The 144,179-nt window shown below is 43.4% G+C and overlaps 3 protein-coding genes and 1 long non-coding RNA gene across 12 annotated transcripts; 3 read left to right on the forward strand and 1 right to left on the reverse strand.

Moving 5' to 3' along the window:
* The first annotated feature begins 1,177 nt into the window (after nucleotides 1–1,177).
* Nucleotides 1,178–62,956, forward strand: LOC118361278 (ephrin type-B receptor 2-like). 5 transcript variants are annotated; one of them, XM_035741096.2, is made up of 15 exons: nucleotides 1,178–1,343; nucleotides 34,282–34,346; nucleotides 35,016–35,700; nucleotides 42,637–42,792; nucleotides 44,145–44,480; nucleotides 45,538–45,662; nucleotides 45,774–45,936; nucleotides 46,114–46,287; nucleotides 46,947–47,090; nucleotides 47,666–47,913; nucleotides 50,441–50,656; nucleotides 51,955–52,104; nucleotides 57,174–57,367; nucleotides 59,424–59,579; nucleotides 60,038–62,956. In XM_035741096.2, the coding sequence occupies exons 1-15, from the start codon at nucleotides 1,271–1,273 to the stop codon at nucleotides 60,144–60,146; spliced, it is 2,994 nt and encodes a 997-aa protein (XP_035596989.1). In that variant the 5' UTR covers nucleotides 1,178–1,270; the 3' UTR covers nucleotides 60,147–62,956. The 5 variants fall into 5 exon arrangements, with proteins under 5 accessions (XP_035596989.1, XP_035596991.1, XP_035596990.1 ...); XM_035741098.2 differs by having other exon boundaries at nucleotides 46,947–47,069; XM_035741097.2 differs by having other exon boundaries at nucleotides 46,956–47,090.
* Nucleotides 62,957–67,102: 4,146 nt separating this feature from the next.
* Nucleotides 67,103–84,972, forward strand: LOC118361280 (leucine-rich repeat-containing protein 38-like). The gene is made up of 2 exons (XM_035741101.2): nucleotides 67,103–68,209; nucleotides 83,015–84,972. Exons 1-2 carry the CDS (start codon nucleotides 67,582–67,584, stop codon nucleotides 83,260–83,262), a joined length of 876 nt encoding a protein of 291 aa, XP_035596994.1. The 5' UTR covers nucleotides 67,103–67,581; the 3' UTR covers nucleotides 83,263–84,972.
* Nucleotides 84,973–91,912: 6,940 nt separating this feature from the next.
* LOC118360429 (uncharacterized) lies at nucleotides 91,913–95,045 on the reverse strand. Its single transcript, XR_004820863.2, has 2 exons — nucleotides 94,866–95,045; nucleotides 91,913–92,761 (listed from the first exon to the last, which is right to left on the reverse strand). It is a non-coding gene; the product is annotated as an uncharacterized LOC118360429 (long non-coding RNA).
* Nucleotides 95,046–110,154: 15,109 nt separating this feature from the next.
* LOC118360430 (intermembrane lipid transfer protein VPS13D-like) lies at nucleotides 110,155–140,199 on the forward strand. 5 transcript variants are annotated; one of them, XR_008083452.1, is made up of 5 exons: nucleotides 110,155–110,233; nucleotides 110,513–110,626; nucleotides 110,806–110,852; nucleotides 111,817–111,958; nucleotides 139,779–140,199. XR_008083452.1 is itself a non-coding variant. In XM_052482964.1 (4 exons), the coding sequence occupies exons 1-4, from the start codon at nucleotides 110,367–110,369 to the stop codon at nucleotides 139,915–139,917; spliced, it is 312 nt and encodes a 103-aa protein (XP_052338924.1). In that variant the 5' UTR covers nucleotides 110,281–110,366; the 3' UTR covers nucleotides 139,918–140,199. The 5 variants fall into 5 exon arrangements, 2 of the variants coding, with proteins under 2 accessions (XP_052338924.1, XP_052338925.1); XR_008083451.1 differs by lacking the exon at nucleotides 110,155–110,233 and adding an exon at nucleotides 110,281–110,378; XM_052482964.1 differs by lacking the exons at nucleotides 110,155–110,233; nucleotides 111,817–111,958 and adding an exon at nucleotides 110,281–110,378.
* Nucleotides 140,200–144,179: the final 3,980 nt, after the last annotated feature.

Consider the following 144,179-nt stretch of genomic DNA (forward strand, 5'->3'; position numbering starts at 1 on the left):
AAACATATATAGTAACATTTATTTTCTCATAATTTTATGATGGGCAGGTCTTAATTAAGGGGTTGTTGGGATATTAATAACCTACCGTCCTAAGAGTAGGAAGGGGGGTAGCATTGCTTTAAGTGCTGTTGATTGGTGTAATGGAGGGTGTTAATCCATGACTAAATTGGGGTTAATTCCAGGATAAATTGCTTTGTTGATGTTCTCAGGTTAGGGCCAAAGATCAAGTGTACATTTGACAATGGGCCACTTGTTTCTTACTGATCATACAACATCCTAGCGTTACAATGGGATGATCCATCACACTAGGCAGATTTTGCCTGATAGCCTACCCTCTCTATGATTTTAAAGCTTCAATCTGTAATTTCTGTTTCCAGCAGACAACCTATCTGACTCTAATCCTCTCCAGAGACCCTTTGCCTAAAACACTACTCATATCATGTAGTCTGTTTCCTACTCAGGGTGGCGCCATTGTTCTTGAACGACATAGTGAACGTCCAGCAGAAGCACCAAATATGCCTAATCTTTTCATTTGAAAGTAGTTGACATGCGTGAGATTGTTTTGTTTATTTATTCGCCTGCAGAGTTTCATTAGTATAGCTAAATATATACACTAAATGACATTTGCAGCTTATGCGTTTGAAAACCCATAATAAATTCCCAGCAGCGAAGTGAAATAATATATGTTCACACAGCTGCTTCAAAGAACCAGTGACTTGACTGACCATAAAGTGAAATAAGCTCCGCGCAACTTCTATCTCCTCTCAACAGCATGTGTTTCACTTGTTGATGATGCACTGATAAATGATCAAAACATGTCCACGAAGACAGCCTTAGTCAATCAATAAAACAAACCATTTGATCATGCAGCTGCAACTGGTGGTAGGCTGTAGTGGTGGTGGTGGTGGAAGTATGGTGCTAGTTAGTGATGCATGTACACAACAATAATGACATCTACAGTATAATAGTGTGCTTTGATATTATTTAATTACAACATATATTAAATACAACAATTATTACACTCTTAATTCAGAGGTATCTTGTAAATGAAAACTGCAGCCATCTCCAAACTACAGATACATTGCCCTACCCCTTTGCATGATTCCCTTTGGTTTCGCCCAAATTTGGCTTTAGACGCGTGTTCTCCCTTCAAAAGCGGTTCGTTCTAATCATTGGCTGTGAGGGTTTGCGCTTCTTGTAGATTCATTCGCTGTCAATGGCCCGCTGGTGGACCTGTTTTCTATGAATACCTTGGCTTTTTACAGCCAAAATGCCAAGTATTTCCGTTGTTATGGATATCTTATATTGTTTATGGATATTTCCAATGGTAGGGGCTGTCGAAGGTAAGAGAGAATGCTGCTTTTTCTTTTTCTCGTCTGAATGCATAATTAAAACGTTCATGGATGATTGTCATTGTGAATAAACTCTCACCATAAATCCATTAATTATACACCATCAATTATTCATATCGTAAGAAATTGCGCAAATATCATGTACATCTAGGAGTGGGGTGGATTGTGATGGTAGTGTAAAAGTAAATAAGTCGTTTTTAATTTTTTTTTTTTAATGTGACAACAGTAAATGCTTTCTGGGGGACTGTCACAATTGTAACGCCGTTATTTTGTATGCATCAAAGTCTGATGAAATTCTGTTGAGAGAAAAAACTAACGTTAGATAAAATACTCCAAGGAAATACAGTATATCTATACGTAAAACAGTGCTTCAGTCATTTTAATGGTTCTTACCACAAGTTTTGACTCCTAAACTACCTGTAGTCAGTATACAGTATGTTATAGAAATGTATCTGCTTCATAGCATATAATATTGTAACAAATGTGGTTTAGACAACTGCCAGTGTGTGTGTGTTTGTGTGTGTGTGTGGGGGGAGGGGGGGTTACTTGCAGTGAAGAAACTATGTAACCCTGTAACCCCATCTCAGTCATATGTGCTATTTCTTTGATAATAGAATGAAGGTACGCTATGTTAAATAGTCTGCCAATATGTTAAATGTGATGTTGAATCATCTGTATGAATGGTTTTGCTTGCAATTCAATCACACATACACACACACACACACACACACACACACACACACACACACACACACACACACACACACACACACACACACACACACACACACACACACACACACACACACACACACACACACACACACACATTAAACCAATTGTTTTAATTTTTTATTTAACCTTTATTTAACTATGCAAGTCAGTTAAGAACAAATTCCTATTTACAATGATGGCATACATACATACATACATACATACATACATACATACATACATACATACATACATACATACATACATACATACATACACGCATACACACATACACACATACACACATACATACATATATCAATAACATGGTAATATATCTTTATGATATAGGTATATCCAATTATTTGTACTAGTGTCATTTTAAAACAAGCAAATATTCACTATGATCAGCACTCCATTGGATTTGTTGGTGAAGTGTTGAGTTATATGCTCTCTCAGTCATTCCACAACACTTCAGGTGTCTTCTGTTTTCAATGAAAGATGAATCAGATGTGGGGATGCATAACTGACCTATGATGGCTAAATCCAGCGCAAAAAGGCTTTTTGGATTGAAAAGCTGATCCGGCCCTGTGGTGTGTTTGGCCTGTCTTTTGGATTGAAAAGCTGATCCGGCCCTGTGGTGTGTTTGGCCTGTCTTTTGGATTGAAAAACTGATCCGGCCCTGTGGTGTGTTTGGCCTGTCTTTTGGATTGAAAAGCTGATCCGGCCCTGTGGTGTGTTTGGCCTGTCTTTTGGATTGAAAAGCTGATCCGGCCCTGTGGTGTGTTTGGCCTGTCTTTTGGATTGAAAAGCTGATCCGGCCCTGTGGTGTGTTTGGCCTGTCTTTTGGATTGAAAAGCTGATCCGGCCCTGTGGTGTGTTTGGCCTGTCTTTTGGATTGAAAAGCTGATCCGGCCCTGTGGTGTGTTTGGCCTGTCTTTTGGATTGAAAAGCTGATCCGGCCCTGTGGTGTGTTTGGCCTGTCTTTTGGATTGAAAAGCTGATCCGGCCCTGGCCTGTGTGTTTGGCCTGTCTTTTGGATTGAAAAGCTGATCCGGCCCTGTGGTGTGTTTGGCCTGACTTTTGGATTGAAAAGCTGATCCGGCCCTGTGGTGTGTTTGGCCTGTCTTTTGGATTGAAAAACTGATCCGGCCCTGTGGTGTGTTTGGCCTGTCTTTTGGATTGAAAAGCTGATCCGGCCCTGTGGTGTGTTTGGCCTGTCTTTTGGATTTTCAAGAGTTGAGAGTTAAAGCTACTTATTCTGACTTTTGAACATTTTATGGCAGAATAACTTAGAGATTCAGGATTTCCTCATTTACTTGCATGGCTACATAGAGTCCTTGCTCCGGGCCAAATGCTACGTCACACCCACAGATATTATTTTCTTCTCCGCAATGAGTCTGGATCTGAATACCTCCCCAACCCTTCACCGAATGTGAACACATTTGGGGCCGCCTGTTTGGTCCTGAAACCGATGGGTTGGGCCAGAGCAAGAACACAAGTGAGTAAAGTGGCGGGTTGAAAATGTGTCATTGGCTTTGTATTCTGATTTGTTAGACACCATCCCATCTCTGATGACTTTGTTTTGTACAACACCCCTCGTGCCCCTCGTCACTACGAACGACTTCAATGATGGCAGTCTCAGATTGAAGTATGTTGCGAACACAGAATTTAGCGCGAGTCGTCAGGCTACTGCTGTGGTAACAACAGTGTAACAAATGACATAATTGTAATGACATATTAACTAAACCTGTAATTAACATTGAAAGGACATTTTAAGTTAGAGTAATTGTTACCTATCTCTCTCTGCAGTCACTGAATTAGTTACAGTAAGAGTAACTACTAGGCCTTTATGTGAAAATTTTACCTTAGTTACATGGTTCATGCACAGCAAGATATGTGATAAAAATCACAGAAAATGACTTAACAAATGTGTTACTGGTTAACAGTATGGCTGCCTAACTGTGACTGTTGTGCTTATGTCCATAACATCATGCATGTCCAAGGCCTATTACGATGTCACCAACCTTCTGACTAAAACAAAGAAAAAAATAATAATTAATAATTCCCCTCAATTGCTTCAGTCAGTCAAACATATCTGAGTTGTGTGAGATCATGCGATGTCTGTCTGTCAGTTCTGGGCCCATGTGACGTCTGCTTGCTCTGCTCTGCTCTCCCAGCCTGTTGTCCCCTCCTGTCCCTCTGTTTCAGCTGTGAGACCTCCCTCCCTCCCCCTTGTTGGGCTGCACAGCGTCCATGTTCCCAAGCCTTTATGTAAGCTGGGCAGACCTGACCGATTTCAGCCACGTCAAGAGCTATTGGCTCAGCATTGGCTTCCATAGTCTGGCTGAGAAATCATATAGGATCTCTCTCTCACTCTATCTCTTTCTCCCCATTATGTTCTGTCACACCACAGACATTTTTTATTTTCTTTACCTGACTGGGTTCTTTGTAGTGGTTGGTTAGTTACACATGCCAATTGGATGCAGATAGTACCCATGCATGTGAATGTAGGTATTTTTTATCCAGAGAAGAGGAGTGCAACTGTAAATGTTTGACACGTAATGGCTGAATGGCTGTACTTAGGTGGCTCTGCAGTTCCAACCTCGAACACTACTTTTCACAAATGGTTTTTGCTTTTATGAAACATACAGAAAAGCTTTCTTCCTATCCATGCCTACTGGCAAGGACTGTGTGATACAGAATGTCTTGTTCACAGCATATACTGTTTGATGGTTCTTCCTTCCTTTCCATCCACCTCTTTGGTCTATCTATACACTTTTTACTATGGTCAAATATCACAACAACGCTGCCGCAAATAATCATGCCATGCATTTAGTTAGCTGTTTTATTTTAGGGTGGTGGATGATTATACATTATGATCGTTAACTATTTGTTATGATGATCTATTTCTATTTCCTCTTTACTGACGTTTTTAGCAATGTCTTGCGACTTGCGACTGACTGAGGCCATTTTGGTCCACCTTAAGCCCTTACCTGTCAATTTGTTCCAGACAAAACAAAGCACTTATTTTAAACACAAGTTCAATAAAAATAACCGAATCCTATTTTCTTCACTTGTATTTTCAGTATAACCAAAGTGTTGACATGACACCTTTGCCTTTTGCTTCCAAAAGAAGCATAGCCTTTCTGGTCTTTGGAAGTCAATCAATATGCAGTGTAACGCTGCTCTTCGGTGCAGTACTCTTTCCCCTCTGGGAGCAGTGGCAGAAAATATTTAGCATCAAAACAGCCAACGACCTACTTCTCCTTCTTCCCTATGGTGGGGTTGCAAAACGTGGGTACACTTACATGACTGAGACACTTAACAGTGTAACATGTAAATGTTACAATCTATATATACCGTAGTTATGGTTATAGATTTGTTATGAGTCTACCCTTGTTTCCAGGTTGGATTAAAGCTAGACAACCGTTCGCCAGACAAGATGGACATTGGGTACAGTGAATTAACCCATTCTGGAACTGCAAGCACATGTGCCAAAGAAACAAATCAATCTCTTGGCCAGATTTGTTAAGGTTTTGAACCTGTGGAACATTGACGCCTTTGAATGTAAAATGCTTCCTTGTATTAATTTTGCTCCCTCTGAATAACAACAGGTGCAACGTTTCACTGTGGCAAAAGCTTAGTAAATCATTGTCATTATACAAGGCTTGGCCCTCATTTTTTAATTGGAACAGAATCAGGATGTGGTCCATTTGGGACTTTATATGATCACCAGTGGGTGAAAAACCTTCGTCCTTGGAAAGTCATTGAAAAGTAATTGACATTAGAGAGTGGGAAACCCTGATGAATGATGCTGTTCTGATGTTTACTGAGGTGAGTACTCCAGTGACAGAGGCAGGATCCACCCTGGTTGCAGGAAATAACAATAGCGGGGCTATATACAGGGTGTACCGGTACAGAGTCAATGTGCGGTGGCACCGGTGTCAAGGTAATTGAGGTAATATGTACATGTAGGTAGAGTTATTAAAGTGACCATGCATTGATAATAACAGAGATTAGCAGCAGCATTCTGGGGGGGGATGCAAATAGTCTGGATAGTCATTTGATTAGTTGTTCAGGAGTTTTATGGCTTGGGGGTGGAAGCTATTTAGGAGCCTCTTGGACCTAGACCTGGTGGTCCGGTACCGCTTGCCGTGCGGTAGCAGAGAGAACAGCCTATGACTAGGGTGGCTGGTGGAGTCTTTGACCATTTTTAGGGCCTTCCTCTGACACTGCCTGGTATAGAGGACCTGTATGTCAGGAAGCTTGGCCCCGGTGATGTACTGGGCCGTACACACTAGAGGTCGACCGATTAATCGGAATGGCCGATTAATTAGGGCCGATTTCGAGTTTTCATAACAATCGGAAATCAGTATTTTTGGACACTGATTTGGCCGATTTAAAAAAATATATTTTTTACACCTTTATTTAACTAGGCAAGTCAGTTGTCTAGAACTTGTTCTCAACTAGCCTACCTGGTTAAATAAAGGTGAAAAAAAAGTGAACACATTCTTATTTTCAATGACGGCCTAGGAACGGTGGGTTAACTGCCTCGTTCAGGGGCAGAACGACAGATTTTCTTTCACCTTGTCAGCTCAGGGGATTCAATCTTGCAACCTTACAGTTAACTATTACAATGCTCTATCCACCTGATTACAATGCACTACACGGGGAGACTGCCTGTTACACGAATGCAGTAATCCAGTTGCTAGCTAGCATTAAAGCTGCTAGCTAGCATTAAACTTATCTTATAAAAAAACAATCAATCAATCGATCATAATCACTAGTTAACTACACATGGTTGATGATAATACTAGTTTATCTAGCGTGTCCTGCATTGCATATAATAGATGTGGTGCGTATCGTTGCTCCAATATGTACCTAACCATAAACATCAATGCCTTTCTTAAAATCAATACACAGAAGTATATATTTTTAAACCTGCATATTTAGCTAAATGAAATCCAGGTTAGCAGGCAATATTAACCAAGTGAAATTGTGTCACTTCTCTTGGGTTCATTGCACGCAGAGTCAGTGTATATGCAACAGTTTGGGCCGCCTAATTTGCTAGAATTTTACGTAATTATGACATAACATTGAAGGTTGTGCAATTTAACAGGAATATTTAGACTTATGGATGCCACCCGTTAGATAAAATATGGAACGGTTCCGTATTTCACTGAAAAAATAAACGTCTTGTTTTCGAGATGATAGTTTCCGTATTCGGCCATATTAATGACCTAAGGCTCGTATTTCTGTGTGTTTATTATATTATAATTAAGTCTATTATTTGATAGAGCAGTCTGACTGAGTGGTGGTAGGCAGCAGCAGGCTCATAAGCATTCATTCAAAAAGCACGTTTGTGTGTTTGCCAGCAGCTATTTATGACTTCAAGCCTATCAACTCCCAAGATTAGGCTGGTGTAACCGATGTGAAATAGCTAGCTAGTTAGCGGGGTGCGCGCTAATAGCGTTTCAAACGTCAGTCGCTCTGAGACTTGGAGTGGTTGTTTCCCTTGCTCTGCATGGGTAACGCTGCTTTGAGGGTGGCTGTTGTCATTGTGTTCCTGGTTCGAGCCCAGGTAGGAGCGAGGAGAGGGATAGAAGCTATACTGTTGGTCAATGGTCAAAGGTTAATGAAATACAAATGGTATAGATAGAAATAGTCCTATAATTCCTATAATAACTATAACCTAAAACTTCTTACCTGGGAATATTGGAGACTCATGTTAAAAGGAACCACCAGCTTTCATATGTTCTCATGTTCTGAGCAAGGAACTGAAACGTTAGCTTTCAAACATAGCACATATTGCACTTTTACTTTCTTCTAAAACACTTTGTTTTTGCATTATTTAAACCAAATTGAAAATGTTTCATTATTTACTTGAGGCTAAATAGATTTTATTGATGTATTATATTAAGTTAAAATAAGTGTTCATTCAGTATTGTTGTAATTGTCATTATTACAAAAAAATAAATAATTAAATTGGCCGATTAATCGGTTTCGTTTTTTTTTGGGCCCTCCAATAATCGGTATCGGTATCGGCGTTTAAAAATCATAATCGGTCGACCTCTAAATAATATGCATATATTAGTATCTGGGACAGAGTAGGAGGCAATTCACTCTGGGCATGCTATTCATCCAAAAGTGAAATGCTGCCCCCTATCCCAAAAAGGTTAATTGCTATATTGTAATTACTTCGCCACCATGGTCTATTTATTGCCTTACCTCTCTTATCCTGCTGTTACGGCAGATGAGTGAGGAGGTGTGGAGTCAGGCGCAGAGAGCAAAAGATGTGGGGAAAAAACACGCTTTAATGTCCCGGATAAATAACATGAACAAAAGTAGGAAAACAAATGAACAGAAATATAAACGGACAGCGTGAAACCCAAAATACAAACAAAATACACTCAAACAAAGAACAGACGAACAAGCCCGCATGAAACAGAAGCGGGCTGAACAAACTATATATAACCCTACCCTAACAACCAAACAAGAAACAGGTGCTACCAATCAGACAACACCAAAGGAACACAGAACAACGGATCGGTGATAGCTAGTAGACCGGCAACGACGACCGCCGAGCGCCACCCGAACAAGAAGGGGAGTCACTTTCGGTAATATTCGTGACAGTACCCCCTGACATGCAGCTCCCGCAGAGCGCCGACGCTGGCCTCGGGGACGAACCGGGGGCCGAGGCGCTGGGCGATCCGGACAGAGGCGATGGAACTCTCTCAACATAGATGGATCTAGAATATCCCTCACCGGAACCCAACACCTCTCCTCCGGACCGTACCCCTCCCAGTCAACGAGGTACTGCAAGCCCCTCACCCGGCGTCTCGAGTCCAGAATAGCTCGTATCTTGTACGCCGGGGACCCCTCGATGTCCAGAGGGGGCGGAGGAACTTCCGGAACCTCACCTTCCTGCATGGGACCAGCTACCACCGGCCTGAGAAGAGACACATGAAACGAGGGGTTAATACGATAATACGAAGGAAGTAATAATCGATAACAAACCTCGTTTATTCTCCTCAGGACTTTAAATGGCCCTATACACTGTGGACCCAGCTTCCGGAAGGGCAAGCGGAGGGGCAGGTTTCGGGTCGAGAGCCAGACCCTGTCCCCAGGTGCAAACACGGGGGCCTCACTGCGGTGACGGTCAGCACTCTTCTTCTGCCTTACACTCGCTTGGCGTAATGACTCTTGGACAGCCCTCCAGGTCTCCTTAGAGCGCTGCACCCACTCCTCCACCGCAGGAGCCTCAGTCTGGCTCTGATGCCACGGTGCCAGGACTGGCTGGTACCCCAACACGCACTCAAATTGTGACATGTTGGTAGAGGAGTGGCTTAGTGAGTTCTGGGCGATTTCTGCCCAGGGAATATATCTCACCCACTCCCCTGGCCGGTCCTGGCAATACGACCGCAGAAACCTACCCACCTCCTGGTTCACTCTCTCCACCTGCCCATTACTTTCCGGGTGATACTCTGAGGTCAGGCTGACTGAGATCCCCAGACGTTCCATAAATGCCCTCCAAACACGGGAGATAAACTGGGGGCCCCGATCAGAAACTATATCCTCGGGCACCCCGTAGTGCCGGAAGACATGGGTGAAAAGAGCTTCCGCAGTCTGTAGGGCCGTAGGGAGACCGGGCAATGGGATAAGACGACAGGACTTAGAGAACCGATCCACAACGACCAGGATCGTTGTGTTACCCTGAGAGGGGGGAAGGTCAGTAAGAAAATCCACCGATAGATGGGTCCACGGCCGTTGTGGAACGGGAAGAGGTTGTAATTTACCTCGTGGCAGGTGTCTAGGAGCCTTACTCTGGGCGCACACCGAACAGGAGGAAACATAGAATCGCACATCCCTCCTCAATGTGGGCCACCAGTACTTCCTCTCAAGACCTCGTACTGTCCTAAAAATACCTGGGTGACCCGACGAGGGTACACAATGAGCCCATCGAATCAATTGAGCTCAAACAGCCAGCGCAGAGGCGCAGGTTCCTCCCTTAGTGCCCGCTCGATGTCCGCGTCCACATCCCATACTACTGGTGCCACCAGCTTAGCTGCCGGAATGATGGGAGTAGGATCGATGGACCTGTCCTCAGTGTCATAGAGTCTTGACAGCGCGTCGGCCTTAGTGTTGAGGGAACCTGGTCTATACGAGATAGTGAAACGAAATCTGGTGAAAAACATGGCCCACCTTGCCTGACGAGGATTCAGTCTCCTAGCTGATCGGATATACTCCAGGTTACGGTGGTCAGTCCAGATAAGGAAAGGGTGCTTAGCCCCCTCAAGCCAGTGTCTCCACACCTTCAGGGCTTTAACCATAGCCAACAACTCCCTATCCCCCACATCATAATTCCGCTCCGCTGACCCGAGTTTCTTCGAAAAAAAGGCACAGGGGCGGAGCTTCGGTGGCGCACCCGAACGCTGTGAGAGCACCGCTCCAACCCCAGCCTCGGATGCGTCCACCTCTACTATAAACGCCAAAGAAGGGTCCGGATGCGCCAACACCGGCGCCTCAGTAAACATCGCCTTCAACTTGTGAAAAGTTCCGTCCGCCTCTTCTGACCACTGTAAACACACCGGCCCCCCCTTCAGCAGTGAGGTAATAGGGGCAGCTACCTGACCAAAACCCCAGATAAACCTCCGGTAGTAATTGGCAAACCCCAAGAACCGCTGCACCTCCTTTACCGTGGTCGGAGTCGGCCAATTACGAACGGCCTTTACGCGGTCACCCTCCATTACCAACCCAGAGCTGGAAATGCGATAACCCAGGAAGGAAACTGATTGTTTGGAAAACTCACATTTCTCCGCCTTCACATACAGGTCATGCTCCAGCAGTCGTCTAAGAACCTTGCGCACCAGAGATACATGCGCCGTGCGTGTAGCGGAGTAGATCAAAATATCGTCAATATACACCACTACACCCTGTCCGTGCAGGTCTCTAAGAATCTCATCCACGAAGGATTGAAATATAGCTGGAGCATTCTTTAAACCGTATGGCATGACGAGGTACTCATAATGGCCAGAAGTAGTGCTAAATGCAGTTTTCCACTCATCTCCTTCGCGAATACGCACCAGATTATAAGCACTCACTCCTGAGATCCAGTTTAGTGAAGAACTGCGCTCCGTGAAATCGTAGGATTATGAATAGCTAGCCAGGGAATTCCCAGTACCACTGGAAACGCAGGTGAATCGATAAGGAACAAACTAATTCGCTCCTTGTGATTCCCCTGCGTAATCATCTCCAACGAAATTGTGGCTTTCCTCACCAGCCCTGACCCGAATGGTCGACTATCTAAAGAGTGCACGGTAAAAGGGGGGTCTACTTTTACTAACGGAATCTTCAACCTCTGAGCGAGTCCGCGATCTATAAAGTTTCCAGCTGCGCCTGAATCTACCAGTGCCTTATGCTGGAGAGAAGGAGAATAATTAAGGAAACATATGAATAAGAACATGTGACCAACAGGAAACTCTGGGAGAGTGTGGTGCTTACTCACCTGGGGTGACCGAGGAGTGTTTATGTTATGCAGTCACTATATTTTTCTTGACTTGATGAATGTTACTGATTGGAAGGAGAGTGCACACACAATTGGTTTCTCGGGCAGAAAACAATTTCAGCTTTTGATGGAATTGAGCCCTACATTTTTTTTTGTTGCAAGTGGACACAGGTAAGCAGCTTTAACTTCAAGTTAATTTTAGTTCCATGTACTTGATCCAGTGTATTGTGTCAGTGATGTAAGCATCACCAGTCAAGTGTCTTCCCACCCAATATATCATAAACCCTCTAACAGTACAGAGGTAGTGACAGAACTGGAGCACTAGAAAATCAATGGGTCCCAATTCCCCAATTCTCGAAAATGCTCTATGCTGCTCCCAGTAGCAGTAGCATACAAAATAAGGTAATTTACTGACACAATCCTAATACATCAGTGTGTGTCAAGGCTCAGGAGAAGACCCAGATGCAGACAGTTTTGCAGTAACAAAAGTTTATTACAACAGGGGGGCAGGCAAACGACAGGTCAAGAGCAGGCAGAGGTCAGTAGTCCAGAGCAGAGTCCGAAAGGTACAGAATGGGAGGCTCAGGGTCAGGCAGAGGTCAGTAATCCAGGGTGGTGTGACAAGGTACAGAATGACAGGCAGGCTCAGGGTCAGGGCATGCAGAATGGTCAAAAACCAGGAAAGCTAGAAACAGGAACTAGAGACGGAAAGGAGCGCGGGAAAAAATGCTGTTATGAAAACAAAATGAACTGGTAGCAGAAAAACAGAGAACACAGGTATAAATAAACTGGTAGCAGAAAAACAGAGAACACAGGTATAAATACACTGGGGGTAGTGAGGAAGATGGGCAACACCTGGAGGGGGTTGAGACAAGCACAAAGACAGGTGAAACAGATCAGGGTTTGACAGTATGCAGCATTTGTCTGTCCATGGAATAGAAATGGATATACAGTACTTTAGCCTCATTTGAAAAATAATCATAATTTCTCAACTTCTTTTGTATTGTTACAGTATAATGCCTACACGTACCAAAAACTGAAAGGACTTGAAAAATACGCAGATAAGCTATGTGCTTATCACGTGTGCTCCCTCTCCGGCCTCTAGGTCACCAGGCTGCTTGTTATGGTGCACACCTGTCACCATTGTTACACTCATCAGTGCATTATGACACTCACGTGGACTACATCACCTCCTTGATTACCTGCCCTATATGTCAGTCCCATTGGTTCCTTCCCCAGGCGTCAATGTTTCTGTTTCAGTTTCCTGTTTGTGCGTTGTTCGTGTTTCTTGTTTTGTATTATGTTTCATTTGTTAAAACACTCACTCCCTGAACTTGCTTCCCGACTCTCAGCGCATATCGTTACAGTGCTGTATCTAATTCGAGTTAAGTCTATTTTTGCTGCCTAGATACTTACATCACTTTTACTTACATCACTATGCTTGTTTTGTTTGCAAACTATGCGATGGCTTGGGTTCATTCATTATGTAGGAGTTATTTCATCAACATTTAACTTGTTCAGTAAAAGTGGGACAAGGAAAATAAATGTTTTGTTGTATGTCCTGTGAGGTTCATCAAGTACATTTAGGGCTGGAGTACGTGTAACAGGGTTGGTTATGATTCCACTTGACACTGCAGAAATATGTATTTGATGTTTATGTATTCTTATTGGTTTATTGAATTTACATATCAATAAGGAGTTATGCTATTGGTCATGCTTGCAGATAGGGGGAGATCGCAAACGTCAATTCTTCCCAGTCTGATATTGACATGCAAGCGGTATGTCACGTTCTGAAATACTGTATTCTATTTTCACATTTACAATGTGTATGAGTTCACTAGATACATGTGTAACGAATGTGAAACGGCTAGCTAGTTAGCGGTGGTGCGCGCTAAATAGCGTTTCAATCGGTGACGTCACTTGCTCTGAGACCTTGAAGTAGTGGTTCCCCTTGCTCTGCAAGGGCCGCGGCTTTTGTGGAGCGATGGGTAACGATGCTTTGTGGGTGACTGTTGTCTGTGTGCAGAGGGTCCCTGGTTCCCGCCCTGGTATGGGCGAGGGGACGGTCTAAAGTTACACTGTTGCACAAGTCCTGGTGTATATATGTGTACGATACCTGTTAGATATTTGGGGCATCTTGGGATTTGCTTTTGTATGTTATTGCTGTAAGAGTGACTGAGCTAGCATGCTCTAATTGTATTGGTCGCATTAGCCCCGCTAATTCAGTCATTTCCATGCTAACAGACATATAACAAATCTATTGACAGAATAAACTACAAATCAACGGAGCTCACTGAACCGTACACGGATCCTCGCTGGCTGGACAGTCCTTTCTTTAAAAACACAACGCAAGAGAGTTATGAAGTACAGTCACAGCTGTTACAATGGTGCAGAGTCCAGTCTTCTTGTCTTCACTGGACAAACTGTTATATACACACACAAAACAAAAATAGCATTTTTTGTGAGTAGGGCCTGGTTGATACCTGTTGAGGGCACCTGGTTCTTATTTGACAGGTCAACCAAACCAATTTTCTTTTCCAAAGGAATCGGAGTCCAAAATTACCACGTGGATCAAATGCTAATTATTTGGGAAGAAATTACTCTAATTTTCCTATATTCACTGCAATGTAAGCATTCCCACATCTCCTACATATGCTCACAACTCTTTTCCTGACATGGCTTGATATGGGGCAATGGACGTGTCCAATGTGCTTTTTCACACAAATGCCAAAACCAGAGACGATTGAAGAAATGTGTCTCGGTCTTGACACAGTGGAACGGTAGCCTACTGTATTCCTTTTAGAGTATGGCCACTTGAGCAGGCAGGCAGGTGGTGAAGGCTTTTCAACTGGAGCATGTCATGTTGGCTCAAAGCTATGCTGTGAATTAATTAACCTCCCATGAATTATTCAACAAGTTTTAAGAGCTATCCATGACATTTTCCATTGTTCCTCTTGGGAAAACAGACAATGATTTTAAAGATGTCAAATTGCATAAGACTGTTTTGATTCTTAGCTGACTACCTGCCAGTATAAATTCATAGCCTCTGACCTTGAGAATGTCTACTCCGCATAATGCAATAACATCTGCTTAGAGATAATTTATTTAGATTATCAGAGGCCACATTCTTTGGACGGTAAAAATCTCGCAAACTTGTCAATGGCACAGTTTCACCATTTCTTGCCATCGTAATTTTTCAGGATGCACCAAGATATTAAATGAGCATCATCAGTATTAACAATGTGCTGCTGTTATCAACCTGAGCAAATAGATATTGCACATTGATTCAATTTGTAGCCTTGGAAGAACATGCATGAGCCAAGATGCTTTGAACCATTTGGTCCAAATGTGCCATCTCTATCTGCAGTCTCTGATGCAGGCTGGTCTCTGTTTGTGCTTTAGTGGAACATGCCACAACCCTGGGATGTTCCCCTGCAATGCTAATATAATGCAATGCTAATACAATGCTAATATTGGGCTCCCAAGTGGCGCAGGGGTCTAAGGCACTGCATCTCAGTGCAAGAGCCGTCAATACAGTCCCTGGTTTGAATCTAGGCTGTATCACATCCGGCCTTGATTGGGAGTCCCATCGGGCGGCACACAATTGACCCAGCGTTGTCTGGGTTTGGCCGGGTTAAGCCGTCATTGTAAATAAGAATTTGTTCTTAACTGACTTGCCTGGTTAAATAAAATAAAATAAAAAAATATATATATATAAAAGCAGCAGAAGAAGCAGGGCCATAAAATGGATAAATAAGAAATGTGGGACTGAGAGTTTCAGTGTGGCGGGAGGCACATTGACATAAAAGCCAGTGAGTGAAGCCCAGCGACGTGTCCCCTGGGTTTAATCCAGTGTGGCGTACAGAGCGCGGCGCAGCCTGCAAGGATTATGTGTGCTGAACTTAGTTACTCTCTCCTCCTCGGTGGCCTACTTTTCATTGAAATATGGAGAGAAAGACAGTGAGAGAAGGAAAGAGAGAGCTCTATATTGTAGGAATGCAGGGACAGATGGAGTCAGACGGTGGGGAGGGGGACGTGGAGCCAGAGAGCGGGAGAGAGACCTCTGTAACTTTATTCCCCTCTCCCTCTCGCATGTTAAATTCTGGTTTAAGAATACTTATGGGGCGGTAGATAATGGGGGATTTGTCTATCCCGTTGACCATATTCTCAACCGGCTGGTCGAGCATGTTTTGACAATGGAATTAGAAGTGGGTATGAAAACAATCTTCACTTGAACGTGATTGGTCAACTCCCCACTCCCTCCTGTATCAATTCATTTAATTTGGATACTTTTCGGTTGCTGCAGTTGAGCGTTGTTGCACTCTAACTTTAAGAAAACTCTAAATCAGTCACCGAAGATATGGGATAAAAGGCAGGAATTCAGTTGGTGAGGGATTAATATTGCACCATTCCTGTTAGTAGAGATGAGTAGGAATAAGAAAATCAATAGTTCAAATGTAAAAAGGCTAAAAGCTAGAATTTTGTAACAATGTGCTCAACCAGGTAGTTAATATTCAATTAAAAAGTATGGTGGACTAAGAATATATATATATATATATATATATATATATATTTTTTTTTAAAGTATTCTTTTGGTGAAAAATATTATTTAATTGTTGACAACACACGACATTAGACAACATAAATTGGATTAACCACACTTCATGACCCATGCGGTCTATTAATCAATATTCAGACTTAAGGTCACCGATAAATATGACTTTAATAGTAATACAAAACTGCACTCTGTCATATATTATCTCAAAATATACAGTGCCTTCGGGAAGTATTCAGACCCCTTGACTTTTTCTACATTTTGTTAGGTCTTATTCTAAAATGGACTAAATAGTTTTACCCCCCTCATCAATCTACACACAATAACTCATAATCACAAAGCAAAAATATATCTTTAAAAAAAAATGCAAATGTATAAATATTTTCGGTTGTTGAAATATCACATTTACATAAGTATTCAGACCCTTTACTCAGTACTTTGTTAAAGCACCTTACAGCCTCGAGTCTTCGTGAGTATGACGCTACAAGCTTGCCACACCTGTATTTGGGGAGTTTATCCCATTATTCTCTGCAGATCCTCTCAAGCTCTGTCAGGTTGGATGGGGAGTGTTGCTGCACAACTATTTTCAGGTCTCTCCAGAGACGTTCGATCAGGTTGGAAGGTGAACCTTCACCCCAGTCTGAGGTCCTGAGTGCACTGGAGCAGGTTTTCATCAAGGATCTCTCTGTACTTTGCTTCGTTCATCTTTGCCACGATCCTGGCTAGTCTCCCAATCTCTGCCGCTGAAAAACATCCCAACAGCTTGATGCCACCACCATGCTTCACCATAAGGATGGTACCAGGTTCCTCCAGAAGAATACACTTGGCATTAAGGCCATTGAGTTCAGTCTTGGTTTTATCAGACCAGAGAATCTTGTTTCTCATGGTTTGAGAGCCTTTAGGTTACTTTTGGCAAACTCCAAGTGGGTTGTCATGTCCCTTTTACTGAGGAGTGGCTTCCGTCTGGTCACTCTACCACAGTGGTTCCCAATCTTTTTATAGTGCTGTACCCCTTCAAACATTCAGCTGCGTACCCCCTCTAGCACCAGGGTCAGCGCACTCTCAAATGTATTTTTTTGCCATCATTGTAAGCCTGCCACACACACACTATACGATACATTTATTAAACAATAGAATGAGTGTGAGTTTTTGTCATAACCCAGCTCGTGAGAAGTGACAAAGAACACTTATAGGACCAGTGTAATAAGTACGATGGGAGACAAGAGTGCTGGTTTCAAGCACAGGGCGCCACAGGTGTTTCTTAGTAAAGGATAACAAGAGGAGGCAGGTAGCTGGGTCCAGGGGCAGGCAGAATGTCACACACAGGGATTCCTAAAAGGTAACAGTACAGGCAGGGAAAAGGCTAATAACATCGTCCTGGATATCAGGCAAGAGGTTGATGACAGGAAATCTGATAGGCAAAAGTGCAGGCAGGGAATGATGGCCAAAAACTATGATACACGGGAGGACTACTACGGAAATAAACAGCACTCCGACTAGACAGTGTAACAAAACAAACAATACCTCACAATGATGGGGTGCAAAGAACTGAACTAAATAGTGTGTTAAATGACATACAGTTGTGTGAACAGGTGATCAGAATTCAGAGAGTGAGCTGCGTTCAGGGGATCTATGTGTTTGAGAGTGTGAGTTGGAAGCAGACGTCACAACCAGGGCACAAATAATAATATAATAATCAATCATTTTGCTCTTCATTTAGCCATCTTACATATACAACTTTATCTGTTGATTTTAAAATTGTGAATAACTCACCACAGGTTAATGAGAAGGATGTGCTTGAAAGGATGCACATAACCCTGCAATGTTGGGTTGTATTGGAGAGTCTCTTTCTTAAATCATTTTCCACACACAGTCTCTGCCTGTATTTAGTTTTCATGCTAGTGAGGGCCGAGAATCCACTCTCACATAGGTACTTGCTTGCAAAAGGCATCAGTGTCTTAACAGTGTGCTTTGCCAAGGCAGGATACTCTGAGTGCAGCCCAATCCAGAAATCTGCCAGTAGCTTCTGATTAAATTCAATTTTCACAGAACTGCTTGTTGCAATTTCGATGAGGCACTCTTGTTCAGATATCGGTAAGTGGACTGGAGGCAGGGCATGAAAGGGATAATGAATCCAGTTGTTTGTGTCAACTGTTTTTGGAAAGTACCTGCGTAATTGCGTACCCACTCACGCAGGTGCTTCGCTCGATCACATTTGACATTGTCTGTAAGCTTGAGTTCATTTGCACACAAAAACAATCATACAATGATCAAAATCAAATCAAATCATATCAAATGTATTTATATAGCCTTTCTTACATCAGCTGATATCTCAAAGTGCAGTGTACAGAAACAAAGCATAAACCCCCAAACAGCAGGCAATGCAGGTGTAGAAGCACGATGGCTAGGAAAATCTCCTTAGAAAGGCCAAAACCTAGGAAGAAACTAAGAGAGGAACCAGGCTATGAGGGGTGGCCAGTCCTCTTCTGGCTGTGCCGGGTGGAGATTATAACAGAACATGGCCAAGATGTTCAAATGTTCATAAATGGCCAGCATGGTCAAATAATAATAATCACAGTAGTTTTCGAGGGTGCAACAGCACCTCAGGAGTAGATGTCAGCTGGCTTTTCATAGCCGATCATTGAGAGTATCTCTACTGCTCCTGCTGTTTCTAGAGAGTTGAAAACAGCAGGTCTGGGGCAGGTAGCACATCCGGTGAACAGGTCAGGGTTCCATAGCCGCAGGCAGAACAGTTGAAACTGGAGCAGCAGGACGGCCAGGTGGACTGGGGACAGCAAGGAGTCATCATGCCAGGTAGTCCGGAGGCATGGTCCTCGTGCTCAGGTCCTTCGAGAGAGAGAAAGAAAGAAATAAAGAAAGAGAGAATTAGAGAGAGCATACTTAAATTCACACAGGACACCGGATAAGACAGGAGAAATACTCCAGATATAACAGATTGACCCTAGCCCCCCGACACATAAACTACTGCAGCATAAATACTGGAGGCTGAGACAGGAGAGGTCAGGAGACACTGTGGCCCCATCCGATGATACCCCCAGACAGGGCCAAACAGGCAGGATATAACCCCACCCACTTTGCCAAAGCACAGCCCCCACACCACTAGAGGGATATCTTCAACCACCAATTTACCATCCTGAGACAAGGCCGAGTATAGCCCCCAAAGATATCCACCACGGCACAACCCAAGGGGGGGCGCTAACCCAGACAGGAGGACCACATCAGTGACTCAACCCACTCAAGTGACACACCCCTCCTAAGGACGGCATGGAAGAGCACCAGTAAGCCAGTGACTCAGCCCCTGTAATAGCGTTAGAGGCACAGAATCCCAGTGGAGAGAGGGGAACCGGCCAGGCAGAGACAGCAAGGGTGGTTTGTTGCTCCAGTGCCTTTCCGTTCACCTTCACACTCCTGGGCCAAACTACACTCAATCATAGGACCTACTGAAGAGATGAGTCTTCAATAAAGACTTAAAGGTGGAGACTGAGTCTGCGTCTCTCACATGGGTAGGCAGACCATTCCATAAAAATGGTGCTCTATAGGAGAATGCCCTGCCTCCAGCTGTTTGCATAGAAATTCTAGGGACAATTAGGAGGCCTGTGTCTTGTGACCGTAGAGTACGTGTATGTATGTACGGCAGGACCAAATCGGAAAGATAGGTAGGAGCAAGCCCATGTAATGCTTTGTGGGTTAGCAGTAAAACCTTGAAATCAGCCCTTGCCTTATCAGGAAGCCAGTGTAGGGAGGCTAGCACTGGAGTAATATGATCCATTTTTTGGGGTTCTAGTCAGGACTCTAGCAGCCGTATTTAGCACTAACTGAAGTTTATTTAGTGCTTTATCCGGGTAGCCGGAAAGTAGAGCATTGCAGTAGTCTAATCTAGAAGTGACAAAAGCGCAGATTAATTTTTCTGCATCATTTTTGGACAGAACATTTCTGATTTTTGCAATGTTATCATGGAAAGACTTGTGTGTTGTCCTTGTTAATGCAGACAGAGAAGAGCTCCAACTTCTTAATCATTGCCTCAATTTTGTTATGGACATTGAATATAGTTGCGGAGAGTCCCTGTAGATTCAGATCATTCAGGCGAGAAAAAACATCACCCAGATAGGCCAGTCGTGTGAGAAACTCGTCATCATGCAAGCGGTCAGACAAGTGTTAATTATGGTCAGTAAAGAAAACTTTAAGCTCTCAAATTTTAAAAAAGTGTCAATACTCTGCCCATTGATAACCACTTCTGTATGTTGTAAAAGCGCTACATGGTCGCTGCCCATATCATTGCATAGTGTAGAAAATATACGAGAGTTCATGGGCCTTGCTTTAACAAAGTTAACCATTTTCACTGTGGTGTCCAAAACGTCTTTCAAGCTGTCAGGCATTCCCTTGGCAGCAAGAACCTCTCAGTGGATAACTGCTTGCACGGGCATTACCACTCCACTATGTCTCCCTGTCATGGCTTTTGCGCCATCAGTACAGATACCAACACGTCTTGACCAGCAAAGTCCATTTGATGTCACAAAGCTGTCCAGTATTTAAAAAATATCCTCCCCTGTTGTCCTGGTTTCCAGTGGTTTGCAGAAGTGGTTTCCTTAATTGACCCCCCCATAAACGTAACAGACATATATATACCAGGAGCTGTGCCAGGCCCGACACTTCTATTGACTCATCCAGCTGTAACGCATAGAATTCACTGGCTTGTATGTGAAGCAGTAAATGTTTCAAAACATCTCCTTTCCATATCACTGATGCGTCGTGAAACAGTGTTTGATGAAGACATTCTGTATAGTTTTTTGGCCTTTCCCCCAGCATTGTCCCAGCCATATCCTCAGCAGCAGGAAGAATGAAGTCCTCCACAATAGTGTGGGGCTTGCCTGTCCTAGCCACTCGGTAGCTCACCATACCACTCGGTAGCTTCTGGCCCCTTCTTATTAATGGTATCTATTGCTTTTATACATGTCTTACTACTCGAAAGTCATCTTAATTCTCTTTCAAAAAGCTCCCATAGCTTATTTTTCAAATTAGCATGTTTCTAAATGTCTGTGCAAGAGTGAAGGTTTCATTGAGAATATGTGTGCACATATAACACACTGTGGCTGAGGAAAGGCACTACTCCCAATATAAGTGAACCCCAAATCAATATACATATTTGCGTATACATACATATTTGAGTCTCTTCAATGGTCCAAGGTCCCTCTGTCTGTTGTTCGGTGCTTTCCCGGGTAAGGGGGCGGTAATTTTGGCTACATCAGATTCACAGCTGTCAGTGTCCATGCTAGCTGGGCTAAAAACACATGTAGAATTACTGATACTAGCATTGGATGTGCTTGTGGAAGGAGAACAACTTGTATTGTCGACAGATGCAGGTGTAGCACTGCTGGCTACATACTGACAGTTAGTGGAATTCTCGCGAGAGCGTAACTATTCATGTGATTGGATGTTAATTATTTGACTAGGCTATCTGTATTTGACATTGTGTTGTTATTTCGCTGAACACTAGATGGTTTAATTTTATTTTTGGCAGTGAAACGAGGCTACTCAGGCGAGAGAAAAACCTCACCCAAATGTATAGCCCCTTTGGAAAATAAAAATGAACTGCTTGAAAATGTGAAGAAATTGTTATTTAAAAAAAAATATATATATATAGGTTTATTTAAAAAAAAAATGTGAATCACATTTTTATTTGGCGTACTCCTGATGGCACCGTTGGTACCCCCGACGGTACCCCAGTTTGGGTTGTCCCTCTAGAAAGTTCTCCCATCTCCACAGAGGAACTCTAGAGCTCTGTCAGAGTAACTATCGTGTTCTTGGTCACCTCCCTTCACCCCCGATTGCTCAGTTTGGCCGGGCGGCCAGCTCTTGAAAGAGTCTTTGTGGTTCCAAACTTCTTCCATTTAAGAATGATGGAGGCCACTGTGTTCTTGGGGACCTTCAATGCTGCACACATTTTTTGGTACCCTTCGCCAGATCTTTGCCGCGACACAATCATGTCTCTGAGCTGTACGGACAATTCCTTCGACCTCATGGCTTGGTATTTGCTCTGGGACTTTACATAGACAGGTGTGTGCCTTTCCAAAGCATGCCAATTGAATGTACCACAGGTGGACTCCAATCAAGTTGTAGAAACATCTGAAGGATGATCAATGGAAACCAATGGAAACAGGATGCACCTGAGCTCCATTTCGAGTCTCATAGTACAGGGTCTTAACAGCTATGTAAATAAAGGTATTTCTGTTTTTTATTTTTTATAAATTTGCAAAACTTCCTAAAAACTTGTTTTTGCTTTGTCATTATGGGGTATTGTGTGTAGATTAATGAGGATTTATTTTAATTTGATCCATTTTAGAGTAAGGCTGTAACATAACAAAATGTGGAAATAGTTAAGAGGTCTGTGTACTTTTCGAAGGCACTGTAGTCTGAACATGTGGGAAACATGGTGGAATACTTATTTTACACCATAATTTGCAAATTAATTAATAAAAAATCCAACAATGTGATTTTCTGGAGTTTTTTTCTAATTGTGTCTGTCATAGTTGAAGTGTACCTATGATGAAAATTACAGGCCTCTCTCATATTTTTAAGTGGGAGAACTTGCACAATTGGTGGCTGACTAAATGTATAGAGCCATGTCATCGTGGAATGCTCTGCCACCAGAGATTACTCTGGCAAAAAGCCAGTTTAGCTTTAAAAAACATATTTAAAAAAAACATTGTATCACAGCGCCTCTCCTCTTTCTAATGATCTAATTTAACTGTACTGTATCTAAGAAAATGAATATGAATAGTGTATAAATTAGAGGTTGACCGATTATGATTTTTCAATGCCAATACCGATACCGATTAATCTGACAAATATTTGTTGTTGTTGTAATAATGACAATTACAACAATACTGAATAGACGCTTTTATTTTAACTTAATACATCAATAACATCTATTTAGTCTCAAGTAAATAATGTAACATGTTCAATTTTGTTTAAATAATGCAAAAACAAAGTGTTGGAGAAGAAAGTAAAAGTGCAATATGTGCCATGTAAATAAGCTAACTTTTAAGTTCCTTGCTCAGAAAATGAGAACATATGAAAGCAGGTGGTTCCTTTTAACATGAGTCTTCAATATTCCCAGGTAAGAAGTATTAGGTTGTAGTTATTATAGGAATTATAGGACTATCTCGCTATACAATTTGTATTTCATATACCTTTGACTATTGGATGTTCTTATAGGCACTATAGTATTGCCAGCCTAATCTCGGGAGTTGATAACAGTGTCATAAACAGTGCAATGCTTGAAGCACAGCGAAGAGCTGCTGGCAAATGCAGGTGCTGTTTGAATGAATGCTTACGAGGCTGCTGCTACCTACCACCGCTCAGTCAGACTGCTCTATCAAATATCAGATCATAGACTTAATTATAATATAACACACAGAAATATGAGCCTTAGGTCATTAAATATGGTAAAATCCGGAAACTATAATTTTGAAAACAAAACGTGAAAACGTTCCGTATTGTATCTAACAGGTGGCATCCCTAAGTCTAAATATTGCTGTTACATTGCTCAACCTTCAACGTTATGTCATAATTATGTACAATTCCGGCAAATTAATTACGGTCTTTGTTAGGAAGAAATGGTCTTCACACAGTTTGCTACGAGCCAGGCAGCACAAACTGCCTTATATAGCCTGACTCTGCTTGCACAGAACGCAAGAGAAGTGGCACAATTTCCCTAGTTAAAATACATTCATGTTAGCAGGCAATATTAACTAAATATACAGGTTTGGAAATATATACATGTGTATTGATTTTTTGAAAGGCATTGATGTTTATGGTTAGGTACACATTGGTGCAACTACAGTGCTTTTTTCGCAAATGCGCTTGTTAAATCATCACCCGTTTGGAGAAGTAGGCTGTGATTCCATGATAAATTAACAGGTACCGTGTCGGTTATATGCAACGTAGGACAAGCTAAATAAACTAGTAATATCATCAACCGTGTGTAGTTAACTAGTGATTATGTTAAGATTGATTATTTTTTATAGGATAAGTTGAATGCTAGCTAGAAACTTACCTTGGCTCTTGCTGCACTCGTGTAAAAGCCTGCCACCCAGTCTCCTCATGGAGTGCAATGTAATCGGCCATAATTGGTGCCCAAAAATGCCCATTACCGATTGTTATGAAAACTTGAAATCGGCCCTAATTAATCGGCCATTCCGATTAATCGGTCGACCTCTAGTATAAATATTATACTAGAGGTCGACTTTTGTGCTCTCTTGGTGTCTTTTGCTATATGTAACTTTTATCTTATTAATTTAAAATCAAATCCAATTTCATTGATCACATACACATATTTAGCAGATGTTATTGCGGGTGTAGTGAAATTGTAACGCTCGTCTGAAGAAGAGGGAGTGGACCAAAGCGCAGCGTGGTACGTGTTCCTGATGTTTATTCAAATCTAAACACTAGAACAAAATAACAAAGAGCAAAAACGACAACGAACAGTTCTGTCAGGTGCAGAAACACAAAACAGAAAACTACCCACAAACCCAGGTGGGGAAAAGGCTACCTAAGTACACTGCTCAAAAAAATAAAGGGAACACTAAAATAACACATCCTATATCTGAATGAATGAAATATTCTAAAATACTTTTTTCTTTACATAGTTGAATGTGCTGATAACAAAATAACACAAAAATGATCAATGGAAATCAAATGTATCAACCCATGGAGGTCTGGATTTGGAGTGACACTCAAAATTATAGTGGAAAACCACACTACAGGCTGATCCAGCTTTGATGTAATGTCCTTAAAACAAATCAAAATGAGGCTCAGTAGTGTGTGTGGCCTCCACGTGCCTATATGACCTCCCTACAATGCCTGGGCATGCTCCTGATGAGGTGGCGGATGGTCTCCTGAGGGATCTCCTCCCAGACCTGGACTAAAGCATCCGCCAACTCCTGGACAGTCTGTGGTGCAACGTGGCGTTGGTGGATGGAGCAAGACATGATGTCCCAGATGTGCTCAATTGGATTCAGGTCTGGGGAACGGGCGGGCCAGTCCATAGCATCAATGCCTTCCTCTTGCAGGAACTGCTGACACACTCCAGCCACATGACATCTAGCATTGTCTTGCATTAGGAGGAACCCAGGGCCAACCGCACCAGCATATGGTCTCACAAGGGGTCTGAGGATCTCATTTCGGTACCTAATGGCAGTCAGGCTACCTCTGGCGAGCACATGGAGGGCTGTGCGGCCCCCCAAAGAAATGCCACCCCATACCATGACTGACCCACCGGCAAACCGGTCATGCTGGAGGATGTTGCAGGCAGCAGAACGTTCTCCATGGCGTCTCCAGACTCTGTCACGTGCTCAGTGTGAACCTGCTTTCATCTGTGAAGAGCACAGGGCGCCAGTGGCGAATTTTCCAATCTTGGTGTTTTCTGGCAAATGCCAAACGTCCTGCACGGTGTTGGGCTGTAAGCACGACCCCCACCTGTGGACTTCGGGCCCTCATACCACCCTCATGGACTCTGTTTCTGACCGTTTGAGCAGACACATGCACATTTGCACAAAGGCGGAGGTAGCGGTCCTGCTGCAGGGTTGTTGCCCTCCTACGGCCTCCTCCACATCTCCTGATGTATTGGCCTGTCTCCTGGTAGCGCCTCCATGCTCTGGACACTACGCTGACAGACACAGCAAACCTTCTTGCCACAGCTCACATTGATGTGCCATCCTGGATGAGCTGCACTACCTGAGCCATTTGTGTGGGTTGTAGACTCCGTCTCATGCTACCAGTAGCGTGAAAGCACCGCCAGCATTCAAAAGTAACCAAAACATCAGCCAGGAAGCATAGGAACTGAGAAGTGGTCTGGTCACCACCTGCAGAACCACTCCTTTATTGGGGGTGTCTTGCTAATTGCCTATAATTTCCACCTGTTGTCTATTCCATTTGCACAACAGCATGTTAAATGTATTGTCAATCAGTGTTGCTTCCTAAGTGGACAGTTTGATTTCACAGAAGTGTGATTGACTTGGAGTTACATTGTGTTGTTTAAGTGTTCCCTTTATTTTTTTGAGCAGTGTATGATTCTCAATCAGAGACAACGATATACAGCTGCCTCTGATTGAGAACCACACCCGGCCAAACACAAAGAAATAGAAAACATAGAAATAAAGAAACTAGAATGCCCACCCTAGTCACACTGTGGCCTTAACAAAATAGATAATAAAAGCCTCTCTATGGCCAGGGCGTGACAGAAATGCTTGTGTTCCTAACTCCAACAGTGCAGTAGTATTTAACAATTCACAACAATACACATACATCTAAAAGTAAAATAATGGAATTAAGAAATATATAAATATTAGCAAGAGCAATGTCAGAGTGGCACATATGAGATGAGTAAGGCGGTATGTAAACATTATTAAAGTGACTAACTAGTGTTCCATTATTAAAGTGACCAGTGATTCCAAGTCTATGTATATAGGGCAGCAGCCTCTAAGGGGCAGGGTTGCGTAATTTAACGTAATATCTTATGTTGTTCTTGTCTATAACTGTTCTGTACTTTGTCATGTATTTGTATGTTTTATGTGGACCCCCGTAAGAGTATCTGCTGCATCTGCAGTAGCTGATGGGGATCCTAATAAACTCAACTAAACCTGAAAACACATTAATTTCAATTCAATTTAATATTCATGTGCAAAATTACTATCATTTGTAAAAATGTGACATTAGTCCTCGTTTAACAATGCTTACCTGCCAATGAACGCCACTGAAGCAGACCTAAAGTCATTTTTGTAATATTGTTGAGATGAGTAAAAATGCCATTCTAATATGGCATTGCTATTATGACACTTTCAACCGCCTGGTAGAGCTCTGTTACATTTTCGAGACAACCTCTTTATCGCGTACAGTATTTATAATACTCAGCTTTAATATAGCGTTCCATGTGTCGTGTGTGACAAGATCTCTGCGACATACTGTGCACACTCGGTTGGGCTCAAGCAGAAACTGAAGTGCTTTGATGACATGTCTAGGCACGAAAGGAGGGCATCATGCAGTAACTAATGTCACCCCCCTTCCCTTTGTCCCCTGTTGCAGCTACAGTACATCAGATCGTGCATGCCTTGCATTTTGAGCCTTGTTGTGCGTTAGTTTGAGCCTACTGTATGACTTGGAGAGCTGGAGCTAGTATCCACATAGACCCAATTCTTTCCCTTCTCTGTGCTTTCCACTCAGACTTGCTCCCCTCCCAATCCCTCTAGGCTCAGTCCATGGGAATTCTTAGCGGGTCACTGCTCCCGGCCTCTTTATTCCCGTTCAGCGGCAGCACCAACACCTGGCTCGCCCTCCCTCACAGCTACTCATTAATCCACACTGATACTAACAGGAACTGATCACCCGAAAAATTGCCCAATTTGGAGACCAATCATTTTGTCTGAACTTGACTATAAAATGCCTACTGTTGTAATGCCGTATACATTATGTCATTCAGCCTCTATGGTCAGTTGATAATGGGGATGAATCATGTGGTTATTCCACTGTGTTTACTGCCTCTCTACGACAGGTGGCTTACATGAAACTGGAATCATCGGCCATTATGGTTCTGTAATTGGCTCATTATAGCATACTTCCCTAGAGATTGTATATGGCTCAGACTCCCCTAAGTATTTAAGGATTCTTTCAGAGGTGACATGCAATTGACTTGAATTAAATTGAATATTTGTGGTAATGTAATTGACACAGACACATAGTAATGGTTCATATTTGTCTAGTTTAATAGAGATTATTGGTCATTTTCCCAGATGTTTGCTGACATGTTGCTGTCATTTTAATTGTTTAATTTGTTAAGAGATGCTTTCTTTTGGAGAACAATGTTGGTCCCAGAGTATTTGCATGGTAGTTACATATTGAATAGAATAGGTCATTGTGCATACTGTAGTTCAACAAGTGCTCAGGACCTGCTGGCATCACACTTTTGTTATTGTGGGCATTACGATGCAGTTAGCTAGCTGGCTTGTTGTTAAATGTCATGACCGAGCACTCTGAGCTGGCTTTGCTTGGCAGCCAGAAGGTTTGCACCTCACTTTGCCTCTGTGTTTTCACTGAAATCAAATAGGCTAGTACAGTAGGTGGTTAGCTGGGTACATATTGATTCACACGTAATGTCTAAGTAAGAATCCTGAATCTTACTACACCGGCTCTGACGCTCGTCGGCTCTGGCAGGTCTTGCAAACTATTACGGACTACAAAGGGAAACCCAGCCACAAGCTGACCAGTGATGCGAGCCTACCAGACGGGCTAAATTCCTTTTATGCTTGCTTTGAGGCAAGCATTTCTAAAGCATGCATGAGAGCACCAGCTGTTCCGGACGACTGTGTGATCACGCTCTCCGTAGCCGATGTGAGCAAGACCTTTAAACAGGGCAACATTCACAAGCCCGCTGGGCCAGACTGGTTACCAGAACATGTACTCAGAGCATGCGCGGACCAGCAAAGTGTCTTTGCTGACATTTTCAACCTCTCCCTGACCGAGTCTGTAATACCTCTCAAACATACCACCATAGTCCCTGTGCCCAAGAGAGTGAAGGTAACCTGCCTAAATGACTACCGCCCATAGCACTCACGTCGGTAGCCATGAAGTGCTTTGAAAGGCTGGTCATGGCTCACATCAATACCATCATCCCGAAAACATTAGACCCACTCCAATTTGCATACTGCCCCAACAGATCCAAAGATGACGCAATCTCAATCCCACTCCACACTGCCCTTTCCCACCTGGACAAAAGGCACACCTATGTGAGAATGCTGTTCATTGACTACAGTGCAGCATTCAACACTATAGTGCCCACAAAGCTCATCACTAAGCTAAGGACCCTGGGATTAAACACCTCCCTCTGCAACTGGCTCCTGGACTTCCTGATAGGCCGCCCCGAGATGGGAAGGGTAGGCAACAACACATCTGCCACACTGATCCTCAACACGGGTGCCCCTCAGGGGTGCGTGCTTAGTACCCTCCTGTACTCCCAGTTTACCCACGACTGCGTGGCCAAGCACCATCATCAAGTTTGCTGACGATATAGTGGTGGTAGGCCTGATCACCAACAACGACGAGACAGCCTACAGAGGGTAGTGCGTACAGCCCAGTACGTCACTGGGGCCAAGCTTTCTGCCATCCATGAGCTATATCCAGTGGGGCAAAAAAGTATTTAGTCAGCCACCAATTGTGCAAGTTCTCCCACTTAAAAAGATGAGAGAGGCCTGTAATTTACATCATATGTACACTTCAACTACGACAGACAAAATGAGAAAAGAAATACCAGAAAATCACATTGTAGGATTTTTAATGAATTTATTTGCAAATTATGGTGGAAAATAAGTATTTGGTCACCTACAAACAAGCAAGATTTCTGGCTCTCACAGACCTGTAACTTCTTCTTTAAGAGGCTCCACTGTCCTCCACTCATTACCTGTATTAATGGCACCTGTTTGAACTTGTTATCAGTATAAAAGACACCTGTCCACAACCTCAAACAGTCACACTCCAAACTCCACTATGGCCAAGACCAAAGAGCTGTCAAAGGACACCAGAAACAAAATTGTAGACCTGCACCAGGCTGGGAAGACTGAATCTGCAATAGGTAAGCAGCTTGGTTTGAAGAAATCAACTGTGGGAGCAATTATTAGGAAATGGAAGACATACAAGACCATTGATAATCTCCCTCGATCTGGGGCTCCACGCAAGATCTCACCCCGTGGGGTCAAAATTATCACAAGAACGGTGAGCAAAAATCCTAGAACCACACGGGGGGACCTAGTGAATGACCTGCAGAGAACTGGGACCAAAGTAACAAAGCCTACCATCAATAACACACTACGCCGCCAGGGACTCAAATCCTGCAGTGCCAGACGTGTCCCCCTGCTTAAGCCAGTACATGTCCAGGCCCGTCTGAAGTTTGCTAGGGAGCATTTGGATGATCCAGAAGAAGATTGGGAAAATGTCATATGGTCAGATGAAACCAAAATATAACTTTTTGGTAAAAACTCAACTCGTTGTGTTTGGAGGACAAAGAATGCTGAGTTGCATCCAAAGAACACCATACCTACTGTGAAGCATGGGGGTGGAAACATCATGCTTTGGGGCTGTTTTTCTGCAAAGGGACCAGGACGACTGATCAGTGTAAAGCAAAGAATGAATGGGACCATGTATCGTGAGATTTTGAGTGAAAACCTCCTTCCATCAGCAAGGGCATTGAAGATTAAACGTGGCTGGGTCTTTCAGCATGACAATGATCCCAAACACACCGCCCGGGCAACGAAGGAGTGGCTTCGAAAGAAGCATTTCAAGGTCCTGGAGTCGCCTAGCCAGTCTCCAGATCTTAACCCCATAGAAAATCTTTGGAGGGAGTTGAAAGTCTGTGTTGCCCAGCAACAGCCCCAAAACACCACTGCTCTAGAGGAAATCTGCATGGAGGAATGGGCCAAAATACCAGCAACAGTGTGTGAAAACCTTGTGAAGACTTACAGAAAATGTTTGACGTCTGTCATTGCCAACAAAGGGTATATAACAAAGTAATGAGAAACTTTTGTTATTGACCAAATACTTATTTTCCACCATAATTTGCAAATAAATTCATAAAAAATCCTACAATGTGATTTTCTGGATTTTTTTTCTCATTTTGTCTGTCATAGTTGAAGTGTACCTATGATGAAAATTACAGGCCTCTCTCATATTTTTAAGTGGGAGAACGTGCACAATTGGTGGCTGACTAAATACTTTTTTGCCCCACTGTACTAGGCGGTGTCAGAGGAAGGATATCATACTTGAGTAAAAGTAAAGATACCGAAATAGAAAATGACTCAAGTAAAAGTGAAAGTCATCCAGTAAAATACTACTTGAATAAAAGTCTAAAATCATTCCCGAGCTTGCTGCTACGCCACCATGTCTGAGTCAATGACTGATTTCAACTGTATTCCTACACTTTGCACTTCAAAATAAATCTCAGCTAGTTATCTATTTTATTTATCATAGTGATTCAGGAGTAACATTAAAACAGAATCATATTCCCCACCAACATTAGACAACTATACAGAAAACCCTCAAAATACCAAAACAAGTATATGAAGTCAATGATGAGAGAATTTGATATTAATATTATGAGATGGAGATTAACTAAAATAGCAGTGCAGATGGTACTCTTTTGCTAAGTGTAGAGATGTATTATAGGTAATGATTATGTAGGGGACTTCTGAGAATGGTACAGACGTATTCGGTACCAGGTAATCATGTCAAATGTAATCATATTGTCATTGATTAAAGAGTTTTACATTATTTTAACTGAACAGCGTCCCACTTACCTTAAAACCCCCATACCAATTAATAACTTTACAAACTCTGGTTTGGGACACCTGGGAACACCACGTGATGTCCTGATGACTGGTGAAACAAATGTCTTGAGATCATCTTACAAACGTCCTAACATGGTCCTCAATGACATGGTTCTCAATGACCTACACAAAGGTCCCCCAAAGTTCCATTGGGATCATCATGCGACATCCTAATGACTAGTAAAAGTAAAGTCCTGAGAACTTCCTATAAAAATGTTGACATGGTCCTGAGTGACGTTCTGGTAACTTGCAGGGAACTACACAAAGGTCCCCCAGAGAACGTTACATTGGCTCCATCACACGGCGTCCTGATGACAGATTTATTTTATTTGATTGGGAACGTACTGAAAACGTCTTTAGGGTAATCGCCAGAACAAACTGGAAACAATACAAAAACCTCCAGGGGACCATGAAAGTACATTATAAGAGCATCCTAAAATCGTCCCTGGGGACGTCCCCAGAACAAACCGGTAACTAGACAAAATCTCCACAGGACCATGTCCATGACACAACTTCCTGAGAGTGTCCTATAAATGTCCCTGGGGACATCCCCGGAACAAACTGGGAAAAAGCACAACAGGGAAGGGGAAAAGGGAAGAAAAATGTCCCTACCATTTAAACCCACACACATTAAAACCTCACCACTCTTCCACTACTTGGCCCTATCTGATCCTACACCAGGCCGACAGCCTGGGAGGACGGGACACTGTCGTTCAACACCTTCAAACTCCTCTGCAGCAAAATCTCATCCACCCAAAAGTACTTCTCTGCACCTGCCACCACAACATCTTTTTTTCTGTGATTATGTCCCGAGGATAACGTCATGTTTAACGTTCCTAGGACGTTCTGAGAACTGGGAGGGTCAGCCACGGCCTCTTCCCTTTCCGCAACCTATGGTGGGACAAATCAATCCAATAATCCATTTCTATTTATGTATAATTCTTACATCGACAATAACCTAGCCTAGATCCCAAAGACCAATCAGCAGCACCGTGGCAAGGAAAAACTCCCGAGATGGAAAAAATCTGTAGAGGAAAAAATATTCAGAAGTTCATCTGATAGTGGGTATCATGATGTACTGAACAGTTGAAGACAGATGTTTACTATTTTTTTAATTTTTTTATTTATTTTACCTTTATTTAACCAGGCAAGTCAGTTAAGAACATATTCTTATTTTCAATGACGGCCTGGGAACAGTGGGTTAACTGCCTGTTCAGGGGCAGAATGACAGATTTGTACCTTGTCAGCTCAGGGGTTTGAACTCGCAACCTTCCGGTGACTAGTCCAACGCTCTAACCACTAGGCTACGCTGCCGCCCTAGAGAGAGCATTGGGGGCTGTTTTTTTCCAGACCATGCGACCTGACTGGGGACAAATTGATAGGGAAATGTAAAAGCAGGAGATTTTCCTGCTCGAGTTGTGTGGTTGCCGGTGGGAAATCATGGCCCTTGCAATGGCGAGTGTTAATTCTCTAGGGTGGAAGACAGTGTTGCAGTGTCCCTGTGGACCAGACGTTGATGCTATTGGCTTTCCACAAGTCTTTGTTCTCAACTGCAGATGTGAGGGTACCAGGCAGTGTGTTATCATGAGAAATACACTCGATAAACAACTAACCCTTATTCTAATCCTTTCCCCCCAAGTATGGTTTCCATCCAGGTCCATTTTTATAGAGACAGAATTGTGCTCAGTCTACATAATCAGGGTCCAACCTATGTTTTACCACTGTATGAGTAGGTTGAGGCCTGTCCCCCTTCCTGTATTCCCTACCAGCATATAAGGCTTAAATATACTTGTTCGTACCATCTCTCCACTCAGCAGCACTTCACTGATAGGACCCTGTGAATAATTTAAAATGTGTCAGTCTACACAGACAGAGTGGGGAAGACTTACAGCCTACTTGCCCTTCCATTTCTGGTGGGGGTGGTGAGAGGAGAGATTATGGGCTTCACTGTGTGCGTGCGTGTGTGTCCGGATACTGAAGAGCGGGAGAAAGAGAGAGAGAGAGACAGCAGATGTCACCAGGCAGAGTCATTCACTACCGTTCCTCCTGTATTAAGTGTGGTTGAGGTGCAGCAGAGTGTCACTGTGCCCCCTTAGCGTAACTCTGCACACAGACCATCACTGAAACAACACAAAGCAGAGGCACGGGTCATAACACAATACTTCTACGATATCACTCTACACCAAGTCGACAAAAGTGTGTTATGATCATAATTGTGCAATTCTGTTCAGACCGTGTTAGGAGTATCATGATTAACCAATAGAGCTGTCACGACTGCATCCTGGCAACATTTTAAGTGACGGAGTGTACTGATGTGTATAGTGTATGTAGTTTACAGATGAATCATTGATCGCTCATGAACCTGTATTTATTGTCTGCATATGCCCATCTCTATGTTTGATTGTGTATGCACAGAGCTAACATTTCCCCTTGGGGATAATACAGTTATTATCTAATCTATTTAGAGAGATGTACAGGTGTAGTAGACTCCATATATAACACTAAGAACAGAGGGAAGAGAAGGCAACATTGTTGCAACCCTCTAGCGATAATGATGAACGTACATATGTGGCTAGAGAAACACTTTTTTTACATTTTTTTTATCCTCGTTTTGACGTTGGTCAGTCATACACAGTTAATACTATTCTCTCACCACAATATTTCACAATGACAGTAACATGTGTCTTGCTGTCTTCGTTGCCCTGTTTTGCAGTTGTGATTTTTTAATACCACATGAACTTGTTCATCTTGATTTCCCTGTAGAAATACTCATGGACTCTACGACGGCAACAGCAGAGCTGGGATGGACTATCTATCCAGCATTGGGGGTGAGTAGAACAAAGCATCTCATTATATGACACACCATTTTGTAAACTTTTAAAACTTTTTGTCATTTTGCAGAACCGTCTCTAGCTGCAGCACCATGAGACGCCCAATTTAGAGCAACAGCAAAAGCATATATCAGGAATAAGTACCCCTATTCGTTTACCATGTTCATACGGCATTGTTGTTCGGAATACAATTAGGGGCAGCAATATATCCGGTCATAGGTTGCAAAAGGCCCCAAAACAGCATGTGTGAACCTCCCCCCCCTGTTGTAGTTGGTTAGAGTTAATAATTGATTTCATAAAATAAACTTCTAAGCAAAGTGAATTGGGGGAAATTTGCCTACGTGTGCCTTTCATGTAAAATGTAAAAGTGGGAGCTGTCTGAGGAATTGCGATGTTGTTTTGTTAACTCTGCTGAAGGAAGATTGCCCTGTCATACTGAAATCAATAATTCATTAAGTGTGTGATGCCAGGAAGATAAACAGTGTGAAAGCTGTGAGCCAAGTGATACATCAACTGAATCTTATTGCACGTTTATTTTGACATTAACCATGATATGGGTTCTTTGTTTTTTTTTAAGACCAGTAATCAAAGTAATTCAAATAATATGATGACTTTTCACTGGTCATGGATGTTAAACTGACCTCTTGCTCTGTCTGTCCCTGGCAGTGGGAGGAGGTGAGTGGCTACGATGAGAATATGAATACCATCCGCACCTACCAGGTGTGCAATGTCTTTGACAACAACCAGAACAACTGGGTCCGCACCAAGTTCATCCGCCGGCGCGGCGCCCAGCGCATCCACGTGGAGATTAAGTTCTCGGTGCGCGACTGCAGCTCCATCCCCAGCGTCCCCGGCTCCTGTAAAGAGACATTTAACCTGTACTACTACGAGACAGACTCGGACACGGCCAATAAGGTGTCCCCGGCCTGGATGGAAAACCCCTGGATTAAAGTGGACACCATCGCAGCCGACGAGAGCTTCTCCCAGGTGGACCTGGGCAGCCGGGTGATGAAAATCAACAGGGAGGTACGGAGCTTCGGCCCAGTGTCACGCCAGGGTTTCTACCTGGCATTCCAGGACTACGGCAGCTGCATGTCGCTCATCGCCGTGCGCGTCTTCTACAGGAAGTGCCCCCGCGTGGTCGAGAATGGCGCTGTGTTCCCTGAGACCCTGTCGGGGGCGGAGAGCACCTCCCTGGTGGCGGCGCGGGGTGTGTGTGTGCCCAATGGGGAGGAGGTGGATGTGCCCATCAAGCTCTACTGTAACGGGGACGGGGAGTGGATGGTGCCCATTGGGCGCTGTATGTGCAAGGCTGGGCACGAGGCGGTGGAGAACGGCACGGTGTGTCGAGGTGAGAGCTGCTGATATAATGTGTTTACTACTACTGTGGACTGTTTTGCCTTGGGGTAATTGACTTATTGAGATTAGTGATAAGCCAGAGGATAGAGACTTGAACAGATGTAGGATCTTAATTTGGATTATAATTAATAGGAAAATCAAGTCTGAAATTTCTAAGTGGAAATTACAAACTTCAGAAGCTTTTGTACATGTCAAATGCACTACAAGTTTCAAATTTAGATCCTACATCTTTAATGCATATACCTTTGGTTTACTAACTTCCTGCAGAGTCTCTAAGGGAACGCAATTAGTGCCCGGAAAGATGGGTCAAGAATGTGCTGTAGGGGAGAGTGTTGAGGGTAATTAGAGGTGTCTTTAAACCGTAGACCTATGTCCCAGCCTTGCATTCAGCGAGATATCACTTTATGCCAAGAAAGCACTATCCTAGTGTCTTCCCTTACCCTAATGTATTTCTGTGATGAGTGAAGAAAGGAAGAGACAAGGAAAATGTCACACACACACACACACACACACACACACACACACACACACACACACACACACACACACACACACACACACACACACACACACACACACACACACACACACACACACACACAAATCCCTGGCTATTTGATTAGAAATATCAAGCACTGCTAATGAAGCCCTCAATGACCTGTTCTGCCGTGTTTCACAGTGTGAAGGTTTCTTTGGGGAGGAGGGACACTTAAATAGCCAGAGGTAGTAAATGATATCACTGAGCCTTAGTCATACTGTCACACAGCAGTGACTCCCCTATGTTGTTAAATCTGGTTTAGTCATCCAGGAAATCATTACTCAAGAGTCCATTTTGATGGTAATTTGACCACTGGATGAGGACAGTGACTTCACATCACCAGGCACCTTCATACTCACCCAGCTTTTATACAGTATAAAGCCCATAGCCGACGGATCTATTAATGACCTATGCTTCGTGGTTTATGTTAGGCATTTCATGTTAGGACAAGAAATGCCCTATGTTCTGGGGAATAATGACCTGATTAGAGAGTGCATTAGTCCCAAAGACAATCGCACAGCAAAAACTGCGTAACACTTCGACTGGCTACTCAACATGCTCTAGGGTCAAGCTCTCTAACCTCACCCCGTCTTCCTCTCTCCCATGGAGAGCAATGAATCGTGGGAGTGTAGCCCTTTGGATTCATTTCAAGCTTGCAGGGGAAAGAGGGACCTTATTGCTGTAACAAGGCATTCAATAGGTACATGCATTTGTCTAGTTGGATGAATGGACATGCAAGGTGGAGAAATGAGCAACGCTCATGCCCAGCCCACCCCAGACATTCCCCTCTTTCCAGTCATAGTTGTTGTCTTTGTGAGGAGTAAATTCACTTGTCACATATTTGTTGCTGTTATTGGTTTCTTTCATAAGATCGAAGCGAACACTCAAACTCTTGCTTGTACAAGCACCTTTTCCAAACTTCCAAAGTTAGAACCCTATCAGAAAAATGCCAGTCCCTTTTAAAAAAAAAATGTACCAACGTGCTTCAGATGGGTTTGGATTGTGCACATTGCTAAATGATTTGCTTCCTAGACAATCTTTTGTTGGGTAAACATACACGGCAGGCATGTACTCTGTCTAGTGGGGAAGCCAGAGTTATGTCCTGCAACAGTGGATGTTGTCCTCTGGGTTACGGCTTCTACTGAGCATTCAATGGTCATTGAACATAATCAGAGAGCGAGAACTCACCTGCTGCCCCCAGTGTATTCAACACCAGATTTACAACTCTTACATTGTAAATTACTCTTACATTGTAAATTACTCTTACATTGTAAATTACTCTTACATTGTCATTTTATTCTGTATAAAAAAAACAATAACATTTGTAAAGAGAGTACACTTAGTTTTATGTGAGAGATTAAATGTGCATGACTCTGTACATGTAACATAAGCAACCCCCTGTAGTATTTACCCCTCTCTCTCTCTCTCTCCACCTCCAACAGACACATGGCCCTATGTAATTCTGGGCCACACTCAGATCATTGGGACATCATGGTTCTTGCGTGTAAAAGAGTCATTTGAATCAAGCCACTGCAAATGAAGTCTTCTGAGAATAGAATTCTGGGCTATGTTAGGGCAGACCCCCAAGCTCAAGCAATTACTAACGGGTCAGGAGTCCTGGAAATGCATGAGGGGAAAAGACTGTCCTCTCAATTTACCGCCAATCCTACAAACATGGCGCATTAAACTCCCTCAGAAACCGAGTCATCCACATCCACATCTCTCTCTCCCTTTCCCTCTTCCTCTCTCTCTTTCTCTCTCTCTCTCTCCCTTTCCCTCTCCCTTTCTCTCTCTCTCTCTCTCTCTCTCTCTCTCTCTCTCTCTCTCTCTCTCTCTCTCTCTCTCTCTCTCTCTCTCTCTGTCCTCCCCCTCTCTCTCACACACAGTTGATATGTTATTTTTACTTAACCACATTGTTAAAAGATTCACAGGGTGGTGCAGAGGAGACAGAGTGGTAATGTTGTGGGCAACCTCATGTTGGATAATATTGCTTTCAGTCCGACTGCTACTCCTGAACTCAGCCTCTCTTAGACAGGTGTCTCTTCTTCATTTCTGACAGAGCCTCTTCATGCAGACTGTGTGTGCATGCATGTGTGCACACGTCTATGTGTGTGCGGGGTCCTATTTATAGCCTATATGGTCGGGAAACACAAACAGCTTCTGGCTCTAATTAGGAGAATGGCTCCGTAGAATGTTGCCGATGTTGTCAGTGTCAATACATGGCAGTGGGTTGTCTCTGCCTGCTACTGGATCAAAGTCAGGCACTGTTCACAAATTGACCTTTGCTACGTGTGTACAGATTTGTTAAGCCTTTGATAAGGCCAAAGTTAAATTCTACTGCTCCACATCAGGCTGACTCATTCTTTATTTGGTTTTGTCAAGAAGAATTGTCTCAAAGAACATGATTATTCAAGTGTTTTCAGTTTCAAATACTACTTCTGTAGTATCACATAATGTGAGCCAACTCTTGAGAGTTTCAAAGTACAAACACTTTTAAATCTATAGATAGATATAGATATTTAAAACACTTTTAAATCTATAGATATTTTATAGCGCCATGTTTGAATCTAGGGTTGGGCTGTATCCAGATGTTCATACCTTCCTTCTCTCACATCGGGATTTACAGTGTTACCGGCTTAGTACAGAAGGGGCTCTATTACCATAATGGTAACAATATTAGCACTTTGTAATATAGAATTTCCATGGAGGCTGCTAGCTAAATATGTTAAGGAGCAGAAACCAAAATACACAAATTGCAAAGACAGACCAATCAAGTTATAGTTATACATATATAGGTAGGAGCTACCGGATGTCATTTTTGGTGGGTTTGGACATTTTCAAGCAAATGTGAACGAAAGACATTGTGCAAATGAAATGAACAAGTTTGGACGCATGCTTGTCTGAAGGAAGGACAGTACTGTGCACAGACTGTTTCTCTGTGGAGTCTGGGAGTCGCTAAGGCAAGGAGCCTGCCTGCTCTGCTCGGCGAATAAGACAGGGAGAAGCAGACGGCCCAGAACAGAGAGGAGAACAAACGCAAGGAAATCAAGCTGCAGTTGCAGCTGTACAGATAACTAATTCAAAGGGCTTTGACTTCTCAAACATGGCAGAAAGCGAACACATTATGATGCCCCGTGCACCTTATTAATTCAGCCACTTACTTAGATAACTAGCAAGTTGAACTTAAGGGTCGCCTTAACTCAGAATTCTTTGTTTTTTTCACACAGATTCTTTTTTTTAAGCGCAGATCTACAATACAGATCTTCTTATTGGACATTTTTGCTCAGCATCAAACACATTTTGTGCTTCATTTGCACTTCTGCACTCGTTTGAGAATTCACAAATTGGCATTCTATCAAAAGACATCGCTTTGACTGATGTGTAGCCACTTTTCTCCAGTACTTTTCTCGGTGTAGCCAGCCTACTTTTCCCTGGTAAAATGGCAGATTAACTTTAAGCGAAACATTAGGAAATGTAGCTGGTTACATTAGTTCTGTAATAAACATTAGAAATATAATGGTCTTGTATCTCCCCTCTCGGATCAGTTTCTCGGGCGTCGGAGAATGCCAAACACAGCTGAATAGATATACACAAAAAATGACAGTTTGGATCAACCTAAAAAACTGGTCACAAGTAAATTAGTTAGGTTTTCTCAATTGAAAAATGCTACATTTGTTGAAACCAAATATATACAATTCATTGCCAACTGTTTTATTTGATTATTACCAAACCGATATTTCAAGTTGCAACCTATTTCTTTCAACACTCGTTTCCGTTTTGGTTAAACCTAATAAATAACAAATACAATACAATATATAATGTAAATACAACCCATTTTTTTTTCATCTTGTTCCAAGTTCACTTTTTAATTTGGATTTAACTATTCACATTTCTTCAATTGCGTTACAAGCTATTCAATAAATTAAAGTTGGTTCAATAACTTGAAATAATGTTTCCAAACAAATTCTTTACACAAGTCTTCCACATTTAGTAGCCACAATATCGTAACCAAGCATTGGCTACCTTAATATAGAAACCTTATCTGGCTCTTTAGTATCACATGCCAGTTGTTGTTTTTTTACCAGTATTTCCAGCATTATCCACTACTGTAGGTCTGCTACAGGTAAGACATCCTAGGAAATATTTATTTAATTGACACAAGCTGTCTCCAATCAGTCAATCAATGTCTGGTTGTGTGTGAATTTGTGGTTTGGGGGGATCGCCGAACAAGTCAGCCACACTACCTGTGTTGCCATCAGCATTGTGTCAATGTGACGTTCTACCTGCTAGACAAGACCAATCGAAATCAACCCCCCCCCCCTCATTATTTCAATTCACAGGATAGAAGATAGAATGCGTCAGCCATCGAGAATTGAACATCTACGAATCTTGAGCTTGGATGCTGTCATTGGACGTGACACAACGCGGGCAGTATAGCAGCTTTCATTGATTTCAAAGGAAGTGTTCCCTCAATGGCTGATGGCTGATGGCATTGCTGGATGCCCGATGGCTGTAGTGTAGCAGTGCCATAAGCCAGGGGAGGCGTAGCTCTATGAATCTTAATTGCGCTATGCTTATTATTTGGCAGGGAATACTTTTTGTAGATCAGTGATTCTACATCTCACTTTGCTCAAGTGAAGTTGTAGCTAAAAATGTGTAAATCAGGGGCAGTTTAAGGGAAGTGCGCCCTCATTGGGAAAACCCATTCTAGTTATTATATTTCTGTTTGGTAGGATCCAGGGGCTGGGACGACTACACTGTGGCCTGAAATATTGATATCTGAGTATCACAGATTGTGTAACTATTTATTTATTGAATGACCCCTTATTAGCGAATTGTCAAATCCTCTCTCTCCCACTTCAATCCTCCTTCCTCTCAGTCTGGGTCTAGCCATGGGCGTTCCCTGGGTCCCTCTGTCAACAGACTCTTTCTTTTGTGTCGTCACACTGGCTGTCCTTTGACTTGCCTGGGATTCCTACAGCTTCTCATTGTGGCAAGTAGAAGATAGGACAGTTAGTCAAAAGACGGTTTCGGACCTCTTGGTAAATGAGACAAAAACTAAATGAATTCAATAACAACAAGAGACAAACACTGTTTCAATACAAGAGAACAATGTAAAGTTATCCTCCGAAAAGGGTAGAAAATATACTACTGTATATATTTTTTTTCTCCCACTGTCCTGACACAGACTGGCTAAATGCACTCCAGAGTGGATGGGGATGGACTGCTACATGTCTGCCAGTGTCAGACAGTCAGAGACCACGTCCCAAATAGCACCCCATTCCCTTTGCACCACTTTTGACCAAAGCCCTATGGGCCCTGCCACCCTGGGCAAAAGTAGGGCACTATGTAGGGAATAGGTTGCCATTTTGGACACATCCAGAGAGTTGAGGAAGTGGCAGACAGGCATTTAATTACTTTCACACCATCTTGATTGGATTAGCTTGCAAAGCTGGAGGCTGCAGGAACCTTCACACACATCATTTAGCCCTTTAGAAGACACCGTACATGGTGTTGGTAGGATATTGGTTAGCAGCATTTGTTGATCGGAACAAAGGTTTCTACACATAGACATTCTCAATGTCGGCAATCATGGAGGAGAATGAATGATGGAGCGCATTAGCCGTTGGTAGTGATATGAGGATTTGGTATAGATACTCCTCTTTCTCTTTAGCCCTATTTCAACACATACTCCACAGTTGTAGAATATGTGTAACCCCACATATTGTCCCCTACACTCTACCACCCCGCTCTCCCTATCACACACCAATTGCCTTTTATGGTATAGCCATTCAATTCCAGACCTCCGGATTTCAAAGTCTCTTTGACTATGCCTCACTCTGTTCTCCCAGAGTTTCAAATGCCATGAGACAAAAAACCTGAATAGCAACAAGCCTCTGATTCCTGGAAGTTGTATTTTATTAACCATATGTGGAAGGACATGCCAAAGGTAATGTGTCTGTGTATTTCAAGACCAATATTTTATGATATGTCTGGGAATTTGTCTTTCAATCGACTCTGTATCCTTTTTTCTCTCATGCCGTCATATTGTATAATGTCTGGTATTGAATTTATGTCACTCTTAAGTATAACAACTTAGGTTATGAATTATCTCTCCCACTCCCTCTGTCTCTTCATGTCTCTATCGCCATGCTGTGGTGTTATGTGTTGCCTTCTTGCTCTGTTGTTGTCTTAGGTCTCTCTTTATGTAGTGTTGTGTTGTCTCTCTTGTCGTGATGTGTGTTTTGTCCTATATTTATAATATATATATATATATTTAATCCCAATGCCTTTTGGTAGGCCGTCATTGTAAATAAGAATTTATTCTTCATTGACTTGCCTATTTAAATAAAGGTAAAATAAAAATACATCTGTCTTTCTCCTCTGCAGCGTGTGGCTCAGGGTTCTTTAAGCCTTCCCAGGGCGACCACCAGTGTCTCCAGTGTCCCATCAACAGTCGCATCACCAATGAGGGGGCCACCAACTGTGTGTGCCGCAACGGTTACTACCGCACCGACTCAGATCCCCCACTGATGCCCTGCACCAGTAGGTTCCTGGTTCTTACAGTACCATTCACTCTCCATAGGGGGTGCTGTAGCCCAGTGTTAAGGACAGACAGTGGAGATTCTCATACTACAGCTTATTTAGTAGGCTTTTTGTGTATTTAAGAATATAACATTTTGCAGCATGCACATTTACATTTTGACTAATGAATTGACAAATGCTCTCAGGACATAATGGGCCATTATCAATTTGTGAACTGAGTTTTTGATTTTAATTTACTAACAGAATCTATCACCTCACCTCTAAGAATTTAGGCCTAATGTGCCATTCACTATAGATAAAAGCACCTGTCTAGCAAAGACAGAATTAATCTGATATATTTTGTGCATATTGCAATGAGCACAAACAAAACTGCCAACCTATTCAACGACCGCTCTTTTAACAACACTCCAGCGCCGCCTGTATATTTTCACATAAGAAATACCAAAGTGATGCATACTTCTAGGTGCCCCGTACCCGGGGGAAAAACACGGGTTATGCTTCATCCTGGTATTTGGTAGCCCTCTTTTGTATACGCACTGAACTGGTGGAATGTCCCTTCCATTCTCTTGGTGGAATGTCCCTTCCATTCTCTTCCATTGGTGCAACAGTCCGAAAAGGACCTCCGAGAAAATAGAGAGATTTGCATAAGCCTGTCCCTTATGAGGGGGGCAGCTGTTTTAGAATGTGAAAACATGGCCTGCGTCCCAAATGGTACCCTATTGTCTTTATAGTGGACTACTTTTGACCCTGAGCCCTATGGGTACCCTATTATGGGCCCTGGTCAGAAGTAGTGTACTATCAAGGCAATATGGCTCTATATGGGACGCAACCAGGGCCACAATGGCGAGGTGGCCCTCAGCAGTCTCTTTCTGATTGAAGAGGCAGAAATGAGCGTGCATGGGCATTCTTTGTGTCTCTCAGATTCCGACAGGACGCTAACTAGCTAGCTCACTGCTCTTTTCACTGCTCTCTCTCCCTACTATTGAAAATGTTAATCTGACGCCTGATGGGGTTGAATAGAGCTCATGAAAATACTTTGGAGTCTTTGAATTTAGTGTCCGAATAATCAGCTACGGTGAATACTTTCTGTTCAGTTGAAGTGCAGAGACTGTAGTAACGTACTGTACACTACTCCAACCACATAGAGGTCATTTATTACAGAGTTAACCAGTAGTCAACCACTCTGATCCTGGAGAGCTATAGTACAGGGTGTGGGTTGGGTTGAAATCAAACACTGCACCCCCTGTTGCTCCTCAGGACCAAGGTTGATGATGACCCGTGTCTGGAGTATAGACCTTATTATCAGTGACCCTCCCTAAACTCTTCCTCGTATCCCACCTCTTCCCTGACAGCCATCCCCTCTGCGCCCCAGAGTGTAATCTCCATTGTGAACGAGACATCCCTGAGGTTGGAGTGGAGCGCACCGCGCGATGGCGGTGGCCGCGAGGACGTGGTCTACAACATCATCTGTAAGAGCTGTGGAGGGGGCCGGGGAGGCTGTACCCGCTGCGGGGACAACGTCCAGTTCGTCCCCCGCCAACTGGGCCTGACAGAGACTAGGGTCCACATTAGTGACCTGCTGGCCCACACGCAGTACACCTTTGAGATCCAGGCAGTCAACGGGGTCTCCGACCAGAGCCCCTACTCGCCACAGTACTCGTCGGTCAAAATCACCACCAACCAGGCCGGTAAAGGAACCAATAGACACAGTCCTCTACAGCAATTAATTCACTCTTCTCCAACAGTACTGTGTTCAAGTGTGAAGTTCAGTGGAGAGAAATGGTCAGCAGTGTGTCCAGTCTGGCAAGGAGTGCCATATTACACCGAATAGGTTTAGATATTTTGATGGGCGAAACAATCCATCATCCGGGTGTTTTCCAAGGGCAAGATCTGCATAAGTACATATATACTTCAGTTGGTACAAACCATGTTCGTGTAAGGATGCTTAAGTAATATTTATGATGTCTGCATGAGATAGAGGATATTCCAGAATAAATTCAGTGACAGAATGATTTGGCACCTTTTATTAGTGTTGAGTAAGTTGCACTGCATTTTGGGCACTTGGTATACAGTATTCAGACATGACATTCAATGGACTGGGTGTTAGGCAGTGTTGTTATTGGGGTCAGGCTATCAGTTGAAACTCTCTGCCCTTGACACTGTAGTCTTTTCTCCAGTGCAGTAGCTGTCAGTCCTAATTACTGTCTGGGCTGGGACTGTAAAAAGACCAAACTCAGGTTCCCATGAACCCCAGTGTCTCTGGGGCTGCTGGGACCTGCAATTACAGACTGTAAGGAGAAGCACTAATATTACATAAACAGGCCCTCATTAAGCCCTCATTAACGAAATGTGTGTGTGTGTATGTATGTGTGTGGGTGTATGTGTGTGTGCGCACATGCCTGTGTGTCTTTGTCTACTGAGTGAATATTTCACCCCTTTGAAAACAAATACAATATTACTATTAGTATTTTCAGAGCATGGATGACTGGAATAGTACTTAATAAACCGCCTCCGATGTTACTGGCTCTCAGTTCCTTCAGCACAGTACAGCCTTAGAGACAGGGTGCAGGACCAGGTACAGGGTGCTGCCTCATTAGTCTAGTTCTTGATTGGCAGTTGGGATATTAAAGCTGTCTCCTCCCGAGTGTTGTGGTGTTGTCACTAACCTTAACCCTTCTATACCTGTCTATCTGAACCTGTATCTCTCTCTCTGTCTCTCTGTCTCTCGCTGTCTCTGTCTGTCAGCGCCATCGGCCGTGTCGATTATGCACCAGGTGAGCCGGACCCCCGACAGCATCACTCTCTCCTGGTCCCAACCTGACCAGCCCAACGGCCTCATACTAGACTATGAGCTGCAGTACTATGAAAAGGTAACGTCAGTTGACAGGTGTTACTACTGTATTACTGCTGTAATTGCTATTACTGTAAGCTTGGGAGCATTCGGAGAGTGAGCATATCCATTCTTACACTGTGTGTTCCAGAGCATGGCAGAATGGAACTCATCAGTGGTGCGCAGCCAGACCAACACAGCAGTCATCCGGGGCCTGAAGCCCGGCGCTATATACGTCTTCCAGGTGCGGGCTCGGACCGTGGCTGGATTCGGACGTTTCAGTGGAAAGATGTTCTTCCAGACCATGACCGAAGGTATACCGTTTGAACCAAACCTCGAACCAGCGAATAGTATTTTTTAAATGTCCCCCCCAGACACATTTGGTGCTCGCCCGCTAAACGGTATGGTCCCAAAAGTGCAACATTACAGAGTAGGCCAACCTAGTAGAAGGTGATAACCAGAATGGGGTTTATTCTGTTGTGTACTTGCAGAAGAGTACAAGTCCAGCTTTCAGGAGAAGCTCCCCCTCATCATTGGCTCCGCCGCTGCAGGCATGGTCTTCATCATCGCTGTCGTCGTATTCGTCATCGTCTGCAATCGAAGAAGCTCTGAGAGACCAGAATCTGAATTCACAGATAAGCTCCAGCACTACACCAGTGGCCACAGTGAGTAACATGTTTTTACAATTTTTGAATGATCTATTTTTGAAATAGGATTCATTTATATATATATATATATATATATCCACCTTCCAACAGATAAACATCTATCTGTGGCAAATGTGTTGAACGGTGGAGTGAAACATTTGCTTTGGAATAATACTGTCATCCCGGAGACAGTGGGGCTGTAACGGTTCGATGTGGAATACTGGGAGTTCAAAGTTACTACTGTACCTAACTACCTGTAGCAGGTCTTAGCCCAGGCAAGGTTTTAGCTACTGTTGTATGGAGTCCCAATGCGTATCCCCAGGATGTACAGTACCAGTCAAAAGTTTCGACACAGCTACTCATTCAAGGGTTTTTCTTCATTTTTACTATTTTCTACATTGTAGAATAAATGTGAAGACATCAAAACTATGAAATAACACATATGGAATCATGTATTAACCAAAAAAGTGTTAAACAAATCTAAATATATTTAATATTTGAGATTCTTCAAAGTAGCCACCCTTTGCCTTGATGACAGCTTTGCACACTCTTGGCATTCTAGTAAAATGGTTTAAAAAAATAAAGAAAAACCCTTGAATGAGTAGGTGTGTCCAAACCTTTGACTGGTACTGAATATTATGCATAGCCTCTGTTTTTTCTTTGTTTCTCCTTCCAAGTGTCTCCAGGAATGAAGATCTATATCGACCCATTCACTTATGAGGACCCCAACGAGGCAGTGAGGGAGTTTGCCAAAGAGATTGACACCTCCTGTGTCAAGATTGAGCAAGTCATTGGCGCAGGTAAAAAATCAACCGGTGAAGGTGAAAACCCTATATACATTACAATATATACGTTATAACACATTTAAAGCTTAGTCCTGGACTAAAAAGCATTCTCAATGGAGATTCTCCATTTAAATCACTTTTTAGTCCAGGTCTTGACTTAATCTGTGTCTGGGAAACTGGCCCATAAAGTGTGATATTGATATACACGTGTGTATTAAACCCAATAATACATGTTGTAAGATTGTCTTACATTTAATATATCCAAGTTACAGACCCATATCATAGCACTTGGAAGTCTTATACAGATGTAGGATCTTAATTTGATCCAGTTTGCTACAGCAGGAATATAATCCTGCAGCAACAAGAAATGTAAATTATTATGTGGATTATAATTAATGGACATTTTTGTAAAAAATAAATAAATGTTAGGGCAAATCAAGTCTAAAATGTTAAAGTGGAAATGACAAACTTTAGAAGCCTTGTTAAACCTTGAATACACTACAAGTTTGCACATTTCTGCAACAGGATGGTCAAATTAAGATGCGGCATCTGTAGGGATGTATCAGAGCCCTTTGCTGATGCCTAGTAAACCTGAACATATTATTGTTCAGGAGAGTTTGGGGAGGTGTGCAGTGGGAACCTGCGTCTCCCCGGAAAGAGAGAGATCCTGGTGGCCATCAAGACCCTGAAGGTGGGCTACACAGAGCGCCAGAGGCGGGACTTCCTATCTGAGGCGTCCATCATGGGCCAGTTTGACCACCCCAACATCATCCACTTGGAGGGCGTGGTCACCAAGAGTGCCCCAGTCATGATCATCACTGAGTTCATGGAGAATGGATCACTGGACTCCTTCCTCAGGGTCAGTAGGTCAATGGGCCTCTCAATACTCTGGAGAGATCTTTTCTCCTTTCCTTCCTTCTTCCAGACACTTCAGGTTCAAACACAGTAGGTTGCTTTCCCCTGTTTGTCTTTTTCAAATAAAAGGAAAGGTGACTAAGTAGGAGTGGAGAACCTAAGGGCTGGATCTCAGCCTATTCTCCTGAGCGAATTTCGGAAATAATAAATATGACAGCATTTAAATTATACAGTGACCTTCAGAAAGTATTCGTACCCCTTGACTTATTCCACATTTTGTTGTTATAGCCTGAATGCAAAATGTATTGTTTTTGTTTTACTCATCTACAAAGAATACTCCAAAATGACAAAGTGAAAACATAATTTTAAGCAAATTTGTTGAAAATGAAATATATGTCATTCACATAAGTCTTCACACCTCTGAGTCAATACTTGGTAGATGCACCTTTGGCGGCGATTACAGCTTTGAGTCGTCTTGGGTATCTCTGTATCAGCTTTGCACATCTGGATTTGGGGATTTTCCTCCATTCTTCCCTGCAGATTCTCTCAAGCTCTGTTAGGTTGGATGAGAAGCGGCAGTGAACAGCATTCTTCAAGTATTTTCAATGGGTTTCAAGTCTGGGCTTCGGCTGGGCCACTCATTGACTTTCACATCCTTGTTCTGAAGCCTTTCCAGCGTTGGTTTGGATGTATGCTTGGGGTCGTTGTCCTGTTGGAACATAACTCTTCGCCCCAGTCTAAGGTCATTTACACTCTGAAGCAGGTTCTCATCAAGGATTTGCCTGTATTTGACTCCATTCATTGTTCCTTCTATCCTTACCACTCTCCCAGACCCTGCCGCTAAAAAGCATCCCCGTTGCTTCACGGAAGGGATGGTGTTAAAGGGGTGATGAGCTATGTCTGGTTTTCTCCAGACATAGTGCTTTGCATTCAAGCCAAAGAGTAAAATGTTTGTTTCATCAGACCACAAAATCTTTTGCCTTATGCTCTCACGTGCCTGTTTGCAAACTACAGGTGTGGTGTCATATGCCTTTTTTCTCAGGAGTGGCTTCCATCTGGCTGCACTCCCATAAAGCCTAAATTGGTTCAGTGCTATAGAGACTGTTGTCCTTCTGGCAGGTTCTCCCATCTCAGCCAAGGAACTCTGTAGTTCTGTCAGAGTGATCATTGGGTTCTTGGTCACCACCCTGACCAAGGTCCTTTTTGCTCAGTTTGGTCGCACGGACAGCTCTAGGCAGAGTCTGGGTAGGTCCATATTTTTTCAATTTCCCAACAATGGAGACCACTGTGCTCTTGGAAACTTTCAACACTCTGTAAATTGTTTTATACCCTTCCCCAGATATATGCCTCATCACAATTCTATCTCTGAGATCTACGGACAGTTTATTGGATTTCATGGTATAGTTTCTGCTCTGACCTGTGCTGTCAACTGTGGGACAATATATAGACAGATGTGTTTCTTTCTAAATCCTGTCCAAACAATTGAATTGGTCACAGGTGGAATCCGATCAAGTGACATCTCAAGGGTGATTAAAGGGGTGTGAATACTTGTGTAAATGAGATATTTCTGCATTTAATTTTCTATAAATTTGCAAACATTTATAAAAACACATTTTCACTTTGTCATTAACGGGCATTGTGTGTAGATGGTGAGATATTTGTTTTAAATTTATTTTGAATTTAGGCTGTAACACAACAAAATGTGGAATAAGTCAAGGGGTACGACTACTTTCTGAAGGCACTGTATCACAGTAACCAGACAGTGGATAAGTATCTCTTATCAACTACAGATTTTTCAACTACAACTATGTTTCTACATCAAGAACACAATTTAATTTTACATTTATTTAACCAGGCAAGTCAGTTAAGAACATATTCTTATTTTCAATGACGGCCTGGGAACAGTGGGTTAACTGCCTGTTCAGGGGCAGAACGACAGATTTGTACCTTGTCAGCTCGGGGGTTTGAACTCGCAACCTTCCGGTTACTAGTCCAACGCTCTAACCACTAGGCTACGCTGCCGCCACAATGAAGAACACAGTGGCTGTCTCTCCTCTGCATCAACACTTTATAGCTTTCTTGTTTTTAATTCGCTGTAGTGGGTCCCTCTGGGCTGGGCCCAGGTGTGAGGTGTGTAGAGTTGGCTTAGTTAGATCAGGTGATCTCACAGATCCAGATGAGGATTAACCAGACGCTAAATTCTGTGCGGCTAACGACGCTTGGAAACTAATATGAAGAACCAGCCTTTTTGAGAACGTGTACCGTATGCTTGTGCACATTTCAGAGAGCATAACACATAACATAACAAACATAGCATAACATAGCACAGTGTAGCATAACGTAGCACAGTATAGCATAACGTAGCACAGTATAGCATAACGTAGCACAGTATAGCATAACATAGCACAGTGTAGCATAACGTAGCACAGTATAGCATAACGTAGCACAGTATAGCATAACATAGCACAGTATAGCATAACATAGCACAGTATAGCATAACGTAGCAATATAACATGTCTGTATTGTTTTAGCAAAATGACGGGCAGTTCACAGTGATCCAACTGGTGGGCATGCTGCGTGGCATAGCAGCGGGCATGAAGTACCTGAATGACATGAACTACGTGCACCGGGACCTGGCTGCCCGCAACATTCTGGTCAATAGCAATCTGGTGTGTAAGGTGTCGGACTTTGGGCTCTCGCGCTTTCTGGAGGATGACACATCAGATCCCACCTACACCAGCGCCCTGGTGAGTGTGGCTCTGTCCCAATATCCATACTTCCATACTGTGTAGTATGGAGCAATGTATTTTGGGCATGTTAGTCCCCACAAACACCAGTGTCCTGGTGAGTATGGCTCTGTACCAATCATAGGAATAGATTATATTTCTATGGTTCCAATATACAGACTAGAATACCACTTATTATGAGGCAATGTATTGGGCGTGCATTGTAAGTGGTATGCTAGTATGGAGCTGTATCAGGTTTAAGATTATACATACAGGATGCATGCGAAGTCTAAAGTGGGTTCTTCTTCTCGTCTCCGTCCTTTCATCGCCACTGATTTCCAAGTTTAGGACACAGGAAAGCAATATCACAGTTCCTTTAAGGGATACTTTGAGATTCTGGCAATGAAGGCCTTTATCGACTTCTCCAGAGTCAAATTAACTTGTGGATACCATTTTTATGTATCTGCATCCAGTATGAAGGAAGTTAGAGGTAGTTTCATGAGCCAATGCTAATAACTAGCGTTGCGCTAACGCTAGTTAGCAACTTCCTTCAAACTGCAGAGACATCAAGATGTCATAAGGTGAATGCACCAATTTGTAAGTCGCTCTGGATAAGAGCGTCTGCTAAATGACTTAAATGTAATGTAAATGTATTCACGAGTTCATCTGACTGGAAAGGTAGATGAAGGTCAACATTGCCAAAATCCTGAAGTATCCCTTTAACAAAGGATTTGCTTTCACCTGTCCAGTGCTGTCAGATCAGTGCAGATGAAGTCAACTGAGATGAGGAAACAACTGTCACTTCTTGAGACGATTAAGATCCCACCCACAACCTAGGTTTTATTTGCAGCCTGCAGTCCATTTTTTTTACCCTACTCCTGAAGTGTGCACTCAGCACCAAGGGAATTCAAAAGCCTTTATTTGTATGGCATGTTCAATGAAACAATAGTTTTTTAAATACGCGTTTCGGCAGCATGGCCTTCATCAGGGAGTTCCCCCGAAATGTGTCAGTTTTAAAATATTTCTTATTTAACCCCTTTTAACTAAAGAGCACCTTTTATTTACAAATACCTACTGTACCTACTGTACTGTGTTATCTAGCAGCACTTCCGTCCTCTTTTTTGTACTTCTTCTTATAGTTTTAAAAGAAATGGACAAGTTTAAGAAATATGGTGGAAACTGATATTAAGTCGCTCTGGAATTAGAGCTAAATTACTTGCACCAATCCAATACTTCTAAATGCATGAGGAGAGTGATCGAGTGCACAGTCCTGACAGAAGGGTAGAGAATTGGTACGCAACACTTGTCTGTCTTTCCAGGGAGGGAAGATCCCTATCCGATGGACTGCCCCGGAAGCCATCCAGTACAGGAAGTTCACCTCCTCCAGTGATGGGTGGAGCTACGGCATCGTCATGTGGGAGGTGATGTCATATGGAGAGAGGCCCTACTGGGACATGAGTAATCAAGATGTGAGTATCCAGGAGTTTTCTTTCTCTCTCTCTCTCTCTCTCTCTCTCTCTCTCTCTCTCTCTCTCTTTGACAGGATAACATTGTTTGAGGGGAAACAAATGCTAGACCACCTTTACTCCACACACATAGTACAAAGCTCTCCCTCGCCCTCCATTTGGCAAATCTGACCATAACTCTATCCTCCTGATTCCTTCAAAAATGTAAACAGCACCAGTGACTCGGTCTATAAAAAAAGTAGTCAGATGAAGCAGATGCTAAACTACAGGACTGTTTTGCTAGCACAGACTGGAATATGTTCCGGGATTCTTCCTATGGCATTGAGGAGTACACCACATCAGTCACTGGCTGCATCAATAAGTGCATCGAGTTCGTCATCCCCACAGTGACTGTACAGACTTTCCCCAACCAGAAGCAAGGGATTACAGACAATATTCGCACTGAGCTAAATGGTAGAGCTGCCACTTTCAAGGAGTGGGACTCTAACCCGGAAGCTTATGAAATATGAAATCCCGCTATGCCCTCCGTCAAACAAGCTAAGTGTCAATACAGGACTAAGTTTGAATCGTACTACACCGGCTCTGACACTCGGATGTTGCAGGGTTTGCTACCAACCAGTAGCGCTCACATCTGTAGCCATGAAATGCTTTGAAAAACTGGTCATGGCTCACATCAACACCATTATCCTAGAAACCCTAGACCCACTCCAATTTGCATACCGCAATCTGCATTCCCACCTGGACAAAAGGAACACTTACTGTACGTGAGAATGCTATTCATTAACAACAGCTCAGCGTTCAACACCATAGTGCCCTCGAAGCTCATCACTAAGCTAAGGACCCTGGGACTAAACACCTCCCTCTGCAACTGGATCCTGGCCTTCCTGACAGGCCGCCCCAGGTGGTAAGGGTAGGTAACAACACATCTGCCACGCTAATCCTCAACACGGGGGCCTCTTAGGGGTGCGTGCTCAGTCCCCTCCTGTACTCCCGGTTCACTCATAACTGCACTGCCAGGCACGACTACAACACCATTATTACGTTTGCTGATGACACAACAGTGGTAGGCCTGATCACCGACAATGATGAGAAAGTGTATAGGGAGGAGGTCAGAGACCTGACCTTGTGGTGCAAGGACAACAACCTCTCCCTCAGTGTGATCAAGACAATGGAGATGATTGTGGACTACAGGAAAGGGAGGACCAAGCATTCCCCCATTCTCATTGACGGGGCTGTAGTGGAGCAAGTTGAGAGTTCCTTGGCATCCACATCACCAACAAACTAACATGGTCCACGCACACCAAGACAATCGTGACAAGGGCACAACAAAACCTATTCGCCCTCAGGAGCTTCCTGTCATCCAGGACCTCTATACCAGGCGGTGTCAGAGGAAGCCCCTAAAAATTGTCAAAGACTCCAGCCACCCTAGTCATAGACTGTTCTCTCTGCTACTGCATGGCAAGCGGTACCGGAGTGCCAAGTCTAGGTCCAAGAGGTTTCTAATAATATGTTTATTTATTATAAAATCAAATAAAAAAGACAGCAATACGAACAATGACATTCATTGTACTGTTGAATGGGATGGCCAATTTAGAGGACAAAACAAAACTTAACTCACACATACACAAAATAAAACTAAATCCTATTAGGTGGTACATGTATAAGAAGACAGCATATAGTCATTACAAGCAGTGTAGTTAAGCCAAAAATAAATACTGAGTGGAGTACAGCACAGAGTAGCAGCAGATCGTCAACCCAGTTATGAAGCTGCCATATTTTGTAAAACATTGGACTTCTATTGGAAGTATTGTATCGAATCTTTTCCATGTGTATTACATTCCCTAAATCCCGTAACCACAACCAGTAATACTACAAAGGTAGGTACAGTCTCCAATTTCCAAAATTGCAATATGAGCCTTTTGGCTAATAGAGTACAAAGAGAGACAGCTTTCCCTTCCTGGTTATTCCCATCAATTGTACCAAACAGAGCGGTCAATGGGTCTGGGGCTAGAACTCTAACAATGGCTCTAGATAAGTAATAAAAAATGAGAGCCCAGTAAACATGTAACTTAGGACATGTCCAGAGTAAGTGGGTCAACGTCCCCTCGTCCTGCTTGCACCTCTCACACAGTAGTGAGGTGTCCGGGAATATTTTATGCAGTTTTACTTTTGAGTAATGTAACCTGTGTATCACCTTAAACTGTACAAGGTTGTGTCTGGCATTCACTGAACTGTGGTTTATATTCCCGAGAGCTTCTACCCAGACCTCATCTGAGATTTCTGAACCAAGTTCTTGTTCCCAAGCCCTTTTAATGGTGTCTGTGGATACCTCTATGTGGGCCTGTAGCACACAGTCTAGAGACCGACCCTTTTGAATGGGATTTGACAAGGATCAAGCTATCTAATGTAGGACTATTTGGCTTCATGCCATACTGTGGGATATATGTGTCCTTACGAAATTCCTGATTTGGAGGTATCTGAAAAAATGTGTTGTTGGCATGTTGAACTTTCCCTGTAATTGTTGAAATGAAGCTAACTGACCATCTATGTATAGATTACCAATTGTTGTGAGCCCCTTCTCCCTCCACTGTGAAAACACCACATCATCCAATGCGGGGTGGAAAGCATGATTCAGGTAAATCGGGCTGTCAATGTATACAGTGGGTATGTTAAGAAAATACCTCATCTGTTTCCAGATCCTAAGCATATGACAAATGACTGGGTTAAGTGGATTTTTTCACATATGATGGGCTATTAACAAGTGCAGGGAGTGAGGAACGTTGACAGGAGGCCTGGTCAATCAAAAGCCATGCAGGCATATCCTTCTGTCTCATCGCAGGTAAACTTTCCCTCCAGAAAGACACAATGTTCAGACTAGCAGCCCAATAATACAGTTTAAAGTGAGGAAGGCCAAAGCCCCCCTCTATCTTGTACTTGCATAAATGCTCCAAGAGGTTTCTAAACAGTTCCTACCCCCAAGCCATAAGACTCCTGAACAGCTAATCAAATGGCGACCCAGACTATTTGCACCTCCCCACACACACACACACTGCTGCTGCTATCTGTTATTATCTATGCATAGCCACTTTAATAACTCTATCTACATGTACATTATTACCTCAATTACCTATAGCCCCTCTATAGTTATTTACTGCTGCTCTTTAATGATTTATTATTCTTATCTCTTACATTTTTAGGGATTTTCTTAAAACTGCATTGTTGGTGAAAGGGCTTGTAAGTAAGCATTTCACTGTAAGGTCTACTACACCTGTTTTATTCGGCGCATGTGACAAATAAAATTTGATTTGATTTTCAATGTGTGTATGGTAGACTAGCGGCAGAACAAAGACATAAAGTGACCTCCAGAAGTATTGGGACAGTAAAACATTTTTGTTGTTGTTTTGGCTCTGTACTCAAGCACTTTATATTTGAAATGATACAAAGACTATGAAGTTAAACTGCAGACTGCAGCTTTAATTTGAGGGTATTTTCAACCATTATTCAGTGAACCGTTTAGAAACTACAATACTTTTTGTACATAGTCTCGCCATTTTAGGGGACCAAAAGTATTTTGATAAATTCACTGATATGTGTATTAAAGTAGTAAAAAGTGATGTATTTGGTCCCGTATTCATAGCACCGAGTGACTACATCAAGTTTGTGACGACAGCTTTGTTGGATGCATTTTCTGTCTGTTTCGGTTGTGTTTTAGATTACTTTGAGCACAATAGAAATTAATGCTGTCTTTTTGGAGTCACTTTTATTGTAAATAAGAATATAATATGTTCATGAACACATCTATATTAATGGGGATGCTACCATGATTACGGATAGTCCTGAATAAATTGTGAATAATGATGACTGAGGAAGTTGTAGACGCACAAATATCATACCCCCCCCCCCCAAAAAAAAATATCTTAGGCTTGTATTTCCATCGTATTTATTTATTTAACTAGACAACAAGTTCTTATTTACAATGATGGCCTACCCCAGCCAAACCCTCGCCTTAACCCAGAAGACACCGAGCCAATTGTGCCCTATGGGACTCGCGATCACTGCCGCTTGTGGTACAGTACCGGGATCGAACCAGGGTCTGTTGTGACGCCTCTAGCACTGACACCTCTAGCCTTAGACCCCTGCACCACCCGGGAGTTATACATACTATATACATTTTATGGACACAGTCTATTTTTACAATAGTTCGATTTTGTTTGCTTTTACTCCTGTCCTTCCTCTACCCTCAACTGCTCCTGTCTATCTCTCTTAACACCATCCATATTGGATTTCTAGTTGCCATATCTTTTTCAACTGTGTTGTGATGTTTCACCAACATTCTGAACCTTTCTATTCTCATTGATTCTACAGATTGTACATTAAAAATGTAAAAAAATTGCTATTTCTATTTGCCATATATTTTTCAACTGTTAGCATGTCTTGGAGGTATGAGAGTTGTACAACTGTTACTGTCTCACGCATCATTATTCACGATAAATTGAGGGCTATCCGTAATCTATTGTTATTTACAATAAATGTGTCTCCAAAATGACAAAGTACATTATTTACCATTCATTTCTACTGGGTACAAATGAATCTGAAACACAACGAAAACAAACAGCAAATGCATCCAACCAATTTGTAACGTCACACGCTTGATATACTCATTGCGTGCTATGAATATGAGACCAAATATTGAACTATTTACGATGTTAATACACATATAAATGCATTTTACCCAATACTTTTGGTTCCCTAAAATAGTCCCCTATGTACAAAAAGTACTGTTATTTCTAAACGGTTCACCTGATATAGATGAACATACCCTCATGTTAAAGCTGACAGTCTGCACTTCAACCTCATAGTTATTGTATCACTTCAAATATGTCGCAGTCCCAATACTTTTAGAGGGAGCGATTTGAGACAGATACAGATAGAGACAGTCTCACTATACTTACTAGACATTTGATTCAGGCACTATAAACCACACGGGGAGACCAAAAACTTAGGTCAACGCCTCTTTGATTTCTAAATCATCATTATTAATTTTCATATCAATCTGTGCCAATGCCCTGTAGGTGATCAATGCCATAGAACAGGACTACCGGTTGCCCCCGCCCATGGACTGCCCTAGTGCCCTGCACCAGCTCATGCTGGACTGCTGGCAGAAGGACCGCAACAATCGGCCCAAGTTCAGCCAGATTGTCAATAACCTGGACAAGATGATCCGCAACCCCAACAGTCTGAAGGCCACGACGCCGCTGTCATCAAGGTAAGGCATGTCAGTCATCTTAATTGGCGTCCATCCTTTCCTCATCTCCTTTCCTCAATGATGACCATTCATCTCAGAGGCCTATCCATCCACTGTTTATTTATTTTCTCCTTGTCTTTTGAGGTCTCTTTGGGGTTCTCACTGGGTTATTCTGTATACTTCCGGCCCTTCTTTGGACACTGTGTTAACAACCCTCCAGGCATGCTTCAATGCCATACAACTCTCCTTCCGTGGCCTCCATTTGCTCTTAAATACAAGTAAAACTAAATGCATGCTCTTCAACCGATCGCGACCTGCACCTACCCACCTGTCCAACATCACTACTCTGGACGGCTCTGACTTAGAATACGTGGACAACTACAAATACTTAGGTGTCTGGTTAGACTGTAAACTCTCCTTCCAGACCCATATCAAACATCTCCAATCCAAAGTTAAATCTAGAATTGGCTTCCTATTTCGCAACAAAGCATCCTTCACTCATGCTGCCAAACATACCCTTGTAAAACTGACCATCCTACCAATCCTCGACTTTGGCGATGTCATTTACAAAATAGCCTCCAATACCCTACTCAACAAATTGGATGCAGTCTATCACAGTGCAATCCGTTTTGTCACCAAGCCCCATATACTACCCACCATTGCGACCTGTACGCTCTCGTTGGCTGGCCCTCGCTTCATACTCGTCGCCAAACCCACTGGCTCCATGTCATCTACAAGACCCTGCTAGGTAAAGTCCCCCCTTATCTCAGCTTGCTGGTCACCATAGCATCTCCCACCTGTAGCACACGCTCCAGCAGGTATATCTCTCTAGTCACCCCCAAAACCAATTCTTTCTTTGGCCGCCTCTCCTTCCAGTTCTCTGCTGCCAATGACTGGAACGAACTACAAAAATCTCTGAAACTGGAAACACTTATCTCCCTCACTAGCTTTAAGCACAAACTGTCAGAGCAGCTCACAGATTACTGCACCTGCACATAGCCCACCTATAATTTAGCCCAAACAACTACCTCTTTCCCAACTGTATTTGATTTATTTATTTATTTTGCTCCTTTGCATCCCATTATTTTTATTTCTACTTTGCACATTCTTCCATTGCAAAACTACCATTCCAGTGTTTTACTTGCTATATTGTATTTACTTTGCCAACATGGCCTTTTTTGCCTTTACCTCCCTTCTCACCTCATTTGCTCACATTGTATATAGACTTGTTTATACTGTATTATTGACTGTATGTTTGTTTTACTCCATGTGTAACTCTGTGTCGTTGTATCTGTCGAACTGCTTTGCTTTATCTTGGCCAGGTCGCAATTGTAAATGAGAACTTGTTCTCAACTTGCCTATCTGGTTAAATAAAGGTGAAATAAAAAATAAAAAAATAAAATCATTGTTTTTTGGGGGGGCTTCTCACTGGGTTGTCATTGGGTTTGTTTGTATTCTCACTGGGTTGTCATTGGGTTTGTTTGGGTTCTCACTGGGTTGTCATTGGGTTTGTTTAGGTTCTCACTGGGTTGTCATTGGGTTTGTTTGGGTTCTCACTGGGTTGTCATTGGGTTTGTTTGGGTTCTCACTGGGTTGTCATTGGGTTTGTTTGGGTTCTCACTGGGTTGTTATTTGGTTTGTTTGTTTGGGTTCTCACTGGGTTGTCATTGGGTTTGTTTGGGTTCTCACTGGGTTGTCATTGGGTTTGTTTGGGTTCTCACTGGGTTGTCATGGGGTTTGTTTGGGTTCTCACTGGGTTGTCATTGGGTTTGTTTGGGTTCTCACTGGGTTGTCATTGGGTTTGTTTGGGTTCTCACTGGATTGTTATTTGGTTTGTTTGTTTGGGTTGTCATTGGGTTTGTTTGGGTTCTCACTGGGTTGTCATTGGGTTTGTTTGGGTTCTCACTGGGTTGTTATTTGGTTTGTTTGTTTGGGTTCTCACTGGGTTGTCATTGGGTTTCTTTGGGTTCTCACTGGGTTGTTATTTGGTTTGTTTGTTTGGGTTCTCACTGGGTTGTCATTGGGTTTCTTTGGGTTCTCACTGGGTTGTTATTTGGCGTTCCTCTCCTGTTCCTAGTGTTCACCTACCTCTGCTGGACCGCAGCACACCTGACTTCTCCAGCTTCAGCACCGTGGATGAGTGGCTGGATGCCATCAAGATGGGCCAGTACAAGGAGTACTTTGCCAACGAGGAATTCACCAGCTTCGACGTGGTCTCCCAAATGACCATGGAGTAAGTGAACCTCCCCAGACTGCTAAATGTGTCCTCGACTGTTCTGGACTGTGCTAAATGTGTCCAGGAATGTGCTAAATGTGTCCTGGACTCTACTAAATGTGTCCTGGACTCTACTAAATGTGTCATAGACACACTTGGACTGTGCTAAATGTGTCCAGGACTCTGCTAAATGTGTCCTGGACTCTACTAAATGTGTCCTGGAATCTACTAAATGTGTCCTGGACTCTACTAAATGTGTCCTGGAATCTACTAAATGTGTCCTGGACTCTACTAAATGTGTCCTGGACTGTGCTAAATGTGTCCTGGACTGTGCTAAATGTGTCCTGGACTGTGCTAAATGTGTCCTGGTGGACTGTGCTAAATGTGTCCTGGAGTGTACTAAATATGTCCTGGACTGTGCTAGATGTGTCATAGACACAGTGTTGTGTCACTGACTGCTCTCTCTCTCTCCACAGGGACATCCTCCGAGTAGGGGTGACCCTAGTGGGCCACCAGAAGAAGATCCTTAACAGTGTCCAGTCTATGCGGGCCCAGATGAATCAGATCACCTCCGTTGAGGTCTGACTGATGTCCAGACGGGGAGGGCACTGGACTGGACCGGACCTCCAACCTGGTCTCCCTGTCAGACCGTGACCCCCATCCCCATCAGCCCCCCTTCTCTAGACCACACTCCCATGAGTTCAGTCAACAGTCGGCAGCCTGTACTTTATGGTCAGTCTGCAGCCGTGCTCAGCGTGTCCACAACCACTGCCCCTCCTATGTTCAGTCTGTCTCTAGCTGTGCTGAGTCTACGACTGTCCAGACTCTGTCCAGTCTCCAACTGCAGTCTGCCTCTGTTGATTGCACGGCTGCAGCCCCTACTGGTTTTTGTAGTATGACATTGTTTACAGTCTTTTGGTTGGATATGATTTCTACTGGTCCCCAGACTAAAACTCATCAACAGACGGCCCTTTAACAGGGCTATTAAGAGCAGGTTGGGACAAGACTTCATATAACTTTACTCACATCTTTCACATTGAGATTCTGAGGGTATCAGTGACTTTAACAGTAGGACCAGTACTCTGAACGGAGCGTATGATGTACTGGATAGTGAATAGGACAAGTGTCAGACTCCCATGCAGTTCCATAGACTTAATGGATGTAAAATGAAATGACTCATCTTCGGGAAGATTCTGTCCCGTGAGAACAAACGTACCGTCCTTGTGCATAATGCTCTCATTTGGCCGTTTGAAAATTGTCGTGATTATATTACTGTTTGCTACCTACCTTCACTTCTGTTCTCTCGAGAAGAAAAAAGACTTTGAACACACATTACTTCCAACAGCCCAAATGAAGCATAATATAAAAGTACTGTACTGTGCATGTCATTGTCTCTTTCTCTTCTGGGACTCAAAGGCTGCCATAGCCACTGAACCATGTCGGCCATTTTCACTGTTTTGGAGTTCCGCTCCGTGCAGTCTTTGTTTCGGTGACTCAGTTGGTATTTGTTTTTTAAATATTTCTATGTGCACCTTAATAAAGAAGTAGGATGGGCACTTCCATAAATTCTTCCATTACAAAAGTGTTGTGTGCAAAGTTTAGATTTCACTTTCCCGTTGTCCTCCTCTATGTTTAAAGGATCTCGTGTGAATATATATTTTGTCTCTGTCATGAAAAAGCACTTGTCCTTCCATTTATGGTACATACAAAATGGCCGCAATAGGTTATGCAGCCAGGTGTACTATTACTGTACTTGCACAAAATGACAGCCTCTGAAGCTCCAACCAGGTGGGAGAGGATTCCAAAGGGAGTCTGCTGGCATTTAAAAGACTTCACGGGACACTGTTGTTGTTTGCTTTTGTTTTTAAATGGGTTTTATAATGATATTTTGTGATTTGTTTTTCTATTGCTACCTATGATCACCTTTGATGGAGCTGTGAATTGTCACGTGATCTGGGGTCGGTCATACACAGCGTTCATATTGACATATGTATATACCGTCGCCATTCATTTATCAGAAGTTTTGGACACGCGTTTCTGATTCGTCACAGAGAAAAGTGGGGACTTTTTCAAGAAATGGATGAAAGGTCATTTCGTTTTTGTTTTTTTTTGTACTGAGAAATAGGGTATACCTCTTTTTCATATTGTGCACATATCACACGTTTACACATTTATACTCCATCCATAACATGCTGTACATGAGGTTCAGGGATTAGAAACACATTTTTTTTTAATTCAAATAAATAGACACTAGTCAAACTGGGATGATGCAACCCTCTGTTCCTTGAGTGCGATAAAGTGTTTGCATGCTTCCATTGTCTCCGCACTTCCTGGATAAATCACCATCAGTCATTCCATAGGTCATCTCACATACGGTAGCATTTAATAGGTATGAATATGGTACTAATTAGGATACACCTCAATGAGAAACACTTGACCATTTACCGCTGGCAAATGGAGTTATCAACGGTGTTATGAAAGTGTTATGCTGTTACTACCCAACCAACAAACTCTGCTGCCTCTGGGAGGGAAAGTCATTTCCAATGTCGATAAATAGGGGTTTTTCTGCAGTTCTTCCCAGATATATTGTCCTCATCGTATTATTCTCTATCAATAGCTTCTCAGCTGGGTATAGTGTGCATTATGTGGAATTATGTCCATGTGTGGAAAGCTATGTTAATTGATCATGCAGGATAGCCCCAGACACTATTATTTTACTTTGTTTTATAGGCCTGTCGCAGCAAGGGGGGGGGGGACAATTCACTATACAAGACCTGAATTTCTAAATTAAGGAAGACAATCTTACAAATATGATTTGTAACGACAACAAAAAAAATCATACTTTTTTGCTGCTGTCAACAAATACACTCAGAGCTTGCCATCTCTGAGTGCGTGCCATTTGCAAACAAAAGAAACCAGAATGGACGCTTCTACTGTAACTCAATATAGCCGTGACCTCTATATGAGCACATTTGCTTTTTTTTTGTCATTTTAGTTGTTTAAAAATAACTCAAACACTGTACACTGTGCTAAGCTCATTCCCTCTGCTGGTCCCATGTTAAACCTGCACTATTACCGTACCTCTATACCTTTATAGTACCTTTTTCACCCTCTTTCACTTTTGTCCTTTGGGTGTCCCTAAAGGCACATAGGTTCTGCCAACCCCCCTTCCAGTCCTAACCACTGTGATTGCATTGGGACGTTTCATTTTCTGTACAAATGTACATTGACTGTAACCCTGTGAATGATGTAACAATTTTAATTATTTGTAATATTGTTATTTGTCTATTTTATAAAAATTTTAAAAAATGACAAAAGAAAAGAAAAGAAAACAACAATTACCACAGAACTGGAAGCCGGTAGCAACTGTCTTCTATAAATAAAAAAAGGTTACATTCAAAGAACTTGTATTTTCTTAAAGCACCTTTTCCCTTTATCTTGCATGAAATATACATTTCCTCAACTGTAAACTAACTGTAAAATAACAGCTACAATGTTGTGCAAACACTTTGGAAAGCTGGTCCTTAGTCTGTAAAGAACACATTGAACAGAAGGGGGAAGTAGAGACCACTCTAGGGTTTTGTCCAACAATGTTACTTGTTTGTTTGTTTTTGCAAAGCTATTTTTCTGAGGGAATTGGTGAGCATTTTCCTGAAGTCTGTTTAGTCTTTCATCAGAACACAATATTATTGTAATAACATTTCCAAATGCAAGGCTAACAACGCTTGATTTCAAGTTGTCCATGAACCGTTTTCTTTCACCCACTAGATCATTCTGGGGAAATGCGTGCTTTCTGATAAAGTACTTTCATTCTTTACTATTGAATGTAAACAAACTGCTTGGAAATCCAGAAATATACATACATCTGGCAGTGTAACAGATGTATCTGCAATTTATCTCTACTAGATTAGGGATTTCATCATCTGAGGACACTGAAATAGTCCTTTATTTCTGCCACATAAACTGGGTAAGTGTGTCGCATTTCTCAGAAGGCACATTATACTACATCCTCGAAAGCGCAAATGCACTGGTTAGGGTCCTACTGTGCACCATTTTTCTTTATCACATCACCAATCCTCAATATGCCCAGTGTCTGCCTGCCTGCCTGCCTGTCTAACTTTCCACAGTGGCACTCTCCCTATGGGCCCAAGCTTTCTGTCCTTGACAGTCACCCACTCCTGGCCAACAGCCAGTGGGCACAGTCACACCTGTCAACGTGCAACTACAGATGTCACAGCTGCTCCCTATGGTCTCGGATGGTTTGGTCGGAAAGTGGGATGACATTTGCGGTGTGTGTCCTGTGTGCCTGCCAGGCTGTCTGCTTTTCCATGGCACCACCCTCCCTCCCAGCCCTGTATGTGCCAAACACCATGCTCTGACCCAGGGTGCCAAACACCACGCTACACTGACATTTATCATTTATTTACATGCTCAACCTAGACTGTATGGGGGAAACACATTAGCCGATTTTCACTTGATAGGGCTCCAGTGGTCCCTGCAGGGAAGCCACCTTGAAAGAACACTGACTTATCAACTTGTCAATAACAATAATAAAATCTATGTTGGTGCTAAATGAAATTAGCAATTTATGGTAATGTATGTAGCGTTTGAGAGTTGTTTTGATTGCTAAATATTCTGAGCTACGCTTCTTGGAATTGAAATGAGATGAGATCATACTTCATTGTCTGGTTGCATAGAAATTTGCTCTGCATCTAAATGATTTGCTTCAAATCTTAAAATAAATTATTGTATTTCATTTTCTAAGATACAACCAACGATCTATCATATATTCTTGACCAAGGGGACAGGCGAGCAAGACATTAACCAGACAGAAGATACTATGTTTGGGTATTGTGTCGATGTTAAGGATGGTTGTCAAATATTGTAAAAGCTCTAATGAGCCAGTGTTCACAGAATGGATGATTATGTTGATAAAACATAATCTTCTAAAATTATTCTAGACAAAAGCCTATAAAAATAATACAGACTCAAAAAATATTTGGGACAATTCTTCTTTTCCTTAAAGGGGCAATCTGTAGTTGCTGTAGATGTTGGATCTTAATTTGAGCCAGTTTGCTACAGCAAGAAAATAAGCCTGCAGCATCTTCTGAGTGGCACAGTGGTCTAAGGCACAGTATCTCAGTGCAAGAGGTGTCACTACAGTCCCTGGTTTGAATCCAGGCTGAATCACATCCAGCCGTGATTGGGAGTCTCATAAGGTGGCACCCAGTGTCGTCCGGGTTTGGTTGGGGTAGGCCGTCATGTAAATAAGAAATTGTTCTTAACTGTCTGTGAAAATCAAGTCTGAAATTTAGAAGTGGAAATTACAAACTTCAGTAGACTTTTTAAACCTCAAATACACTACAAGTTCTACATTTCCTGCATTTCAGGACTGTGCTCATGCAACAGGTTGATCAAATTAGTATCCTACATCTGTACATCTTTTTTTTTACTTGTAAATTAATGATATGTACCCATTGATTCTTGAAGAATATAATTTATACATGCCTCATGAGCTTCGTTTAATATTTGTACCCCATCAGAACCCAAAATATAAGCTTTTTTTAATCCAATGTTTGTCAAATTAAATGTAAACAAACACTGTATAGCCTCAAAACATGGTTAAAATGATAATTTTGATATAATGGATGCTGCGTCCTTGCATACATAACTGTGTTTATGGATTTCAGAGTGGTTACATTTCTCCAGTCCCCGGGGTTAGAGAGCAACTGGTTACCCTACTAGCAAAAATATTGTAATCAGATTACAGATATTTATGAAAAACTACATGATTAGTTCTTGGATTACTTTTAAATTCAGAAAGAATGTTTGTGAAAAAAATATATTACGACATCCTTTTGTTTTCTCAATGACATTCAATTCGGCATTGAAAGAAAGCACACGTTTAAGTTGGTTCCACATGAGTGAGTCTGACCACATATCAGAGACCACTATGATGACACACCAAATGTGTTTGATGAATGCCTTTTGTCCAATTCTATAAATATAAATTCATAAAAGGAAAGTATTCCAAAATTAACTGAAAGCAATCAGATTACGTCACTGCGTCGGGGTAATCCAAAAATGATGTTACTGATTACAGGTTTGGACAGGTAACTAGTACATATTACAGATTACACTTAGAAAGTAACATACCCAACCCTGCCAGGTCTATCTCTCATCTTTTTTACGGAAACAAGGGCAGGGAAGGCGCTTTATCATTGTTTCAACTGCAAAATGCCTCTTTAACGGCGCGTCAAGGAGGACCATGGCAATGAAGTATCACTTATTAGAAGAAGAAAAATGGACTTGGTTTTCATTTTTTGTTTGTTTGTTACAGTATGTTGTTGTTTTTAAATGTTATTTTATTGGTTGTAATTGTCTATAGTTTGGTGTATTATGAGGTGGTTTGTGTTAAATAGGAAACAATGAAATAAACTGTAAAAAAAGGAACAAAACTTTAGGACGAGGCACATACAAAATCCTACTGAATCTGAAGTCCATTCCTGGGATTCATTGGAATTTACCCCTCTTAGTATCCATTTTGATATGTGAGACTTTTCAGAGGATTTGCCAACATCTCTGTCATGTTTAGCTCTTTTCCATAGGTCAAAAGCTGCCGTGTAAACTGGTGGTAATTTCATTGGTCTGTGTTTCATGTACCAGGAAATGCTTTCGGAGGACATGCTAGCGTGCATTCTGTTTCTCTAACTGTGGTCTGGGGATATCATGTCTGACTGCTGTAGCACGCAGGTAAATAGCATGTAAACAATAACAGCTGGCAAATCAGCTGCTGTTGGTAACTGCAATTGGGAACATACTGCTTAGTGTAAGGTCAAGTATTTCTGAGGACCACTGGGCTTTTGCAGTGGATGTGTTAAACTGTAGTGGATGTATAGTGCATTTCTATTTATAGGATATAGTGCATTAAAGGTACTGTTGTGGATGTGTATGGTATGAGACGGCCATTCAGCTTGTTCAGTGAAGGCACGAGACAAATGCATCATGCCGCTGTGGCAAGCTGTCAAGTGATGGCATTCCTCAATATGACACTTTCAGTACATTCGTCTGTGTTGCCCAGGCGGCTTCACGCCACGGTGGATGTTTAGAGCATGTTGTTATGGCAACGGAGCTGTGATGGCTGGATCGTGCAGCACAGGGAGGCAGAGGACAGATGAGGAGGAGACGTATATGATGATGATTCCCGAAGTTCGCGGTCAGGAGTCATCAGAATGATTTTCCTCCAGGGATTCTAGGAGCCATTTGACATCATCAAATCAAATTAAATGTATTGGTCACATACACATGGTTAGTAGATGTTATTGCGAGTATAGCGAATGCGAAATGCAACATGTGAGTTGGGAATGTGATGTCAAAAGGACAGCGAGCCACAGACGGTAGCACAAGAAGAAAAGGCAAACGGTTGGATACAAACACACATGTTTTAAGTGAGTCTAGCCTTCCAATGCTAAGATACTCACATGATATTCTTCTTTTGACTCACAGATGGCGTCACTCGTTCGTTCTGAGGGGCGACTCCAAGTTCACACCCCCTCCTGGCTTACCCTACCGCCCTCCGTCCCTCGACCCCCACACACCCCCTCCCCAGCGTGTCTCTGGTTCGCTAGTTGCTATTTACCTCTGTGTTAATCCACACCCCCTCCCTCCCTCTTTCTCGCTCGATCCCGCTCTCTCACTCCTCCCCTTATTCCCTCAAAGCCAGCAGGCTGCTATTCGATACAGACGGCTTGCTACATGATCTCCTGGAAAACACTGTTCCGCATCTCTCTTGCCACTCGATGGCCAGGCCTTTGTAGATTATACACCAAGCGGAAGAGAGATGCCAGCGCCAGGACATTGACTCCTTTCCTCCTTCTGCTTCCCCCTCCCCTTCCTTAATCTCCCACCTCTTGATCTCTACCCACCCCCCGTGCCCTCTCCTGTCCTGTGCCCCCTTCCTCCCAACCTCCCCCTCCCTTACCCTACCTAAAGTCCTACTCTCCCTCTTACCCCCTTGACAATGTTACCATGCATTAACTGGCTTCAGCCTTTCCTTGCCTTGCTTTCTTCCACCTTGCTGACTCGGGGCCACAACTGTCCGTCCAGCTGCCTGTGTCCAGACCACCACACCGTGGACTGCCAGGGCCAAGGTCTCACCCGCCTCCCAAGCCCCATCCCCCTGGATGTCCGGCGCCTCCTGCTCTCTGACAACTGGATTCCCTTGATCCCCTCGGATTTCCTGGTTCTGTACAGCGACCTGGTCTACCTGGACCTGAGGAACAACTCCCTGTCTGGGCTGGAGCCTGGCACCCTCAGCACATCGTCCCGCCTGGTCTTCCTGGACCTGGGCAGCAACAACCTGACAGAGATCCAGTCAGAGACCTTTGGAGAGTCCAGGAGCCTGATTAAGTTGCGGCTGGGAAACAACCCCTATCTTAGCCAGGTGGAGGAGGACGCTTTCCTGGGTCTCACCTCGCTGCGGGTGCTGGAACTGGAGAGAAACGGCCTGCAGGGGCTGGACGTGGAGGTGCTGGAGCCTTTAACCTCACTCCGGGTGCTGCGCCTGGAGGGCAACCCCTGGGTGTGCAACTGTCACTTTGCTAAACTCTTTGTGTGGCTGATGGAGAACCGCCACAAGCTTCCAACGGGTATGTAATCTGCTTAGCAGCACGTTAACATCTTTGCCTGTGCTAGGACATATACAACCACTATTTTGTCAGCCCACTTGTTTTTGATTCAAACAACTCACTATAAGCCAATCGTTTACAGAATTAGAATCCAAAACTGCACAGTACACTGAAAGACAGATAACGTAACATGCATAACAGTGTTTAGTATGAAATATCTCTACACTGTGTGTCTACAAATATGGTTCCTCCTCTTTATTTTAAATTGTCTAATATCGAGTAAAGAGCTATTGGCGAACAACCTCATCGTCATTTATTTCATGTGCAGTTTGTTGCTCATACTACTGATAATTCTGTATAGATATGGACAGTTCAATGCTGTCACAAGATCACTCTGAAACATCTTGATAAGTATTAGAAAGAGAGAAGATAATTCTGGAAGACGAGTGGAGGGTCCCAGATTACAGATACCAGATTGTGTCTGAATAATGAATTAACCATATGCCTCATTAGAGTGTGTTCTCAGATATTATACTCGATATTGTGGTGGACACACTCTTACACAAAAAGGTGCTATCTAGAACCTAAAAGGTTTAATTGGCTGTCCCCATAGGAGAACCCTTTGAAGAACCCTGCTTGTGTGTGTGTATGTTTGTATGTGCATGTTCTAAAATCACAACAAGGAGACTGTTTATTGACACTATCCAGGTTTCATACTCAAAAACTGCACTCTTAAAAAAAAACATTCTTACTCTCATGTAAGAACCCTTTTTGGGTTCCATGTAGAACTCTTTTGACTCCAGGTAAAACTATTTTGGGTTCCATGTAGAACCCTTTCCACTTTTTTTCTAAGAGTGCAGTGTTTGAGTATGAAACCTGGATAGTGTCAATAAACAGTCTCCTTGTTGTGATTTCAGAACATGCACACGCACACACACACACAAGCAGGGTTCTTCAAAGGGTTCTTCTATGGGGACAGCCAATTAAACCTTGTAGGTTCTAGATAGCACCTTTTTTTTGTAAGAGTGTGTCCACCAAAATATCGAGTGGGTAGATCGCATGTAAGATCTTCAAGATGAAAAAGATATGAGGCCAGGGAATCAAATTCAATGGGATCTGAATCACTTGATTGATCATAATATACCCGCATTGTTTATGTAATTACAGACAATAAGCATTATACATATAGCTTCTGATCCACACTCTGTAGTGTTGCCATATATATAGACAATGAGGGTATTGTCTATATAAATCTTCCTTGTTTGCAGTGCTGACAGGTTATTGCACGCAGTATATGCTCACTCTCATTCTCCGGAGATCCAGTGCTCTGGTGAGCTCTGACCTGAGCAAACACTCTGTGAGTGGAAGTCCAACTCCATATTTACATATTAACTGCTTCCCAAGAGAGTTAGTTAGGCTAGTGCTACTTCACCCTCTTACATCTTTATTCAGGGCCATACAAATGAGGTACACCAATGTCAGCTGGAATTAGGGCCTGTATTGAAGTAAGCTATGTGGGTACATCCCAAAAGGTACCCTTTGCCTTTTATAGCGCACTACTTTTGACCAGGGTTCATTAGGAATAGGGTGCCATTTGGGACACAGCCTATGTTATTACAGTACGCTAATCAAAGCAACAGGGTGTTCTATGGATCATATCAATTGATCAAATTGGCACATTGGCAATCTTCACAGTGGATTTCATTTCAAAAGCTGTGCCCTGGGCTCCAGGTTATAGTAACAAAATGATTTGGGGGCACATTAACACCTAGTTTTCAGTGAGCACAGACACATATACACACCAACACTATGGTGCTTCCTACATGCTCTTTTATAGGCCTTAGCAACTGTAGGCTCTGGCCTCTACTGTATGTTGACCTAAAGGACATGTGGGTTGTACAGTGTATTTGACACACAGGCAGACTTACTCCTTCCCATTTCCTTCAGGAGAAACTCGTTGAATGCCATAATCATCTTTTCATCATTCTGACAAGGGGGGCAGACTAGAAACATGGATTGGAGTGTATACACCAGGAAGAAATGGAGCTCTGATGGATTAGGCTAAACGAGACCTTTCCTCACTGATTACTCAATTCCTGACTCTCTGAGGCAAATCACAATCAATGTTCTTGTGTGAACTACAGCCGTGAACAAACTGGAGAATGAAGGGCACGGAATAATGGACCACTTGCTGAACTGGACACTTCCACAGAGCCATTCAATCAAGCCCAGTCACTGGGTTTGTGGGATAAGTCAAAAACGTCATTTTCTCTTGGACACTGTAATTTCATTGGACACCGTAATTTCACTGACACAAACAGTAACAACTTTCTTTTCCCCACTTTGCTGTCAGGGACATTGCTCTGTCAGATCCTGATTGAGATCGTCTTGATCTGTTAGGCATCTGAGAACATGAATAGACACATTGAAGCCTAGTGTACTCCCAGGTACTGTATCAACAAGATGCAACAAAGCTCAGATAAAGGGGCAACTGCAATTGGCAGATACGTGTTTTTTTTCTTGTAAATTAATATACCCATTGATTCTTGAAGAAGATAACCACTCTGTTAATGTTTGAGCCTCAGATTGCCCGTTTAAGACGCATTCACTGGGGATATATCACGAACGGTGCCTGTAGGTGAATGTGTGTAATCACACTACAGCATAGGTCAAGGATGAACAATCAGCATCTATTATTCACAACTACACTTCATTTGATACTGATGACAGCATGCCATTGACACTGACATTATCTAGTGTAATGTTCCATCACTGTAAAAGATACTCCATCGCTCTGCGAGTGACACACGGTGCGTGGGTAAAATCATCAGGGAAGCCAAGCCCCCCCCTCACCCCCCAAAATAGCCATATTACAGTGCCTTCAGGAAAGTATTCAGGCCCCTTGACTTTTTCCACATTTTGTTATGTTACAGCCTTATTCTAAAATATATTAAATTGTTTCCCCCCCTCATCAATCTACACACAATACCCCACATTGACAAATATTTTACAGAAGTATTCAGACCCTTTATTCAGTACTTTGTTGAAGCACCTTTGGCAGTGATTACAGCATCGAGTCTTCTTGGGTATGATGCTTCAAGCGTGCCTGTCACGCCCTGAACTTAGAGAGCCGTTTTATTACTCTATTTGGTTAGATCAGGGTGTGATGTGGGGTGGGCATTCTATGTTTTGTATTTCTGTGTGGTTGGCCGAGTGTGGTTCCCAATCAGAGGCAGCTGTCTATCGTTGTCTCTGATTGGGAATCATACTTAGGCAGCCTGTTTTGCCACCTTAGTTGTGGGTAGTTGTCTTTGTTAGTAGGCCTGTACAGCCCTAGTAAGCTTCACGTTCGTTTTTGTTGTTTCTTGCTTTGTTGGCGACATTAATAATAAAGTAAAATGTACACTCACAACGCTGTGACAGTGCCACACCTGGATTTCGGTAGTTTCTCCCATTCTTCTATACAGATCCTCTCAAGCTCTGCCAGGTTGGATGGGGAGCGTTGCAGCACAGCTATTTTCAGGTCTCTCCAGAGATGTTTCAATCAGGTCCGGGCTCTGGCTGGGCCACTCAAGGACATTCCGAGACTTGTCCCGAAGCCACTCCTGCGTTGTCTTGGCACTGTGCAGATGGTTGTCCTTCTGGAAGGTTCTCCCACCTCCATAGTGGAACTCTGGAGCTCTTGCTTACCTCCCTGACCAAGGCCCTTCCCACCCGATTGTCCAGTTTGGGTGGACAGCTCTAGGAAGAGTCTTTATGGTTACAAACGTCTTCCATTTAAGAATGATGGAGGCCACTGTGTTCTTCGGGAACTTCAATGCCGCAGACATGTTTTGGTACCCTTTCTCAGATCTGTTTTTATTTTTAATAAATTTGCAAAACTTTCTAAAAACTTGTTTTTGCTTTGTCATTGTGGGCTATTGTGTGTAGATCGCTGAAGATTTTTTTTTATTTAATCAATTTGAGAATAGGGCTGTAAGGTAACAAATATTGGAAAAAATCAAGTGGTCTGACTACTTTCCAAAGGCACTGTATGTGTTGTGATAATTGCATTGTTTGCTCTATAACCTGTTCATATTCCTTGGCACCGTGATATAGAGTATAGGCTAAGGTCGAGACAACAAGAAGACACAGTAGCAGAATCAATTCAAACACACATTTGTTCCATTATAAAACCTTAGAGCAACATCTGCACCAGCTCCGATACTCGTTGGATGTGGCAGGGCTTGCAAACTATTACAGACTACAAAGTGAAGCACAGCCGCGAGCTGCCCAGTGACACGAGCCTACAAGACAAGCTAAATTACTTCTATGCTCGCTTCGAGGCAAGCAACACTGAGGCATGCATGAGAGCATCAGCTGTTCCGGACGACTGTGTGATCACGCTCTCCGTAGCCGACGTGAGTAAGACCTTTAAACAGGTCAGAATACACAAGGCTGCGGGGCCAGACGGATTACCAGGATGTGTGCTCCGGGCATGTGCTGACCAACTGGCAGATGTTTTCACTGACATTTTCAACATGTCCCTGATTGAGTCTGTAATACCAACATGCTTCAAGCAGACCACCATAGTCCCTGTGCCGAAGAGCAAAAAGGCAACCTGCCTAAATGACTACAGACCCGTAGCACTCACGTCCGTAGCAATGAAGTGCTTTGAAAGGCTGGTAATGGCCCAAATCAACACCATCATCCCAGAAACCCTAGACCCACTCCAATTTGCATACCGCCCAAACAGATCCACAAATTACGCAATATCTATTGCACTCCACACTGCCCTTTCCCACCTGGACAAAAAGAACACCTATGTGAGAATGCTGTTAATTGACTAGAGCTCAGCGTTCAACACCATAGTGCCCACCAAGCTAAGGATCCTGGGACTAAACACCTCCCTCTGCAACTGGATCCTGGACTTCCTGACAGGTCGCCCCCAGGTGGTGAGGGTAGGTAGCAAAACATCTGCCACGCTGATCCTCAACACTGGAGCTCCCCAGGGGTGCGTGCTCAGTCCCCTCCTGTACTCCCTGTTCACCCACGACTGCTTGACCAGGCACGACTCAACACCATCATTAAGTTTGCTGACGACACAACAGTGGCCTGATCACCGACAACGACGAGACAGCCTATAGGGAGGAGGTCAGAGACCTGGCCAGGTGGTGCCAGAATAACAACCAAGACTAAGGAGATGATTGTGGACTACAGTAAAGGAGCACTGAGCACGTCCCCATTCTCAACGACGGGGCTGTAGTGGAGCAGGTTGAGAGCTTCAAATTCCTTGGTGTCCCCATCAACAACAAACTAGATTGGTCCAAACACACCAAGAAAGTCATGAAGAGGGCACGACAAAGCCTATTCCCCCTCAGGAAACTAAAAAGATTTATCTAAAAAAGATATCTCCATTCATGATTAATTTAGGAAAGGAACAATTTTAGCTTGCTAGCTAGCTAGCCACTGGAGGACAACAACACAACAAGATGTACCAATTCAAAGTTTTCTCCTGTTAATGACTATTGGCTTTTGATGTGATTGGTCTGAAGCCATATCCAAACGGGCTTCTCTTGACATTTTTATTTGGTGCGCCAACACTGATTGGATATTATAAATTATTTATTTTTTATCAAGGGTGGCCAAATGCTCGCTGGCTTCCCTTGCATTCAATGATATGGGTGGCAACAACGTTGTACTCTTTTTGACCAGACACCATGAGATAGATTCGCTACACATACTAGGACAGAGGGACGCTGTTTTGCTTGCTTGGATGCTTTCTCCGGTGATATACGGTACATTCAGCCTCTGCGAATTGAAGGACATTTATGAAACACAGAGAGACGAAAGCAAAATTATTCTTGTATGTTTGGTTTCTTTGTCAATTTTTGGGGATGTCTGGCTTTCCTTGGCTTCCATTAATACATGCCACTGCACACACACACAAACGTATACAGTCAATCATGGACTACAATAAGAAACCCAGCACAGTCACGGACCAGGATGTCTTGCTCCCAGGCAGACTAAATAACTTTTTTGCCCGCTTTGAGGACAATACAGTGCCACTGACACGGCCTGCAACGAAAACATGCGGTCTCTCCTTCACTGCAGCCGAGGTGAGTAAGACATTTAAACGTGTTAACCCTCGCAAGGCTGCAGGCCCAGACGGCATCCCCAGCAGCGCCCTCAGACAAATAAAATTTGATTTGATACACAAACAAACATATAATGCCAACTCTACAGCAGCCTGGCAACTGTAATCACATTGATATAAGACACTATGCATACTCATATCAGATATGATGCAGTGTTTTGTTGACAATTTTAGGTTTATATGAGAATGGCGCCGAAGGAGATGGCTGCCATTTTATGATCCCGTAACCAATTGTGATAATATTTAGGTTTTTTCTTGTTATTTGTAACTTATTTTGTACATAATGTTTCTGCCACTGTGTCCTATGACCGAAAAGAGCTTCTACATATCAGGACAGTGATTACTCACCCCATTCAGGAGGAATACTTTTTCTTCAACGAGTCAGACGGGAAGGATTTACTTCAGATGCCTGACAAGGCATTCATCCTCATCATTCACAGGAGAAAAATACACAGGTATCGAGGAAGAAGGTAATCTACCTTTACCATGGGTCCTTCTAGCCAGCGTACAATCGATCAATAATAAAATAGACTACGATCACCTAGAAGACCAGCATCCCAGAGTCGCCTCTTACCAGTTGAGACTGGTGTTTGTGGGTACTATTTAATGAAGCTGCCCGTTGAGGACATGTGAGGCGTCTTTTTTCTCAAACTAGACACTCTAATGTACTTGTCCTCTTGCTCAGTTGTGCACCAGGGCTTCCCACTCTTTCTATTCTGGTTAGATACAGTTTGCGCTGTTCTGTGAAGGGATTGGCAATTTCTCGGATGGAATAGCCTTCATTCCTCAGAACAAGAATAGACTGACGAGTTTCAGAAGAAAGTTCTTTGTTTCTGGCCATTTTGAGCCTGTAATCGAACCCACTAATGCTGATGCTCCAGATACTCAACTAGTCTAAAGAAGGCCAGTTTTACTGCTTCTTTAATCAGAACAACAGTTTTCAGCTGTGCTAACATAATTGCAAAAGGGTTTTCTAGTGATTAATTAGCCTTTTAAAATGATAAACTTGGATTAGCAAACACAACGTGCCATTGGAACACAGGAGTGATGATTGCTGATAATGGGCATATGTAGATATTCCAGAACAAATCTGCTGTTTCCAGTTACAATAGTAATTTACCACATTAACAATGTCTACACTGTATTCCTGATCAATTTGATGTTATTTTAATGGACAAAAATGTGCTTTTCTTTCAAAAACAAGGACATATAAGTGACCCCAAACTTTTGAACGGTAGTGTATATCCTACCAACAGGACATTAAAAACTGTAGTATCTTATGCTTCACGGAGTTGTGGCTGAACGACGACATGAATAACATACAGCTGGCAGATTTTAAGCTTTTTTGGCAGGATAGAACAGCGACCTCTGTTAAGACAAGGGGTGGCGGTCTATGTATACTATGTATCTGTATATGTTCAAGCAAACAGGAAAAAGCTCATTCAGAGGCGGCGCTCCTAGTGGCCGGGGACTTTAATGCAGGCAAACTCAAATCTATTTTACTTAACTTCTACCAGCATGTTACATGTGCAACCAAAGGAGAAAACACTCTAGACCACCTTTACTCCATACACAGAGATGTGTACAAAGCTCTCCCTCGCCCTCCATTTGGCAAATCTGACCATAATTCTGTCCTCCTGATTCCTGCTAACACGCAAAAACTAAAGCAGGAAGCACCAATGACTCGGTCAATAAGAAAGTGGTCATATGAAGCAGATGCTAAGCTACAGGACTGTTTTGCTCGCACAGACTGGAATATATTCAGGGATTCCTCCGATGGCATTGAGGAGTACACCACATCAGTCACTGGCTTCATCAACAAGTGCATCGATGACGTTGTCCCCACATTAACCGTACATACATACCCCAACCAGAAGCCATGGATTACAGGCAACGTCCGCGCTGAGCTAAAGGGAGCTGCTGCTTTCAAGGAAAAGAAATCCCGCTATGCCCTCTGACGAACCATCAAACAGGCAAAGCGTCAATACAGGACTAAGATCGTGTGGTACTACATCAGCTCCGACGCTCGTCAGATATAGCAGGGCTTGCAAACTATTACAGATTACAAAGGGAAGCACAGCCGAGAGCTGCTCAGTGACACAAGCCAAGCAGACAAACTAAATTACTTCTATGCTCGCTTCGAGGCAAGTAACACTGAAGCATGCATGAGAGCATCAGCTGTTCAGGACGACTGTGTGATCACGCTCTCCGCAGCCGATGTGAGTAAGACCTTTAAACAGCTCAACATTCACAAGGCCGCAGGGGCAGACGAATTACCAGGACGTGTAATCCAAGCATGCACAGACCAACTAGCAAGTGTCTTCACTGACATTTTCAACCTCAAACTGAATCTGTAATTCCAACATGTTTCAAGCAGACCACCATAGTCCCTGTGCCCAAGAGCATGTAGAGATGAAGTGCTTTGAACGGTTGGTCATGGTTCACATCAACACCAATATCCCAGAAACCCTTGACCCACACCAATTTGCATACCGCACCAACAGGGTGCATGCCCTGTCCCCTCCTGTACTCACTGTTCACTCATGACTGCATGGCCAGGCATGACTCCAACACCATCATCAAGTTTGCCGATGACACAACAGTGGTAGGCCTGATCACCAACAACGATGAGACAGCCTATAGGGAGGAGGTCAGAGACTTGGCCATGTGGTGCCAGGACAACAACCTCTCCCTCAACGTGATCAAGACAAACGAGATGACAGGAAACTACAGGAAAAGTAGGACCGTGCAAGCCCCCATTCTCATCGATAGGGTTGCAGTGGAGCAGGTTGAGAGCTTCAAGTTCCTTGGTGTCCACATCACCAACAAACTATCATGATCCAAACACACTAAGACAGTTGTGAAGAGGGCACGACAAAGCCTATTCCCCCTCAGGAGACTGAAAAGATTTGGCATGGGTCCTCAGATGGTCAAAAGGTTCGAGAGCATCCTGACTGGTTGCAGCACTGCCTGGTATGGCAATTACTCGGCCTCCGACCGCAGGGCACTACAGAGGGTAGTGCATACGGCCCAGTACATCACTGGGGCCAAGCTTCCTGCCATCCAGGACATCTTTACCAGGCGGTGTCAGAGGAAGGTCCTAAAAATTGACAAAGACTCTCTGCTACTGCACAGCAAGCGGTACCGGAGCGCCAAGTCTAGGTCCAAAAGGATTCTTAACAGATTCTAACCCCAAGCCATAAGACTCCTGAACAGCTAATCAAAGGGCTACCCAGAGCCCTATTTTACGCTGCTGCTACTCTCTGTTTATAATCTATGCATAGTCACTTTAACTCTACCTCAATTACCTCAACTAACCGGTGCCCCCGCACATTGACTCTGTACCGGTACCCCCTGTATATAGCCTCGCTATTGTTATTTTACAGCTGCCGTTTCATTATTTGTTACTTTTATTTTCTATTTTTTACTTATCTATTATTTTCTTAAAACTTCTTAAAGCATGGTTGGTTAAGGGCTTGTAAGTAAGCATTTCGGCGTAAGGTCTACACCTGTTGTATTCGGTGCATGTGACACATACAATTTGATTTAATTTGATTTTATAGGCAGCGTCAGACAATGTAGGCATTATGTTACTCAACCCTTCCCCACCCCCAAACTCATCACCACCAACACCGAAACCATACATCTCATACTTCTCTCCATCTATTTGCAATTTAGCATTCTGGTCCTCTCCACAGATAGAGCCAGAGACAGAGACAGAGAAAGAGAGAGCAGGACAGCCAGTGTCTGGGCTGAGCTTGTTGTGCTGCATAGTGAGATGAGAGGAGAGCCACGTGACTGGAATATCACAGAGCGATGAGGTCACTGAATCTTTCCGCATGTGGAAAACCCCTTCTGGTCTGACTGTGACTCACCACACACACACACACACACACACACACACACACACACACACACACACACACACACACACACACACACACACACACACACACACACACACACACACACACACACACACACACACACACACGCACACGCACACCACACGCACACACACACACACGCACACACACTTGATAATGATGTATTCTGACTGCTGACCACAGCAGCTACAAACACAGGCATGCCAAAATGGAAGCATCCGAAACTGCCTTTATTATCATGACTGAGGTATACCATATGTGATTTTAGATTAATGTTTTATATTGAATACCTTTTCCAAAAACAGCTAATACCGATTGAATTTTAAATAATTCTGATTAGTGCATTAGTGGAATAGATTGGGGTATTTTACTAGGAAACCATAGCCCCATTGATGCCCCTTATCATTATAAGTAAAATAATCCACAGTATAATCTATTTATCCTCATAATTTCAATTTGATCAGATAATTTGGTACTGTTCCATTATTATCTGTTACAGTGTATGATTTTATTTTATTCTGGTATGATATGTAATCCCCAGAGTGCAAATATAAGTCTATTTCTTGTTCTGCACACTTCTGTTTTTATCATGCAATAATTTAAAGTTTTTTATTAGTCATATGTACAGGATACACATGGCATACACCATCCAACTAAATGCTTTCTTTCTGGTTCCTTCTTGACAATACAACAACAATAAGAAATAGTAAAAGATAAGAACACAAACATAGTACATGGCTGAGTAGAATATATATATATTTTTTGCATAAGTATAATATAGGATGGCACAATTTATAGTCCAATATTTACACGTGTTTTGCGGAAGGGGGGATTGGGTGGAAGGTGTTTAATTGTGCATGATTTAGCAATAATAATAGGAGTCTGGTAGAAGCAGTTGTGATGTGTGTGTAGCATGTGTGTGTGTGTGTGTGTGTGTGTGTGTGTGTGTGTGTGTGTGTGTGTGTGTGTGTGTGTGTGTGTGTGTGTGTGTGTGTGTGTGTGTGTGTGTGTGTGTGTGTGTGTGTGTGTGTGTGCGCATATGGATGAATGTGTGCGGAAGGTCAGTGCAGGTGGTCAGTCCAGTTCAAGTGTTCAGCAGTCTGATGTCTTGTGGATAGAAACTGTCTGAGCCTGTTGGTATCAGACCCGATGCTCTGATACCGTCTTCCCGACAGTAAGGGAGTGAACAGCATGTGGCTGGGCTGTTTGGGGTGCTTGATGATGCTGTGGCCCTTCCTCGGGCACCGTTTCGAGTAGATGTCCTGGATGGGTGGGACCACGGTCCCAGTGATGTACTGGGCTGTCTTCATCACCCGCTAGAGGGCCTTGTGGTTGTGGATGGAGCAATTCCCTTAACAGGATGTGCTGCAACCAGTCGAGACGCTATCGATGGTGCAGCGGTAGTATTTGGAGAAGAGATTTCTTCAGCTTCCTTATGAAGTGGAGACGCTGTTACACCCTCTTGTCAAGAGTGGTGTTGTAGTTGGTCCATGTCAAGTCCTCGGTGCTGTGGACGCCGAGGAACTAAAAACTGCTGACTCTTTCTACTGCAGTCCTGTTGATATGGATTGGGCATGTTTCCTCCTCTGCTTCCTGAAGTTGACAATCAACTCTTTTGATTTGCTGACGTTGAGTGAGAGTTGGTGTCCTGGCACCACAATACCATTTCGCTTGCCTCCTCCCTAGAGAAGGACTCATCATTGTTGGTTATTAGGCCTGGTGGTGCCATGTTGTTTGCCTCGCAAAGAAGGGCACCTGTAGGTAGAGGAGTTAAAATAAAAAAGCAGATATTGAATATCCCTTTGAGCATGGTGATGTCAGAAGTTTACATACACCTTAGCCAAATACATTTATACTCATTTTTTCACAATTCCTGACATTTAATCCTAGTAAAAATTCCCTGTTTTAGTTCAGTTAGGATTACCACTTTATTTCAAGAATGTGAAATGTCAGAATAATAGTATAGAGACTGATTTATTTCAGCATTGATTTATTTCACCACATTCCCAGTGGGTCAGACATTTACATACACTCAATTAGTATTTGGTAGAATTGCCTTTAAATTGTTTAACTTGGGTCAAACGTTTCAGGTAGACTTCCACAAGCTTCCCACAATAAGTTGGGTGAATTTTGGCCCATTCCTCCTGACAGAGCTGGTGTAACTGACTCAGGTTTGTAGGCCTCCTTGCTCGCACACACTTTTTCTGCCACAAATTTCCTATAGGATTGAGGTCTAGGGAGTTGAAAGCTCGTAGAAATTTTCCCAGTAAGACTCACAGCTGTAATCTCTGCCAAAGATGATTTTAACATATATTGACTCAGGAGTGTGAATACTTATGTAAATGAGATATTTATGTATTTCAGTTTCAGTCTCTGTTCTATTATTACCCAGGGGGTTGATCTGGTGTCTGCCAGTAATACACTGGTTGGAGCAGATTGCTATCTTCCTTCTGTATAAACCAAAGCAGATAGATCTGATTGCAACATGGACATTTCACAAACAAATATTTGCCTTGGAGAGGTGAAAAAAGAAAAGTTGGAGAAAATCCTAAGGAAAAACCTTATATGGGGAATTATGTAACAGGAGTCACGTGTGTCTGTGACAGGTGTTCAGTGAAGCTCTTTAAATCACACCAAACGACGACACAGGGAACGCAGCCTGGCACGAAGCACATGTATTTATATGGCTATTAAAAGAAAATCATGAATTGCTGTGGAGTGTTAGGTGTTGATTTATGGCAATGTGGTTCTCTGTTGCAGTGAGTAAATTCAACACTTGATAGTTTACACTATTATAAGAGGGAAAACTAAACACAAACATCAAATTAATGGGGTTTTGGGACGTGATGGGATTCGATGGGTGTGGAAAATGATGAGACACGAACACACACACAATATAGTAGCTACTACTGTAGGCGTACTAGGCTATAGCTCCTGTAAGGCAAAACAATGGCACCCATCTGGTCTCGCAGCGTCCTCACTTACACTGTTACAGTAGGAGGATATCACAGACTAGCCATTCTTGGTGGATTTCAACCACGGTCAATGCATGCCATTCCAAATTGTATGGTCAGCATGCTATTCAACAGTACTTTGAACAGACAAGACAACAATAGAAAACCTGTGTAGGCTTTTTATTCAGTCATCAGAGAGAGGTCAGCTCCAACATGCATTTAGATCTGAAAGGAATTAATAGATGCAATATGATGAAAATGCCACTAAACATACAGGGCAGAGTGTTGCTGTTACCTTCACTGTTAAGCTATTACCATACTTACAGTGCATTCAGAGAGTATTCAGACCCCTTTACTTTTTCCACATTTTGTTACATTACAGCCTTATTCTAAAATGGATTCAATAGTTGTTTCCCCTCATTAATCTACACACAATACCCCATAATGACAAACCAAAAACAGGTTAGAAATGTTTGTGAAAGTAATAAACATAAAAAATGAAATATGACATTTGCATAACTATTCTGACCCTCTACTCAGTACTTTGTTGAAGCACATTTGTCAGCGATTACATCCTCGAGTCTTATTGGGTATGACGCTACAAGCTTGGTACACCTGTATTTGGGGAGTTTCTCCTATTCGTCTTTGCAGATCCTCTCAAGCTCTGTCAGGTTGAATGGAGATTGTCGCTGCACAGCTATTTTCAGGTCTCTCCAGAGATGTTCAATCAGGTTCAAGTCCGGGCTCTTGCTGGGCCACTCAAGGACATTCAGAGACTTGTCCCGAAGCCACTCCTGCGATGTCTTGGCTGTGCGCTTAGGGTCGTTGTCCTGTTGAAAGGTGAACCTTCGCCCCAGTCTGAGGTCCTGAGTGCTCTTGAGCAGGTTTTCATCAAGGATCTCTCTGTACATTGCTCTGTTCAACTTTCTCTCGATCCTGACCAGTCTCTTCATGGTCTGAGAGTCCTTTAGGTGCCTTTTGGCAAACTCCGAGTGGGCTTTCATGTGCCTTTTACTGAGGAGTGGCTTCCGTCTGGCCACTCTACCATAAAGGCCTGATTGGTGGAGTGCTGCAGAGATGGTTGTCCTTCTGGAAGGTTCTCCCATCTCCACAGAGGAACTATGGAGCTCTGTCAGAGTGACCATCGGGTTCTTGGTCACATCCCTGACCATGGCCCTTCTCCCCCGATTGCCCAGTTTGGCCGGGTAGCCAGCTCTAGGAAGAGTCTTGGTGGTTCCATTTAAGAATGACGGAGGCCACTGTGTTCTTGGGGACCTTCAATGCTGCAGATTTATTTTTGGTAGCCTTCCCCAGATCTGTGCCTCGACACAATCCTGTCTCTGAGCTCTACAGACAATTCATTTGACCTCATGGCTTGGTTTTTGCTCTGACATGCACTGTCAACTGTGGGACCTTATATAGACAGGTGTGTGCCTTTCCAAATCAAGTCCTATCAATTGGATTTACCACTGGTCTACTCCAATCAAATTGTAGAATCATCTCAAGGATGATCAATTTAAACAGGATGCACATGAGCTCAATTTCGAGTGTCCTAGCAAATGGTCTGAATGCTTATGTGAACAAGGTATTTCATTTTCAAAAAATTATAAAAACCTGTTTTCACTTTGTCATTATGGTGTATTGTGTGTAGTTTATTTAATCAATTTAGAATAAAGCTATAACGTAATAAAATGTGGAAAAAGGGAAGGGGTCTGAATACATTCCGAATACACTGTATATATTTAAATTATTTTCAGATCTACACTGTGTACAGGCTGGGGTTTATTTGGGATTGGACCATAGAGTGACTGTGATCCAGACTGTTTTCTGTCTCTCTCTCTCCTCTCAGGTATGGAAGGGTTGGAGTGCTCCCTCCCCATGGACGGGAGTCTTATGTCCCTGAGTCTGCTCTCTGAGGCCAGTTTCCGGGAGTGCCGGGGCTACCTCTCCCTCACGGATATCCTCATAGTCATCTTCTCGGGGATCTCCGTCTCTGTGGTAGCCATCATAGCCAGTTTCTTTCTGGCCTCTATGGTCCACTGCTTCCAGCGCCTGGGCAAAGCCGGTCAGGCAGACGAGGAGGAGGGCAACGACTGAGGGAGAGAAAGAGCGTGATCTGGGACCAGATTCAGTATCACTGCAGACATTGCAGACCCTTACTACATACCTTGTAAGAGGGCCAGGAAGAAGGGCATGAAAATGGAAGAGTAAGTCAAGGACAACAAGGGAGTATTTGGCCCAGGAATTGGGCCAAAAGGCTCTTACCATGTGAATTCCTGCTCGCTGCATTGGTGGCAGTCAGAGGCACACCAGGAGGGGTGCAAGGGCAGTGGGTTAAACCGTACGCTTGAATAATACAAATGTTTTCTTAGCACTGCCTTAGTGTACACAGCCTTACTACCTTACTTTGGAGAGATCCTCCAGCATTCCCTTGAAATCGTAGTACTATATTTGGGCTGTACTTTAAGTCTAACATGAGGTAAAATTACTTGCACCACCCTGTCAAAGAGGACTATTCCTCTGCTGCCAGGGGCAAACAGATTCTTTGAGATCTGGGTTGAGCTGAGAGGTAAAAGGGCAGAGAGGAGGACAAGGGACAGGCACACTGGAGTCTAATACATAACTATGTCCATTGCAGTGATTTGAGTAGCAACCTACTTAACCTCTGTTTACCAAAGAGCAGGCTGAATGAGAAGATTCTATTGTTACAATATAGAACACAGAAACGGGATGGCGTGAGCAATCAACATGGATGTTAGACTAAACTGTGACACAAACTCTCAAATGCAAAATCAAGTAAATATGGAGGATGTTGTTACAATATCTGTTTTTGGAGCACAAATGTAGCCTGACTATGTTTGGCGAGACAACGCCCTAAGGAGTTGGCAAGAGAGCACTGGCACTTGGGCTAGCACAAATGTAATATTGGTTAAAAAACAATCACACATTAGGTACAGTATACTGTATAGCACAATATGCTAAAATAACCTGCCATTTATGACCCACTAATGTAACTATGGAAATAATTATATTATACAGCTTGTACTGTGAGTGGACCAATGTATTTTTCCTGTTTCAGGCATAATTATTTTATTTATTTTTTACATTTGAACAAAATGTTTATATTGATATTGAATCTTTTGGTGATGTTTTTTTTGTTTTTTTTTTTGTACAAATTAAGTCTTCTCTTGTTTGTATGGGGATTTCACATGGTAACAGTATTGTCACATCGGCAAAGACTCTAATTCCAAGCTAGGAGGGCTAAGGTAAAAATTAATTCAGTGTTTCGTCGTCTTGATCATCCTTGATGTTTGGGCCTTCCAGCCATTTCCTGTGTCGGCCTTTATATCCTCAATAGACCAGCAGCTAGTAGCAGCCAGGTGAAATTGATGAATGAATGCTATAGGTCAATGATGTCACGTGTATTGTTTGGCTAAGAGAATAGTGAAACAACTGGTAGATCATAAATGAAAACCAGCATAGTCACAGATGCTTCAAGACCTGAGTTTTGAGCGGGTGTCCACCTGCCTCACTTATGTTGCTTCAGTCAAACTGTATCTGACTCTGGCGCTTGTAACCCACCAATGAGATTTGCTGGCGCTTGCAACCCACCAATGAGATTTGCTGGCGCTTGTAACCCACCAATGAGATTTGAGATCCCCAAAAACAGATGAAAGGGCTTTTTTCTGTCATGATGCACCATAACAAACACCTTGAAAAGATAATCATGGGGTTGCAAAGTGCAATATAGCAAAAATGTAAAGAGATCAAATAAAGTGGTAAAATACACACACTAACTTTGCTTTAAAACTTTGATTTCACATACCTGCCTTGTTTCTTTGAATGAAGACATCGGTCAAATATATTTGTATTTTATTGATTTAACTCTTATCTAACAAGGTGTCTTAATGGAGAACCAATTCTCATTTGCAATAATAACCCTTTGGAACAAGAAACACCCTGCTACGCATGTGTAATGTAATGGTATTTATCTCTGTCAAACAAAACGTTTACATGTCAACACGGAGCACTTCTTTCACATGCAACACAACCTATATATGGTTGAAAAATCACACTTCCGTTATACTGTTTGAAATTGCGGCCTGTAGAAATGTCCTATTTCTCTAGTCCAGTCTCATGGATGTATACCCACATACAGTAGCATCTTACAGAGAAGAGCGGATGTTCCTGTCCAACCAAAGGATTGCATATGTGGCCAATAGGGTTGATCTTTACTCTCAATGAAATCTGTTTGTTTCGGTCCAATAATCACAGCTCCCATAATGCTACAGCTGGCATCCATATCCCACGCCATAGAACAGAGAGGTGAGGATGGAAGGGCACCCTCATTGTTATTTGGCATGTGGTCATCAGATTTGTTTACCCTACGAATATAGAGTATATTCTTATTTGTGTTATAATACAGTCAAATTGGCAGACTATCTGAGATAATACGCAATAGAGATAACCACGGTCATACCAGCTATATCACTGTCTAGGTTCTGTTTGATAGGATAACACAACACTGTCCTGTTATTGTTCTGATAGTAATATTTTTCTTCAAAACTTGTATATATATAATGTATTTGTATGTCCTTGTGGACTTTAATGATGTTATACACGCTGAAATAGTGCCTCATGCACTGGGAGTCGGCGTGCTGTTAGAAAGTGTCGGCGAAGGGAGATGAACAATACTGTCTCGTGTGCTGTAAAACAACTGGATGGCATAGAGTTGAAGCCTGTGGGCACGGCACACACAAGCAAAGGGAACGGATGAACAGCGGGGTGTTGAGTCAGAACAGAACTCCGACTCCAACACGCCACTGATGAAGATCAGAGTGGAGGGATGGTGAGCCATTCTGCCAGTGCCTCCCTCCTCATCCTTTATGCCGTGCAGTCAGCTGAGCCACCATACAGAATGGACAGAAGTAGGATGAGAGCGGAGGAGGGGAAGGAGGATTTTCGGGAATGAGGATTTTCCCTCGTCCACTGAATTCCGGTTGTCGCCATGGTTACATGGCTGGAGGCCAGTTCGGGTTGGAAGCCGAAACTGCCAGAGAGGAAGAGATTTCAAAATTGCTACGTCACTGCTCGCTCTTTCTCTCTCCCCCGTCTACTACATTGAGACGGAAATAACAAACAGCTGAATTATACAATGGCATTATAATTCTGATGCCACACACTTATGCAAGTGAGGACACAACTTCACTCAATCGAATGCCTCAATGTTACACCCTCTGAGGATGGATGCACGTAAAACAAATACCATCCCTGTTACGTGTCCAATGATCCACATCTACTTAATGAAGCTTACCCTGCAGAGATAACTGGCGGTGGCCTGCAGGGCAAAAAAATATGTAGAGAACATAGGAAGTAATACTACACCTTGCTTGAGTTGAACATTCTGAATAATTGAACAGCAGCTGGACGGTATGAATAATTTCTCTGTGGTCCACAAAAGGGATTAGAGTGACAGGGGTCCATGACCACGTTGACTGCCACAGCACCAATAAGGGACAAACGACTTGGAACCAGTTCAAATCTAGAAATCCAGCGATAAAGATAGTGGCATTATGGTGCCAATGACTGAAATCAGTGGTTAGAACTGGAAGGAACCAGAACACCGGAGTACCACACAACAATTGTATGTATGGGGCACAGAGACGAGGTAGTAATTTGAAAATCATGATAAGAACTACTATTGCACACAGAGTCCATACAACTTATTATGTGGGTTAACAAAGGGGGTTGTTGACTCAAGACATTTGAGCTTTACATTTTGTATGAATATGTAAAAATCCTGAAAAACGTACAGTACCAGTAAAAGTTTGGACACACCTACTCATTCAAGGGTTTTTCTTTCTTTCTTTCTTTCTTACAATTTTTTACATTGTAGAATAATAGTGAAGACATCAGAACAAAGAAATAACACATATGGAATCATGTAGTAACCAAAAAAGTGTTAAACAAATCAAAATATATTTTATATTTGAGATTCTTCAATGTAGCTGCCCTTTGCCTTGATGACAGCTTTGCACACTCTTGGCATTCTCTCAACCAGCTTCATGAGGTAGTCACCTGGAATGCATTTCAATTAATAGGTGTACCTTGTTAAAAGTAAATTTTTTGAATTTCATTCCTTCTTAGTGAGTTTGAGACAATCAGTTGTGTTGTGACAACCTAGGGTTGGTATACAGAAGATAGCCCTATTTGGTAAAAGACCAAGTCCATATTATGGCAAGAACAGCTCAAATAAGCAAAGAGAAACGACAGTCCACTTTAAGACATGAAGGTCAGTCAATGCGGAAAAGTTCCTTAACTTTGAAAGTTTCTTCAAGTGCAGGTGCAAAAAACATCAAGTGCTGTGATGAAACTGGCTCTCATGAGGACCGCCACAGGAAAGGAAGACCCAGAGTTACCTCTGCTGCAGATAATAATTTCATTAGAGTTACCAGCCTCAGAATTCTGCAATTAACTGCACCTCAGATTGCAGCCCAAATAAATGCTTCACAGAGTTCAAGTAACAGACACATTTCAACATGAACTATTCAGAGAAGACTGCATGGATCAGACCTTCATGGTCGAAATGCTGCAAAGAAACAACTACTAAAGGTCACCAACAACAAGAACAAGATAAACACATGATAAAATAATGTAACCACACAATCATCTCAAATATCACATTAAGAAATCAGAGAGCTGCTCTGACAGGACTGGTGTGTGTGTGTGTGAGATAGAGAGAGAGAGAGAGAGAGAGAGAGAGAGAGAGAGAGAGAGAGAGAGAGAGAGAGAGAGAGAGAGAGAGAGAGAGAGAGAGAGAGAGAGAGAGAGAGAGAGAGAGAACAATATTAATCCTTTCCCATTAGAGCCCGTGAGGGTGAGGGGCTTCCCATCTCCCCCTTGCCTCGCCCGTGCAGTGTCCAGATGTGGAGGGTTACAGATCTGTGAGCTGGAACAGATGGCCCTATTTGCCACTGTGGGCCTGCCTTGGATTATGTGGTGGCACAGGACCAGTCGGTGGAGCGGATGGGGGTGGAGTTTCTGGGGGCAGTGTAGTGGGAAGATTAACATCTGCCAGGGCTTAATGCTGCTGGACGTGCTGGGTATTGGAGGTGGGAAAGTATGGAGGGGTTATGCTTACAGCATAGGGGAGACCGAGTGTGGTTATTACCATAAGGATGTAATAATGAATGTGTTTCATGCAATTGTGTGGTTATTACACTGTTTGGTCTTATGTGTAATTTCTCAGCCCCTTAATAACGTATTTAACTCTGTTACACATTATTTGAAACAATACACCAATCCATTTTCAACCTAACATCATACAATCAAAATTCTAAAGTGGATTATAGTGCGATAAAGTGACTTTTCATGTAAAGGAGACAGGCTACAGCAGGCTATAGAAAAGGCATACGGAGGTAATAGGAATGGATTTGGCCAGTTTGTTAAGTGTTGAGATATACTTTCTGACTCAACAAAATAGAACTAAGAAGTACTTAAGTAAAGGAACCATCCTGTCCTGGTGAATCGACTACACCCAAGATAAGCTGGAAATGATTTAGATTTAGGTTTTGAGGTGTGTGTGTGTGTGTGTGTGTGTGTGTGTGTGTGTGTGTGTGTGTGTGTGTGTGTGTGTGTGTGTGTGTGTGTGTGTGTGTGCGTGTGTGCGTGTGAGTGTGTGTGTGTGTTTGTGCATGTGGGCGTACTTGTCTCCGCGTGTGTGCGTGTTTATACGTGCATGTCCGTGTGTGTAGCCTCCTGGTCTAGTGACCATAGCGATTAGATTCGTGGGTCTGGCTGGATTAGTGTTCTCAGTATGTTTAGCAGATCTGATGAAGTCTTGGGATCAGGCCAGCCCAGTAATTACAAAAGGGTTTTTGAACCACAGTGGGGCCAGGAACGAGAGTCATTAGTAGATGTTGACAGTAGAGATGGATGGGTGGAGGAGGGGTAGTAAATCATGAGAATCTAATGGATGTGGTGTTACTCCAGATTTAAATACTGCCCTGGGATTAGATTTGGCACCTGGTCGCACGAGATTGCATTTCTGTAAACCAGTATAATTTCATAAATGTTTCCGCTGACAACATTGCACAGGCCATTTTATGGCAGTATGTAGTAGTGGAATCAAATCAAACTCTTTTTCCCAAGTGCATTTTCACTTCTAGATACAATCTACATTAAAATGGGGAATACATTTTATTTTTACATTTCAACCATAAAAATATAGTAAAAAGCTCAACTAAAATAATGAAATTATACCAGTTACATCGGCCATATAGTACAAGTGTGTCTTTAAAACCTCAATGGTCGGCACTGAGCTATCTGCTCCCCTTGCTTGTGAGCAGCAGTGTTAAGGATATCTCATTTAAAAGTGCATCAAGCAAATTTGAGCAAAACTGTAATCTTGTCCTATAAATACCCCACCACCCGCCCATCATGGTCTGCTTTGCTGACTCACTAAGTTATAGCTCCTGGCAAACACACCACCCACTAAAAATGTCACCCCTCAGCCAAAGATGGGTTTTGTCAACATGGTTTCCTCATTATTTTAACTTGCTTAATCTACATGACTTTGTATCACTGTGGCAATTTGGTTGACTAAACCATTTGTAATTACTTGGACCCATGAAATGTGCCATAACTAGGTCACAATGTATTGGCCTAATGTCTGGAGACAAAAGCTTCCTGGTTTCTGACATGTTGAATGCTAGATGGTTGTTTGATATACAGGCTGAATGGTAGATCAATGAGTGTGCACAGCACCAAGTTATACTGATGGCCAAATTGCACCCCCTTGTGATGAAAGCTAGATAGCAGGATCACAGAAATTAAAACATTTATATAGGCAAGCCATAGTATATATATTTTAGTCAACTGTTGAGCATTAAATGACTACATAGTTATTTCTGAGGACATTGGAATTGTCTCATATAAAAAATTCTTCATGAATTTAGTATCCCTTAAGCCCGCCAAAAAGTCAAAAATAACAGATCGATTTCACGTCCAGGCATTGGGGTTCTCCTCGGTGCAATGTTTTATTTTAGTGGTTTCAGAGTCCCGCAATAATAACTAAGACGCTAATTTATGTGTAAACTCTAACAGTTTTGTTCTGCGGGTGTCACTGAGTAGGCTGATACCCCATTTAATCCGTGTACAATCCATAGGTTAGGCTGAACAGTGAAATATGAATGTCCAATACACACAATAGACTGACTGGAAATGTGGTTTCTCACAATCAAAGTCCTAAAATAATAGCCAATATGCAAATATTTGTGTAAACTCTACATAGTTGTGTTCTGTGGATGTATCGGAGTAGGCTGATACCCCATTTCATGGGTGCACAATCCATAGGTTAGGTTGTACAGCACATACAAGGATGCCCTCAATGCAGTTCTTTAGTTGAATTCATATGACAACATCCAACCTTGTTTAACATTATTGAGTCAGTCCAATTGTGGCATGATTCGACCATTTTTATCCGTTTGCATCCGTATCAAATTGGGACTTTTATTTTAAAGGTGAACCGCCGATTCCACTACTGTTGCTCACTCTAAAAGTTTTGTATTTATTTGTATTGCAGAAACACCAGTACACATACAATAAGCTACTCAATACTGCCCCTGCAGCCATATTAATGTTTGGTTGTTTTTATATTTTTATCAAGTTATTCTGGAGATTTCCCACCACACCTTCCCCTCTAAGCCCCTCCGCACTCCTCCTCCCTGACCCCTCATAATGATGGAAGGACTTGTTGCCTGGGTATTCACATACCTTAGGAAAATATGTCAGCAGCCTAAATACAGACTAGCTCTCAATCGCACTCCTTAAAGGTTCCCTGTATGTCTGTCTGTCTGTTTGGTGACTCAGGGTGTCCACTGTCTGTTTCTACGATGACATCATCATCGCTCTTACCCTCATTTAATTTGACAGCTCTTCAACTTGCCAAACATGATATGCTACCAGAATCCCTGCAGTATACAATATAGCACGATAATTATAATAATGTATCATACATTTGCTGTAGCACTGTAATTGAAGTCTAGGCCCACCCTTGACTCTTGTCTTCCCAGGAGCGGTGGAACTAGAGAACCTCTCCCCTCTTAAGGATCGGACCCTTTTTTTTCAATTTTCACCTAAAATGACATACCCAAATCTAACTGCCTGTAGCTCAGGCCCTGAAGTAAGGATATGCATATTATTGATACCATTTGAAAGGAAACACTTTGACGTTTCTGGAAATGTAAAAGGAATGTAGGAGAATATAACACATTAGATCTGGAAAAAGATAATGCAAAAACAAAAACGTTTTTTTTTTGTACCGTCATCTTTGAAACGCAAGAGAAAGGCCATAATGTATTATTCCAGCCCAGGTGCAATTTTGATTTTGGACACTAGATGGCAGCAGCGTATGTGCAAAGTTTTAGACTGATCCAATGAACCTTTGAATTTCTGTTCAAAACATTGTATCAAGACTGACCAAATGTGCCTAATTTGTTTATGAATAACTTTTCATGTTCAAAGCTGTGCACGCTCCTCAAACAATAGCATGGTATTCTTTCACTGTAATAGCTCATTTGGACAGTGCAGTTAGATTAACAAGAATTTAAGCTTTCTGCCAATATCAGATATGTCTATGTCCTGAGAAATGTTCTTGTTACTTACAACCCTTATGCTAATCGCATTAGCCTACGTCCTGCAGGGAACCCACCGATCCTGAAGAAGTTTTTAAAGAAAGATGCCCTCCAAGAGTTTGATATGCCCTTTTAGATCAAAGCAGGTAAGTGATCCATCAAGGTTACCATTGAAAATATTCACAAGAACTATACAAATAATAATATTCAAACTCAATATGCAAAATGAGTTGTTAGAAATTGAGCAGAAGATTGGCAGGAAATCTATAAAAGAAAAAGAAACTCGACTGCTGTTTTTTTTCACACCATCAGATTGTTGTTCATTTCATTTCATTTATCTCGAGTTCTTGCTGATCAGTCCCGCTTGCGTGACCTTTTGTTTACTAAAAGAATGTAAACAAACGATCAGGATTTTCTCGTCTGGCAAAGGAAGTAAATTATTCAACATACTCATTAAGACATGGCCAACTGGATGATAAGTCTATGTCTAGTCAGTGCAACACAGTATGAAAACAGTCTACAGTTCTTTGTGGAACTTGAGGTGTGACATTGAGTTTCAAATCACATACCATTAGACAAACAATAGACACACGGAAGCAGCACTATCCATTTCACACAGTACGTGACGTTATTTGATCTGAGGATAGTGTGTTTGATAAGAAGAGGAGGCACCATTATGTTACAGTAGCTTCAGGAACCTCTTTATGAAGATAAACCGGATACCAGACATAGAGTGTTATGGGTACTCTAGTACTTCATTCTACTGTACACCATACTTGTGCTCTCCAGGCTTCATTGGAAAGATCACGCCCCAGATCCTGTTCTACCGACCCCACAGTGACCCCTGGGTCTTCTCCATGTCCCAGCTCAATCTCTGACGAGGAGACGGAGAGGGAGGCTGAAACAGCTGCTCAAGGCACTCAAGGACAAGTGGAAGGTCGGTGGGAACGGTGCCAAGAATCCTGGAATCAGATTGAGTTGTAATCAGATTGTTGTATCTGTAGACCATATATGTATGCATTATATGTAGGTAGACAGCTGCATTACTGTACTTAAACGACAGTTCACAACGCATTAGTCTAATCTTATAAATGTTATTATTGATTACATTTAATCAATGTTGTCTCACTTTTGGAATCATTGTATTAGGCTATTGTAGTGAATAGTGGCAGGCTAATCAAATCAAATTGTATTTGTCACATGCGCCGAATACAACAGGTGTAGACCATACAGTGAAATGCTTACTTACAAGCCCTGAACCAACAATGCAGTTTTAAGAAAATACAACAACAAAAAAGTAAGAGAAAAGACTAACAAATAATTAAAGAGCAGCAGTAAATAACAATAGCGGGGCTGTATACGGGGGGGGGTACCGGTTCAGAGTCAATGTGCGTGGGCACCGATATCGAGGTAATTGAGATAATATCTACATGTAGGTAGGGTTATTAAAGTGACTATGCATAGATAATAACAAAGAGTAGCAGCAGTGTAGAGGGGGAGGGGGGCAATGCAAATAGTCTGGGTAGCCATTTGATTAGATGTTCAGCTTAGGGGTAGAAACTGTTTAGAAGCCTCTTGTACTATGGAATTATATGTATCCAAGAGTTCATCCAAGCCACAAGTACACATGTGATTGTGACCTGGGCAATTCCACAGTGACAACATTGAGCTGACTCAAGATGTTTCACTTAAAATGTGTGTCAAACAAAAAAAACGTTTGATTTCAATGTTCAGCAAACCATACAACTCTATGCACAAGGACTACATCTAAAAGGTGCAGCCGTTTTTATCTCAATATCAAATATATCTGGGTAACAGTTAAGTACCTTACTGTCATTGTTATCAATTAAAAGTGTCAAAAAGACACAAAAATAACTCCCTAGCAAAGAGCCATTTCTAAAGCAAGAACTTAGCTAGGAGTGGTCTGAGTGGGAGGAAAAAAACTGAAAACTAGCTGTTATTGGCAGAAAGGTTTGGAACTCTCCAAACCTTTCTTCACCAGGCAGGCCAACACTCCATCCGACCAAAAAAAGGCTGACATTTCAGGCCGTCTTTTCAAAACGGCATTATTATCGTTTTCACAGTTTCACAGTATTATTCCAACCTCATAGTGTGGAGATGATATGTAAAACACAGAAAAAACACATTTTTGACTGCACTGGGCCTTTAACAATTTATACAAACGTTAAACAAAAATGCATTTACTAGAAGAACTGTGCAGATGCAACGTTTGGTAACAGACTTTTTTTTGGTCAAATCTCCCTCAGTTTTCATGTGACCACCATCTCTGAATTAACATTCAAAGCTGTCTGCAGAAAGAATGGGGTGTCAGCTGTGACATGATACTTTGAGTTAGAAAAATATATATTTCATTTATTAAACTACAGTAAGTGAAGTGGATTTACACCTAATTGCGGTACCAGAATGTCATCATGGGACCCTGATCTGTACTGCATAAACATGCATAAATATGGATCTCAATGTCATTCTCTTCATGGTGATGTATCCTAAATAGTCACACAAAGGTAGAAAAATGTAATATCCTCCTTTGCACATTTGAGTATTCTACACACGGGCTATTATTTTAATGCTTTGAGATTTCTGTTATGAAAAACGCTATAGAAGTTTAATACATTATTATTATTATTAATGAGCTCGGCCACCAAACAAGAGAACATTTGATCGGACCAGACCAAATTTAAAACAATCATAGACGTCTATGTTTCACAAGTCTGGACATCAAAGTACAGCACATTAGAGTTCAGTACAGTACAGCCCAGCACAGAACAATCGAGTAGAGTTCAGTACAGTACAGTATTATTTTCCATTAGCGCCGGCTGTTGGCAAATTATCCGGTTGCAGACTCATTTTCAGACAGCTACAATTTCCTCTACATATGAATGAGGCTAAAGTTTCAATTCGCCAGTCCGTCGAGCTCTCTCTCGCTAGAATGAATTATATGCATATTCGAGCGATCTATTGATAGGATAGGCGCCTGTCAGTTACAAAGCAAGCGATGACAGGAAAACGCAGCAGAGGAAGAGACGAAACCTCTGTTTTACTCACGCCGAAATCTGTCCAAAATTATCCCAATTAAGTTTCTATCGTTTCATTGTGGACCTAAACTTGTCACCTTGCCTTCCCGACCTTGGGGCAACAACTAAAATGGTTCGGGCGGAGACATGAGCATCTCGTCATTATATACAGTTCTCTGGTTATGTTCAAATGTAGTTACACAGAGGAGGGAGAGAGAGCACGATGCTCGTGAATGTGCACGTCCCATGTAATGTAAGTGGTAACGATCAGTCGAAATACACGGTTTCGCCTAATTATTGTTTTCTGACGCATTCATTTATTTTCTTTCGCGTGTTTCATATAGCCAGCCGTGCGGAGTCGTGGAGCATGTTAGGCTATTTACTGTGCGTTGATTGACAACTGAACAACACGTGTTGACTAGTTTATAAAAAGGTGTCTGAACTGATTGAATAAAGTCGACATCCTATATCCCTTTGCCATTTATAAATCATGCAACGGGGTTATACACTGAGCAGTGGCGATTTTAGCATGCAAATCATCGTGAGGCAAAATAATACAATAAAAAATGCATGCCAGCAAAGCCATTACACAACATTAAACAATACATTGATTTCACTATAACGGTGACAAACGGTGCCCACAAACTGTTAAGGTCTACATAAAGCTGACCCAATAGCAGAAACCCAACAGCAATCCCAACACCTTACCACTGCTACACCTGGCTATCACCGGAGCCTTGTCTGGCAGCCAAATAGTTAATTCAGCCTCATTTACTCCCTTTAAAAAAACATAGCTGATATGGCTGACTTGCTTTAACAAATGTGGTTTCTACCGACAGCAGATAAGAGGAAATCCATAATTTCAATTAAGACATTAATGAGCGAGCTAGGATGGAAGTAGTCAATATAACTATTTGTTCAGCACTTTTGAAATGTTCAGTGGCAGAATTCAGAACAGTATTCTCCCTGTACACCAAGTCAGAACCGTACGATAAATAAAGGGGTCATATAAGCAGACAATGAAAGCTCTTACAATATTTGATGATTACATTTATCTAAAAGGCTATAGGCTACATGTGGACCACCAAGTCAGAACAGTAGGTGAAATTAAGAGCTGAAAAGTGACCCAATTATTAGAGTGAGGTACATGGGCTACTGACAGCTTACTACACACCATGCACTTAGTATTACTTTCTTAGGTACAGTATACTGTACATATCTCCCTGGCATATTACATCATTTATGCAGCAGCATACAATACATTTTTGGACTCACCTTGTTGTGCTGTGCTCACTTGAACAGGAAGGTGGCGTGGCAGTCCTTCGTGGGCAAATTTTGTCATCAAAGTCTAGCATTTTCTGGAGTTATGGTGCTTTCAAGACAACTGGTAACTCTGGAAAAAAAACTAGGTTGAATCATGACGTCAGTGAGTTGGATGACTGTTCAAAACGTATTTTCCCAGACGGGAGCCCATTTTTTTTCCTCGAGTTCCCAGTTGTCTTGAACTCACTGACGTCAGATTTCCCAGTTCTGAGTTTCAAGTTGTTTTAAGCGTGGCAGAAGTCCTGCTGGATTGACAGCATGGGCAAAGTTGAATACTTATAATTTTAAGCTTGGAAAAGAGACCCTTAAACCCAGACTTGGGACCACACACCCACTCCACTGAACAGTAATGTAAAATGCTTAATAAATGCGACCATATTAGTCTAGTAGCAGGGATATGGACGACCGGTAGGCACGCTATCAGGACTTGCCAGAGAGCGGAAGAAGGTACACTACCGTTCAAAAGTTTGGGGTCACTTAGAAATGTCCTTGTTTTTGAAAGAAAAGCACACTTTTTGTCTATTAATTTAAAATCAGATTGATCAGAAATACAGTGTAGACATTGTTAATGTTGAAAAGACTATTATAGCTGGAAACAGCTAATTATTTTTATGGAATATCTACATAGGTGTACAGATGCCCATTATCAACAATCATCCCTCCTGTATTCCAATGGCATGTTGTGTTAGCTAATCCAAGTTGATCATTTTAATAGGATAATTGATCATTAGAAAACCCTTTTGCAATTATGTTAGCACAGCTGAAAACTGTTGTGCTGATTTTAAAGAAGCAATACAACTGGCCATCTTTAGACTAGTTGAGTATCTGGAGCATCAGCATTTGTGGGTTTGATTACAGGCTCAAAATGTCCAGAAACAAAGAACTTTCTTCTGAAACTCGTAAGTTTATTCTTGTTCTGAGAAATGAAGGCTATTCCATGCAGGAAATTGTTTAAAAAAACTGAAGATCTTGTACAACGTTGTGTACTACTCAATTCACAAAACAGCGCGAACTGGCTCCAACCAGAATAGAAAGAGGAGTGGGAGGCCCCGGTGCACAACTGAGCAAGAGGACAAGTACATTAGAGTGTTTAGTTTGAGAAACAGACACCTTACAAGTCCTCAACTGGCAGCTTCATTAAATAGTACCCGCAAAACACCAGTCTCAACGTCAACAGTGAAGAGGCGACTTCTAGGCAGAGTTGCAAAGAAAAAGCCATATCTCAGACTGGCCAATAAAAAGAAAAGAATAAGATAGGCAAAATAACACAGACACTGGACAGAGGAACTCTGCCTAGAAGGCCAGCATCCCGGAGTCGCCTCTTTACTGTTGACGTTGAGACTAGTGTTTTGCGGGTAATATTTAATGAAGCTGCCAGTTGCTAATGATTTACAGGCCTCCCTGAGTTTTAATTCAGCATGAGAATCTTCTTCTTTTTTTACTGCTTAAGATGGGGTTTGACGTGGTAGCAGACAGTGTTTCATCGCCATTTTGTATTTTGTTTGTGAAGAATTTCGTACCAGAACCCTTCTTACTGCAAGGTACCAGGGCATGCTTTTGGCTTGCTGCTTGGTTTGGGGTGTGAACTGTCTGCACTCTGCAGATGGTTGTTTTATGGACTTTCATGGTTTACAGTGTTTGTATGTTTGCTATCCTGAACCTCTTGAATCAATTGCTTGGATGTTTATTTATATGTTTGTATGTATATTCTGTGTTTCCTTGGCCATCTAGTTAATCTTAAAGTGATCGTTCAAATCCACTGTTTAGGCTGGGCATAGCAATTTCACCAGTTCCTTCCCATAGTATAACAGGGAAACACTAGCTAAGTAATAAGCTGTGCTGCTTATTGTTTTGTCAGATGTGAAATAATAAGAGAAAGGTCACGTCAATGGCTTTTCCAGATGTTAGTTTATGTTCATTAAGCAGTTAATTTTCCATCACTTGGCTAACGTTTCATCTTGTTCCCAAAGGATTGTGTAAGGGAGAGCCAGTCACGTACTGGACCAGCGACGATTAGTGAGGGGGAGGAGAAAAAGGAGCCATCGGCTGAGAAGCCCAAAACTTCTTCCACCACCTCCTCATCTGGCTTCTCCCTGGGCAGTCCCCAGGCCCAGCCCACTGCTGGGAGAATCTCTGGTGTTAATAATAGTCCTGTGTTCTGATGACTTGGGAATCCCAAGTGAAAGACAAATATTATATTTATTGATTGACTAGTGCGCTGAGTCATACGGTATCAGATATGTCCATCCACGGCGGCATGTCCTCGGTCCACTGCTCACTGGACCGGGAGGCTACCAGCTGATCCGAGGCCTGCTGGACAACAACCTGGGAGAGCCAATCGAGGAGTTAATTTGCGCATACAACCTACAGGACCCCAGTAACTATGTGAGTAAACACACACTCTACACTGTGGCCGACTGTCAATGAAAGACTATTAATTGACTAACAATGTTGAGAGGGATTCTTCCGAGTGACTCCATGTGTCCCCAGACAGTGTTGAGTGGTGACGTGTACACCAGCCTGTCCATCCTGGCGGATATGATGAACGTCAGTCTGGAGTTGCTGGACAGCCCCAAGGCCACTGGACAGAAACCATGCTCACTAGCCAGGTTGGTATTAACACCTCATTTTGACCACAGAGATATCAAGTGTTTGCTCTGTAGTTACTTTAGCAAATTACCAGGGTTGGGGACAAATCCTATTTATATTCAGTCAATTCAGGAAGTAAATGGACAGTCCAAATTGCAACGTTCCTCACTGAAGCGCTCTTCTCCTTCTCTGCAGGTTTGATTTCATAAAGTCCAAGCTGCTGTTTGAGAGTTTCTCTTAACGGTTCCAAGTCTGTGAATCTGGTGTCTCACTCCATCTTGGCATATGACACCCGTGACACCTGGCCTAACATGGATGCGGGCAGCAGTGCCAGGGGCAAGCACAATGTTTTCGACTGCATCCTGCAGCCAAGACAGGTGTCAATCGGGCCACCCTCCAGCTGGAGCTGCATTACAGGTATGTGACATGTCTGCAGATAACATTTCTCTGTGGTAACATGTATAAAGAAAATAACAGCAGTCTATGCATAGAGCCTCGTGAAACGCCAAATTCTAAATCTGTACCTGTATTGGCAAATGGGTCTTTCTATAATTTAGGGTACCCGTGAGGATTTCCTATACTGGACAACTTGTTACAATTATTGAAAAGTCATTGATAGTAATCTGCCACTTTTTTCATTTCATTATATTAAGATCTAAGGGGGAACGTAGCGATATTCAATACAATTCAAGAGTTGATTTAAAACTGTTTAACCGTTTCTCATGGTTGGTGTTTTGACGAACTAGTCCACAATCGTGTGACATAAAAACATAAATTTTCTGTCCTTGCATGTATGGCAGTGTAAGTTGTCATTATGTCATATACAGATGAAGTCAGAAGTTTACATACACATTAGCGAAATACATTTAAACTCCGTCTTTCACAATTCCTGACATTTAATCCGAGTAAAAATTCACTGTTTTAGACCTGTTAGGATCACCACTTTATTTTAAGAATGTGAAATGTAAGAATAATAGTAGAGAGAATGATTTATTTCAGCTTTTATTTATTTCATCACATTCCCAGTGGGTCAGAAGTTTACATACACTCCATTAGTATTTGGTAGCATTGCCTTTAAATTGTTTAACTTGGGTCAAACTTTTCGGGTAGAAGCTTCCACAAGCTTCCCACAATAAGTTGGGTGAATTTTGGCCCATTCCTCCTGACAGAGCTGGTGTAACTGAGTCAGGTTTGTAGGCCTCCTTGCTTGCACACGCTTCAGTTCTGCCCACAACTTTTCTATGGGATTGAGGTCAGGGCTTTGTGATGTCCACTCCAATACCTTGACTATGTTGTCCTTAAGCCATTTTGCCACAACTTTGGAAGTATGCTTGGGGTCATTGGAAGACCCATTTGCGACCAAGCTTTAACTTCCTGACTGATGTCTTGAGATGTTGCTTCAATATATCCACATCATTTTCTTTCCCCTGTCACGCCCTGACCTTAGAGATCCTTTTTATGTCTCTATTTTGGTTTGGTCAGGGTGTGAGTTGGGGTGGGCATTCTATGTTTTGTGTTATATGTTTTCTATTTCTTTGTATTTGGCCAGGTATGGTTCTCAATCAGGGACAGCTGTCTATCGTTGACTCTGATTGGGAACCATACTTAGGTGCCCTTTTTCCCAATTGTGTTTGTGGGTGTTTGTGGGAGGTTAACTTTGTTTAGGGTACTTAGCCTTTGAGCTTCACGGTTTGGTAGTGTTTATTGTTTTTTGTTTGGCGTCATTTTGATCATTAAAAGATCATGTACGCTCACCACGCTGCAACTTGGTCCTCTCCTTTCATCAACCGTGACATCCTCATGAAGCCATCTATTTTGTGAAGTGCACCAGTCCCTCCTGCAACAAAGCACCCCCACAACATGATGCTGCCACCCCCGTGCTTCACGGTTGGGAGGATGTTCTTCGGCTTGCAAGCCTCCCCCCTTTTCCTCCAAACATAACGATGGTCATTATGGCCAAACAGTTATATTTTTGTTTCATCAGACCAGGGGACATTTCTCCAAAAAGTATGGTCTTTGTCCCCATGCGCAGTTGCAAACCGTAGTCTGGCTTTTTTATGGCGGTTTTGGAGCAGTGGATTCTTCCTTGCTGAGCGGTCTGTCAGGTTATGTCGATACAGGATTAGTTTTACTGTGGATATAGATACTTTTGTACCTGTTTCCTCCAGCATCTTCACAAGGTCCTTTGCTGTTGTTCTGGGATTGATTTGCACTTTTTTCGAACCAAGGTACGTTCATCTCTAGCAGACAGAACGCGTCTCCTTCCTGAGGGGTATGATGGCTGCGTGGTCCCGAGGTGTTTATACTTGCGTACTATTGTTCGTACAGATGAACGTGGTACCTTCAGGCGTTTGGAAATTGCTCCCAAGGATGAACCAGACTTGTGGAGGTCTACAATTTTTTTTCTGAGGTCTTGGCTGATTTTTCTTTTGATTTTAGTGTAGTGTAACTACGTAACATTTCGAGTCTCCTTATGTTGCGTGGTGAAAACAGGTTTCATGGGCACACAAATCCCCCAAAATGTATGCCAGGGCACAAATAATAATAATAATAATCAATAACTTTACATATACAACTTCATCTGTTCATTTTAAAATTGTGAATAACTCAACACAGGTTAATGAGAAGGGTGTTTGAAAGGATGTAATAACTCTGCAATGTTGGGTTGTATTGGAGAGAGTCTCAGTCTTAAATCATTTTCCACACACAGTCTGTGTGGTTGCAAAGGGCATCAGTGTCTTAACAGCGCGATTTGCCAATGCAGGATACTCTGAGCGCAGCCCAATCCAGAAGTCTGGATTGGTGTTCATCTCTTACACTGAGAAAGTGTAACAGCGTCAGCACTAAGCAAACTTAGTTTTAGTTTTTTCTAAAGTGTTATATTTCCCACTGTAGATGTTGCGTATTACTCTACAGTAGAGCTATGTAAACACCATAATCAAGTTCACTTTAAGAGTTGTATGGGGAAGACTGCGACAGAGTTAAATCTTTATCACTTTCAAGTGTTATTTTTAACACCAGTTTAGAGGGGCTCATGTTAACTGAAAGTAGTGTACATTTAACACTTTCAGAGTTAAATATACACCATTGATTTAGCTGTGTGCTTAAAGGATGTCTAGTCCTAGGCCTATGTTGTTGTTTTCTGTAGGTGGAGTTGTGGGCCAATTTGCATATTCTTCTTAAGTACACATGTGGAACTGCATAAAAATCTTGATTTTTGTTTCAAACCATTTAGAAATGTTGATCCCAATGTCACATATAGACCCCATTATTTATCCAGTACCAGTCAAAAGTTTGGATACACGTACTCATTCAAGGGTTTTTCTTTATTTTTACTATTTTCTACATTGTAGTATAATAGTGAAGACATCAACTATGAAATGACACATATGGTATCATGTAGTATCCAAAAAGGTGTTAGACAAATAAAAAATAGTTTTTTTTACTTGAGATTCTTCAAAGTAGCCACCCTTTGCCTTGATGTCAGCTTTACACTCTAAAATGGCACCCTTTTCCCTATTAGCTAGGGCCTAGGGCTGTAATGATGGGCTCTGGCCAAAAGTAGTGAACTACATAAGGAATAAGGTGCCATTTTAGACATTACTCTCAAGGCCTCATGTAGACACAGGCACACACTTACTAATCATTCGCTTCTCCTCCCTCCTTATTTCTCTCCTGTCAGGTTCACTAGGGACTCTTCCTGTTTCACGATTGTCCTCAACAACCTGTGTGTGTTTCTCATCTTTGATTGGCTCCAGTTGGTTCGGGACTTCCTGCGCATGCACTTGAGCAGGGGTGGGTGGTCCACCTCACCAGCTCTGGCCCAGCGGCAGCAGTAACCCAGGCACCACGGGTGCCGTCATGCACTAGACAGTCAAGGGTGGCGTGTTCACCAAGAGGTCTACTGTGCCTGTCATGCAGGATCGGTACCCGGAGGTCAAGATCAACGTGGCGGGTGATAAGGAGCTACAACAGACACACACACACACACACTGTCATATGTCTCTGGGGGGTTTTCTTAATTAAAAAAATATATATATATTTTGAAAAGAACTGTAATTGGTCAAACTCTTAAACTCTCATTTTAATACATGTACAAAATTACCCTCTTTCCCTAAACATGATGGTCATGACATTTTGTACATGAAAGGGGAGGTTAACTTGGCCCCGCAGACAATCAATCTGAGATCGACTTACGTCTTTTGCTTTAACCTGTGTTGTACAACAGAGATGTTGATATTGTCAGGCGCACATCAAGATACAAGAATCATTTGAATTCTCTCATAATCATGATTTTTCTAGTTGTATTTTATGCTACAATGTCACCACTAGTTAATAGCATTCATTGTAATAATAGCCATAACGATTATATAATGTATAATACATGTTTTGCTGTTCCCCAGGCACTGAGTTTGTGGTGGTGAAGGATTCGTCTTGTCTGGACACCAATGCCATCATTCTGAAGGGCACCACTGTACTCCCCTATAAACCCTGTCTGCTTGACAGACCGTTCTCTGGCAGCCTGGCCGGCATCGATGCATCTGACCAATACTTTTCAGCACTGTCCTGAAACTGCTGGACTACTAACTCAATACAGAGCCCTTTGTCAATTTGAGTCCGTTTGTGTCACTATGGGTGTAAGTAACGTACAGTTAGAGGGCACAGAAGCTGTCGCAGAAGTGATCATGGAAAAGATGGGGTTGGGCCCTCTTTCCAACTCTATGGTATACACAAGGCTGTTTGAAGCTGTGTCATGTTTTGTGTCCTCCTTTCCATATCAAAGTGTTTTCCTGTCGGCTGGGCAGCGAGCAGCAGACTGCCTTGTCCATCATCGAACCGGTCAATGTGCAGGTGGAGCTGTGTGGCAGTCTCACCTACCAGAGCAGCTTTGGCCTCCTAGATGTCTTCAACATGGCGGACCTCCCACCACTACTGGAGGTCAGGGTTCTGTCAATGGTGGGGATTGCAGAAAGGCCATATAAAGCACCTGTTCATTTTCTGTTTCGACACATTTTGCCCCATTTCATGCCTACTGAACATCACAGGAAGGCCAAAAAGATCATCAAGGACAACAACCAACCCGAGCCACTGCCTGTTCATCCCGCTATCATCCAGAAGGCGAGGTCAGTACAGGTGCATCAAAGCTGGGGACCGAGAGACTGAAAAACAGCGTATATCTCAAGGCCATCAGACTGGTAAACAGCCATCACTAGCACAGAGTGTCACGATCGTCATAAGGAGCGGACCAAAATGCAGCGTGGTATGGGTTCATTATGATTTTTTTATTAAAGAAAGCACTGAACACTGAATACAAACTATACAAAACAATAAATGAATAACGACCGTGACGCAATAATGAGAACTGTGCTGCCACAAGCAACTAACAAAGACAATCACCCACAAACAAACAGTGAAACCCAGGCTAAGTATAATTCTCAATCAGAGACAACAAATGACACCTGCCTCTGATTGAGAACCATACTAGGCCGAAACATAGAAATCCCCAAAATCATAGAAAAACTAACATAGACTGCCCACCCCAACTCATGCCCTGACCATCCTAAATCATGACAAAACAAAGGAAATAAAGGTCAGAACGTGGCACAGAGATGTGGCTGCCATCATACAGACTGAAATATCTGGCCACTTAAATTAATGGACTTAATAAAGGTATCACTAGTCACCTTAAATAACGCCACTTTAATAATGTTTACATATCCTACATTACTCATCTCATGTGAATATACTGTTCTACACCATCTACTGCATCTTGCCAATGCCTATCATTGGTCACTTGAAATAACGGAACTTTAATAATGTCGACATATCCTACATTACTCATCTCGTATGTATATACTGTATTCTATACCATCTACTGCATCTTGCCTATGTTGCACGGCCATCACTCATCCATATATTTATATGTACATATTCTTATTCATCCCTTTACATTTGTGTGTGTGCGTGTATAAGGTAGTTGTTGTGAATTTGTTAGATTACTTGTTAGATATTACTGCATTGTCGGAACTAGAAGCACAAGCATTTCGCTACACTCGCATTAACATCTGCTCACCATGTGTATGTGACCAATAAAATTTGATTTTGATTTGAAAACTATTTTGCGATTAGAACACTTTGTAACCACTCAATTTATGTAAAACATCAATGGGTCTCTGTTGCCCTCACAGATCCAGTTCCCTGCTTTGGACATATGGCTTTCTTACAACAACGTTCAGCTCTTCCTGTCTATTGCCAAATCCATCCCCACCACCGGCTCTCCCGGGCCCAGCGACACTGCCCATGGCACCCTGGTAGTATGATCCACGGCCAGCCCCGACCCCTCCACCTATGAGAAAGACACCTTCAGGCACAAGACAGAGGTCCTGCCAGGTATATCACCTCAGATGCCTACAGGGGTGTCGTAAAGTTATATGGTGAATAGTGTCCCATGATGCCCCCCCCCACACACACACACACTTTTAAAAAAGTACAACAAATTGGCTTTTCCTACTAGCACTGACTTTGCTGATAACTACACTGAGCAAATATAAACACAACATGTAATGTGTTGGTCCCATGTTTCATGAACTGAAATAAAAGTTACTAGAAATTGTCCATATACACAAAAAGCTTATTTCTATCGAATTGTGTACACAAATTTGTTTACATCCCTGTTAGTGAGCATTTATCCTTTGCCAAGATAATCTATCCACTTGAGAGGTGTAGCATATCAAAAAGCTGATTTAAAGAGCATGATCATTACACAGGTGCACCTTGTGTTGGGGACAATAAAAGGCCACTCTAAAAGGTGCAGTTTGGTCATACAACATTATTCCACAGATGTTTCAAGTTTTGAGGGAGAGTAAAATTGGCATGCTGACAGCAGGAATCTCCACCAGAGCTGTTGCCAGGGAATTGAATGTTAATTTCTCTACCATAATCCGTCTCCAATGTTGTTTAAGAGAATTTGGCAGTACGTCCACCGACCTCACAACCGTAGACCCCGTGTATGATGATGTCGTGTGGGCGAGCGGTTTGCTGAGATCAACATTGTGAACAGAGTGCCCCATGGGGGCAGTGGGGTTATGGTATGGCATTTTATCGATGGCAATTTGAATGCACAGAGATACCGTGACGAGATCCTGAGGCCCATTGTCATGCCATTCATCGGCTGCCATCAACTCAGGTTTCAGCATGATAATGCCACAGGCCACAGTCAACAGCCTGATTAACTCTATGCGAAGGAGATGTGTCGCACTGCATGTGGCAAATGGTGGTTACACCAGATACTGACTGGTTTTCTGATCCACGCCCCTACAGGTAAGTGACCAACAGGTGCTTATCTGTATTCCCAGTCATGTGAAATCCATAGATTAGGACCTAATGAATATATTTCAATTGACTGATTTCCTTATATGAACTTATATGACATTTTTTATATGACATTTTTGTTCAATATACTTTAATGAGGGAAAATGTACTTGCTACGACTATGTTGTCTCACCTAGCTATCCTAAGATGAATGCGGTAATTGTAAGTTGCTCTAGATAAGAGCATCTGCTATAGCTATTATGCAAAAATATTAATGTTAGCATTTCTATTTTTTTTTACCACTACCTCCCTAGAAGCCTCTTTCTGATTTTGTTCCTCGCCACATCCTGACCCATGAGTGTTCAAATAACACTGTTATAACTCAACAAGCAGATATACATCACAGCTTGTTACCATAACCCTGGTATGATGTGATATGTTTTGTCCTCAGAGGGTCAGCTGACTCGGTTACAGGATCTAGGCTTCAGGAAGCAGGACTGCAAACGAGCCCTGATCCACTGCAACGGTGAGGAGGCTCTAGCTACCATCCTCTAACAATCTCCTCTCAGTAGGAATCAACGTGTATCTGCTTCTGTTATATCCCACTGGCCGAGTTCACCTTCTCGTGTCAGTTTGAGTTCCTTGCCCTTTATATATGTGGAAGGAACTCACCTTTTCATGTCATTTTCAGTCTGTATTTTTGGAGTTTGGATGAAAGCAACAGACAATCTGAAAACTCTTGTCTGTTTTTATAGCTACATTCAAATACCATATTGTGTAATATAATGTTAGTGGTATATACTGTAGTATTAGTACTATAACAACAACTATATAATATCTTCTGAGACCTCATTCTCCGTTGAACTCCAATGGCAGGGCTCTATGTGCTGCAGCGGATCGGCTCGACCCATGAGGGCAACAACAGCTTCACTTTGTCAGGGGGACTACGACCACAGAGAACTGTCAGGTGAGCATGCTGGTGATGAACACCAGGGGGCAGTCAGTCACAACATTTTGCTTTAACCCACGAGAGGTCATGTAACGATCTTAACCACTGTTCCATTGTGTGTGTCCATATCTCTGTGTGTGTCCGTTTTCATTTGCGTCTTTGTGTGTGTCAGGTTGGGGGCCCTTCATCGAGCCCTGGCCCTATTTCAGTCTGCCTCCAGCCATCGCACCTCAAGATGGGCATCCACGCCAAGCAGACTGGACGTCAACATCACCTCTGTCCTTTTGGGTATGACCTGCACTGCCCACTATTTGGACACAGCGGATGCTTCTGACACTGCAGCCTATTCCCTATGTCGTGCACTACTCTTGACCCCTTGGTCAAAAGTAGTGCACTATGTCGTGAATAGGGTGCCATTTTGGGCCTTCTTCACACCTTGTTTAACTACAGTGGGTTAGTCCCGGATATATGTAAGTGATGTATGTGTGATCTGTATTGGTGGACTTTGAATGGATTTGAGCACAGATCAACCATTATATTGACCAGATATTCTAGTGGCCGCTCTAATAATTAAAATAAATATCTTACAAGATGGAAGGCAGTCAGGTTGAGGCAAGATCAGGTGGTATCATTCTATCCAATGAGAGGGCAGAAATGTGTGTGAACAGCTGGCACAACAGTTTTGTCTAGTTACCACAGCCACAAAGTCAAAATTGGTTATATCCTAAAAATTAATTAAAACTAAAATGAGCTTTTTAGTTGTAATTTAAGGTTAGTCATAAGATTAGCAGTGTGGTTGAAGTTAAAATTGCAATCACATTTTAAGAAGACTAATTGTAGAAATAGTTAGGGTTTATGACTTTGGCTGTGGTAACTACTGACGACCAGTCACAACTAAATAGTTTTTTTTCTCAAAGTTGTCGGTATGTCACATGGCCTACTTATATCACTGGTGACAACCTACTCATTACGTAACTTCTATTAGATCAAATAAGCCACAAATAGCAAATAAGTCACTATCATTTTTTGTTAGCCAAATTCGACACTCATTGACCTCCATGTAAAAACTCCTTGCTCACCAAAAAAACAAAAAAGTTCCACTTGCTGGAGAAGACGGATTTTGGCCCAGTCATGGCTCTCACTTGGCTTCTTCCGCTCTGATTTGAGTTTCCTTCCTTGCTACTGCCCTCTTCTGGCTACACTGAGCAGTACAGCCTCGCCAAGAGCATCTTGGCTGTCTTGACGACTGCAAGAAAGAGGAGCAGCCTCCCCAACCCTCGGCAGCCCTATCCTGGATGGGCTCCTCAGTGGACCCCCTTAGATCCAGGTCTTTTGCTTGGTAGTATGACCACATAATATAAAATAAAACACACTTGTCATGGTTGGTATTAAAACATGTTATTTTAGTACACCCTGACCTTTGCCCTCTCTTCTGACCCCAAGCACGCCTCTCCTCTCTGTGGTAACTGTCTCTCTCTGATGTCAGGTATCCCTCTTGCCTACCACAGTCAGTTTGACTTGCCTTGAGCAGCACATTGACTCCAGAGGTACAGTCCATAGATCACAGAGAGGGCAGCAGGTTGGCCTCCACCATAGAAATAGAATTACAAGAATAGTAATCTCTAAGTAGAATGGGTGGACCGGTGGCCAGGAAGTAGTCGCATTATATTTCTATGGTATCCACACCATGGCTTTTCCCATCTCAATGCTTTTCCTTTATCATGTGTGTCATTGCTATCCTTACTTAAGCACAGCGTTAATGCAACGTTATCACAGAGTGTTTTGTGTAACACTAGTGCTTCACGATTTTGTGACAATATTGGCAAATTTGATCCACTGTTCAACTGAAGTCAGTATAAGCAGCATCCACAGAGACAGTATGTTATTGACCCCCCCCCCCTTAGTTAGAACAGAGCTATTGTGTCTGGTGGTGCCGGAGTCGTCTTAGAAAGATCTGTTTATTCTCAGACTTTCCTTCTCTTTTCTTTTACTCTCTATCTCTCTGTGTCATGTTGTTTCACCTCCCCCCATTCAATGTCAATCTATATGAATCCAATCCATTGTGATTATCATTGTTTACTATCGTTATTTACCCGGTTTATGTTTGGAGCAAGGGTGTGCCTCCATCTCTGATCTAGGCACTGCTCTATGCTAACTGGAGACCAAAACTGAACATGCAAGGTGAGATTGAGAGAACAAGAAATGTAGGGAGTTGGAGAGGTTTATCTTCTTGGTTGCAAAAATACCATGGACCAAAGAGTAGGATTTAAGTGTGAATAAATACTTCTGCTTTATCCATGTGAACTGCGTGGTGACAGGTATGGTCATGTTGGTTGGCTAAACGGCAGCGTAGCCTAGTGGTTAGAGCGTTGGACTAGTAACCGGAAGGTTGCGAGTTCAAACCCCCGAGCTGACAAGGTACAAATCTGTCGTTCTGCCCCTGAACAGGCAGTTAACCCACTGTTCCCAGGCTGTCATTGAAAATAAGAATATGTTCTTAACTGACTTGCCTGATTAAATAAAGGTAAAAAAAAAATTTAAAAAATAAATAAATAACAGCATGCCTCCAGCTGTACAACACATAATGGAAAACTAACATTCGGAAATACGGACATTTGGCCTTGATTAATTATGTTAGTTTAATAGGGATTGTTGTGCATTCCATAAATGACATGTTGATGTGGATATCTGCATAAAAACACAAAAGCATAATGTCATTGTGTTATATCATTTGAAATGCAACAGAAGGAATTCACGTGAACACTACATTAGTAGTTTTTCCTTTTTTAATATTTTGAATTTCAGAGTCCAATCTATTGTTGAACATATAGGAAAGTGGATGAATGACAGTTTGAAGTTATAGGCCCGGTAGTAAAGAATACCTCTCTTTCCTCATCCGCTTCATAGTCAATAACACAGGGTGTACTATGTGGTTCGCCACCCTCGCCACCAACCCTACAAGATCAGTGGAGCAGTCTACCATTAAAAATGTGCAGCCCAGGCATCCTACATTCGATCGTTGCGCCTTCCTGAATCATTGCATGTTGGTAACCAGAGTCCTCAGTTTCCCCACAGGGTGGCGCTGTCTCACAGTGGCAGTGCAGACCCCATATCCCACGTGCACAGCTCTGTCAGATGACAACCACATCTTCAGCCAGTGGCAAGAGGTGCTGCCTGGAGAGGTGATTTCCTTTTGAGTTTGAAGCTCGAGAAAAACTCAGGCATAGGTATGGTTTGTGACGCATCCCTGTTATGTTCATATAGGGAATCAAACCTAAAACAAAGAACAAAAAAGTAAAAGGACAAGAGAGCAAATAAGACTTTAAACTGGTGATCGCACACAATTCAAAATCCATAGCTATGAATGCCAACGTGAGAAACAAACTGCCTTAGACTGCACTGACTAAGTCACTCTGGATGTAAATGTAAAAATGAATGTGAACCTAGACTGGATTTCTGTCTATATTTGTATTCTAAACTGTTGTTGGTTGTGTTTCTCTCTGCAGACATACTCACGAGCTGAAGCTGCTCCTGGTGCGGGTGGGGGGCTGGGAGCAAGTCAAACTCGTGTCCGTGGACAAAGTGGTCGTGTTCTATCGCTACGCCACCCTTCTTACACAGTGAGTCCTCAGGTCAAAGGTCAATGGCTGTGGTCTTACTCAATTGTTAAAAAAACAGTATAGTTTATTCCGTCAACATTGCTCTCGCGTTTCCTATAACGGCAGTATCAGAATGCTGCTTTGTGCTTATGTTTTGCTGCTTTGTGCTTATGATTTATGATGTTTATTTTCTTTCTAAGTGGGCAGCCCTATCAGCAGGCCCAGCATCATACACCCACATGTCTATGTAAGTGTGCAAGCCAACAATTTTTTCCCCATGTATTCCCTGCTCGGATATACAGTTGAAGTCGGAAGTTTACATACACCTTAGCCAAATACATTTAAAATCAGTTTTTCACAATTTCTGACATTTAATCCTTGTAAAAGATGCCCTGTTTTTAGGTCCGTTAGGATCAGCACTTTATTTTAAGAATGTGAAATATCAGAATAATAGTAGAGAGAATGATTTATTTCAGCTTTCATTTCTTTCATCACATTCCCAGTGGGTCAGAAGTGTATAAACACTCAATTAGTATTTGGTAGCAATGCCTTTAAATTGTTTAATTTGGGTCAAAGATTTCGGGTAGCCTCCCACAAGCTCCCCACAATAAGTTGGGTGAATTTAGCCCATTCCTCCTGACAGAGCTGGTGTAACTGAGTCAGGTTTGTAGGCCTCCTTGCTCGCACGCGCTTTTTCAGTTCCCATTTGTGACCAAGCTTTAACTTCCTGACTGATGTCTTGAGATGTTGCTTCAATATATCCACATAATTTCCCTCCCTCCTCATCTATTTTGTGAAGTGCACCAGGCCCTGCTGCAGCAAAGCACCCATACAACATGATGCTGCCACCCCGTGCTTCACGGTTGGGATGGTGTTCTTTGGTTTGCAAACATCCCCCTTTTTCCTCCAAACATAACAATGGTCATTATGGCCATTTTTTTAATGGCGATTTTGGAGCAGTGGCTTCTTCCTTGCTGAGTGGCCTTTTAGGTTATGTCGATATAGGACTCGTTTTACTGTGGATATATATACTTTTGTACCTGTTTCCTCCAGCATCTTCACAAGGTACTTTGCTGTTGTTCTGGGATTGATTTACACTTTTCGAACCAAGGTACGTTCATCTCTAGGAGACAGAACGCGTCTCCTTCCTGAGGGGTATGATGGCTGCGTGGTCCCATGGTGTTTATACTTGTGTACTATTGTTTGTACAGGTGAACGTGGTACCTTCAGGCGTTTGAAATATGCTCCCAAGGATGAACCAGACTTGTGGAGGTCTACAATGGTTTTCTGAGGTCTTGGCTGATTTCTTTTGATTTTCCCATGATGTCAAGCAAAAAGGCACTGAGTTTGAAGGTAAGCCTTGAAATACATCCACAGGTACACCTCCAATTTACTGAAATTATGTCAATTAGCCTATCAGAAACTTCTAAAGCCATGACATCATTTTCTGGAATTTTCCAAGCTGTTTAAAGGCACATTCAACTTAGTGTATATGAACTTCTCACTCACTGGAATTGTGAAACAGTGAATTATAAGTGAAGTAATCTGTCTGTAAACAATTGTTGGAAAAATTACTTGTGTCATGCACTATAGTTTGTTAACAAGAAATTTGTGGAGTGGTTGAAAAACAAGTTTTAATGACTCCAACCTAAGTGTTTGTAAACTTCCGACTTCAACTGTATGTGTGGTTCTAGGCTCTAATATGCGTGTGATTTAAGGCCAGCATTTCCCAAACTAGTGGTCCTGATTTGAAAATGGGGTCGCAAGAGAAACTGAAATACAATTTGGTTCATAGAACCAGGGTTATGTCAGTAGCCTCCGGTAGTTGCTTGATGCAGTTGTACTAAACAGAGCGGTTTCTGTTTTCTTCCGACAAATGTGCCTCTAATCTTTGAACGGTGTAAGCTACAAAATATTATGACCCCATCACTGAAAGAGAAGACTCTCTGGAACACATATGTGTCTGTTTCCCTCCGCCATGCCCACAAGCCTCATGTGTCTGTTTCCCTCCGCCATGCCCACACGCTTCATGTGTCTGTTTCCCTCCGCCATGCCCACAAGCCTCATGTGTCTGTTTCCCTCCGCCATGCCCACACGCTTCATGTGTCTGTTTCCCTCCGCCATGCCCACAAGCCTCATGTGTCTGTTTCCCTCCGCCATGCCCACAAGCCTCATGTGTCTGTTTCCCTCCGCCATGCCCACACGCTTCATGTGTCTGTTTCCCTCCGCCATGCCCACACGCCTCATGTGTCTGTTTCCCTCCGCCATGCCCACACGCTTCATGTGTCTGTTTCCCTCCGCCATGCCCACACGCTTCATGTGTCTGTTTCCCTCCGCCATGCCCACAAGCCTCATGTGTCTGTTTCCCTCCGCCATGCCCACACGCTTCATGTGTCTGTTTGCCCACAAGCCCTCCGCCATGCCCACAAGCCTCATGTGTCTGTTTCCCTCCGCCATGCCCACAAGCCTCATGTGTCTGTTTCCCTCCGCCATGCCCACAAGCCTCATGTGTCTGTTTCCCTCCGCCATGCCCACACGCTTCATGTGTCTGTTTCCCTCCGCCATGCCCACACGCTTCATGTGTCTGTTTCCCTCCGCCATGCCCACAAGCCTCATGTGTCTGTTTCCCTCCGCCATGCCCACAAGCCTCATGTGTCTGTTTCCCTCCGCCATGCCCACAAGCCTCATGTGTCTGTTTCCCTCCGCCATGCCCACAAGCCTCATGTGTCTGTTTCCCTCCGCCATGCCCACACGCTTCATGTGTCTGTTTCCCTCCGCCATGCCCACACGCTTCATGTGTCTGTTTCCCTCCGCCATGCCCACACGCTTCATGTGTCTGTTTCCCTCCGCCATGCCCACAAGCCTCATGTGTCTGTTTCCCTCCGCCATGCCCACAAGCCTCATGTGTCTGTTTCCCTCCGCCATGCCCACAAGCCTCATGTGTCTGTTTCCCTCCGCCATGCCCACAAGCCTCATGTGTCTGTTTCCCTCCGCCATGCCCACAAGCTTCATGTGTCTGTTTCCCTCCGCCATGCCCACAAGCCTCATGTGTCTGTTTCCCTCCGCCATGCCCACAAGCCTCATGTGTCTGTTTCCCTCCGCCATGCCCACAAGCCTCATGTGTCTGTTTCCCTCCGCCATGCCCACAAGCCTCATGTGTCTGTTTCCCTCCGCCATGCCCACAAGCCTCATGTGTCTGTTTCCCTCCGCCATGCCCACAAGCCTCATGTGTCTGTTTCCCTCCGCCATGCCCACAAGCCTCATGTGTCTGTTTCCCTCCGCCATGCCCACACGCTTCATGTGTCTGTTTCCCTCCGCCATGCCCACAAGCCTCATGTGTCTGTTTCCCTCCGCCATGCCCACAAGCCTCATGTGTCTGTTTCCCTCCGCCATCCCCACAAGCCTCATGTGTCTGTTTGCCATGCCCACAAGCCCTCTGCCATCCCCACAAGCCTCATGTGTCTGTTTCCCTCCGCCATGCCCACAAGCCTCATGTGTCTGTTTCCCTCCGCCATGCCCACACGCTTCATGTGTCTGTTTCCCTCCGCCATGCCCACAAGCCTCATGTGTCTGTTTCCCTCCGCCATGCCCACAAGCCTCATGTGTCTGTTTCCCTCCGCCATGCCCACAAGCCTCATGTGTCTGTTTCCCTCCGCCATGCCCACAAGCCTCATGTGTCTGTTTCCCTCCGCCATGCCCACAAGCCTCATGTGTCTGTTTCCCTCTGCCATGCCCACAAGCCTCATTAGAACAGAGTGGACAAGACTAGTCACTAAATCAGACTGGGGGAAAAGATTATCAATAATGATGTTTTCTACTGAGATCATACAAAAGTATTGCCTGATGATCTTCTGAACTTCTCAATACCTTTCTGATGCATTTCTGTCAATTCAAGCCATACTTCCTTCAGCTTGAAATACTTTAAAAAATACTGTCGGACTGATTTGTAATACACTGCCATATCCCTAATGTATATATTTTTTTAAATGGCTGTTGATTACATCACTTCTTTTAGATGGTGGGGCTGCAAAACATTTGTGATATCAAAACGGGGTTGCGGGCCAAAAAAGTTTGGGGACTCCTGCTCTAGGCTCTATGTGTGTGTGTGGTTCTAGACTCTGGTATGTGTGTGGTTCTAGACTCTGGTATGTGTGTGGTTCTAGACTCTGGTATGTGTGTGTGGTTCTAGGCTCTGGTATGTGTGTGGTTCTAGGCTCTGGTATGTGTGTGGTTCTGGGCTCTGATATGTGTGTGGTTGTAGTTCTCAGCACTGCCACCAGTGCGCGTGGTCTTCTCCATCGCCATGGAGCAGGTCCTGTACTGGGGGTACGCGCAATGGCATCGGGGTTACGCCAAATAAAAATGTGACTCCCATGTTTTTTTTTTATACAAAAAAATTCTTCACACTTTCAAACAGTCCATTTATATTTTCCAACAGGGCTATACGTTTGGGTGAGGCTTTTGTCTCGCCCGAGTAGCCTCGTTTCACTGCCCCCCAATTTTGTTTTACCATCTAGTGTTCAGTGAAATCACAACACAATGTCAAATACAGGTAGCCTAGTCAAATAATTTACATCCAGTCACATTAAATGTTACTATCTCGCGGGAATTCCACTAACAGTCCTTATGTAGCCAAACGTAGCTGCTGCTCATTCTGTTTGCTCGAAAATTGATAAATGGTTCCAAAAAAGTAAGGCTTGCATCCATAGAGACACATACCAGCTCTACTGGTAGTACTGCTACTACCAGCAGTACTACACCTGCACCTGTCGACGACACAAGTTGTTCTGCTTCCACGAGCACATCCAATGCTAGCATCAGTTATTCTACATTTGTTAGCCCAGCATGGACACTGACAGTTGTGAATCTGATGCAGCCTAAGAGCTACTGCCCCCTTACGTGGGAAAGCACCGAACAACTGACAGGGACGTTGGGCCATCAAACAGGCGCAAATATGTTAACCACATTGATTTGATTTGGGGTTCACTTATATTGGGAGTATTGCCTTTCCTCAGCCACAGTGTGTTATATGTGCAAAAGTACTATCTCACAACTTGTTGAAACCTTCACTCTTGCGCAGACATTTAGAAACAAAACATGCTAATTTGAAAAATAAGCCACGGGAGTCTTTTGAGTGAGAATTAAGATGATTTTCAGGTAGTAAGACATGTATAAAAGCAACAGATACCATTTAATAAGAAGGGGCCAGAAACGTCTTATTTGGTGAGCTACTGAGTGGCTAGGACAGGCAAGCCCCATACTATTGTGGGGCACTTAATTCTTCCTGCTGCCGCGGATATGGCTGGGACAATGCTGGGGGAAAAGGCAAAAAAAATATATCCAGACATTGTCTTCATCAAACAACACGGTTTTACGACGCATCAGTGGTATGGCAGGAGATGTTTTAAACCAATTACTGCTTTGCATACAAGCAAACCACTGGAAACCAGGACAACAGGAGAGGATATTTTTAAAGTACTGGACAGCTTTGTGACATCAAATGGACTTGTTGTCAAGATGTGTTGGTATCTGTACTGATGGCGCAAAAACCATGGCGGGGAGACATAGTGGAGTGGTAATGCGTGTGCAAGCAGTTGCTCCCAATGGCACTTGGGTACACTGCAGCATCCACCGAGGGGCTCTTGCTGCCTAGGGAATGCCTGACAGCTTGAGACGTTTTGGACACTACAGTGAAAATGGTTAACTTTGTTAAAGCAAGGCCCATGAACTCTCGTGTACTTTCTGCATTATGTAATGATATCGGCAGCGACCATGTAACGCTTTTACAGCATACGGAAGTGCACTAATTATCAAGGGGAAAAGTATAGACACTTTTTTTGAATTGAGAGACGAGCTTAAAGATTTCTTTACTGACCATAATTTTCACTTGTCTGACCGCTTGCATCATGACGAGTTTCTCACACGACTGGCCTGTCTGGGTGATGTTTTTTCTCGCCTGAATGATCTGAATCTAGGACTACAGGGACTCTCCGCAACTATATTCATTGTGCGGGACAAAATTGAGGCTAAAATTGAGGCTAAGAAGTTGGAGCTCTTCTCTATCTGCATTAACAAGGACAACAGACTTGTCTTTCCATCATTGTATGATTTTCTTTTTGTGTGTGCAAATGAACTCAAGCTTACGGACAATGTCAAAAGGGATATAGTGAATCACCTGAGTGAGCTGGGTGCGCAATTACGCAGGTACTTTCCCGAAATGGACGACAGAAACAACTGAATTTGTTATCCCTTTCATGCCCTGCCTCCAGTCCATTTACTGATATCTGAACAAGAGAGCCTCATCGAAATTGCGACAAGCGGTTCTGTGAAAATTGAATATAATCAGAATCCACAGACAGATTTCTGGATTGGGCTGTGCTCAGAGTATCCTGCCTTGGCAAATCGCACTGTTGGACTGATGCCCTTTGCAACCATGTACAGTACCTATGTGAGAGTGGATTTTCGGCCCTCACTAGCATGAAAACTAAATACAGGCACAGACTGTGTGTGGAAAATGATTTAAGACTGAGCTAGAAAAAAAATTCCACAAATGAATAAACATGGAGGAAGAGGATAGCTAGCTAGCAAACTAACATTATATCCTGCCTTTTCAACAAGATGAAACTGTGACCACATTGATCATATGATAAAAAACTTAACTTTCCTATGCAGCAAAATGAACAATACACCCCTCCAAGAAAACATGGCTCCGGGGCATCTCTGAAATGTCACCCGATCTGCGATCAGATCCATGGCCAAAGCGTTGCATTTCAGTTTAGTCTGCACTCAGCTGACATAGAAATCTTCCCCAGAGCCACAGAACAACAGAATTACTTAACGCGCAGCCCCCCACAAACACCTTGAAAATGACTTGTTCCCATAGGCTTGTACTATTTATGACAGCATCAGTAGTTAGCTACCAACAGCTGGTAGACATGTTTACATCTATACTGTAGCTAGTTCATTTTATGATAGATGTAGCAAGCTAGCACTTTCACTTACCCGGTTCATTTCCATGCCAGTCTCTGCTGGTTTCAGATACTTTAGAAGTCATGTTAAAACCTCTTAAGAATCGCACCCTTAAGGTTCGGGTCTCTCCACGCTGGTCCAGTAGATGGGCACCTTGCAGAAAAACAGGCCCAGGCCTTTAGGCTGCGCTTGCAGCCGGCTTGAGGTCAGGTGGAGGTGCACCGTTTCTGCGTGGTGATCAAGAAGGAGAACTACCTGGACCAGCAGCCTGCCAAGATGGTGTCGGGTTTGGGCAGCGCTAAGCAGATATCCCGGCAGCCGGGCCACACCATTTACCTGCTGCCCACACTGGTGCTGGCCATCCTGATGCGCTGCGACCTTAACTACTACATCAAGGGTACCTCCAAGGGGTCCCTGAAGCAAGGCAAGGAGGCCATGCTACACACTGCAGACACCTCCCAGAACTTGGAGCTAGGTCAGTCACACCTCTGCCATTCTCATCTGATCACCTCTACACCTATTAAGAATCTCAATGGAATAAATAATATATCATAGCCATATAATATAGGTTCACCAGTGCCAAGGCCCTGGGCGTTTGTGGGCCTTGGAGGTGTAAAGGATTGGTCAAAAAATCCTATAGAGGAAATGCAGTATAAATGTAATATATACACGGAACAAAAATATAAACGCACCATGTAAAGTGTTGGTCCCATGTTTTATGAGCTGAAAATAATTCTCTCAAATCTTGTACACATCCCTGTAAGTGAGCATTTCTTCTTTGCCATGATAATCCATCCACCTGACCGGTGTGTAACGGTTTTCTTGAGTCGAAGGAGAGGCGGACCAAAACGCAGCGTGGTGACTATTCATGGTTCTTTAATAAAGACACTATACATGAATAGACTAACAAAACAAGAAATGTGAAAAACCAAAACAGCCCTATCTGGTGCAAACACAGAGACAGGAACAATCACCCACAAAACCCAACACCAAACAGGGTACCTAAATATGGTTCCCAATCAGAGACAATGACTAACACCTGCCTCTGATTGAGAGCCATATCAGACCAAACATAGAAATAGACAAACTAGACATGTAACATAGAATGCCCACTCAGATCACACCCTGACCAAACAAAACATAGAAACATACAAAGCAAACTATGGTCAGGGTGTGACAGTACCCCCCCCGGTGCTGGACGTGGCCCCCACTTCTCCATAGCCCCTGGCTTACTGGCGGCACTGGCGGCCCCTGGCTGACTGGCGGCACTGGCGGCCCCTGGCTGACTGGCGGCACTGGCGGCCCCTGGCTGAATGGCGGCACTGGTGGCCTTGCAGACTGGCGGCACTGGCGGCCCCTGGCTGACTGGCGGCCCCTGGCTGACTGGCGGCACTGGCGGGCCCTGGCTGACTGGCGGCCCCTGGCTGACTGGCGGCACTGGCGGCCCCTGGCTGAATGGCGGCACTGGCGGCCCTTGCAGACTGGTGGCACTGGCGGCCCCTTGCAGACTGGCGGCACTGGCGGCCCCTTGCAGACTGGCGGCACTGGCGGCCCCTGGCTGACTGGCGGCCCCTGGCTGACTGGCGGCACTGGCGGGCCCTGGCTGACTGGCGGCCCCTGGCTGAATGGCGGCACTGGCGGCCCCTTGCAGACTGGCGGCACTGGCGGCTCCTTGCAGACTGGCGGCACTGGCGGCTCCTTGCAGACTGGCGGCACTGGCGGCTCCTTGCAGACTGGCGGCACTGGCGGCGCTGGGCAGACTGGCGGCGCTGGGCAGACGGGTGGCTCAGGAGGCGCTGGGCAGACTGGCGACTCTGATGGCGCTGGGCAGACGGGTAGCTCAGATGGCGATGGGCAGACTGGCGACTCCGGCAGCGCTGGAGAGGAGGAAGGCTCCGGCAGCGCTGGACAGGCGGGAGCACCTGTAAGGATGAGACGGAGAGACAGCCTGGTGCGGGGGGCTGCCACCGGAGGGCTGGTGCGTGGAGGTGGTACCGGATAGACTGGACCGTGCAGGCGCACTGGAGCTCTTGAGCACCGAGCCTGCCCAACCTTACCTGGTTGAATGCTCCCGGTCGCCCTGCCAGTGCGGCGAGGTGGAATAGCCCTCACTGGGCTATGCAGGCGAACCGGGGACACCATGCGCAAGGTGGTGATAAGTGTCATAAGTGATGGTGGCAGAGACATTATGTACAAAATAAGTTAAACAATGCCAGAAATAAACCCCACACAAAATAGCACAATTGGTCAAACGGAAGCCATCTCCTCCGGCACCATTACATGACGTAGTAGTCCTCCTTAATTATGTTGTCTCGCTGTTTCTCTTTGCATTCGATAGACTATGAGTATGACCTGAAGGCTACGCCTAATTGTTTTATGCATGGCTTTCTCCCGATCAAACAATGAGTTGAACAGTGTTCTATCTCAAAGGGTTAGTCGCCAGAGGACTAATAATGAGAGAGCCTATAGAAAAATCTAGTTTAAGCTTATTAAGAAACAAATTATCCATTCAGGCTGGGAAAATCCCTCCTTTCGAGGTTGAATACCAAATGGCCAATAACCTATCCTCCTAAAAGCTTTAAGATAAATTCAAGTTCTGAACAGTAGGTTATTTCCCAAATATTATATATGAAGGTGTTATCCTAAAGTTGTTGTGACTTTCAAAAACAACAAGAATGTACGTTTTATAGGGGCTATATCATTGTATATCACAATGCTTTATGGGTACATAGTCACGATAGGACAAAGGTTGATATCGCCCAACCCTTGCCCCCTTTTTTGTTTGTATAATGTTTGCATTATAAAATGACAGTAGGTGTCGCAGTTTCAATACTACTAAGCTGAAATGAGGCAGGGCTAAGGTCTCCTCTCCATTGACGTGACACTCACACACACACACACACACACACACACACACACACGAGTTGTTCTGTGCGCTGAGGCTTTTCAATCACTTTTCATGAAAATTGGCCTCTACTTGCTTTGATGGATCAGTGTGTATGTCTCGAAATGTTATGTGGTTTCCAGGAAAGAACAAGGAACAGCCCAAAGGTCAGGAGCATTACAGTTGTATAACGACCTGATATAACTACTAGCTGATTCTAGGGCTGACCAACTCATTGATTGGCATTGAAAACATCTTAAGGGGGGGAATAAAGGAAAACAATGTACAGTTGGTATATTTAAAGGATACTACTGGGTATACAGAGTATAATGTCAATTTTTTTTATAACAGCTCAGTAGATGTTCTATATGTTTTACATTTAGATATAAGTAATTTAGCAGATGCTCTTATCCAGAACAACTTACAGTTAGTGCATTCATCTTAAGATAGCTAGGTGAGACAACCACATATCACAGTCGTAAGCAAGGACATTTTTCCTCAAAGTAGCAAATTAATTAGCAACGTTCGAGCTAGTAAGGGGGAAAAGAGTCAAGTGTGAGTGCTAGTTTGCGAAAGGCTTTTACATTTTTTTTATGTACCTTCCAAAGACCAGTCTAATGCCCCAACCCTGTGGGCACTCTGCCCCTGAACAGTAATTAGTTGGTCTACATTACAATGAGACATGTCCTGGGGGGCACTGTTCCAAGCTAAAAGACTCATTCTCGTTTTGGAACAATGTATTGACCCACCCAGTCCAGAACCCAGGCATGCTGCCCCAGTCTTTTTCACTCCCCTATCCTCAGCCAGCTCTCAGCAGGCCCCTGAAAGAGACAGACCACCACACTCCACCCTGCCAAACTGTGTCAACCAGCTTAGTTTCAGTCAGCTCTCTCTCTCTCTCTCCTCCCTCCCCCTCTCTCTGTGCTCTGTCCACTCTCACTGCACGGCAATTTACTCGGATTTGTCCCGCGGTATTGATGTCATAAGTGTCAGACAGCCAGTAAACCCGGTCACACAGACCCTTTCCTAGCCCATGACCAGCCCATGGCACCAGGCCCCAACACACACACACACACACACACACACACACACACACACCGCTCGCCTCTTGGACCAGATTTCAGCTCTGCTCTGAAACTAACTTGCTGTTGCATATAGAAAATGGAATCACTGTGTCAGTCTATGCTTGGGAACACACACACATTGTGTCTGTGAGATCCTTACACTACAACGTTTCATATTAAGGCTTATCCACTCTTCTATTTCAATTCTGTTGACTGGTTGTAAACTTTGTAACTACACTGATAAAGGTTTCATCACAGCTACTCTCTTGGCAGTGTCTTGCAATGTTTGCTTTCCTTAAAATCAAGGATGACTTTTTCTCCCCCACTGACTTGACATAGTCCTCCCTCTGAAAGAAGACAAAGTGTTTTTAGCAAAGTCTTTCTTCCAATCAAAATTGTTTCCCTTGTAACCACTCGCTCTGTTTGCTGAATACAAACAAAGTAGGAGCCCCTGTGCACACACACACACACACACACACACTTCGAATAAAATTAAATAAAAAGCTTGCCTCCTAAAAATGATGTTAAACCAGTCATCTAATTATGCATCATTTCTCACTTGTGGCATTATCATCATATAGTTTATGTTGGGTGAGCAAGGCATCGACAGCCATGGACCATTGGCCTTACTGCTTCTTCATTCCCACTTGATGGTTTAACTCCTTTCTTTATGGATATATATATATATATATATATATATATATATATATATATACTGCTCAAAAAAATAAAGGGAACACTAAAATAACACATCCTAGATCTGAATGAATGAAATATTCTTATTAAATACGTTTTTCGTTACATAGTTGAATGTGCTGACAACAAAATCACACAAAAATGATCAATGGAAATCAAATTTATCAACTCATGGAGGTCTGGATTTGGAGTCACACTCCAAAAATTAAAGTGGAAAACCACACTACAGGCTGATCCAACTTTGATGTAATGTCCTTAAACAAGTCCAAATGAGGTTCAGTAGTGTGTGTGGCCTCCACGTGCCTGTATGACCTCCCTACAACGCCTGGGCATGCTCCTGATGAGGTGGCGGATGGTCTCCTGAGGGATCTCCTCCCAGACCTGGACTAAAGCATCCGCCAACTCCTGGACAGTCTGTGGTGCAACGTGGAGTTGGTGGATGGAGCGAGACATGATGTCCCAGATGTGCATTGTCTTGCATTAGGAGAAACCCAGGGCCAACCCCAATAGCATATGGTCTCACAGGGGGTCTGAGGATCTCATCTCGGTACCTAATGGCAGTCAGGCTACCTCTGGCGAGCACATGGAGGGTTGTGCAGCCCCCCAAAGAAATGCCACCCCACACCATGACTGACCCACCGCCAAACCGGTCATGCTGGAGGATGTTTCAGGCAGCAGAACGTTCTCCACGGCGTCTCCAGACTGTCACATCTGTCACATGTGCTCAGTGTGAACCTGCTTTCATCTGTGAAGAGCACAGGGCGCCAGTGGCGAATTTGCCAATCTTTGTGTTCTCTGGTAAATGCACAACTCCCACCTGTGGACGTCGGGCCCTCATACCACCCTCATGGAGTCTGTTTCTGGCCGTTTGAGCAGACACATGCACATTTGTGGCCTGCTGGAGGTCATTTTGCAGTGCTCTGGCAGTGCTCCTCCTGCTCCTCCTTGCACAAATGTGGAGGTAGCGGTCCTGATGCTGGGTTGTTGCCCTCCTACGGCCTCCTCCACGTCTCCTGATGTACTGGCCTGTCTCCTGGTAGCGCCACCATGCTCTGGACACTACGCTGACAGACACAGCAAACCTTCTTGCCACAGCTCGCATTGATGTCCCATCCTGGATGAGCTGCACTACCTGAGCCACTTGTGTGGGTTGTAGACTCCGTCTCATGCTTCCACTAGAGTGAAAGCATCGCCAGCATTCAAAAGTGACCAAAACATCAGCCAGGAAGCATAGGAACTGAGAAGTGGTCTGTGGTCACCACCTGCAGAACCACTCCTTTATTGGGGGTGTCTTGCTAATTACCTATAATTTCCACCTGTTGTCTATTCCATTTGCACAACAGCATGTGAAATGTATTGTCAATCAGTGTTGCTTCCTAAGTGGACAGTTTGATTTCACAGAAGTGTGATTGACTTGGAGTTACATTGTGTTTAAGTGTTTTTTTTTAGCAGTATATATATGTTGGTCTGCTCAACTCATTCCCTGGCCCGGGTTGCAGACCTGCTACTGAGAACTATAGGTCTATTTGACCCGTTCCACATACATACCTAGTGTACATTGAGAACATGTATACCGTTTCTTTTATTGAGAGCTGTTAAAATTATTATGACCGCAAAATGTCAGAAAGGTGTGAATTGAACTCGGTCCAAGAAAATGTCGGTGTGCAAGTGTCATGTTGCAGCAGGTCACCTACACCTCATGTAAACCACCACTGAATATTTCCCCTGTTTCCTGCTGGTCTCGTTTCACCTGGTGAACCTTCACGCCTTGATCACACCAACGACATCATTTCACAAAATGGTACGCAGCCTTATCTGGATATGTGTGCAACAAAAGTTCAACATTCACCTTCTGCCACCATTTCTGTCAACTATACAGTTTGATAAATACGTTCGATAAATCCAACGTATGCACCACACAGAACACGGTCTCGTGTCCAATGGAACGCTGCGTTTGCCTCGCAGCATTGCGCTGCAGATGCAGCGTTACATTGGACACGAATGTACTTCTGGTGTACTAAAATGCAATGACGCTGTCGGTGTGATCGAGGCGTCACCCACGTAGTGACTGACACGCCATAGGTCTTTTCACACTGCATTGTCCTTAGTCCCGGGATATCCTTATCCCAGGGCCAGTCAAAGCCTGGGGCTTTCTTAGCTTGTGTTCACACAAGCAGGTCTAACTGAAACCAACGGTCACTTTTCTGGAGTAGAATATTCAAATTAGGTAACGATGGAACTTTGATTGGCTAGCCCTGAAAAGTCGGTGCTAACCAGGGCTAGCTAGACCTGGGCTAAGGTTGGTGCTAACCCATTTTAGAATCCGCAAGTGTGAACACTCTCTAAGCCCTGTGCTAAAAGCTCCCTTAGGCCAGGACTAATGAGACTCTTAGCCCTGGGCTAAATGCAGTGTAAACACGGTTCATGTAATCTCTGAAAGCCCCCAAAACGTTCCTTTGTCAACCCTCACCAACAGCCCCAGTTTCACATTGTGTGTGTGTGTGTGTGTGTGTGTGTGTGTGTGTGTGTGTGTGTGTGTGTGTGTGTGTGTGTGTGTGTGTGTGTGTGTGTGTGTGTGTGTGTAAACTTGAAAGTATCCTTCATCTTCTCACTCCCCTAGGACACAGGTCTGGTAAGTGTATTTGTTTAGTTTCACAAAGAGTGGAAAGATAAGAGAGGAGGAGGAGAAAGTTGGCGCTGGCCTTCCAATGAACTCGCCGGGGACTTTGCTCGGTGGGGTCATCCCAAGTTCAGGCCTGGCGCTGGCTGCAGAGCGCAATGCGGCGCGGCGGAGGGCCCGAGTGTGTTTACACAGAACCCAGCCTCCTCTAGGGAGCTCCCTCACACTGCCTGTAACACAAACCCACTTCCATCAGGCACCTGCTGGGTGGAAGGGGGAATAGGGGAGGAGGGGAGCCTGGCTGGGCAGAGACAGGTCAGCGCTGGGGGAAGACGGGGGTGGGAAGGCACTTCATTCCACTCCACTCTAGCTGACAAATGACTCGCTGATGTATTGGCCAGATGGATGAGGCAGGCGCTGTGTAAAATCCGTTCTCTTCTCTCTCTATCTGTCTCCCCCAGGGATGAGATCCCCACAGCTACTGTAGAAATGTTTCACTCTGTGAGCTTGGGCACTCATATGCGACACTCATTTTTACTGTCTTTTAATATTGCCACTCAGCAGCAGCACATCTCAGGGATCACTGGTAATTATTGGTCATTATTTGACAAGGAAAGAAATAGGGCTTGGAATTTTCAGGGACCTCACAATACAATATTATCTCGATACTTAGGTGACAATACAATATCTATTGCGATTCTATATGTATCGCTATTCTATGTATTGCGATTCAAAACTGAGATTTTATTACGATTAGATGTTCCAAACAAATAGAAGATGGAAAACAAGCTATGGAAAGAGAAAAAACGAGTTTTGGCACAGGTATGGCCGACTAACGCTAGCAAACGTTAATTAAATATCATTTTTTTTAATCGATACTTGAAGTCACATTATCAATATAATATTGTCAAAAATAATATTGTTATACTCTACTGTATCGATCCCTCCCCATCTTTAGAAAGAAATTGTTGACATTTTCAGTATGATCAGAGATGGGCAACTGGATGCGGCCTTGTTTTAATAAAACATGTTTTTTTAACTCAGTTGAGGTCTCAACTTACTGTTGCAAGTTAGAATAGTAGAATATACCAGGTACAATTTTGAAATTTGGTTGTGCATCAGCAATTTTTCTCTTGTTGTCAGTCACTGATAGTCACTCAATTATCCCATGTCAGCTAACATTTTTTAGATTGGTAAGTTAGTGGCGCGTCCAGCTATCTAAATTTAGTAATCATGGTCTAATTACCGGCCGGGGGCCACTATTGATTTTGTTAGTCCAGCTCACTCATGTATTTAAGAACTGCAAACATTTCTCTCCACCCTATGGCATCATTTGTAAAATTGCAGGAAATTGGCTGTAAAACAGCAACATTTTCTCTACTCCCCATGGCGAAATGTGTAGAATTGCACAAAATGAAGTCTAAAACCAAAACAATGTACTCTGCTGTCAAGGGTGCTGCTAAAATCTTTTACTTACAACTGCGTTTTCTTGCAGAGAAACTGCGGCCCCTCATGATGAATTAAGATTTTTTTGTGGCTCCCCACCCCCATCAAAGTTGCACATCTGGTTTTGTTGGATGGCTTATTTGTCTTGTTGAGTTAGTATTTTTATAAGTTTGAAAGCGAGAGAGCCATCATGCCTGTGTGAATTGAAAGGTATTTGACTGAGATAAATGAGAGCCATTCATCATTCCACTGCAAGGCTGAGTCTGTGCAGACTGGAATGGCCAGCCAAAGTACACACTCAGCCAGAGTGCCCTGTGTGAGGGCTGCACTGGTCTAATGGCAGGCTACCTAGCGCATGGGCGCAAAGAGCTGTACTGTGTGGTCAACCTGAATCAGATTAGACTGCAGCGATAAAAGGTACATATTTTGAATACCTTTAAATCCTTTATGAATATAGAAAAAAAGAAGGGGGTTCCAAACTGAGCCCTGAGATACACCTTTTCTAAGAGGTGATAGACTTGATGCTACATTTTCCAAGACTATTTCCAAATACGGCAATATAATATTACAATACAAGCTTGAAATGAAGTGTGCTGTTATGCTTGCTATATAGCCTACCCTGTGAGTTTGTTCCTTCTCCGTAGTGTTATCTTGAAGGGCCACCATACTTTAGCTAAACAGTTGCTGTTATGCTAGCTAACAAACATGAGTATGTTAGAGTTGTAGCTAATAAACCCGAGCTGTTTATAAAGAACTGTCTCATTCTTTCAACACAACGTTGACAACGAGGATAGCTATTCCTGCACCCGTCATCACCACCTACTGTATCTCTCTGCCTCTTTCAACACAACAGGTGAGAAAGACTTACTTAGTTTGCAGGGACCTTGTCGGATGGGTGGAGCAAGACCATCAACAACCGACATCAGAGCAAACAAGAGTACATTCGTTACCAGGGAGCCACCAGCGGAGAGCATCTGGTGGCCGGGAATCATGAATTGGCTCATGTTATGTACTATTACAGTAATAATGTAGTGCTACTAATAATAATGTAGTAATACCACCACTGACTGTAGCTCGTATTTCACTTTCAATATGGGACTTGCATTTTATTAAACTAACATCAGATAGTCACAGTGGATCTATAATCTGTCAGAATGTGTAGTGCTGATCAGAGTCCCATTGTGCTGTTTGCGAGGAGTCACACCTGGTTCTTCTCTGGTGTTCCACAGGTATCATCTGTGTTTTGACCAGCGTCATCACATCCACACTGGAGGGGGTGAAGACCGAGGGAAGGGTCAGTGGCTTCTTCTCAGGCTTGGGGAAAGGCCTGGTTGGTATGGTAACCAAGCCGGTGGCTGTAGCGCTGGACTTTGCCTCGGAGCCAGCACAGACGGTCCGAGACATGTCCAGCCTCAGTAACCACAGATAGGTGCTTAAACCCAGGGAGACAACATATGTCATTAAAACATCCTTATAATGAGGCACATTCAGACGCCCCTTTGCTGCTATAACAGCATCCAGTCAGCTGGGAAGGGATTCCACTAGATGTTGCTGAGGGGAATTCCGTGGGACTTCCATTCAGCCGCAAGGGCATTAGTGAGGTCGGCCACTGATGTTGGGCGATTAGGCCTGGCTCACAGTCGCCGTTTCAAGTCATCCCAAAGGTGTTCAATGGGGTTGAGGCCAGGGTTCTGTGCAGGCCAGTCAAGGTATTCCACAACAATCTCGACAAATACTTTCTGTATGGACCTCACTTTGTGCATTGGTGCATTGTCATGCTGAAACAGGAAAGAGCCTTCCCCAAACTGTTGCCACAAAGTTGGAAGCACAGAATTGTCTAGAATGTCAGTGTATGCTGTAGTGTTAAGATTTCCCTTCGCTGGAACTAAGGGGCCTAGCCCGAACCATTAAAAACAGCCTCAGAATCATTATTCTCCATCCACCAAACTTTACAGTTGCCAGTATGCATTCGGGCAGGTAGCATTCTCCTGGCTACCTCTAAACCCAGATTTTTCCGTCGGATTGCCAGATGGTGAAGCGTAATTCATCACTCCATAGAACGCATTTCCACTGCGCCAGAGTTCCATTGCGGCGAGCTTTACACCACTCCACTTTACACTACACCACTCCACACCGACGCTTGGCATTGCAAATGGTGATCTTAGGCTTCTGTGCGGCTGCTCAGCCATGGAAACCCATTTCATGAAGCTCTTGACGAACAATTCTTGTGCTGAAGTTACTTCCAGAGGCAGTTTTGAACTCGGTAGTAAGTATTGCAACCGAGGACAGACAATTTTTTGCTAGCAGGACTGTTTTGCTAGCACAGACTGGAATATGTTCCGGGATTCATCCAATGGCATTGAGGAGTGTACCACCTCAGTCACCGGCTTCATCAACAACAATGTCGTCCCCACTTTGACCGTACGTACATATCCCAACCAGAAGCCATGGATTAAAGGCAACATCCTCACAGAGCTAAAGGCTAGAGCTGCTGCTTTCAAGGAGCGGGACACTAATCCGGATGCTTATAAGAAATCCCGCTATGCCCTCAGATGAACCATCTAGCAGGCAATAACATATGATTCCATATGTGTTATTTCATAGTTTTGACATCTTCACTATTATTCTACAATGTAGAAATTGTAAAAAAAATTAAGAAAAACCCTGGAATGAGTAGGTGTGTCCAAACTTTCGACTGGTACTGTACATAATTTGAAGAAAAACATAATTGTGGCAATTCATATCTTGCAGTAAAACTGCAAATAAGATTTACATTTCAAGAGAAGACAGGTTAAATGTTAAGGCTTTAATGTTCTTTCACTTAGAAAATAGTCTGGATCATATAGTCCTAGGCGTAGACGATAACCAAAATGACTAACAATGCACTGAATTCATATAACTTCACAAATGTAAATTGTAAAGTCAAATCCTTCTTGTCCATCGTATTTGATGATGACTTCCTATCCTGAGTTAACAGTGAATTCGTTTGTGACTGTAAAGTCCAATCCGAGATCCACTGACTTTATATGCAGTCTGTGGTGGTGGGGGCAGGCATGGTTGCATGTCTCCTGAGCTGTTTTTGCTGTCTCTTTGTGCTCCTCTCCTCTTCCCACCTCTGCACACCGCTCTGGTAGAGCTGCCGCCAGGTGGAACTGTTGGCAGCAGCATCCTCCAGGTCTGTGGGTTCGATGTTGCACTTCATCTGTCCTTCATCTACCCGCCTACAGACCACCGGGCAAGATGTAGCTGGCCATACAGGATCTTCCGCTGCAAGTGCTCCTGAGATATTCTAATGACATGCCCAAGCCAGCACAGTTGGTGTTGGGTGACCATGGCCTCCATACTCTTGCAGGTGGTCTTAGCAAGTATTGCACCAGGTGATTAGCACAGGGTTGCACCAGGTGATTCCCAGGATGCGCTGCAGGCATCTTATGTGGAATTGCTTCACAGCTGTAAAGTGTGGGGATGCAGACAGCTTGATAGACAGTGACTTTGGTGGGGAGGTTGAGATCCCTGTTTTGGAAGACCCTGCATCTGAGTTTCCCGAAGGCAGCTGATGCTTGCATGATGCTATTTTGAATTTCAAGGTTGTTGCTGCCCAGGTATTTGAAGGACGGAACTATTGCCATTGATTTGTGTTCAATGGTGAAGACCGGCATGGTGGGTGGAGGACTACCACCTCTGTCTTGCTGGTGTTGATAGACAGGCCCATCTTGCTATAGACCCTCACAGCCTCTACAAGGATGGACTGAAGGTCTTCCGGAGTGTGGGTAACAAGAGCACAGTCATCAGCATACTGCAACTCAAGAACCCTCTCTGTCAAAACCTTGGTTGTTGCTTGGAGCCTCCTGATGTTGAATAGGTTTCCATCCAGCGTGAAGTCCACCGCAACACCACTGCTGTCCTCAAGATCCTTGTGGAGAAGCTGGGTGACACATAGGAGGAAGATCTTAGAGTACCGGTGCCTTCACACACCCCTGCCTCTCACCGACGCTTTCTCCAAAGGGCACTGACTCCTGCCCTCCTATAGCCACCCAAGCCATCATGGAACTGGCAAAGGATGTTGACAAATTTGTCAGGACAGGCAAATGTTAGTAGAATGACCCATAGTAGTTCCCTGCTCACAGTGTTGAAGGCCTTGGAGAGGTCGACAAAGGCCATGAAAAGGTCCGGATGTTGTTCACGGCACTTCACCTGGAGTTGCCTTACTACTCCTGTTCTTTCTGAAGCCGCATTGTGACTCTGGCAGCAGTTTCTCTGTGATGTTGTTCACCAGCCTGTGTAGCATCACCTTGGCCAGGACCTTGCTGGAAAAAAACAGAAGGGATATCTCCTGGCTGTTGCTGCAGATGGACTTATCACCCTTGTTCTTATAGATGGTGACAATGTTTGCTTCCTGCCACTGTTGGGGGACGATCTCCCGGTCCCAAACTGGGAGATGTACTGGTGGGGCATTCTGGTGCGCAAGTAACCTCCCTTCTTAAGTAGTTCTGCCGGGCTGCTGTCAACGCCAGGAGTCTTGTTGTTCTTGAGGGAACGGATAGCTGATAACACCTCTTGGAAGGTTGGTTGAATGGTTGAGGTTTCGAATGGGTGGACGGACAGGCAGTTCTTCCAGGATGGAGTGGTCTGTAGAAGAATGCTGATTGAGTAGTGCTTCAAAGGGGTCAGCCCACCTCATCAGGATCTGGTGTTGGTCCTTCAAGAAAGTCAGACCATCAGCGGGTTTCATGGGGGTGATGGAGAGACTTCTAGGGCCATAGATAGCTTTAGTTGAGTTGTAGAAATTGTGCATGTCATTTTGTCAGCATAAATTTGGATTTTACTGTGCCTTATTCATCCACCATTCGTTCTGCAGAGCATGCAAAGTTGTTTGTACTTCCTTGCGCGATGCACGCCATTGCTTGCGAAGGGTAGCAGATGTGGGGCTGTTGAGAGTAGTGCTTTGTTGCCTTTGTGCATATTGTCCAGTAGGGTTGTGATGGTGTCAGAGTTGTCATCGAAACAGTCCTGATGTTTCCTACCTCTGTAGCCAATGGAGTGAGCCACTGCCTGATAGAGCACTGAGCTAATAGATCCACGGGGTCCTCTGCGCTCAGAAGAGGCTCAGACCCCTCAGCGTTTCAGCGACAGAGCGACAGAACTCGTCCCCTACTGCAGCTTTCTCAAGCGGGATACAGTGCAGACGCCTCTTACTGGACATCTGCAGGCATGGGGGGGCGTATTCTCACCTGGAGTTTAGACGGTATCATACGGGATCCGTCCAGCATTCTGCGCCCCTAATGGCACATCGTATCAAATCAAATGTATTTATATAGCCCTTCGTACATCAGCTGATATCTCAAAGTGCTGTACAGAAACCCAGCCTAAAACCCCAAACAGCAAGCAATGCAGGCGTAGTAGCACGGTGGCTAGGAAGAACTCCCTAGAAAGGCCAAAACCTAGGAAGAAACCTAGAGAGGAACCAGGCTATGTGGGGTGGCCAGTCCTCTTCCGGCTGTGCCGGGTGGCACATGTCAGCAGGACGACGTTAGTGTCAGAACGTCTCACTATGACGTAGTCAATCAGGTGCCAGTGTTTGGAGCATGGGTGCATCCATGATGATTTATATTTGTTCTTCTGTTGGAGCAAGGTTTAGTGACAATGAGATTGCTCACTCTGTGATGCGCACAATCTCATTGACCTAGCCAACTCCATACCTACTCAGCACTCCACTCCATATCCTGTTGTTCTGTCCCACCCTAGTGTTGAAGTCACCCAGCAGAAAGATCTTGTAATTCCTGGGGATGCGGTGAAGGGCCTCATCTAGTGACTCGTAGAAGCAGTCCTTTGCCTAATTTTCAGATGGTAACGTTGGTGTGTGCTTCTACACCTGCATTGCTTGCTGTTTGGGGTTTTAGGCTGGGTTTCTGTACAGCACTTTGTGACATCAGCTGATGTAAGAAGGGTGTTATAAATACATTTGATAGATTGGATTTGATTGATATGCACTGAGAAGAGTAGCATAACACCTCTTGGCTAGGGGGATACGGAGAGATATGAGTCTTTCACATATGCCGACAGGTGTTTCAGTGAGGCTTGATAGGAGTCTGTTCTTAATTGCCATTCCCACACTGTGCCAATGTTGTCCACCAGGAGGGTAACCTTTCCAGAAGAAGGTGTGACCTTCTCCCACAATACCACAATGAATTTTCCAATCTGGGAGGTACATTTTTATAAGGTATTAATTCATTCCGCTGTGCATTTTCGATGGAATCAAGCCATTTAGAATGTACCAGAGGCCACCAAAATATAGGTAGTTTGGCAAAAATTATATAACCCAGGGGGCCAAACTCCTCTGGAACCCCCCATCAATCTAAACATCAATCTCAACACCCCCCCTCCCGAGCACTACACAGCTGATTCAAATAATCAAAGCTGATGATGAGTTGTGTATTTGAATCAGCTGTGTAGTGCTAAGGCAAAAAACGAATCGTGAACCCAGGGGGGGCCCAGGACTGAGTTTGGGAAACCCTGACCAAACTTAGCCGGCGTTTCTTTCTTTCTGGTCCTGACAAGAAAACAATACTGTCAGTAGAGGTTCTCTTCTCCACTGTTCAACCAGTCAAGCAAATGTGGAAGAGGAGTTACGATGAGTGTCGCCTTGTTAACGTCCAAAAGCGGAAGTCGCGTCACAGGCTCTCATTTCCTTTCCCCTGAAAACCAGATGCATCCGGTTGTAAGATGCCCCGCTAAGGGTCGAGCAATTGTTAAATTCAACATAGAAAGGGTTTGAATCTTGCGGATGGTGCAGGGTTTCATCTATTTCTTCAGGATTTTGTGTGACCTCTCCGAGACCCTCTTGTGCTGTGAGAGGCTGCATTATAAAGCTCTGCCTGGAGACCAAAATTCACACATACTGCTGTGTGTGCACACCAACTAAACCCACCAGATGTGCTTGTAAATGCCACCTGCTGTTTTTAAAGGGGTCGGCTGGCTCGACGCTGGGTCAAGCCTCTCCCCCAATTAGACTCTATAGCGGCGTGGCAGGGCAGGTAACGGTCCTCACAGCCACTCTCTTTAACTCACACATACACACAGTGTGACATCTACTGAGTGGGCTCAGCACTGTTACAGTGGAGCCTTTCTCTGCCCTCAATTTCCAGCTCTCACTGGTTTTAAAGCCACAGGCAGGTCATATTACACAGGCGGTCTGGGAGTTGAAGCCTTTTGTTCAGCATTTGCGTACAGTGTGTGTATACATTAGGCAGGCCAGGCAGACGGTACTATTTGTGTACTTGGAATGGTAAAGATAACAGATGGCACTCATGCGTGTCTCTGTGGGAGGTGTGTGTTGAGGGGGGGACACGTGCATGTATAGGCTTGTTGACTATGAAAGGGTGTGTGTGTTTCTGTGTGTGTGGGAGGTGTGTGTGCTCGCATGTGAGGGGTTGATTAGTGACGCGGGTGTGTGTGTGTGTGTGTGTGTACAGGGAAAGCGAAGAGACCTGCAGATGAACTGTTTCTGTACTAGCGAGGCGCTATTCAGGAGAGGAGGGGAGGTATGGGAGAAGAGAGGGAAAGGACATGAGTAGAGAGGAGAGAAAGGGGGGGATGAGGGAGGGGGAATCCGAAGCGTGCCTGCCACAGTGTGTCCACGAGTTCAGCCAGAGTTCACCCGAGAGAATGTGCTAGAATCATGGGTCACAAAGGACACTCTGACCACTCTATCACACCCACTCATAACACACTCACACACATGTAGAGACTAAACACACACACTTACGTTTTCACACACACATTTATACTTACACTCTCACTTGCACATACCAACAGACTTGCATAGTCTCACACACACATATGCTCCCCCCGACACTATCATGCCTATTAATCAAGCAGTGATATTGATGTGATACCATCGCGTACAGAAGAAAAGCTGTGAAATTATCTAAGGGAATGATGGGGAGTTTACAGACAGTTCTCCCTACTGTAGTTGAGTTTCTCATCACATAACCTTCTTCACTGTGGCCATTGGCGTGGGATTTTAGAGGCCCTCCTGTTGGCCGCAGTGAATTTTCTTTGCTGTTTGAAAGCAAATTTCCTGCAATTCTACACATTTTTTCATGTGGCGGAGAGAAAAGTGTGCAGTTTTAAATCTAATTTCAATGGCTAATTTCCATGGCTTATGCTATGAGGGACTCAAACATTTTATAACAAAATCAACGAGGGCCCGGCTCATGCCAAGACAAAAATACTCCTGAATGTATCATTTAAATGATAGATTTTCCCTGACTGTCTAGCTTTTATTTCGTTGATTGTTAGTCCTAATAGATGGTCTTATTTAAAAAAAAATATATATATATATAGCTCCATTCTCTTTTCTACATACTTTCTATCTGGTTTGTCATTTAAGTTTACACTGAAAACGTCCCCCCAAAAGTATATAGATTTGTACTTCATTTTCACCGGTTGGACATAGGCAGTCCGGAAAAACACTTAGACAGCCAAGAGTACATGAAGCTCTCTCCCTTTACCCTCTGTATGACTGCTCAGACCACGTCTCCGGGAACACACACACACACCAGGAAACAAACAAGTCAATGAGAAGCAGAAGTTGCTGGATGATCTGCGCTCCCCTGCTCTCCTGCCCTGCTCATGAACCCCCCACACACACACACACACACACTCTCTCTCTCTCTCTCTCTCTCTCTCTCTCTCTCTCTCTCTCTCTCTCACTCACTCACTCACACTCCCCTTCCCTCGGTCCTGGCAGCCCTCTAGAGCCAGCTCAATTACAATTCCCAAACAAAGGGGGAGAGAAGCACTCCTCACACCCCCTCAGCACACTGTCAACCCAGTCCCAGACATTCCTTCACTACAAATACACTACACTGCAATGAGGAGAAACAGAACATTAGACCCACATTTTCAAAACCCACAAATGGGAACTATATACAGTCATAATTGACCTAGGTAGCGTTGTTGGTGATCTGTTAGAGATGTTATTCATTTATTATCCAATGTCCAGAGTCATGGCATCAGATTTAGACACTTATTCAATCTATTCAACTGAACCAGGGCAAAATCTACAGTATGCACAAAGCAAACACAAGTTCACCTATTCTCTTTCTATCCCAACATTGAAAATGAGCATGGCAATAGCAGAGATTTGACAGTGAAACCACAGGGATGGAAAGTGAGAGGAGAGGAATTGTTTTATTTTGTCAACCCTGCGTAAGAAATACCAGACAGACATGCTAATGAGGTGTCTCGCCACAAGCCATCTACACACTGGTACGGAATGTGTTTTAGCATGATCACCATTCCACATCTCTAAGAGGATGGGGGTTATTCCACCAGCATAGCAAGTTATAAACTTCTGTATCTTCTAGACCAGGTATTCCCCCAGGGGTACGTGCAATTCAATTCAGAGTTGCAGAGAAAAAGCCATATCTCAGACTGGCCAATAAAAATAAAAGATTAAGATGGGCAAAAGAACATCCCGGACTCGCCTCTTCACTGTTGACATTGAGACTGGTGTTTTGCGGGTACTATTTAATGAAGCTGCCAGTTGAGGACTTGTGATGCGTCAGTTTCTCAAACTAGACACTCTAATGTACTTGTCCTATTGCTCAGTTGTGCACCGGGGCCTCCCACTCCTCTTTCTATTCTGTTTAGAGCCAGTTTGCGCTGTTCTGTGAAGGGAGTAGTACACAGCATTGTACGAGATCTTCAGTTTCTTGGCAATTTCTCACATGGAATAGTGTTCATTTCTCAGAACAAGAATATACTGACGAGTTTCAGAAGAAAGTCTGTTCCTGGCCATTTTGAGCCTGTAATTGAACCCACAAATGCTGATACTCCAGATACTTAACTAGTCTAAAGAAGACCATTTTCATTGCTTCTTTATTTAAACAACAGTTTTCAGCTGTGCTAACATAATTGCAAAAGGGTTTTCTAATGAAAAGGCAATTAGCCTTTTAAAGTTATAAACTTGGATTAGCTAACACAACGTGGCATTGGAACACAGGAGTGATGGTTGCTGATAACGGGCCTCTGTATGCCTATGTAGATATTACATGAAAAATCATCTGTTTCCAGCTACAATAGTCATTTATAAATGTTGTAACTTCTTAGGGATAGCGGGCAGTATTCGGAAGTTTGGATGACTGAGGTGCTCAACTGCCTGTTTGGATGACTGAGGTGTAAACTGCCTGTTACTCAGGCCCAGAAGCTAGGATATGCATATAATAGAAATAGAAAACACACTCTAAAGTTTCCAAAACTGTTAAAATAATGTCTGTGAGTATAACAGAACTGATATGGCAAGCAAAAACCCGAGGAGAATCCACCCAGACTTTTTCTTTTTGAGCTCACCACTCACTGTAATGGCTGTCTATGGGAAAATCAATGGAATACCTCATAGATTGCAGATTGCAGGCTTCCAGTAGATGTCAACAGTCTTTAGAAAGAGTTTCAGGCTTGTTTTTTGAAAAATAAGCTAGAATTGGAAGGTTTTCGAGGTGGCTCCCATTTTGGCTGTAGTGTTGTGGCGCACATGGATGAGGGCGTGCACTTCGTTATTTATCTCCGGGAATGAACATACTACTCTTACATTTTATTGTTTATTTAAGTATTAGGGTACCTGAGGATTGATTAGAAACGTTGTTTGACTTGTTTGGGCAAAGTTTATTGGTAACCTTTGGAATTCATTTGTATACATTTTGAATGAGGGAAACCGGTGGATTAATGAATCAAGCGCGCCAACTAAACTGACTTTTTTGGGACTTTAAGAAGGACTTTATCGAACAAAACAACCATTTGTTATGTAGCTGGGACCCTTGGGATTGCAAACAGAGGAAGATCTTCAAAGGTAAGTGATTTATTTTATCGCTATTTCTCACTTTCGTGACGTGACGCCTCTGCTTGTTAGGAAAATGTTTGTAATGCTTTTGTACGCGGGGCGCTGTCCTTTCACCGTAAAGCCTTTTTGAAATCTGACAAAGCGGCTGGATTAACTTCTTGACGCTACCCATCCCTTTAGTGGGATAATTGTCATCAACAACCGCTGAATTGCATAGCGCCACTTTCAAATAATATTACTAAAAATATTTATATTCATGAAATCACAAGTGCAATATAGCAAAACACAGCTTAGCCTTTTGTTAATCCACCTGTTGTGTCAGATTTTGAAAATGTTTTACAGCGAAAGCAATCCAAGCATTTGTGTAAGTTTATCGATCGCTCGACAAAACATTATGTACACCTAGCATCAAGTAGCTTGGTCACGAAAAGCAATCAAATGAAATGTTTACCTTGTTTTCACTCACGAGACTCCCAGTTACACAATAAATGTTCCTTTTGTTCCATAAAGATTATTTTTATATCCAAAATACCTCATTTTTGTTTGGCGCGTTATGTTCAGAAATCCACAGGAAAGAGTGGTCACGACAACGCAGACAAATTCCAAATAGTATCCATAATGTCCACAGAAACATGTCAAGCGTTTTTTATAATCAATCCTCAGGTTGTTTTTAAAATATATAATCGATAATATATCAACCGCAACTGTCTTTCTCAGTAGGAGAGGGAAAGGCAATGGCTGCCCAAACTCTGTTGCTCCAAGCAAAATGCTGCTGGCACCCGGCCATACAATGACGCAATGTTGTTTTTTCTCTTTTCAAAATAAAAGCCTGAAACTATGTCTAAAGACTGACACCTTGAGGAAGCGATAGGAAAAGGAATCTGGTTGATATCCCTTTAAATGGAGCAAAGGCAGGCTATGGAACATGGAGTTTTCAAAATAGAAGCCACTTCCTGGTTTGATTTTCCTCAGGGTTTCGCCTGCAATATCAGTTCTGTTATACTCACAGACAATATTTTGACCGTTTTGGAAACTTTCGAGTGTTTTCTATCCTAATCTGTCAATTATATGCATATTCTAGCATCTGGTCCTGAGAAATAGGCCGTTTACTTTGGGAACATTATTTTTCCAAACATAAAAATAGTGCCCCCTAGCTTCAAGAGGTTAACAAGAAGTTAAGCTTTTAAACGATGTAAGACACTCGTATTTTCATGAATGTTTAATATTGCGAATTTTGAATTTCGGGCTCTGCAATTTCACCGGATGTTGTCGAGGTGGAGCGCTAGCGGCACGCCTAGCCCAATGTCTACACTGTATTTCTGATCAATTTGATGTTATTTTAATGGACAAATAATTCGCTTTTCTTTCAAAAACGAGGACATTTCTAAGTGGCCCCAAACTTTTGAACGGTAGTGTATATTGTCTTTTAACCAACTATACCTCTCTACCATGCATGCCATAACAAAACACACTTGAGCCTAATGCTGTTCAGTGTTCATCTTGCCCAGACCTCACTTCTTTCTGCCCAATCCCACCAATACCCCTAGCCTCCTAGGCACTTGAGAGAATGGGAGAAGTGTGTAACTAATACAGCACAAATTCCACCCAGCCTTCTAGATGGCATAGTGGAGTTATTAGCATATGCATGAATTATCCATCCGATCCTCTCTGAACTACATGAAGAGCCTATGGCCAGGGGCAATGTGGGAGACTGGGTAGTGCTGTCTCCTGGAGGAAAACGACTGGAGTTAGTTAGTGTGTGTTTTTGTGCTGGGCTAGGGCCTGAACTCCTGACGGCAGGCTGGTCCTCCTCCAGGCCCCTGAGCCTGAACCAAAGCTACACTGCCATTCTAGTCGACCTGGCTTGTCCTAAGCTATTCACACTGATATGAAGCTGTTGAGCTGTGGTTTTTCCCCCCAATATTTCACCTGTGGCTGACATCGGCCGGCGCCTCTCTCCGTCTCTTTGTCCACACACACCCACCTACCTACCCAGCCAGCCAGCCAGAGGAGACCTACAGCCCCCTGGTTCCCGGCGCCCAGCCTTCCCACAAGCTCCCATCCCACCTTAGCAGCGGCTCCAGCTGCAGACATCCTGGAACCTGTCTCGCCCCAAGAAAAGCAAACCCCCGCAGCCCAGCCCAGTAGAGCAGAGCAGCACAGTGCCGTCTTTGTAAATTCACTGAGCCCCATTGGTCCCTAATCAAAAGACTGCAGCCCGGGAAGATTCAAGCCAGATGTGGGAATTCCAGCCGGGCCTGGGCTGACTCTGGCAGCCAGGAAAAAGAGGGGGTGATGAGGGGGGGGGTCGTCTGAAGGGGAAGTGAGACCAGACCTGGGCCTGGCACCGGCCGGCTGGCACTAAGGCACTGTGTGACCTATTCACCTCTCAACAGCCTCACAGGTCCTTTCCAGTCGGAATCAGTCTCAAATATTGCTCTATATACCACCTTACGCACTGTGTTGAGCTGCCATGTTGACCTAACATATTGATACTCTGTATTTGACTGCTATGTAAACGCTGCTGTGCGAAGCTGTTAAGTTGATGCTGTGTATTTGGTTAAAGCTGCTATGCTGAGCTTTTCTTATATTGATCCTCTGTATTTAGCAGCTACACTGACTACTGCCGACGATGCTCTGTGTTCCCACAGAAGGTGGAGAGTGCTGCGGGTGAGGAAGCCCAGCTGCTGTAAGGGACCCCAGGGCCTGCAGGCCCGCTCCTCCTCCACCCAAGCCTACGGACAGGAGCAGCTCTTCCACCTCACTGACAACATCCACTCTGAGTTGTGAGTCACACTCCTGCTCTGAGCTCCCAGTTAAGCCACTATCTGGCCAGTCACAGTGGCCACAGTGTGTGCAGGATTTTGTTTCCAACCCAGCTCTAACACACTCGATTCCACTCATCATAGTATTTCATTTAGACCACGATGAGTTGATGAGTCAGGTGGGTTAGTGATGGGCTGGAACAAAAGCCTGCTGAAGGTGTTTTGAAAAAGACAGCTGAAGGTTTGGAGAAACAGCGATCTCTGATTAATATTGCGTCACATGGAATAAAGTTGAGTTATATTTCGATTGAAGTTCGTTTTAAGTTCATTAATACATATTTAGTATTTCTAGAGTGAGAAAGAGACATGAAATCCCTGGCACAGACGGGGCACTTGCCTGTATCCAGTATCTCCGCTGGGCCTGAGAGCATTTGTCACCTCACAGGCTAATAAATCCAGAGAGCCAGCAGAGCCCTTTACCTCTGACCCTAGAGGTGTTAACCAGCCAAATACTCAGCTCAGCCTCTGGGCTTTCTGGTCCACACTTCACTCTTCCAATGGGACTGCTGCTCACACCATGTTTGTTTACGTTAGCATGTGTGTGTGCATGTATTTTACACGGCTCATGCATGTGTGCTAGGGTATGTGGTAGGGTCTACAGACAGTCACGGACGACAAAGGGAAAACCAGACACGTCGCGGACACAGACGTCTTGCTTCCAGACAAGCTAAACACCTTTCTTCGCCCGCTTTGATGATAACACAGTGCCACCGACACAGCCCGCTACCAAGGACTGTGGGCTCTCCTTCTCTGTGGCCGACGTCAGTAAGACATTTACACGTGTTAACCTTCGCAAGGCTGCCGGCCCAGACGGCATCCCTAGCCGTGTCCTCAGAGCATGCGCAGACCAGCTGGCAGGAGTGTTTACGGACATATTCAATCTCTCCCTCTCCCAGTCTGTTGTCCCTACTTGCTTCCAGAAGTCCACCATTTTTCCTGTACCCAAGAAAGCCAAGGTAACTGAACGAATTGACAATCGCCTCGTAGCACTCCTGTCATAATGAAGTGCATTAGGGCTCCCGAGTGGGTCAGCGGTGTAAGGCACTGTATCTCAGTGCAAGTGGCGTCACTACAGTCCCTGCTTCGAATGCAGGCTGTATCACATCCGGACGTGATTGGGAGTCCCATAGGGCGGCGCACAACTGACCCAGCGTCGTCCAGGGTAGGCCGTCATTGTAAATAAGAATTTATTCTTCATTGACTTGGCTAGTTAAATGTTTTATTTTAGTTATTATTGTCAAGGGTCATATCACCTCTACCTTACCTGACACCCTAGACCCACTTCAATTTTCTTACCACCCAAATGGATCCACAGACGATATAATCGCCATCGCACCACACACTGCCCTCTCTCATCTGAACAAGAGGAATTCCTATGTAAGAATGTTGTTCATTGACTATAGCTCAGCGTTCAACACCATAGTACTCTCCAAGCTCATCATTAAGCTCGAGGCCCTGGGTCTGAACCCTGCCCTGTGCAACTGCGTCCTGGACATCCTGACAGGCTGCTCCCAGGTGGTGAAGGTAGGAAAAAACACCTCCACTTCGCTGATCCTCAACACTGGGGCCCCACAAGGATGCGTGCTCAGCCCCCACCTGTACTCAGGATGCGTGCTCAGCACCAGCAGTGGCGTAGCCATGCCCTTCCCAACAGAAGCCTATGGTAAGGCTTCCACAACCCAAAAGAACTCTTCTGTAGTGTTAATACAATTATTAAGACCATAATTCATTATTATTTCATTTATTTATGCACATTCTAGCCTATAATGTCCAAGAATTATGTATTTGTTTTACTTTTTCACTCAGAAACAAAAGTATTTACTTTGCTAATATTGCTAAGGATTTTCATAGGTTGCCACAATGTTAAATCAGTCTAATTCTCCCTAATGTCCTCATAGGTTCATGTGAAGAGCGAGAATCTTGCTGCAAAAATCTCTCAAGAAATCAACTATGCCAAGAGACTTTACTATGAGCAGCAACTTATGAGACTGAAGACTGCATTCTATTGCACTCATAAATGACTCATGTAAAGAGTGGCACATACACATATTCTTCCTGTTTCTGCCCACTAAAGTATGGTCGTCTTTAATTGGTTGCGATAACGTCTGAAGATATGATCCACTAGGGCAGTGGTTCCCAAACTTTTTATAGTTCCGTACCCCTTCGAATATTCACTCTCAAATGTTGTTTGCCATCATTGTAAGCCTGCCACACACTATACGATACATTTATTAAACATAAGAATGAGTGTGAGTTTTGCCACAACCTGGCCCGTGGGAAGTGACAAAGAGCTCTTATAGGACTAGGGCACAAATAATAATATAATAATCAATCATTTTGCTCATTATGTAGCCATCTTACATACAAAACCTTATTTGTTCGTCAGAAATGGTGAATAACTCACCACAGGTTAGTGAGAAGGGTGTGAATAACTCACCACAGGTTAGTGAGAAGGGTGTGAATAACTCACCACAGGTTAGTGAGAAGGGTGTGAATAACTCACCACAGGTTAGTGAGAAGGGTGTGAATAACTCACCACAGGTTAGTGAGAAGGGTGTGAATAACTCACCACAGGTTAGTGAGAAGGGTGTGAATAACTCACCACAGGTTAGTGAGAAGGGTGTGAATAACTCACCACAGGTTAGTGAGAAGGGTGTGAATAACTCACCACAGGTTAGTGAGAAGGGTGTGAATAACTCACCACAGGTTAGTGAGAAGGGTGTGAATAACTCACCACAGGTTAGTGAGAAGGGTGTGCTTGAACGGATGCACATAACTCTGTTGGGTTATATTGGAGAGAGTCTCCGTCTTAAACAATTTCCCACACAGCCTGTGCCTGTATTTAGTTTTCATGCTAGTGAGGGCCGAGAATACACTCTCACGTAGGTGGTTGCAAAGGGCATCAGTGTCTTAACAGCGAGATTTGCCAAGGCAAGAAACTCTTATCGAGTCCAGAAATCTGGCTTTGGCTTCTGATTTAAATGACATTTTCACAGAACCTCTTGTCGTAATTTCAATGAGGTTCTCTTGTTCAGATATCAGTAAGTGGACTGGAGGCACGTCATCATGCAAGCGGTCAGACAAGTGAAAATTATGCTCAGTTAAAGAATTTTTTTTAAAAACGTGTCTATACTTTTCCCCTTGATAATCAGCGCACTTCTGTATGTTGTAAAAGCGTTACATGGTTGCTGCCCATATCATTGCAAAATGCATAAAATACACGAGAGTTCAGGGGCCTTGCTTTAACAAAGTTAACCATTTTCACTGTATTGTCCAAAACTTCTTTCAAGCTGTCAGGTATTCCCTTTGGCAGTGAAATGAGGCTACTCAGACGAGGAAATAATCGGGTCCGGATTGGCCACCGCTGCACCTCTTTCAGTAGCGCAACATAGTTTAGACTTAGAGGGTCCGACATCCCAAGAAGCACACAATTTTAACAGTACTTTTTTTTTGATGACTTCTGTATATTTAGAGCACAATATGATGAATGTAAGATGGTGCTGGAGCAGAAGGCAGATGATTTACGTGCCACCAACCAATTGTGTTTTTTTTGTTCGTTTATCTGCATTGTTTGTAACTTTATTTTGTACATAATGTTGCCGCTACCGCCTCTTATGACCAAAAATAACTTCTAGACATCAGAACTGCGATCACTCACCACGGACTAGCAGAATCCTTTTTCTTCTTTCACGACTCTGACGAGCCCGAAGCGGAGGATATACGGCTCCCTCGAGAAGAGACCCCGACCCCTGTGATCTGTGTGAAGAGGAGGCAGAGAAAGAGGGGCTGCCTTCAGAGAATTCGAAGGCGATCGAATAAACCCCTACTTCCCTCAATTCTGCTAGCAAATGTGCAATCTTTGGACAATAAAATTGAGTTACGTGGAAGATTACACTACCAACGGGACATTAAACACTTTAACATCTTATGCTTCACGGGGTCGTGGCTGAACGTTGACAATATCAACATACAGCTGCTGTCTGGTTATACGATGTACCGACAGGATAGAACAGCGGTGTCTCGTAAGACAAGGGACGGCGGACTATGTATTTTTGTAAATAACAGCTGGTGCACTATATCTAAAGAAGTCTCGAGCTATTGCTCGCCTGAGGTAGACTATATTATGATAAGCTGTAGACCACACTACCTACCGAGAGAGTTCTCATCTGTACTCTTTGTAGCTGTTTACATACCACCTCAGTCAGAGGTTGGCACTAATACAGCATT

Source organism: Oncorhynchus keta, chromosome 28 (genome assembly GCF_023373465.1).
Source record: "Oncorhynchus keta strain PuntledgeMale-10-30-2019 chromosome 28, Oket_V2, whole genome shotgun sequence".
NCBI classification, from domain to species: Eukaryota; Metazoa; Chordata; class Actinopteri; order Salmoniformes; family Salmonidae; genus Oncorhynchus; species Oncorhynchus keta.

Coding starts and splice junctions, on each gene's coding strand:
- LOC118361280 (XM_035741101.2), top strand. CDS start 67,582: ATGTTACCATGCATTAACTGGCTTCAGCCTTTCCTTGCCTTGCTTTCT. Junction 68,210..83,014: donor CCGCCACAAGCTTCCAACGG/GTATGTAATCTG, acceptor CTCTCCTCTCAG/GTATGGAAGGGTTGGAGTGC.
- LOC118360430 (XM_052482964.1), top strand. Junction 110,627..110,805: donor TACGCCACCCTTCTTACACA/GTGAGTCCTCAG, acceptor TTTCTTTCTAAG/TGGGCAGCCCTATCAGCAGG. Junction 110,853..139,778: donor TCATACACCCACATGTCTAT/GTAAGTGTGCAA, acceptor GTGTTCCCACAG/AAGGTGGAGAGTGCTGCGGG.
- LOC118361278 (XM_035741096.2), top strand. CDS start 1,271: ATGCCAAGTATTTCCGTTGTTATGGATATCTTATATTGTTTATGGATA. Junction 45,663..45,773: donor AGCTGCAGTACTATGAAAAG/GTAACGTCAGTT, acceptor TGTGTGTTCCAG/AGCATGGCAGAATGGAACTC. Junction 46,288..46,946: donor GCACTACACCAGTGGCCACA/GTGAGTAACATG, acceptor TCTCCTTCCAAG/TGTCTCCAGGAATGAAGATC.